Raw genomic sequence first — 106,400 nt, 5'->3', positions numbered from 1 at the left:
TTCACTGTGACTTGTAGGCATCCTCACGTTGAATTAATAGTATATCTAGAACCACAAGGCATTGCTTTCTGATCTGACAAGGAACATTCCAAGCTGCTCAGGTTTATAAGCACACAGATATACTTTCAGATTTTAATATTTTTTTAAAAAACTGACAGCTTTAAAGGACAGCTGCCCGAGCTGAAATTTTTTCCTTTGTGCTCAGCAAGTTATCGGCCTCAGCTTATACAGTATGGGGAACCGATGCATTTTTTGGTCAGAAGTAAAAGAAAAAAAAGTTTGAATTAAATACCATTTCTACAACAATTCACATTATTCTTATGGTCTTTTTTTAACCCTCTAATCTTTCTCTCTAATTCTCATGGATAACGTGATCCTGTTTTCAGCTGAAGCGTGTTTTTCTAGGTAATGCGTTGTGAAGTCTGTAGGGCAAAGGAGGGGATGAAGAGTCTACCATCCAGATGATGGCCTCACCATAAGGCAAAGCAAACCAGCAGATCAATGCAAATGATTTTAAATTAGAAAATGCCAAACCACGGCACTGTGGCACAGCGACTAGCATTGCTGTCTTGTAGCCCTGGAGTCCTGGGTTCAGTTCCAGGCCTGGGGTGCTGTCTGTGTGGAGTTCGTATGTTCTGCCCGGATGCTCTGGTTTCCTCCCACAGTCCAAATACACGCTGGTGGGTTAACTGGCTTCAGGGAGAGCTGACCCCGGTGTGAGTGTGAGTGTTTGTGTGTGCTCTGCGATGGACTGGCGTCCCTCACACCTGTTGCTTGCTGGGATAGGCTCCGGCTTCCCCGGGACTCTGAATTGAATGAAATGGTCAGAAAATGGGGGGATGAATGGAAGTGCCAAACTAAATCTCTGACTGTGTCTCTCCTTTTGGGGGTGGGGTGGGGTGGGGGGAGGGGGGTGAGGGAATGAGAATTTAGAAAAAGAAGCATATAACCCAGACGATGAGGGAATCAACTGTATTTAGTCAAATAAAGAAAATATTTTCAGGACTTTAGGATTTTAAAGATATTTTTTGCACTTTCAGTATGAGCAAGGCTACGCAGTGTTAAATAGATTAGGTAGCCAAGCAGTGCAAGGGGCACGTAAAATAATTTCGTACAAACAAACAAGAGAAAGCAAAGCGAAACAGGTGTCGAAGCTCTGTGTCTTGAATTCATTTTTCGGTATTCACAGTGTTTACAAGGATGCTGTAGACGGTTGTTCCCCTTCTGTCACATGTCTGCTCTTATTCTGTATTTCAGGATATTAAACTGAAAAGGAGGCATTCTAAATGTGTTAGGATTGTGGAGCACCTGCAGGATAGATACTGTAACTGAAGTCCTTTGCACATTTGTTTTTGGGATGCATTTACAGCATTAAAAAAAACGCTTTCATATTATTACAGTTCATTTTGTATTAATGACGAAAATGATTATGCTTGCAAAAATATGTGTAGTCGTACACAGCAATAACATTTTAGAACACCACAACGGGCAGCATTAAGTACTGCTGAATTAACTGTTGTTAATGTATGTGCGTCTTAGAATATTAACTATATGTGAAGAGAGATTATATTTTTTTCAGTAAGTATTTTACTACCATCGTGACTGATTTCAGACCAAAGCCTGCTGTGTATTAAAAATGAATCGTAATGTGTTGCCATTTCCATTATCCAGGATCAGCCACTTTCGACGAACCTTTAGTTTCTATTTTTATTGACCTCTTCCCTTGAAAACTGACACATATACAGTGTACAGAAAACTTGTTTCACAAACATAAGAGAACATTTTTTTTTATTAGAATCTAAAATTTCCCCTTGATTTTTCATGGTCTGTGTCTGTGTCCCCCTCTTGTTTTTTCTGCAAAGGAATTCAGCTACACCCTGCATCCAGGTCCTCAGATGTACAGCTAGTCTTCTACAACATTGTAACTACAGTGGGGTGCTGGAAATGTTGGATACAGTGGGCGTTATGTGATGTTGACAGTTTGTAAAATCCCTGTGTTGAGATGGTTTTTTTTTACAGGTTTCTCATGACCCTTGGGTATGTGTCACGTGGAGGGGGTGAATCGAATAATGAATGTTTCCCATCTGCTTTATGCTTGTCTTTAGCCTCTTGACATCCCTTAGCTCAGTTTCCCAGCCCACAGAAGTGCGTTTTATTAATCATGAAAGTGGTTTGTCCAGTGTTCTGCGAATATGCATCTTTCAAAGGGTTTTGATCAGCTAGTAACCTTGGCAGTTGTGGGGACCCTGACACTGTGGGTGTGCACGAGTAGTTTGGTATTAACCCGTCTCTACATAATTAATTGCATCGTGCCTCTCATCTAGAATCAGTACAATGCATTATATCCATGTTGTGCAGTGAACATGAATCCCTTTGTGCACAGTAGATTCAGCAGTGATCCTCAGTGGGTGGTTCACCCCCATTAATTCCCTCCTTAGTGATTGGTTACATCAATTAAGGAGGCACACAGATTCCCGCAGCATCAGTTCCGCTACTCCTCCTTTTAAATTTTTACCCCTGGTCAAATCTAAAAATGCATCTACGTTTGTAGCATCAAAAGAGGATTCGTGAGGATACGTAATAAATGAATACTGTTCACTTAAAATACAGCTTTGCAGATCAGTCTGTTCATTTGTAAGTGTGTCTTTAATAAGCAGTCGTCTGACTAGTGCATTTGTCTGCTGTGCTTTATCTCAATATTAAGATTTAATGTTTTATTTGATCTGAACATTTAAATTCTAAACCTTAATTATGGGGTAGAGGGGTTGTTACTAAATACCGTGGTTAGATATACTACTATACTGATAGTAAACTTTGAATGGTAACTATGGGTGATGTCAAGTGCTTTGGAAGTGAATGACACTAAAGGGGTGAGTTTGGTAATGCCCTATTTGTTGGTAATGGTAATTTTATGACAGGGTTTTGTGTATAATGACTTCACAATGGAGACAAACCAAACTTGCCTTCCCTGGATTCACCTGACTGTTTTTCTTTTTTTTTTAAATAACATTTATTTTTGAAACAAGCAACATTTTTAATCTTATTTACAAAACTGATATTGGTGGCGGTAGTGTGCTCCGAAATTGTCACTTTGTCAACACTGTGATGCATAAATCACTATTTTGTACTTTATGGTAATAATGCTTTATTTGTAACATTGTAGTGGCTGTTTTAGGGGCATTTGTACCTTTTGTCTAAATGTTCCATTTGTATTCCGGGAAATGTTTGTCAGTGTGTGTTCCTTGGCAGTAATGATTAAACCAGCTGATGAAAATGGTGATTCCTGGTGTCCAGTTCCTTAGCCTCTCTTCTGATTAAAAACAAAAATCACATTTACACCATTATCATTCAGACCCATTTAACTTGCTGGTGTGAGACTATAAATTGAGGTGATTTGTTGCTTTGTATATTAAAGTGTCAGTTATTGCATGGCTTTTTATACATGCTACAGTATATCACCCTCCAACTCACAGCTGGCAGCCCACTGAAGCTCAGCAGGTGTGAGTCTGGCCAGTACCTGGATGGGAGGCGTCCTGGGAAAACTAAGGTCTCTGCTGGCAGAGGTGTTAGAGGGGCCAATAGGGGGCGCTCACCCTGCTGTCTGTGTGGGTCCTAATGCCCCAGTATATAGTGACGGGGACACTATACTGTAAAGAGGTGCCATCCTTCAGATGAGACGTAAAACCAAGGTCCTGACGGGTCATTAAAAATCCCAGGGTGTTTCTTGAAAAGAGTAGAGGTGTTACCCCGGTGTCCTGACCAAATTTCTCATTGGCCTTTACCAATCATGGCCTCCTAATAATACCCATCTATGAACTGGCTTCATCACTCTGCTCTCCTCCCCACTGAAAGCTGGTGTGTGGGGAGCGTACTGGTCCACTATGGCTGCCGTCATATCATAAAATAAATGTATTTTAGAAAAATCTATGTAAATACAAACAGAATAGACTTGAAAAGGACAGCAGACTTGGAGCATTTACACTTTGCATCTGCGACAAAATAAACCGAAAACAAGACTGGATAGCTCCAAGTGACAAGAAATCGAAGTATACATTTTGTCTAAGATGCCATCTTTTGTTTATAATAGAAGATGGAATGAGACCTGCGAATGTGCATTTAAAAAAATATTGACAACAAGGATGTTTTTGATGGCTGTTAACCAACAAACCAGAGCTGCACAGCATACTCTCTCACGGACTCTTTAAATGAATAAATATTTAATTTTACAGTTGTGTGCAAAGGTTTAGTCATTCTTGGTCACGTTGTATGTGAATGTCTACGTGAAACGAAGTTGTCACAACTGCTATTAAACTTAAACGTAGTAAAAACGTAAACATGACATCTAAATGCTCAATGAAAAAAATTAAAATGTGAATGTGGCATGTGGTATTGACAGAATTCACAACTTCCAAACGTTTCCTGTAGCCAGCTAAAAGTCCTAAATGTTTGCACGCAGCAGTAAGTAACCAGGTTTTCTGTGTTTAACTAATACAGAGTTACGATTTTGCTAACTGATGTCCTTCATAACCAAGAACTACAGCATATTTCAAAAGATATCTGTGTGCAAAATGAGGAAAATGGAACCTTAGTGCATAACCAGCTATTGGACTTACTTTACAGCATGACCTTACTTGGGCAAAATCTATGTCCCTAACATATCAATTCTTTGGGATTTAGTTAATAAGACATTGTGTTCATATGTCAGAATTCAGTGGCCACAGAAGTAATAATCTAGGGTAACCAGATCTGTTTGGTAATGTCTGATGCGTAGGACAGGATATTCTGGGCTACAGCTCAGCCTTAGTTCTCTCAATGTGACCTTGAGCTTATCTGCTTGCTGCTGGAGATGGCTACTTAGCCTCACGTCTTTATTTGCTTAAGAGTCACTGTGGGTACTCATGAAAAACAGCACGATCAAAACACGGAGACAATAAAGTGTTTCCTTATTGGGATCTTCTCTGTTTTCACGAGAATCACGTTCTGTGTCTTTCTTCCAATCACTTGTGCTGCTTAGGGCTATTCTGGACAAAAATGAAAATATCTTGACAGATGTTTGTCACTTGGCGTACAAAGAATCACAGTAAACTCAAAAACCCTACGGAAGAAGACATAAGCAATGTGAAAGGGCAGGAGAACAGCATTTTTTATGGCATGACTTTAAATTCAATTTTAGATGCTACTTCATTAGAATAATGTACAATTAATCTAAGAAACCTAATAGCAACCTTGTAATGTATCACCTGCTTCCTTTTTGAGGCTTATCAAAATCACCATTTCATTTATTAGCGCAACAGAAATATTATAAATTAAAAATATTGGGCATCATATTAAATCTTTGAATCCATGTGGAACTGGTAATTAAAAGCTAACTGGGGCTCATCTGTTTGCACTATACAGTATATAAAAAGAAAAGAAAACGGGAAAACCTGAAGGTACTGTATACTATCTGAATGCTGTGAACTCTGCCATGACATAAGAATATATTTATACTCTAAAAATGATCAAAAGCAGTGCACCACAATTCTATGATAAAGCTTTTTTTGCTCAAGAAAGGCAAAGAAATGAAAAGGTATCACTGGACAGTAGGTATTTCTCCTTGTATTCAAATTGGAAGGTTAACTGATTTTCTAGTTCAGAGTGGCTCATTGCTAGCTCTGCACAAAGCAAAAACATGAGGGGAGGTTTTATTTTTATTTTTAGCACTTTCTGATGGAAATGGAATTTGTCCAACCTGTTAATAACAGAACAGTTGTGGAGCACTTAACATAATTACCTGTGTAACAAGCTGCAACGCAACAAGGTTTTACAAATGTGCATGGCTTGTTTTTCTTTTAATCCAGAGTTTACCTGGAAAAAGGATCCTGAAGAAAACCACCTTAAGGAAATAAAAAGCTTTCGAGCCAAAGTATTTATTCTTTGTTATGCTGCTGACACACACTGTTCTCTCTCTTGATTACAGACAGATCTGTTGATGCTCAAAACGCAAAACAATCTGAGCGAGCAGACATAAACACCTACAATGCCAACACAGCAGACACAAATACCCTTCCTTCCAAGATAAAGCAGTGTGTTGGACACCCCACGCCATGTCTTGGACTACTCCTTTGCTTACTAATTTGGATATTCAACTCAGTAAGACTTGAATTTATACAAACAGGCATGTTTATTTAGTATGCTTTTACTGATGCTCTGAGACGTTGTAAACACAATTCTACTTTATGATTGAAATGCATTTTTTTCTCAATAATTCCAAAATCTCAAGTGCGGAGAAGTATTAATAATTGCAGCTTCAGTGCACTCCAGTTGTTCGATAAGAAGTCTGGTCACGTGACCTGTCTCATAAGCTGTTTTTTCCCAAAATGCATTTTATCTGCACCCAACCAAAAGCAGAGTCTGTAACATTGGATAAATAAGGTATTTGTTATGGAAAGTAGCATTCCACACACGCAACCAAGAAATACATTATGTGCTCTAGTTATTCAATCATTGTATTGTTCGCAGTGGGTCAAGGTTACTTTTTTCTCCCTGATCTACCCTTTTATTTGAAAATATGAAATTTAAAGCCTCTCTAAAAGACACCATTGGTGTTCTGGAACAAACAAAGCTGACAAATTAAATGCCAATTCAAACAGTTCTACTGGCATGACCAGTATGTTACAGTGTTGCCAATGCATATACAGTACAATCAATACAACACCTTCATACATGTATAATACAAATACATCATAGGACATTTACATTCAACATACAGCACAGAACATTACTGAGACAGGTTCGCTGTTCCTCAGGCTGTGACATGAGATCACGTACTGTGCTGCCAGCTCAATTATAGTTCCCTCCTTCTTCTCCCAGTAGGGTTGGGAGCTGTTTTGATTCTGGTAGGGGTGGGAATTCTGGGATTAGACTTGTTATTTTGGGGGAGAATGTTTGTCTAATCCCAGAACATTTCTCACAGTGCAGTAGAAAGTACATCTAGAGGACCCCAATGCCTATGCTCGGATGCTGTTTGTGGACTTGAGCTCTGCATTTAATACGCTGCAGTCCCATCTATTGATAAGCACGTTGAAGCAAATGTCCGTTAACTATAACATTTTAAAATGGTACATTCCTTTGTCCCACTATCCATTAAAGCTGTCAACGCAAATGTCAAGGATAAACACACTTTTGACTCTTACAACCCACATGAGTGCAATATGTTTTGTGATGTGATATAAATGCTACATGTTGTTATGTGTTATAATGTATATGTGCAATAGAGTGATGTGCAATGTTTTTCTCATTTTGTGTAATAGAATAATGTGCAATGTTTTTCTTTTCTTCTTCTTTTTTTGGTTTGCATTCTATGTAAATGTGCAGGAGTGCTGGGTGTCCATAAAAAAATTCCCTCAGGGGACAATAAAATCTGATCTTATCTCTGTTTCTCCCCACTGGCAGTGGGAGCACAACCTCTCCTCTCTGGGTATCCAGGTTTGCTCATGTTGCCCACTTTCTCTTGCCAGATTGTGTCACTGTTCCTTTCCTTTTCAGCGTCTGCTTCTCTTTGCCGTTTCTTATCCTGGTCAGATATTCAGTCAGTATGCATCATCTGTTTAGGATTCTTTCACATTCCAATTTGCGTTGCATTTGTGTGTGTGTATCCAACTGTTTTTTTTCTCTGCACATGGAGGATGTTTTTACAGAATTCTGTGTACAGTTTCTAGGTGGTGTTTGCCCATTTAGTGTAAACCTGGTCTGCACATGGACCCCACACTTCACTGCCATATAGGGCAGTGGGTTGGATTACAATTTCCAATATTCGCACCTAAACTCTTATGGAGGTGTTGATGTTGTAGGGCCTCCTTCTAATGGCATAGAAAAGTCTGCCTGCCTTCTCCTTCAGTGCCTTCACTGTCAGGTCCAGACTCCCAGATGAACAGATTGTCAGTCTGAGTTATGTGGAGTTGGTTGTGTGTTCCAATGTGTTGTTGTACAGCAACGGCAGACTGTAGCCCCTGTTCTGGGTCCAGATTGTCTGTCAGTGCCCAGGTCAGACAGTACTGCTCCAGCAGTGTCAGACTCTGCTGTAGCCCCTGTTCTGGGTCCAAAATTGTCTGTCAGTGCCCAGGTCAGACAGTACTGCTCCAGCAGTGTCAGACTCTGCTGTAGCCCCTGTTCTGGGTCCAGATTGTCTGTCAGTGCCAAGGTCAGACAGTTCTGCTCCAGCAGTGTCAGACTCTGCTGTAGCCCCTGTTCTGGGTTCTGATGGGCTGTCAGTACCCAGGTCAGACAGTACTGCTCCAGCAGTGTCGGACTCTGCTGTAGTCCCTGTTCTAGGTTCAGATTATCTGTCAGTGCCCAGGTCAGAGAGTTCTGCTCCAGCAGTGTCAGACTCTGCTGTAGCCCCTGTTCTGTGGGCAACAGCCAAACCAGATCATCAGTGCAGAGCAGGAACTTGATCTCCATGTCATGTAGTGTAAGACCAGGTGCTGCAGACTGTTCCAACATCTCTCTAAACTCATATTGAATAGTGCTGGGCTCAGGGTGCAGTCTTGTCTCTCCCCATGACCCTGAGTGAAGACTTCTGTCCCTATGTTACTGATTTTCAGTGCACATTTGTTCCCCAACTCCATTAACTTAATTACATCGTAGACTTTACCTCCTTCACCATTTTTAAGGAGTTTGTAAAACAATTATTTGTGTCAAATGGAGTCATATGCTTTTTTGAAATCAATAAAACAAATATTTTGTGGTGGACATGTTTTTTCTAAGCGTGAGTAGGGTGTAAATGTGGACGGGTGTCAATTTTGTCTGGTAGAAAGCCAATCTGACTCTTACTCAGGACATCATCTAAGTCCAATATTATGATAGAACATCCACATCCACATTCTCACGTTCTGTGGGTTATCTTCTCAAGTCTGAAGGTGCTGAATGCTTAAATTAGTCAGATAAAAATAGAACTGACCCAACTGAACCCAGCAATCCTCCTGGCCTGTGGATCAGAGCCCATCACTGCTGATAAAATGAGCAGTTTTAAGAGAGAAGACGTTACACGCAACACAAAACCAGGACAGAAGCTGACCAGGCATGATCGCAGGAGAACCTGGTAGGTTCGCAGGCTGGTATTGATGAAGATTGGGGATACTGCATTTACACCATAGAGCCACCTGCTGGTGTAGCACCCCTAGACCAGTGAAGCAATGATGGTTGCACTGCAGGCACCTGATCCCACTGGCAGTGGGCATTGTAAGTAGCTGTGTTATTGTTACAGTTGTTACCATTGTTTAGCTCACCTTCTGTTCTGACCTTGTGCTCGTGTGCCGTAGATGTCTCTCTACGGTATTTGTCAGTGGTGCCTGTCTGTGTGTCCGCTGGTGCCTCTGCCCAGGACAGGTGTTTGGAGGCCGAAGCTCCGAGTTACTGGCCATCTGGGAAGCATGGCTAGCACAGTTTTCTAACAGCCTGTCTGCACCTCCTAAATCTCGACTCCAGTTCAATAGGCCAAGATTCTGCCTCAATACTGTCCTGAAAGCACTTTTTTTTTTGTTTCTCTGTGTGACAATTTCAATTGGGTTCCTTCTGTTGCCCGAGTTCTGTTAGAAATCCACAGCAGTATGCTTACAAGTAAATTAAATATTTCCAGACACCTCTCAAGCCCTTGGCATACTTTTTTGGTAGAATCCTCTTGCTGGTTTCCAGCATCACAGCATTGATACCAGGTAAAAGTAGTGTGAGAAATCCTTGAAGTTCCACCCTGTTAATACTTAAAAAAAAACAGAGAAAGAAGTGCAGTTTATTTCATATGTAGTCAATTAACTTGACAAGTAATAAGATGGAATTCACCAAAGAAAGGCATGCTGTAGCAACAAATGGCCTTTGAAACCAAACCTTTAATTTGCAGTCCTGAGATACTACTCACTTCCATACTTGCAAATTGAAAGCAAAGATCGTATGCTTGCAAAATGAATTAAACTTTTTATATTTTCTTCCACTGTTCCTTTACCTGCGCTAAGAAAGAAAATACTATAAAAATATATATAAAAAAACTAACGTTCGTATTTATCAAAAGTCAAAAAATAAATATCCATCAACCTAATAAAGAAAAGACGCTAATATTATGCTACAATGACTACATTTAAGGTGTAATAATAATAATCCATCAGTTATAAAGCGCAGGACTACCCGAGCCCGTTTATTCAAGTGTACAGCACGTCACTACAGCCGGGGAGTCTTGTGACACAAGAGCTGCTCTTCTGTTTGACTGCGTACAAAATGGCTGTCGTGGTAAAGCGCAAGGGGCTTCTGTGTTGACGGAAACATACACGAAGGGAGAATAACAAGCCGTCCTGATCAGAGACTTGTCACTGTTATTTTTAAAGAGGTATGTAACCATGACGGTCGAGTGAAACGTGGCGACGTTACAAGACTTGAATTAGTAAGTGAAAATGGTGCGGCTTGTTAAAGAACCGGAGGTTAAGACCGATGTTGCGCTAATCTGAAGTTCACTTACCCCGGCTGATATTAATACAACAATGGAGCAACTATAGGGTCCCCGGCTGGACACGCCATTTAAAGACGTTAAATTCCCTGACGTCTTTCTTTAATACGAGGGCTAGACTGAATTGAATAGAATAGATTTCAGTGTGTTCAATTTGGTGTCCGTCGTTTCATCGGAAACAGTGCTAATTAATATTAATTGATTTAAGGAGCAGTACTGCTGATCACCGTGAATGCGTTAATTTAACTCGTCTTTTATTATGGTGGTACTCTTATTATTTGGAGATGTTTGGTTTCTTATTTAATATGAAACCAGACGTTTCCAAAACACCTTCGAACAGCCATTTCATTTCGGCGAGACCTTGCTGTGCCATAATGTACTTTATTTTTTAACCGTGTGCCTAATTAAAGGATCAGTCAGCTTGTTATACGGCTTGTGGAGTCCCCTTTTCCTGGACTTGAATATAGTGTCACCTGTTGTACATTTCGTGATGCCAATTTATGTGATTCGTAATAATGACAGCCAAAGGTGTGTACAGTGTGTTGGTGAGGCTTAAACCTGCAGGAGCACACAATTTGGTTTTGCGTCTTGTCAGGAGGTTCTTCGACGTCTGCGGTGTGTCGTTTTTTGTTTCACGCAGTCTGTTGAGTCTTGGGTTGTGTTTTTCCTTTACAGTTTCATAATTTCGGAAGCTTCTTCAATCGCAGAAGCAGGGATGCGGGGTTGTTGGTATCGGACATTATTGGAAACAGCGGTCTGTTTTAATTTACAGAGGCTGGGCAGATTATTATTCTGAAACAACCGGAGAGTATTTAACGTTATTTGTGAAAATTGTCTCTGAAAAATACGAAAATCAAATTCAGCAAATTAGTACGTTGATTAGAGTTTGATCTAAATATTATGATTAGGGCCTAAATTAAATAAGTCACATGGGATACAGGAATGCAAAAAATAATCTGTTAGATTTATCGTATTTACATGAATAACAGTTGTATTTGTGTAAAACATCACAACATCATTAAGGGAGAAGCATTTTATTATTTGAGGAAACGTTTCATTTAGGAATTTCAAGTCTTTGCAGAATCACCTTAAAAATACAAACTGCAAGCAAATCGTAGGCCCTTACCTTAACTGTGTGTGAACTGCATGTAAACGAAGAGGAATCTAGGACCTTTGTTGTCTGTTGTTTGAAGAACACCACTTAGCAGTGCAAAGTTTGCAACCCAAGTGATGACCTGACAGCCAGGTGATGATCCACCAGGTGGGTATAAAATGTGTCCCAGCAACATGAGAGCTTCAGTTTAAAGTAGGTTTTAATGTGATGAAACCTTCTGAGTTTCAGGTTAGTTGGTGCAACAGTTCATAAAACATGTAGTTTGAGGTTTGAGATCAGAATGCCAGTCAGGCAAGTCTAGTTCATAGATGGCTGACAGCTCCCCCTTGATATTGCGATTATGCAACAATTAAAGTCACTCAAGTGATTCATTCCTTTTTTCATGAATGAACAGTTCTTCAAATAAAATGTTTAACCCATATCCCAAATTCTGGATACTAGATCAAAAGACATATCCATACGGAGTCAGAACTACAGCATGTGGGATGCTGATCATATTAAGTTTGGAGTTAGGCCTTGAACAGAAGAAGGTTTTTTTTTTTTAATGGGATGCATTTATCAAACAGCTGATGACCCGGTGTGGGTGGGGAAATGATCACATCAGCTTGTGAGATGTAAATCTCAAGTGGCGTTGGCTGCTCCTGAAGTCTGCTAAATTGCGATTCGGTTGGTTCTGAAGATGATAGAGGCAGATTGAGTTCTCAGAAGAAAATGGTGGTCAGGCAGTCACCTTGGTTTTTGCTGACACCCTGTTTTAAATCACATGCACCCCAACTGGTATCAGAACCGACCTCCATGCTTAGGAAGTATGAAATTCATAGGTCAAACAGTTTTAGAGCAGGAGGAGTTTGAGTAAAGGGTCCTCATTCTCAAAACAATTTATGACCCACTGCAGGTGTAAAAAAAGATCATAGCTGCTTTTCAGGGACATAAAAAAGCCTTGGTCTTAGCACTGCAGAAGGGCAGCAACCACATGAAACATCGTTAGAGTGAATGCAGAGATCCAGTCCCTCCAGATCCGTCCTGCTCATGCTCATGCTCGCACCCGGCCCCCATCCTTCATCCTATAGGTGGTGAGTCCACACGAGGGCTCTGCATAGCCTTGAGCCTGGCCTCCCTCTGTGACAGGGTGAGGAGCTCCTGCAGTCCGAGAGTGGCTGCTCCTCTGGAGCGAGAGGGGAGAAAGTGGGGTGTCAGGTGAGGATGTTCCCCTAGAAACGTCCTGCTGGAGCTGTCCTGACCCAGGACACGCTGGAGGGATTGTATCTCTCAGCTGGCCTGGGAGTGTCTGGGCTGGAGACTGTTACCCTCACCAGGAGCCAGAGCTTAGAAAACAGATGGATGGCTGATTTCAGAGTCTCCTGTCGCTATCCGCAGTCTGTTCGCTGACCTTTTCCATTACAATCAATTTCATTTTGTAAGTAACGTTCACTTTTGCAAGTAAAACCTCATTACATGATATAATGTGGGCTAGATCAACTACATCCCCAGCAGCAATTTGAAAAAAAGAGTACGAATGTAATTGGGAGCAAAAATGACTGATGTGACTCGCTTCAGTTTAAATTGTTTTTCTGTGGCAAGGTCTTTTAGGCAGTGCATTGTATGGGCATGTATGCGTATACTTAAAAGCCATTTAGTTGCACAGCATTCATTTTAAAACCAGCCAATAGCGTCTCGGGGCCATTTTGCCACAGCAGACCTTGATCTGAAATTCAGGATTGTGACAAATAAGTCCCGTGGAATTTTCCCCTTCTGAGTAGTCGTCTGGTAACTTGTAACCCTTTCCAATGACTTGCCGTCTGCTCTTAATATAGAAATCTAGACCTCCCTGGCCTTCACATGTTTTAAAGACAATGAAAGCTGAAGCGTGCAAATTCAGCAAGACATGGAATGGTGAGGACAGTATATTTCACATCCAGTGCCTGAATTATTTTTTTTTTTAAATCAGAACAAACCAAAAATATAATAATAAATCGGAAGGGGAGCAAGTTAACTCCAGCGATTGGCGCTGCAGTTATTTCTTATTTGTTTCTTATTTCTTATTGAAACGCATAGGTGTAAGCAAAGCTTTTTGTTCAGTAAAATTACACAAAATGGACTCTGCAGTGTATTTTATGTAGTCTGGTCCCGCAGTTCTTAAGACCTTTTGTATTTTTTTCCCCAGGTTGATGGATCTGTCGATTGTTAATTGTTAATTGTGCATTCACAGACAAAGGGCATCCTTGATTTTCTTTTCCCTTTGCTCGATGCTCTGTTAGCCTGTGAAGAGAACTGCATCTCTTATAGTCTCTTGCCTGTAGAGCAGAAGCTTGCCTCCTGTGTTTGGCAAACAACGTGCTGTCATTGTGACGGTCTTTCTGTGTGATGATGAAGCTGGGCGTAGCACTGCCATCTCATACATTATTTATAGAAGTCAGGGATGTGAAGCTGAGGCTGCCTTGTTGGTATTCTGTCCAGCTACAGTACCTGATAGCTACAGAGGAGCTCTTTTCAATGCACAGGGGTAAGCAACCCGATTCCTAGTTTATCTTTTGTTAACTGTTGTTATTCGTGTTTGGGTTTCATAGCACTCCTTAATTTCTTCAGTATTACCTGTCTTTGTTGATGGTTGCATGGTTTAGCAGATGGCTGGGTGTTCACAAGTAGTGGACAATTCTCTTAGAAGCAGGGTTTCCTGGATCAATTATTTATTTTTCCTTGCCTACTGTGCTTTCAGTTACAGTTAGCAGATATGACATGCAGACAATTCTGTGTCCATCTGAATTGCTTGATGCTGAAAAAAGGTGTGTCTGCAGAGCTGAATTCTCCTGTATTTAAAGCTTTGTTGTGGGATTTTCTGTCTTTGTCTACGTCTGTCGTCCAGTGACTCTTAAGGAAACCAGCAAATTATTCTACAATCGAGATGGGGAAACAATTTGCATTTTAATGTTTGAAAAATAGGCAAGTGGAAAGGCATTTGCTATTTGTTTGAGTGTGGATTTTCTGCATTCTGCACCTGCTTCTTGCGGTGTCTCATTCTGATGCTATAAAATCAGTATTTACACGAAGAAAATAAGGCTTACGGAAAGGTAACCTTGAGTGCTCCTGTAAATTGAAAATCGAAGGGCATCTAAGATGGTTGATCCTAGTTTGTGTAGCAGTTTAAGGTCTGTTTATTTCTTCCTGGCACAAGATGTACTATGTTAGGCTAGTTTACAGTATCTTTGATGTGTTGGTTGTTTGTATTGACTTGTTGTAGTGTTTTAGTGGATATATTTATGAGTGTAGATTAAAGGATTTTTCATCCTTCAATTTTAGGATATACTGTAGCATGGGTGAACAGCCCTGTTCCTGGAGAGCCCACATCCAGTTACTCTTATAGTTCACCCTAAATCATCTTTAAGAATACTTGTAAATTATTCATAAATTGAGCAAGTGTTTTTTTCCCCAATTAAGGGAGCTCTGTTTATTAAAGCTTAAAGTTATCATAAGCTTTGTTCCAAATGATCTCTTAATTGCTTAATTTAACAAAGCACCTGTTATACTGATCATGCTGAAATTCTTCCAAGTCTTTAGAAATTGATGATACCTATAAAAGCTGTTGGATAAGGGGCTCTTCAGAGTTACATTTTATATACAGATTTACCTAGTAATATAACAATTGTTTGAGCCATATTTCTGTAGGTATAGTGGCTACAGATTTGTTGTACCAAAGCATTTGTTCTCTATCCAGCATTGACGCCAATGTATTTGATTCTCTTGAGTTTGTCTTAGACTGAAGACATACAATAGGAGTTTCCTGCTTGACTTAACACGGCTACTGTCTTCTCGATCATTTTTTGCAATTTGGTCATTTTCTCTTTCTGGAAAGAAGAAGTGACACCTCTGATTCTTTGTCATATGTTCCTGGAGGAACTGCTTTGAGCGTTTTGAAAACTGCATGATTTAACATTTTAAAGCAGCTTTTCCCCAAATCCCAGACTTAGACTTTTTACCATTTATGTATCATGACCGAAAACAGAGGAGTGGAAAGAATTAAAAAGGGACTCAAGCAGTGCATCTCTTACTTGTTCCACTTCACTTATATACGGGCCAGTGCCACACACTGTAGATCATAGTGTGCTGAAGTGACCAGCTGGAGATCCGTGTGGAATACTGTTTATTTGCTTTTATACCTGTAGCGTTACACTCAGTTTTAGGTAAGGTTTCACTGTTTGAACATTAAAACGGGTGATAGGCCTTTCCTATTTCTGCATTTGTGCATTTGAATAAAGAAGAGGTTTCATAGATCTGTACTGCAGCAGTCTTTCTTGAATTTACATGCACACAAGCTCCAAATCCAGTGTAACAACCCCTTGATGCCTCAGTGCAGCAAACATGCTGCCTTTCTGTCCTCAAGGATAAATTACTTGTGACTCTGCAGTGAGCTTTGTGGGGTATTTACTGCTGTACTGTATAGGTGTGGCATCCAAAGATGGTGGTGAAGTGGTATTTCCACAGGTAGGGGAAAATACCACTTCAAAATACCTAGGGCCTCGTCTGGGGGTTGAAAATAGATTGATACAGAAATCCTGCTATTTGTTTAAATACAGTGTCAATCAAAATTTTGTGTTAGGGCTGTTTTGCATGCAGGTGGACTGCCTTGCTTCTCAATTCCTGGCTAATCCCCCGGGTCTTAAAGTCCAGTGGAGCAGATGAAGATGCACTGTTCGGTGCTGAGTACTGAGTAAAGGACGTGCAGCTGAGTGCTTGCGATGGGTGCTTTGACGAAGCTTACGCCCTCCCTGCTCTGAAATCGGACCGCAGTGCTGTGCCTTGTCGTGTCTTTGCTGCACTGCCAGCCCTTTCCTCTCCACGTCTGCTGGGCTGCTCCTTGGCTCCTTCGGACAGTTCCTGACCAGCAGGCTGCCTCTGGGAGCAAATGGCTTCTCGGGTGACGAAGGAAGAAATCGTGCCACGATTCAAGACGTGTTCAAATGATGGAATGAAGGGTTATGGATTAAAAACAAAGTTTAACATAAAATGCAGCATGCCCACTTCACCAGCCCATTTGCAGCGAGAGGAATAGGAAACTATGTCCTCTTTGTGTCTTTATAGGGTCTTTGCCTGTTCATGTGTGTGTGTGTAGCTATGTACAGTACTCGTGATGGAGTGGTCGCTTTAGAATGGAGTCGGGGTCCCCAGGAGTTTAACACTGTCACATGGAGAGACGCAATGGGAGACAATAGCTCTTTTAACAGTGAGAACACACCTATTTACAAAGGCATCTGCTTAATAAGAGAAACTGCATTACCCTCTGCTCCCCTTCAGTTTGAGCACTCTGTGTGCGTTTGGAAAATCATTTTTTCTTATGTTTGTATCACTGGAATAAATATCTGTCGCCCAGCAAACTAAAGGGGATCACAGCTTCAGTAGTGATTAACACCTGCATGTTTATATCCTAAATCCCATTGTTGTTTTACACTGTTCATTCACACCAAGGACAAGCACTGTATTTCAAACTGGCTCCTGCTTTTCTCCTTAAACATTATTCTACCAAGGTACAGACAGAGAAACCAATTGCACCTAAGGGAGTTACTTCTGATATTTTAAGAAATTACAGCAAAATGTTATGAGCTTCCAAAATTGTTTCATTTCTTAAACAGGGACAGCGCACAGCTCTTAGGCTGACTTAGCTATATGCTGTAGCTACATCTGTAGTCCCTGGGCAGGACAAAACCAACAAAATATAAGACAGAGACATAAAAAAGCATTTCAGGGCATATCATGATAAATAAATAAATATGACAAATTGTAAAGTGCATGTAAAAAATGTTAGAAAATCGGAATAAATAATGATTATGAATAAAAAAGTGAATAGCCAGTGACATGATGCTGGTCATTAAAATGGACATCAGAAGATGAATGATTACATGGTAGAAAGAAAGTCGAATAGAAAGTGGATCATGATGTTTTTCTTTCAAAGATGGTTAAATATAAGTCATTGCATAAGGAAGGCTACAGACAAAAGGATGTCATTCAGTCCATCTAGATAGTTTGGTAGCTGATTGATTTGAGGATCTCATCGGGCATTTCTTTAAGGATGCCAGGGTATCGGCTTCAATATCATGACTGTACACTTAAGCATGTAGACAGTTGGACTTGGTAACAGCAGCTTTGGTATTCAACAGTGCAGTAATGGCTATAAAGAAATGTGTTTATTGGTTTACTGTTTTAAAGTGGGACTAGACCTCTAAGTTTTGCAGTTTGCCATGAAAGAGTTAGGTTGTTGCTTCGTTTTCATTTATCTGTCACATTTCTGCTTCAGTTGGTGAATCAAGTGAATTGCTTAACACTAGGGTGTTGAATGTTTTTAACTCATAAAATTGTGAGTTATCATTTAGTTTACTAAATTGTGAACCAATACATTTATAAAACAAGTAAGTCATAAAGTCCTGTTTTGAGCCATTTTGTTTTTAAAGAAGAAAAATATTATTCTTTAGCAAATGACCAAGCACTTGTCAGCTGCGGTTAAATAGAGCTCTACAAAGTGAAGTCAAAGCCAGGTGTTAACCTCAAGTTAAATACTTAATGACACCACATGGAGTTAAATGATTATGCTGACAGCACATTTTAAGAAACGATCAATGCACTGTACAGATTTAAATATTGAGATATATTGGTCAGGTGCCTAGAGGAAATCTCAATTTTCACTTACAGACAGTTCATAGTTATGAGTTATTAATCATTAACTTTTCCTGTGGTATAGACTTTTGAATAGGACTTTGTTCGCAATGAGCTGTATTTAAAGTGATTCTTTTTTTTATCTGTACACCACAGGGTTCTGGTATTGCAGATGTATATATAGATATCTGTTTGGGGTCCTTTGAACACTCACATTCTAAAATGCAGTGCTGGAAATGTTGATTTGCATTGGATACTAGCATTTCATTTCTAACGCATAATGTTCAGAGAAAGTCTTTATGCCTGTCATTTGGGGAAAGGTTTTATCATCTCAGCACACTGTGCGGTCTTGCTTTAGGAGACTGGGGAAAGATTGTCTGAAGTATATAATCAGCTGTGCATCTTCCATTTTCTTTTTCTGTTCAAGGCCTTAAGTTAGGATTGCCTTGCAGGATGTTCAGCACTGATAGAAGCACTACTGCCAGACTTAATCCTCTCTTTGCTAGTGAATGGTAGGATTTGTGCTTCAGTGTGCACATAAAGTCTTTTGTCTTTCCTGGAAGGTAAAGGCTCAAAATCTCATAAATACTCCGTTATGAGTTGGAAAACAGATGCAACTTGTAAAAGTGTCTTTCCAGAATAACAAAGAGCTACAGTTCTTTTCTTCTTTAAAACATCAAATTGGCATTCAAGCTTAATATTAAGATGATTAGCGGATTCCAAGAGAAAACAGTGTATTCCCAGCTGGGCTAGTTGGAACTGGCCTCTTCTCATTTACATACTTTCTTAACTCTTGTGGCATAATAAATGACTCTTGAAGGAAATTCATATTTTGTTATAGAGAAAAGTCAATGATGAAGCTGTGAAAATATATATATATAGCTGTATATATACTCTAGGGTGACCTATCAGTCCCTTCACTTATCAGCCCTGCCAGGTGGAGGATGTATGGGCTCTGCCTTGGCAAGAAACTGTAAGTCCAAAGCATTCAGTTGTTGAACAATGAAAAGATTCTTATTATTGTTGCTGTTTTAGACACTTTATCAGCGAATTGTCTGTTTTTAATCTTGCGATACTAGATTCGGATGACTGAGCAATGCTTTGACTGAGTAACGTTGTTAAATGTTGTTTTGTGTCATGATTCTGTACTGCTGCTATATTGCATATAAGTTTATGAGGTCTCGATGTGGAAGACAAATTCCCTTAGGGGTAATGAAGGTTCATTCAAAGGCAACAGTTGGAAATCTCCAAAACAAACTGGCGTTTTCAGGATACAAAGTGGGGAAAACGACCATTTGATATTGCTTGAATGTTAATATATATAATCCATGCAAGAAAGTGGGCTTTTTAGAATTGAGAACCATGCTATATCCAGATCAAGAACATGTTCAGATTAAACTTGGACCTTCTCATCAGCGTTATGTTTGGCATAGGTGATGCTCGGGTTGAGAAAAATTCATACCCTCTGTGAAATACTACAGGAGGTCTGTGCTTGGGGTTCATCGGGTTCTGGAGCCCCTATTATTATGGGGTGAATCTTGAATTACAACACTTACCAGGACATTTTGGCCAAGCATCTGGTTTTCCTGCCAGGAACCTCGAGTTGGTCAGAAATAAGACATTTCAGCATAACAGTGATCCTAAGCATATATCACAATCCACAAGGAAAAGGTTAATTGCACAGTCTTCAGACCTTGATCCAGTCTAACACTTGGGATTTGAAATCAAGGAGACGCTTCACAGAGGGAAACAGAGGGGTCTGAAGGACCTAGAGTAAATCAGCCTGGAGGAATGGTCATCAAGTTACCTTTAGAAGAGTCAGAGCCTCCTAACACTCTACAGAAAGGTTTTCTTGAGTGTAATCCCTGCCAGAGGAAGATTTACAAAACACTGACTACAGGGGTAGGAACACATGGGACCCTAGTGATTTTTACATTTTAACGAATACTGTACGTTTCATTACCTACACTGTTAGTGTTCAGTAATTAAACACAATATGAAATACACAGTAAAAAATGAAAAATAATAAAATCACTTTGGTGCTTTCCTAACATGACTGTATTACAGGTTAATGCAACTTTCAGTGTGAAAGCATGAGGTGATACCCAGGGATGAGATGCTTTTCCATGAATGGGCAATAAAGCTTGGATTGAATTGAGCACATTATGTTTACTTTGCGCTGTTAATCTGCTGAAACAACTCGCCACTCTAATTCTTTGTGCCTATAATGTAAACTCTCTGTACCTCGCAAAGTTTCTTGTGGGTCCATGAGAGGTTTTTACATGAAGCTTTTTTTTAAGTTGCTTTGAAGACCTTTTGAAAGTTTTTACATAAAGAGATTTTTACACAAACGACTCTGTAAGTTAAGTCTTGCATAATTTAGGGAGAATTTGTGATTGTATTCCTATTTCTTTAGGGTTATGAAAAAATCTGGAGAGCACTATATACACCTCAGACTCTATCTAGACGATGTATCTGCATACATGGTGTATAATATTGGCCTACATTTTGTTCCTGGCACCCATACTTTTTTCATCCACTATTTTATATTTGTATTGTGGTAAAGTACACTATTTATAGAAAGCTACGTAATGTTATCTTCTCATAGAAGATGTATACTGTAACACGTCTAGCAGGTGGAAGAAAATGAGTCAGGACAGCTCTAAATGTGGAAAATATCACTGTGGTGGAGTGGAAATTTAGTATTTCTAAACATGCAATTCTAACGCCACAGTATAATCTCTGGGGAGAAAAAAAAACTTAAATTGTTGGTTGTCTTGCAAATGTAGTTTACCATACCTCCAATTAAATAAAGCATGGTCCTGTCAGAAAGATCTTAAACTACTCTGCAAGAAATTAAACTGTGCATCAACTTGAACTGAGACAGAATCTGCTTTTCTGCCTGCAGTTAGGTCAGAAGGTTAGTTTTTTTTTGTACAGGCAACACATATTGACACCCTTACTGAATTATTCTTGCGGGATTAGTTGAAAGCGTAATATCTGGGTTGCAGATCTCAGTCTATGATTCTCTTCATGCACACTGCATTGCGGTGTTATTTTTCCATTGTTGTCTGACTAATGATTGGGACTGATTGTAAGGTGTATGGTGTAATAATTAAAATGAGGTAATGCCAAAGGGACAGTTAGCAGACAAAGCTGATCATTAGGTCTTCAAATTAAATAATTATGCATTTGAAACTGAATGATATTCTGTCGTTTACAGTATGGTTTAGGAAAGAACACATCTGACAGCTGCCTCTTAACTAATAATCTACTGCTGTATATAATATCCGTATAGTTAGATGTACTGTGAGTATGTGGGAATGTGTAACAACACGTAGCTGTGAATAACAAAAGGAAATAGCGTGATTCAAACTTTATTTATTTTAATTAAAACCTAAGCTTTTGTGATAACATTAGATTAAGAGATTCACGATATATACTTACAGTAAGTAAGCAGCCACTGCTGTCCCTGGAGGCTTAGACCAAGACATACAAACCCGGTCAGACTGAGAAAGACTTGGCTGTAGTGCAATGTGTACAGGTCTAGATCTGCTTTAAAGATATGCCAGAACTCCCTTCCCTCTCTCCCTGTGAACCTAATTATTTCACGGTTTGGCTTCGTAAGATCATCTTTATAGGGATCTGTTGTTTTTTTTTCAAGTGATTGAATAGCATTAGTAAAGATGATCCAAAAACAAGGCCACCCTGACCAGGGTGAATGCAGTCCAGAACTAGAGTAAGGCAGACATTCTGAGAAACGTCCTGTGTGATAATTCCCACTGTGGTCCTGGGTTGTTCCCCTCTGTGGTCCAGGTGTTGCTGTGAGGGGCAGAGCTGGATTCCACGTGTTCTCTGAAGATGACCAGCCTGGCCACACAGAGCCTGCTCACCTATGTGGAGGAGGAGAATGTGGTGGCACTCAAGGCCCTGCTGGAGAAGTACAAGGAAGTGGATGAGAGAAACGAGGTAGATGTTGTTTTGAAATCATTACTGCTTCACATACTGGGTTACTGCGGAGTCGAGCTTTCCTTGTCTCTTTTGAAATAATAGTAATTGCTTACATGTATATGGCGCTTTTCTGGACACTCCACTCAAAGCGATTTATAGGTAACAGGGACTCCCCTCCACCACCACCAGTGTCTGGCCCCTATTGTTTGGCTAGTTAAGTAGCTATTCCATTTATATGGGTCTAAAAAATGGAGCCCACCTACAAATTGTAGCGCAAAATCTAAAAGGGAACCTAGCTTAACTAGAAAAAAATGTTGTACCTTTTATTTTTTAAGCCCTCTTATAATTGTGCTACCGATCCTATGAAGCAAGTGGGGCTGAAATTACAAAAAATATATTATCAGAAGCTTCCGAGATGAGATAAACTACCAGAGGTGCGTGTTTACAGATTTAGCTCATGACCAGTCCGGGTGCAGGCTTGTCTGTTAGCGGACTGCCTTTGTGATTCTCCAAGCCCGTCGTGTGTTACTGGGACCAGGTAGGCCTTCAGAGGAAAGTCCTTATCCCTTCCATTCTGGCCCAAAGGTTGCCACAATACATCCAGGGTAATTAACAATTGATATCCAATTAATATTATTTAGGCGGCAGTTGTCAGCATATTCTGAAATTCTTCAGTGAAATTAGTTTGTTGCAAATTGAAAGTGTGTTCCTGTGTTCCCGGAATGTGGTTCTGTTTTGAATGTTAAATGACAGCCTGTTGTTCTTCGTCCTGTAGAATGGACAGACTCCATTGATGCTGGCAGCTGAGCAAGGCAACTTAGAGATTGTTCAAGAGCTCTTGAAAAAAGGAGCAAATGTCAACCTGGATGATATCGTAAGTATAACTGCTGTTGTGCATTTATAGTTTGTTTTCCTAGTTTTAGCCTTCTGCTGTATAATAGGGCCCTTCAGGACCTTTTGTCATAGTATAACACATCCAGACCTTCAGGGGCAGTGTCATTTCCTTGCAACTCATGATCTTGAATATGAAACAGTAAATCTCAATTTAGTACACAAAAACTCAAAATATGGAAACACTGATCGGTGGATTTAGTACTGTGCTTTTTGTAATGAGACATTAGCAAACAACAGGACCAGGCTGTGACATACAGTCCCGTTTCTCCTCTTACTGTGACTTGGTACTGTAGCTGTTTTGTTTGTAGATTCTAAACATGTCTTCAGTCATTGACAGTGATGAAAGCAAAAACATTCTAGCAATTGTATTGTTTCTTAGCTTCGCTGCTTCAGAGATTCTAGTTGGATTCCTGTTAGAGAAATGAGATTTGTTGTGAGGAGCAAAGATGACAAACAAAAAATTAATACAGTGGTCTGTACCAATTTAAGACACTGGAAGCAGAAACAAGCCAGAAACAAACATAGGTATAGTGTAACCTGTCTCTCTTAGATTTTCAAAGAATTACAGCAGATGAGTCTTGTGATCACATTTGAAAAAATGCATCACATCTGTTACACGATAGAATGAAATGCTGCATAGTCCTTGTGATTCCAGCTCCTTAAATTTGCAGCTTTGAAGCAAATTATAGAAATACCATAATGAACAACTATGAGGAGAAATGGTGCACCTTTAATTTTACCTGAGGGCTGAACATGTCAGAATTTGACAAAACGATGAGTGTATATTACCACAAGCAGGCATTAATCTCCGCACACATGCTGTACTCTAGTCTCTGAGCAGCACTCTAGGGCGGTCTCGGTTATTGGCTGTTAGGAACAAGTTGAAGGGCTTCACCACTTGCTTCACAGATTGAATTATATAAATGAGCACTTGGTATGACCAGTTGGTATGTAGCACGTTAACCATGTCTGGAAGACTTTTTATGGGTTGAACTCTGCTGTATTGAGTCTGTCATGTAAAAGTCCTGCTGTGCTTCCACAGGACAGCTGGACAGCCCTTATCTGTGCATCAAAGGAAGGCCATACTGAAATTGTGAAAGAGCTGCTGAGCCACAATGCCAACCTGGAACACAGGGATATGGTAAGTGCTGTGTATACCACAGGCTTGTGAGCTGCTTTACAAACTGTCACTAGAACATGGTGTTTACTTTGTGGATGTACTTGTATATTTAAAGGCTTTTTGGGTTTAAAGGCTTTTTGTCTCCAAACAGTCTTCGTACTTTAGTGATGTAACTTATTTTTCATTCTCATAATTCTTCACATACAGCAATTATTTCACACACATTAAACTATTACTCTAAGTACAGTAGCTCTGGTCAATAATGAAATCATTCTCCAGCTGTAAAAGCACTTGGACTAGTAGTTGTATTAAGTTGTGTCCTCCATAATCATAATATTTATGCATCTCTAAAGAAGATTTACTTAAAGATGAAGCACACATTTAAATAAAAAACAGGCATTAGACACACACCTAATCCAAGCAGATTTTAAATGTAAGTGTTGACTATAAATATTTGTAATTGATCTTTGTAATTTGGAATTTGAGTGTAGACTATAAATATTTTTTTTTTATGTCGGTCTACCTCAGCTTCCCTCAAGTACTCTGAATAGTATCCTGATTTACGGGTTTCAAATGATTTGGTTAAAGTATATTTTGTGTGTAGTTTATTGGTATTACATTTTCAATGAAATTTAAGTTACATTAAGAAATATTCTCATCTGCGGTTGACTTCTAAACTGGACAGGTTATTTTAAAATGGGTGTAGTTTTTAACAAAGTAAATGTACGTTACTGTGTTTTAGCTGATATTGTATGTAAAATGAAGGATAAGAGCCTCGTTCAGTAGTGGAAACAGGCACTGTTCCTGTGTGAGGAAAGCGCACTGGACCTTCTTTACAGAATCCCAGCATGCTGAGATATGTGTCTCTCTCGTTTCTGAGGTTCTGCACTGGGCAGACAAAATTTATGATGCTGTATTTATCCTCTTTCAGACCATGCAGTCAGAGTTGCCCACAGATTAGTTTGTGCTGCCTTAATGCTTGCTCTAATTAACAAAAAGATTTTTGAATCCTTGATAATCCTGCTCAAATGTAAGCCAGGAGTGATGTATTTGTATTTTCTTTCATTTGTATCAGTTAGAAGGTTAGATTTATAGGTAACCTGTCAAAGTTAATTGCACAAGATTTAATGTTCCCCTAGCCCTGTCACTAAAGTCGATTGAAGTTAAATAAAAACAGGAAAGCAGGGTTTAAATTTGTACTTTGCATGTAAGTCCATTTGGTGCCTATGTGTCTGGAGGAGAGTGCTTTCATAATAATGACAGTGACGAAAGTGAAAAACCATATATTTCCCAGTCTTGAATTTCACTTGGCGTTAGGCGTTAAGTGTCTTGGTGTCACACAAGGTAAGTGCTGGTTCAAAGCATTAGTCACAATAGAAAATCTGAAGTCACTGTCTGAAATGATGATATTACGTTATGTGCAGACAGACCATGTCCGTGAACACGTATGCACTGAATTGGAAGAGTGGATGGAGTCTCTATGGCCCGATCATGCAATTTGAATTCAGTCATTGCAAAAGATGCTGTTTTAGTTAATCTGCCTTCATCTGCTGAATCGTGAACATAAACAGAACCTGCAGTTGAAACTGGCACATTTTAAGGTGTTTGCACAGTCACTGACATATAGTAAATGTTGGCAATCTCCACTTCTACAGCATTTGTTTGTAGTAGTTTATGTAAATATTGTTTGTCCTTAAATGACAATGATACTTCTTCTGGATTTATTGAACTCATCCATCCTAGCAAGCAGTGTTGACATTTTTCATAAATGAGAGACATTATTTTCAAACGTGTAGTTCGACAAACAAAAAAGTAATTGCCCTTAATAAATTAGTGAAGAACACTATTGAACATGGTGGGAGGTAGTGTGTATGTGTCTGACTTTATTTCGGGTAGATTGAAAGATTAGCTAATTCATTCATCCAGCATGCTGTAAATCTTCTGGATTTTAGCCAGCAATATGCTGCATAAACTAAGTAATGATATAAGCAATAGTAAGAATTTTTGCAATACTCAAATTCTTTATATATAAAGACAAAGAAAGTACTAAAAAATGTCTGAAGGCTTAAAAAGCCTATTGGACTTCTTTTCATTAAACATAATTGTAGTGTGTTTTGGTTTCATAGCAGGATGCGCTGACATAGAAACCCGTTAACGATTGTACATGATGTTTAGCATTAATAAAATAGAAAACCTGACTATTTCAGAAGAGTGCAGGAAAGCTTAGTTTGTCTAAAAATTTGCCTGAAGGCTGATCATGTGAAATGATTGTAATAAATTACTGCTTAAAACATACAGCATACAGCAAATAGCAGGTTGTTTGAAAAGTGGTTGGTTGAACTAGCATATTATGCCATTTCATATTTGCTAGTTGAAAGTTTCTGTTATTTTTTTTAACCTAAGACACTCCTATATATATATTTATATGTGAAACACCTCATAAACATTAAAGCAAAATGTAGCTGAGCTGCATTCTCTTTTTTGCACTTAATTTGAAATGGACGAGCAATATGGTTGTAACAAAATAACTGAAGAAGCCCTGATATGCAGCTCTTCTTGGCATGTCCCCTGTGAGTTTGAATGCTTTATGCTGCCAGGAATTGTGCGAAAAGACATTTTGGCATCCTCATTGGAATCAAACCATAATTGAGAGTGGATGACTACACGAGAAAGAACATGAGGAAGGTTACAAACAGTTTCCTCGACGAATCCAGGGCATCGGCTTCACAGACATGGCTGGGCTAGCTTCGGGGAAAGAGCCTCCCGTGTCAGATCAACTCCGTCCGATGATCAAGTGCAAAACTAACTTGCGCTGGTGTTTATAGCTGGTCTGTGCTTTTGCAGGGCGGATGGACTGCCCTCATGTGGGCTGCATACAAAGGCCGCGTTGAGGTGGCAAGAATGCTGCTTGCCAAAGGGGCCAACCCCAACATCACTGGCCAGGTACGCTCTTATGTTCTGCATTGTAGCCCTTTTCCCTGGGACGACTACGAACATATTCAACACATTTTTGTTCTCTCGAATTGACTACTGTAATGCTCTACTCACTGGGGTATCTAAATCTACTCTGAACAAACTGCAGTATGTCCAAAACTCAGCAGCCAGAATCCTGACCAGGTCTAGTGCAAGTGTTCACATTACTCCTATCCTGGAGTCCTTGCACTGGCTTCCGGTCAAATTCCGTGTAGATTTTAAAATCCTCATGCTCACCTATAAGGCTCTGCATGGCTTGGCACCTCAGTACCTGTCTGAACTATTATTGCCCTACTCCCCACCTCGCAACCTTTGCTCTTCTAACTCTGGTCTCCTTACTGTCCCCCAAGCCCGTCTACATTGTATGGGTGACAGGGCCTTCTCCTGTTATGCCCCCAAGCTCTGGGACTCTCTCGCCAAGGATATCAGAGAGTCACCTTCTCTAAACTCCTTCAAATCCAGACTCAAAACCCTCTTCTTCAGAAAAGCCTTTACTTAACCGGTTCCATTCTTCACCCCTCTGAAAAAAATAAACAAACTTTATTTTGATGCATAGCTACATCATAGCTACATGTAGCATCATAGCATAGCTACATAGCTACATCAGTGTTTTACAACTGCTCATGATACGAGAAGGCCCTTCTGTATATTTGCAGTTGTTTCTTAGTGGGAAAATGTCTTGGTGTAAGATTTCCGTTGTCTGTATATATTAATATTCCCTTCCACCTCAGCAATACAGCGTCTATCCCATTATCTGGGCGGCTGGGCGAGGACATGCAGAGATTGTGCATCACTTGCTTCAGTATGGCGCCAAGGTCAACTGCTCAGACAAAGTGAGTATGCATCGTTGCACGTGCTTTGGATTGTGTGTAGAGAGTTATCCTAACAGGAGAGGATATCCGTTTTGACTGGTTTTGTTTATAATATTATACATACTATAGCCTGTAGCCACACACACATTTGTGTTAATGATTAGAGCATGTAAAAGATTTTGGCACTTTTTTAAAAGAACCCTTCATAAACGTTTCTTTATAACTGTAAAACAACTAAAAGTTGTGGTTAGTTTTTTATTTGTCATGACGCTGATTTTGTAAGGCAAAAATGAAAAACTTATATGTTGTGAATTTAAACACTTGTGCCTCACAAGTAAAATGTCTTATTTTCTAGTGCAGGAAAAGGTGGTGCCATTCTCAGGGTTCTTCAGAATTAACCCCTTTATTATAGGCTTTCATGTTAGGGTCCTCTGAAATGCTTCAAAAACTAAGTTCAGGAGTCTTCAAAGTAGTCTCAGGTTTGCTCTGTACATGTGATTAACTGTGCAACTTGTTCAATTTTTTTGTCAGTACGGGACCACCCCCTTAATCTGGGCAGCCAGGAAAGGCCATTATGACAGCGTGATGCACTTGCTGGAGAATGGAGCCGATGTGGATCAGGAAGGAGCTGTAAGTTCCGATGAGAAGCACAGTGTGGTACTCCTTCAAGATGGAAGCCCCTGCGTGCAGTCAGCTATTTCTATTTTTTTTTTCCATGCAAATTTATAAACACCACTTTTCATGCAGTCAAAGCTGCTAGGCTGTTTTAAAGCAGGGAGGGAGCAGCTGTCAGAATTATTTTGTGTCGAACCTGCAGACCACAGACATGCTTTTGGTCACCAGAGGCTATAAATGGCTGACTGGTTACTAACCTCTCTATAATTATGACATAATGATGCTTTGTTTTGCTTACCATCTCTTTGCTTTTTGTTTTTGCAAGACAATTATACTGTAATAATGTACACGCCCAAGCACCTGGAACGTTTCCAGCTTTATAAGCGAGAAAGATATATATATCTTTGGGATAATAGGGTAATTGTGCATAAATATACCAATGGTAGTTAACCAGAATAATTCCAGGTTTATACAACTTTTGATCAACATGAAGTTTACTGTTTTAAGGTTATATTTGTATGTATATTGTGAAAAAATAAATACTGGTATACAAGAAGAATTTTCTTCTTTGAAGGGTGATTAAAAGATTCTGAAATCTAATATTTTAACCTTAGGTAAAATAGGAAAAGGAATAAGTTAGTAATATTGAAAAGCCTTGAAAATGTAACAGTATGTTACCTTAAAGGCTGGGTGATGAATCCCAGCTTTTTATTTAACTACCCAAAATTTTTTATTCTTTGTAGCTACATAATGTTAGAAGTTTGTTTACCAATCATAGTGTGGAACTAGCACTCAGTTGTGTTAAACTGTACAATTTTAGCGTTGTTTACTTGGATTGATTGAATGCTTGTAGTAGGAAATTTGTATCTAAAAAAAAAAGAATATGTTGAATCCCGACCTGTTCGTCAAACATTTCAAAGAGCGTATACAAGAGGATTTTTCAGTTGGCTTGCTCCCCTTCTTGTCCTCTCAGAACTCCATGACAGCCTTGATCGTGGCAGTGAAAGGCGGCTACACTGACGTGGTGAAGGAGCTGCTGAAGAGGAACCCAAATGTCAACATGACAGATAAGGACGGGAACACGGCGCTGATGATTGCAGCCAAAGAAGGCCACACCGAGATTGTGCAAGACCTTCTGGACGCAGGGACCTACGTCAACATCCCAGACAGGGTGGGCACTGCTCATGGTAGAAGATCAATAGGAAGAAGTCCTTAGTGCCTTGCCTTTAATAATCTCTAGTGTGAAAAAAACAATGAATGGAAAAAATATATAAATATGAGCTAACACCGTATAAAAAATGTTGATTGGCTGTACTCTTAGAAGTTTGTGTGAAGATTGTGTTCTTTTCTCACCAGATTCTGAATGTTGCAAGGGAACTGGGCATTGCCTAGATCTAAGTCTCATTGTTGTTAAATGTAGATGATGTGTGTGTATTCTGGGTGAAGGAAACGAGTGTGGGCTGACTGTGTGTATTGTTTTTGTCTTTCAGAGTGGGGACACAGTGCTTATTGGTGCAGTGAGAGGTGGCCATGTGGAGATTGTTAGAGCACTGCTGCATAAATACGCTGACATAGACATCAGGGGGCAGGTGAGATTTGTGTTAGAAAATCACTGAGCAATTTGATGATAATAATAATACTATTATATAATCTACTATATTATTATATAATACTGTATGATATTGTATTGTATATTATATAAAATATAATAATAAGACTACCAATGTGTAGGAGAGCAGAAGCCATTTCATGGATGAGGATTATTAGGAGGCCATGGTCACACCCCTACTCTTTTCGAGAAATGCCCTGGAAATTTTAATGATCGCAGAGACTTCGGTTTTAGGTCTCATTTGAAGGAAGGCATCTTTTTACAGTGTAGTGTCCCCATTACTATACATTAGGACCCACACAGACCGTGGGGTGAGCGCCCCCTACTGGCCCCACTAACACCTCTACCAGCAGCAACCTTAGCTTTCCCAGGACTCTCCCATCCAGGAACTGACCAGGCTCACACCTGCTGAGCTCCAGTGGGTGGCCAGTTGTTTGTTGCAGAGTGATATAGCTACTGGTTAAAATAAGTGCTGCAAGTGGCAGGGTTTGCAAAGATCTGGTATCGTCTGAAAATTATCATCATTTTACAGTAATGAAGATTATCTCAAAGAAATGATGGTAAAAATGGTACCGCTCAAGAAGGGACTTTTTGAGTTTGTTTAATACTAGGAAAGAGTTTTTCTTTTGTGATGCACACACCTGAAGAGGTGAACATTTTGAGCGTGGTTTGATCTTGCACCTCCTTCGTCCTGTTGTCTAGGATAATAAGACTGCGTTGTACTGGGCGGTAGAGAAAGGGAACGCCACTATGGTGAGAGACATCCTGCAGTGTAATCCAGACACTGAAACCTGCACCAAGGTAAGGGCAGTAATTAACCTTATCATAGCGCATCTGGAAAACCCTGATTGCAGAACCTGCTGTAGTAAATGAAATCTATTCTAAACAGCTGTCTTTTTCTCTTGGCAGGATGGAGAGACCCCTCTTATCAAGGCCACGAAGATGAGGAACATTGAGATTGTGGAGCTGCTCCTGGATAAAGGAGCCAAAGTGTCTGCTGTAGACAAGGTGTGGTGATGTGCCATTACACTCTCTGTGTGGAACAATGACCCAGCAGTAATGGGGAGATTCAACGAAAGATAAATACCCACAGAATAATCACAGTTGAGCAATATCGTGCCATCGTCACGCTTGTAGGTTTGAGCGATGTTCGTATAGAGAATTAGTAATAGGTTTATTCCATGCTGAAAAAAAGAAGAAAGAGAACATAATGTTTCGGCCGTGGAGCCTTCTTCAGGTGTGAGAGAGACAAGGCAGTAGGCACAGGTAAAGTAGCGGGAGAACAAAGGCTGGGAGGGAGGAGGAGCGAGAGGCGGGAGCAGGGGACAGAAAGAGAGGCCAATCTAGAGGTGTGAAGTCAGAACGGGTATACAGAGGTGTGAAATGAAACTTCCAATGAATGGAGAAAATTTAAAAGAACAGTAGTCTGTCGTTAAAAGAAGGGAGAATGTGTGCTCCTAGCTGCATAATAATTATTCATAATAATTGTTCTTTTGCAGCCTACGCATGCTGATGCAGCTACCCACCTGAACTAATATAGAGAATTAGCCTGGTGTAATCTAGCAGAGCCGAATAATAGGAAGACAGATAATAAAAGACAATCAGCATCTTCATTAATTCCATATTTTTTAGACTTTTTAAATTACACTGTCATATAGAGAGATTTTTACGCGATAACAGGGTACTTTGTAAAAGCCAAGAAATGAAATCTATTGTCTGTTTTTCCTGACAGAAAGGAGATACCCCTCTTCACATTGCAATTCGGGGAAGAAGCAGAAAGCTGGCCGAACTTCTTCTGAGAAACCCCAAAGATGGACGTCTACTGTACCGCCCCAACAAAGCTGGAGAAACCCCTTACAACATTGACTGCAGCCACCAGAAGAGCATCTTGACTCAGATTTTTGGAGCACGTAAGTAGATAGTATGGCCTTTCACAGTAATGTTTACATTTCACCTTTCATACTGTCGTTCTGTTGGCTCAATATTACTGTTATTAATAATAGGAAATCTTGACTTGAGTTAATTTCAGATAACATAAAACTATTTACAGGAAAAAACCACTTGAAACATTGATCATTATAAGAAAACAAGGAACAATCCATACTGTATGTTTCCTGAAACAGCATAAGTTTCTCATACCTTCCATGAATTTACAGGTGTACTTTTTAGTCTCCAGTCCCATAGCTGAGTACCCAATAGTTTACATGCATTCAGTCAAAGGGAAGAAAAATATAAAATCAAATACCAGTCACTGACTCAGTTGAAAGGGATCCAGACTGCTAATTCCGTTTTATAAAAAGTTAAAAAAAAACTGCTGCAAGAATTCACAAAGTTACAGTTACAAGTCGGGAGTGACTCAGGAGGTGCTTATTCAGAGGAGGTGGCAGACGCTGCTGGTTTGAGTTGTCGGTGGCTGTGCGCACCTGGTCAGGTCAAGTTGGGTGGGATTCTGACCGTCGGGAAACTCTGGGAAAAACAGATATTGGGAAATCGGTATCCAGGATGAGCCCGAGACTGATTGCCGGGTGCCTCTTTCGCGAGCTGGAAAACGAGTTGGTGTTTTTTTTTTTTTGCGTCTCCTCAGGGCATCTGTCTCCCACGGAGTCAGATGGCGACATGCTGGGCTACGACCTGTACAGCAGCGCGCTGGCGGATATCCTGAGTGAGCCCACCATGCAGCCGCCTATCTGCGTGGGCCTGTATGCTCAGTGGGGGAGCGGGAAGTCATTCCTACTCAAGAAGCTGGAAGGTAAAGCCTGTGCTGGTGCCTTGTGCTCGCCTGACCCTTTGTGTACTGTGTCATTCATCAGATCTTCTAAGGCTTTGCTCTGTTACTCTGCTGATCTGGGAGAAGAGGTTTGGGTCCTGATGCAGCTCTACACGTTCCCTATTAATTCCTCAGTTCAGATATTACTGGATTTGGCTGTTATAACCAGCCATGATGGTACAACAGGATTTGCAGTTGTACTTTTGTGAAAGTAATAATTCACATTTGCCATCGGGTGTTATTCTTATTTCCGTCTGGTAACCTTATCTAGGTAGGACGTCTGCGCACAAATTCATTATGTCTCTCGGGGAAGAGCATCTGGTAAAACACCCTTACAGAGGAGATTAATGTTACGATTTCAGTATTTAAATGGGACTGGAAATTTGTTGGACGAAAGTGGTGAAATTTACAGTGCAGGGGACTTCTGCTGACTTGAATTGAGGAACCTGCACGCTAGTTATCCTTAGATGTAAAGCACTGAATGAAATAATTAAGCAATGTAAAGAACAAATCAGTTTTACTGCAGTAAATAGCAATGTGCAATGTACTCACTAAGTAACTGGAGGCCCAGCGGCTTGTCTGACGTGTTGTTTTCTCGGCTGGGTGCAGATGAGATGAAGACGTTTGCAGGGCAGCAGATCGAGCCTCTGTTCCAGTTCTCCTGGCTGGTGGTTTTCCTCACTCTGCTGCTGTGTGGCGCCGTGGGTCTGCTCCTGGGGTTTGCCGTTGACCCCAAACTGGGCATTGCTGTCGGGCTCAGCCTGCTGGCGGTCCTGTACATATTTTTCGGTAAGAGCGCAGTTTGCCAGGATAAGGTCGGTCATATAATAATTTTGCTATCAGTGTATTTGGCTTTGTATTATGAATGTGTAGAACCTAAGAGAGATGCCTCAGTTCCTCTGTGCTGTGCAGGTGTCAGTACAATGTACAGATAGTTGGTTTATTTGTACTGATATACACCTGGAAAGGGGAAGAGTAATCTAATCTAATCTAAGTAATCAGGCACACCTGAAGAAGGCTCCATGGCCGAAATGTTGTGTTCTCTTTCTTCTTTTTTTCAGCATGGAATAAACCTATTACTTGTTCCTTTGCAGCCTACACATGCTGACGCAGCTCCCCACCTGAACTAATAACCTTTTAGTTTATCACTAAATCTCTATGAATGTTTTTTCCCCACACAGTCTTTAAAAAAAAATAGCTACATTTTAGTTTTTTCCCAAGTTAAAGGAATGACATAGAATTATTCAGCAGAATTTGAATATTCTATTATTCAGGTCTTTAAAATTGAGAGGAATATGAGCTCAGAAAGGTTTTTGAAAACGGCTAGAACATTTTGTGCACTGCTGTAGAAGGATGTCATTCTCCATGAAGACACAAGAGGGCGACGTTTTACAGGCACAGAGACGCTGTGACTTGATCCATGTTTGTTTGCAACCAGATGGCAACCCAAAACCTCTCTTTGTTTAAATGTAGGGAATTTTTTTAGCAGTGAAATACACACAGCTGTGTATGCCAGGACTCCTGGTGATTTTGTTTTTTGATGTGGTTGATTTTCAAGTCTTCTGAATTTCATGACTCTTGTGGATTCCAACTCGGTTACCGTACCCACAAGAACTGACCTACTCCTTCGTGTCTTTGCTGCGTTTCTTTTGCAGTGGTGGTATACTTTGGGGGGCGCAGGGAGGGGGAGAGCTGGAACTGGGCTTGGGTTCTCAGCACCAGGTTAGCCAGACACATCGGGTACCTGGAGCTGCTCCTCAAGCTGATGTTTGTGAACCCCCCGGAGCTGCCTGAGCAGACGACCCGAGCGCTGCCAGTCAGGTAAAACTCCACACCGCCTCCCTCCTGCGCTGAGGTGGAGGCGGTTTGCCTGCCGCTTTCTTTTGCCTCCGTAGAGAGCGGGACTTTCTTCTCTTTTTCTTCAGCATTTTTAATTTCTTGTAACTCGGGCTTCCTTGTAAAGACAAAGCTGGGAGTAGGGAACAAGCCACCCAGCCATTGTTGTTGAAGCCAGTATGCTGGCCTTCTTCAGAAAATGGCTGGAGTACATCTTTGGATCAATTAGCTACTAACTACCCAGCTGGTGAGATGGATCGAATGGCTTCCTCTCCTCTCCTCTTCCTTCCTCTCCCCTCCTTTGTTATAGATTCTATAAACTCATTTAAACTCCACTATAAACTCATTTTAAGCTCCACTGCTGTGATATAAAATTATACAGGTTGCTTTTTGTCACCGCAGTAGTGTGCTACTGTTGACGAAGGTCTCAGACATGCCACACATTTCCGCCGAGCCATGTAGGCCTTGTTTTGTTAATATTGATAGCTGACGTATGAGGTGAAACCTCATCAGAGGTACTTTACCATTTTACTGCCATCGATTTGGTAAAAGGAGACAGCAGCTAAGTTTGCCACTGACCTAAGCCTCATTTATCAAAGCTTAGGCAATTTATCTGTAGTTCATTGTATGTGTTAAATCGCTCTTCAACTTGTTTTGTGTCGTAGGTTTTTGTTTACAGATTACAGCAGGCTGTCCAGTGTGGGTGGGGAGACATCCATGGCCGAGATGATAGCGACCCTCTCTGATGCCTGCGAAAGGGAGTTTGGCTTTCTGGCAACCAGGTTGTTTAGGGTCTTCAAAACAGAAGACACACAGGGTAGGAATAAGAAGTGTGATTCTGTGAGGGACTGCCTCTGATTTATAGTGCGTTTTGGAAACTGTATTCTAATTTTTGCACTTTTATATATTTTCTTACCAAGAAAAAAGTGGAACGTGCCAGAGTAACTTTGCTGATGTGTTTCTTGCATTAACAAATGTGAGCTTCTGATGTTAATGACAATGCAGTGTCAGATGAATATTAAGTGATTTCCTCTGCAAGTAAAATTTTAGAAACAAAGCAGCTGTTTTCCATTCTGATTGTAATAATAATGTAATGTTTCTTTATTAGCCCTATACAATTTCTTGCATTAGGAATTCGTCTTTTCGCATACCCCAGCTTTTCTCCATGAGACACAGACACACAGACAGGGAGAGAAGCTTGGGGTCAGAGCACAGGGTCAGGGTCAGAGCACAGGGTCAGGTACGGCGCCCCTGGAGCAGTTAGGGTTAAGGGCCTTGCTCAGGGGCCCAATGGAGTAGGATTCCTCTGCCGGCCGTGGGATTTGAACCGGCAACCTTTCAGTCACAGTGTACTATGTACGCTGCTTTTCAAGTAAATGACAATTAACATAAATTAGTCAATTAACAAAATGAAAGGTTTGCTTTTTTCTTAATTATATTTTGTCAGGTTTATTATATAACCAATAAATTAATCAAATAAAATCTAGGGTTGTTACCTTCTTTTTGTCTAAGGAAGATATAGACGTATTAGGCAGCTGGACACTATTAGACATTATTGAAAATTAAGCATCTTTTTATCTTTTCAGGGAAAAAGAAGTGGAAGAAGACGTGTTGTGTGCCTTCATTTGTCATCTTCCTGTTCATCCTGGGCTGCCTGATCGCAGGGTTCACGCTGCTGGCCATTTTTAAAGTGGACGTGAAGAACATGACAGTGAACGCCGTACTAATCTCCATGGCCTGCGTCATCAGCCTGGCCCTTGTCCTCAACTGCCGTACATGGTGGCAAGTGCTGGACTCTGTGCTCAACTCCCAGAGGAAGCGCCTGCATAGCGCTGCCAACAAGATGCACAAGCTCAAGAGTGAAGGCTTTATGAAGGTCATTGAAGCTTTAAAGTATACACCAACATCCACTGGCATACCTATAGCCCATAATATGTATACAATAAATAATATGCTAGAGGCTTCTATCAAGTTTTGATTTTTGGAGGCTTAGCTTTAGCATGATGCAACAAGGGGTGGGCCACAAAAGGACTCTTGAAATAGGCAGGTTCCTGGCCAGCACCCTAATGCGACCTGTATTTACATTCTTTATTTACATCCATGGGGAAATACACCAACTTCCATCAAAGCAAAATAACTAAATTAAAGCCTACCTCTTTTTTGAACTCTTGGCTAATTGTATCTTCAGTCTTACCAAGTCCGGCAGCTAAGATGCTTACAATAACAAATAATTATTGTGGACCTTGAAGTGGTGGTAACTCACACAGCGCATGGTGTCTCCTGGTTGCAGTCTTATACAGAGTTTAGTGCCTCCTAGTAGCCATTCTTTCTCTCTCCACTCTCCCCTCGCGTGTTCGGCAGTCTGCTTACATAGGCTGGGGAAGAACACACAGCTATTTTCTGCTCTGCTGCATCCTGGCAGCCTCCATTTCATGGCTGACAGCTCTCTACAGCCATCTTGGTATGGGCAAAGATGTCTTAAGCAGTGCAGTACTATCTGGGAAAAGTACCGCCCTTTGATGACCCTGCCCCTGGAGGCATTACAAGCAGTTGATTTTACTTCTGTTGTTCCTCTTGCATGCCTGTATTGTTGTTTTTAGAAATCCACATCCTGTGATCTGTTAACTGACGGTCCATCTTCACAGGTTAGCTCTTTGAGTTACCGCAGACTTGCAGTTTGACACCCAGTATTGTTTTGTTGTTTAAAAAGGTTTTAAAATGTGAAGTGGAGATGATGGCCAAAATGGCAAAGACAATTGATGGCTTCACTCAGAATCAGACCAGACTGGTTGTCATCATTGATGGGCTGGATGCCTGTGAACAGGATAAAGTCCTACAGATGCTCGACACTGTAAGTACTGTACATCTCCTTCTTTAGAATCCTCCTCCATCGTCACTACTACCCAACTGTTTGGCTGCTTTCAAATGGTAGTTTAATTAAGGAACAGTTCTATAAAAATTGTGGGATGAATGTGTTTTCAGCAAAAAGCTTCAGTGTGCTCTTTTCCTTTTTGTTTCCTGGTACAAAAATGATCTTATTTGTCAACAACTGCTGCAGTGCCATATTATTGTAGAAAATAAAGATCTAGAAAAAGTTAACTGGGAAATAAACATATCAGTGTGCTTGGTACAATCGGGGAGAGAGATGATGATTTTGACTTCTCGGGTGGCTGCCGAGTGAAGGCAGATCAGAAGGCCTATCAGAAGATCTCATTAGATCTGTTTCTTGATTGTTTTGATGCCTGATATATATTTGTATCCTACTTAAGTGAATTTTGGTGGGACTGTAAAACTGGAAGGAGTTAAAATTCCATCTCCATTGGGAGTAATAGAATTTCCTTTAGCCAAATGTAATTATTTTGGAAAATGATATCCTTGAATTTGTAACCTTCCTTACACTAATTAGATATTCTGCCTGAATGACTTTATTGGAGGTCATGAGAAGAGTTTTTGTTTTCAGTAAGCGTCTAAAATTATTTTTATTTAAAATTATGAGATTAATTTTTAAAGACAAAACTAAACATTTTACAATATCAGCATAACTTTAATTCAAAAACTATTCAAATGATACTAACACTTAAAAGATAGGCAAACAATTATTACTTTATTGCTAATGTAATATAAAAGCTAGTCTGTTAAAGAGAGCTATTGACAGTTTATAAAGCCCTGTTTGTACCTTATTAAGTTTGTTCCTTATTAAATAGAGCCACTGGTATATATTTGGATTTTGAAAAGCCCTAATGATGAAAATTGCAGTTGCCACACAGCAGTCAGGGTTGTTAATTCTTATGTATCAAATGTCTTTTTTTAAACCTTTCCATGTTCAATTCAAGCTTCATTATGCCCAGGGGAAATTTGTTTTGTGGCAGAGCCTGACACAAAAATACAATGAAAACAACCACCACTAACTAATAGTTCCAGACAGCAGAATTTGAGGAAATAAAGTAATGGCTTTACATTGATTTATGAGTCAAATTGCAAAGGATGTGTGCTATGTATTCCATAATGCTGCTGGCCTTCTTCAGAACCCTGTGTTTGTAGACAGCATTTAGGTTAATTTGATTTACCTCCAAAATTTACTACCTCAGTTTTCCCAAACCTATTACAGTTTGCAGTCCTGGTGTTATCAAACTTCCAGACAAGACAGAATGTTAAGATACTTCCAATACATTATTTGTAGAAAAGTGTTAAGATATTTCTGTCCACCTTAAAGCAGCTAAGCTTGATTAGAGAACAAATCATTGTTGGCCCTTTTTTGTTATTTATTTATTTTATCTCATTTGTCCCATTTATCTATTACCAGTCTCAAAAACATATCATCAACAACTTCCATAGACATACCACTTATTACAGTGGGTTGAAGGATGGCTACATTTTTATATATCCTTTCATCGCTTAAAATTGATGAATAGCTCAAACTATAAAGGGGACAAGACACAGCTCAGAGTTCCAGCCGAAGGGCAGCATACATCAGCTCATCATTTCCACACTTAGACCCGTTGACACCTGTTTGTTAAAAACCCTCACATCCATCTAAGAAGGTTGCCGTTTCATTTAACTTTTATTTTTAGAGTTAATGTACCAGTAAGAATGGTAAAAGTGTGTTAAAAGTAAAAGAAAAATACATAAAATTCACACAACTTACTTTTGTGGTTAGCGTTGCTGCCTCACAGTGCGGGACCCCTGGGTTCGGTTCTTGGGTTGTTATCTGCAAGGGGTTAGTATGTTCTCCCTGTGTCCATTTTGGTTTCCTCCAGGTGCTTTGCTTTCCTCTCACAGTCTAAAGGCATATTGGTAGGTTAACTGGCTTCCAGGAAAAGTGGCCCTGGTGTGAGTGTGTGTGCCCTGTGATGGACTGGTGTCCATCCAGCATGTACTGTACCCCAACTTGCTTGCCTGGATAGGCTCCAGCTTCTCCTTGACACTGTATTGGGTAAGGCAGTTAGAAGACAGATGGATGGACTTTGCTTGGCCATGGTTGGTGCCAACAATCCATGTTTGACAGAGTGGCTATTGCATCTTTTACTCTCCTTCTTTCTCTGTAAGCAAAACAGGGGCTCAGTCAGGTCCCGTGTGTCCTTTACAGTGTGTCGCTTCAATATTCTCTCCAGACTTTTCACAGGGAGAGCCACTGGCCTGTAGTTACTAAGCTCACGTGGCCTGGCAGTTTTTGGGATGGGGATAGTAACAGATTTCTTACACAGAGAGAGGATGGTTTGTGATTTTTTTTGTCAAAATTATACCTTTACCTTTTTACAGAATATAATGATATAGGTACAGCACATATTTCTATAATTTTGAGTGATATTTTGTTGGTCAGACTTTGATTTTTAAGATCGTATATGTTAAAAAGCTTGTGAGGGGCACGGGAACCGTGTGACTATTATACACCGATTACATTTCCCATATTTCCTTTCCCCCCAGGTAAGAGTGTTGTTCTCGAAAGGTCCGTTTATCGCAATTTTTGCCAGCGACCCTCACATTATTATCAAGGCCATCAACCAGAACCTCAACAGCGTGTTGCGCGACTCGAATATCAACGGCCATGACTACATGCGCAACATCGTCCACCTGCCCGTCTTCCTGAATAGCCGCGGGCTCAGCAACGCCAGGAAACTCTGCGCGGCTGCACCAACCAACGGGGATGTTGCAAACTCGGAAGGTGCGCCCTCTAGCAGGATTCGGGGTTCATTACATTAGAATGCTCTTACATTGTGCTCCAGGCAGGAATGATTTAAATGCGTGGGGTCAGTCTCCCTCCCCTGCCAAATCCTAATACTTGTCCATGGGGTGTGAAAAAACAATGCTATCGAAGCCATTAATGTCTGCCACACTGTGTTAGTGCTCCTTTTTTGCGTTTTGTATGAAGCAACAGTGCAATACATCATGCAGCTCCACTGCAGCAAACAGTCCTTCCAGTGCTGCTTCTAACCGTCAGTACTGTTGCAAAAAATCCAAAAAGATTGCTTGATGATGATGTGTGTGACTTAATCTAAAGCTTCTGTATATGATGATAGATGTGTAAGCAGATGCATAGTTTGGGTGTTTGGATATAATGTTGAGATGATAATGGTGAGAAAGTACCACGAGCGTGCCTGGAAGTAAAGTAACATCACTTCACATTGTTCAGAAGTATTACTAGGAGTAACTGCAGGCTCAAAGATGCAGAAAATCCGCTGGTCATTTCTAATGCCCTTTATAATTTTGCAGATCTTTTCAGGTTCTGGTGAGATAATTCCCAAATCTCCAAACATAATCAGAATGTATTCATTCTGAGCCTAGATGCATGTAATTTATGACACCAATCATTCTGTTAACAGGCAAACAGAAGTGTAACTGTTCTTTTTTTTGTTGTTGCGTTTTGTGTTCTCTTAAGGTTGGCATGAAGAGGCTGACAGGAAACTTTCCCAGCATAGTCTCGGGGAGCTCACCAAGCTTGGCAGCAAAACTGCATTGAACCGAAGGGTAGGCTGCATTGAACTGTCAAACATATCTTGAAAACTCGTTCTTGTTTTTCTACTTTGTGTGGCATATAAACATAGTGTTTCAGTGTTTTAGTTTCCTCTCTAAGGCTAACTCAGTGCCATGTAAGGTGTTAAACAAAAGTGTTGAGTTGATAAAAATACTTCATTGTCTCTAAATGGCATGGTGTGATCATAATAAAGGTCAAGGTTTAGGGAATGCATGCGATGAAAGACTTATTTCGCATTCCTGATTGAACAGTCTTGAGCTAGGTGCTTCCAGACCTCTCAAACAGTACCTGCCCTAGAGTTCCTGAGTTAGATTTCAGTGAAGCTGAACTTTTGTCAGGATAAATCTATCGGGCGTTAAAAAAAAAAGCATATCACAAAAAACTTCTGCATACCACAAAAAGACTTGGCTCCTTTTAGACCTTTGTCTTACAAAAAAAAAAGCGATTGCAGGTGTCCAGAAAAAGTAGGGTTTCTGGACACATGAATTCTGGCACACGTCGCCGACCTTCTGCTGAGATAGTCCAGGTGATCTAGGACAATTAAAGTGTGGCATGAAAGACTGCTGTTGCATCCAAAAGGACTAGGTCTGAGGCAGTGCCATTGTCAACACTAAGGAGCAGATCAGTGCCAGTTTCCTCTTGCACTGTTACTGCCGTGGTGCAGGCTAAAGGCATTCTTGTGTTTGGCAATATGTTTGACGATGCAGCTGACGATATTCTTTCCAAGAAAACGTGTATAGAAATGGAAAATTAGAAACAGGTTGATAACTGGAGATAGCTTTAGGCTGGTATATAAGTAGCACATACATGGGTAGTGAGACCAAAATGTGCCAGGGGAGAGGGTGATAATGTGCATCTCCTTGACTTAATGGCTGTTTATCATTCCTTCTGCAGCAGAGCAGATACAATTCTAAGCTTAATAACAGGGTCTAGCTGCAAGGCTTTTGTGACAGAATTCTGGAACGCAAGAGTGCATTGCAGGAGATGAACTAATTCTGCCTTTCTCCCACAAATTCTGTTTGTGTTTGTTGACATGTACCCAGTTTCTTTTGCAATTTTTGGATGCCTTTCTTTGTTTTCTTTTGCTTAATTTGCTGTTTTTCAAGAAGCATACTTGTTTACAGCATTTTCTGAGCACCATATTTTTCTGATTAGCATACTGTAATTATATTGTTTCATTCTGTGTCTTAACTGTAGTATTGTAAATCTATCCAAAGCATATCTGTACTTTCAAGAATGGAGAAAAAAAAGAGCATGAAAAAAACCAACCCTCATGACCCACCAGATGCTTGTTGGATGATGTAGTATTTCCATTGGGGAAAAATTAAGTTTTCAGTTGATTTGAGAGATTTACTTTGTGTACTTAGCTGCATTGAGCCAAGAAGCTTGGTTGACTTTTCTTTTGCATCTAAACATGTATAGAGATAAATGTTTATTAAAAAACTCCCTTGTCATTGCTTGGCATTCTGTTTAGATGTAATAGTATGAGCTTATAAAATGACAGTAGCATGAATGGGTCTCCTCCATGCACAGCTTTGCTTCTTATGCTCCTTGAGTTTCATTAGCAGCATGTTATATAATATTTGCACCTAATATTTGGTACGCAATATCCAATAACCAATTTTACCTCTAAATTTGATCTTTGCAGCTCAGAGTAAGTAGACTAAGAAGGAAACGATGAAAAACACGATGGACATGCCTTAATGTTGTCAAGCTCCTTTGACCTCGAGAATGACCAGTAGAGATTTTGGCTAATTGTACTTCATTGCATTTGTATGAATTTGTAAAAATTCGTCTGTGCAGAACGCTTTGTATACTGAGCGCTCCCTGGATTGCACCCTCATCACTCAGATTTCTAAACTTTGAAGAAACGGCAGGGCAGTTCTGTTTTTGCAGAACTGAATGGAATCCAGTGTCTTGAGTGGGTAATTGTTCAGACAATGCTCTCACAGTACAGTGTTCCGAATCCAGTACAGAGTATGCATAAATGGATTTTGGCATAAAATTGCGAGATTTACGGATAATGGGCCCTTTAACAGGAACTTTGTAATGCAATTCCAATGGGTTCTGGCAGCTGGAACTACATTAAGTACATTTTTGTACTGCTGTATTCACTGTTGGAGCTGATGTTGAGATCAGCCAGTACTTAATTGTTTAAAAATGACTGAAGCATTATTTATCCTAAAGATATGTGGGAAATAACCTCAACCACTGAACAAGACCTTTCTCTTGTCACTCTGAGTTCTGGCGGTAGTTATGCAACAGATAACAAGGTTACTGTACATCATGTGCATTGATTGTAGTTACTGAAATGCAATTTCAGTTCAATTAAGATTGATTCTAAAAAAAACTTTTCTTAAGCCACATTCAAATAAACATTTTCAGTATGATACCCTGGATTCCTTAAAGAGATGAATGAGATGCTATGTAGTTCCCATCCCAGACCAACTGAAAAGGTTTTATCGGGCAAAGGAAACTGCCCTTTCAGTTTTTCTCTCCTCACTGTTGAAAGTGTTACCTTTACAGAAGCAGAAGTCTGTGTTCTGTTTCTTTCTGAGACCTTGTAGACGGCGGTCCCTTTGTTTGAAACCACTGGCAGACTTATTTGTTAAGTCATTAATGGGTTAACCCCTTGACAGAAATGATCAGTGCGCTACACGGCTGTGGATTAAATCATTTCTCTCTTCTTGCTAGAATTGCGTATGACCCGTGTTTGATTTTAAAGTGCGATTTTTATAAACATAATTTTACACTACCTTACAAGCAATATCTATCAAATTTAAAAGGGAAATGGCACTCTCAGGAGCCTCAATTTTTTTTTTTTCACTCAGGCACGCGAGTTAAACATCTGACGGGAAAGGTCAGTGAATGTCCAGAAATAAGGAATGGTTCAGTTAACCGATGTCACAACTACATGGTACTGTATGTCTTTACCTCCTGTAGGACACTTACCGGCGGAGACAGATGCAGAGAACAATAACTCGCCAGATGTCTTTTGATCTGACTAAACTGCTCGTTACTGAAGACTGGTTCAGTGATATCAGCCCACAGACCATGAGGAGGCTGCTGAATATTGTTTCAGTTACAGGTAACTGCAAAAACATAAGTATGTCCCAACTCCTCAACATAGGGTAATAGAGCATCTTCATTAATACTTTCGTCATGGATCAGAAGTTCATATGAGTAAACAGTATTAAAACAACAGCTTGACAGCCCAGCAGGATTGCTGAGGACCAGGTGTGACAAACAAATCTTGTTTTGCAGGAAGACTGTTGCGAGCCAATCAAATCACCTTTAATTGGGACAGACTGGCTTCGTGGATAAACCTGACAGAGCAGTGGCCATACAGAACATCTTGGCTCATCCTGTTCCTGGAAGAGACTGAGGGCATCCCAGACCAAGCCACACTGAAGACAATCTATGAAAGGCAGGTCCAAACCCCCACTTATACAGCATACAGTGTGAAGTGAACCTTGTACAATGTACAAATGTGCAATGTACAATTGTTTTGGTCTTTTGTTGTTTTTTTTTTCCCTACTTTCTTCTCGATCTTCATTTTTAATGTCTGCTAGCTGTGAGTGGTTCTCGGTGCCTGTTAGTTGGGGAAAATGGGAAGCTGAACAAACTAACATATAATCAGATTCTATATTCTCTTGGCTCTGCCTTCACTGAGAGTGTTGAGACTAACCCTGTGGTTTTATTAGAATATTGTTGACCCTTAGCCAGCATAAATAATGATTTCATTTTCTCACCATATTCAGTTTATTATACAATCTTATTACCCAGAAAGACAAAAAAGATCTGTGTCTGTGCTGGATGTAATGAGATGTTTTTCCTGCTTTTTTACCTGTTAGGCAACAGCTCACTTGAATGCAGGATATTGTCCAGCAGGTGGCAGAGTAGCACTCATTTATCAAGACACACTGGCCATTAGAGTGCTGTGAGCTAAATAGCTCAGTCTTCTTAGATTAGTCTTTAATTTACCATAGGAAGATTGCTGACAGTATGATTGACCTTATTGCATTTAATCATTCAAATATTGCATGCAGCATGACAGTATTATATTCCCAGACGTCATGGCGGCAAGAATTATTTGAATTATTTTAAGTAAAAATTGTAAATGAATCTTGGTACCAGCAGAGGGCAGTGCAGCCTATGATATAGGAATTTCAGTTGAGTACGTTAACAGTCATGCTTCTGCTCATACTGTTGTATGGTATGTTATTTAAAATAGAACATAAAACATAAAATAGACTTTTTAGTATGTGCTTTTTTTTCGACAAGAGATACAAATAAAAAAAACCATTAAAACCACAAGTGAGTGTTCTTACCTGCATAGCAATTAAACCAGAGTCATTAGTCACAGCTTGGAAACTTTTTGCAGTGTTCAGAAAATGCATGCTGAACCAAGCCATTTTAGCAGAATGACTCAGTGCATCGTTTCAGGTTTTACCCAGCTTGCTGATCTTTAACCTTCTCTAAGAACGCACTCAGTGCTTTTCAAATATATCTTATTGACCTGGGATATTTTGCTTCTGAGTACAGATTCTGAAAGTAATTGGTTCAATGCATTCTGTTTTCTAACGCCCTCAGAAGAGGAGAATTGTGTACTTGTACTGTACACGTGTGAAAATACTGTAACCACCTCTCAATTGGAAGAGAAACATCCTCAGTTTTGGGATAATAATTTTAGAGGTTTACACATTGCATTGTCTTTTGGATGATCTCTGTTACCTTAGGGTGTTTTATGTAGTAGAAAGTTATTTTTTTTATTTCAGGGAGAACACGTATAGTTGTTCAGTTTTTCGCAGTTATCAAATCTGATTCCCGTCACGAGGGGAAAAATGTTTTAGCAGTGATGATTTAGTAACAAGAGCGTGATAAATCACATTGTATGTTTGTGCGGGGGTGGGGGAAATCATTCCAGTTTTATTTATGTTCTGTTTCAGCTTTAGGTTCTTAGTTTTATGAGAGCAAGAGTTGAGTTTGATTGGTAAGCCTCTCAAAACACAAGGTTCTATATTAACTGTATAGTAGGGCACTGCAGTAGTACCTTTGTACAAAGTACAGTACTTGAATTTCTTGTATATGTATATATATATTTCACAAATCACACATTTCTTGGAGTAATATTGTTTTAAAATCCAGTTAAGTAACAACATATTGGCTACTATGTCAGATTAAGTTGACGCCTTTTCCTCAGCATTACAAAGAGTTACACAGATTATATAAAATTCAGGCCATCCCAGTCACTTAATCTTCTGCAGTATGTGTATAATCTGTTAATAACATCAGGCTTTGTGGTGATTAACTGTTAAACAACATTTTTAAAGCCGTCGCTTCTATGGAAGGAATAGGGCTGGTAGTGGAAAGAGTGTGAACTACAACATATTCTGAATTTCCAGAACTGCAAATAACAGGGAAAACAAAACAGTTTTCCGTGTCTGTTCCAATGTGGAAGGTCTATGATTAATTATCTGGAGCTTGTGCTTCACACTTAAGTGTGTTTGATCTCCCCCTTGTCCTAACAAGTGCTTATTAGCAGGGCTTTAATGTTGTAATATTTGAGAAGGGGTTTGTCACTCTCTGATCTGAGGAAGATGCAGGCACATATTTTCGAGTGAGTGTGTCTTAGTAGCTATGAGAGAACACGTCGCTGTAACAAACCGATATCTGAGCTGTAATGAAAAGCTGAACGCTACGCTAAAGTAAAACACTGAACGCTATGCTAATGTGAAACACCGATGGCTGTGCTAAAGTGAAATGCTGATCTCTACATGAGAGTAAACTTGCAAAGACTGCCCAGGTCACGACAAATGTGCCTTTACTCTTGATTAATAGCGTTTTGTGTTGGTGTTTCAAAAATGTATGTAAAAATTCTTAATACTTCTAATGAGTGTCTGCTCACTCTAAAAGCGCACAGTGGGGGCTATTTTTGTAAATAGGCAGTGTTTGCAGTGAGACGAAAACTTGATTTCCCCTATAGAACTGAGATATAAACTGTTTTATGCAGAAAGAATAATAATCGCAAGGATGTTTCTGTTCAGTTAAAAAAAAAAATTAAAATAGGAAGACAAAATGATTTCTTAGTAATTAGTAAATGCATACTACCATTGGTTAAATGAATAATAAAATCATTCAAATCTGTATGCAAGCCTATGGTAACACAGTCTGTACAACTAAAGGACCCACAGTCCTTCAAGATGTATTGAGATGTAAACTGTGCTATGTAATGATATAGTGATTTGAAACTATGCAAAACGATCTTGCTTTGTAGTGAGCAGCTTGAGAAACATAAAAAAATAAATTTACAACCAAAAATTTGCTTAAAAATACATTAAGTTAAAATGCAAAATAGATTTAGTTATTCAAATAGTGTTCTGTTAAACATACTGTATATGTGTTTTCCCTATTCTAGTAGATGTTTCCTTACATGGCTCGTTTAATGAGCTGTTTAGAGATAAGTGTTGTCCCTATTTTGCCTTTGTTTAAAAAGAAAATCACTCCTCCAGATCAAACCACTTTAAATGTTGTTTCTTAGCAGAGCACTAGGGGCATTACATTAATTTGAACTGTTAAAGATATCGAGCAAGGGGAAGTCTAACTAATTAAAACATGAAATGAACAGATATTATAGCTCAAAACGTAGGAGCTGAGAGGCTGCGATTGACTTGTCAGGATATTTTAGTCTTTTTTGAGAAGCTGCATTCTACTGCGGATCCTCACAAGCTTGTTGTTCATTTTAACCTATGCAATGGAATTATGAATGGAATAATATACCACAGAATAATTGATTTTTACTTTTATCTGAATAGTTTGAATGCAATAAAAAACATTTAGGATTCCAAGGTTTTGCTGCATGTTTTAAATGATTAAAATATGATCCTTTTGTAGCAGTAGGCCAAAAAGATGGATCTTGGACTTCCTTAATTTGAAACTGCTAGAACTGTGACGATCACCTATATTTCTGTTGCACTCATTGCAGTTAGAAGAATGAATATTGAAGGATTCATCTGACAATGGCTTCTGTTAGGCTCTCCACTTCTTCTTTCATTCTTGAGAGAACAATTAGCTCTCAGTGAATTGCTCAAACGTGGGTTTTGAAAAGGATCCTCAAACTGTTAAAACTTTTAACTAATGACATTTGAAATTAATACCGAAGAGCAATTTTAGCTAATTAGAAAGACTCTTCAAAGCACTGAAACATTAAGATGACATACTGTTCATTCAGGATTAGTTTAATTGGTACAATTATTGTAATTTAGTCGCAATTTCGTGTTGAGATAAAAGCTTTTGTGAAGCATATTTGTGCGATTTCCTTTATTCGTAATCCTGATAAGCTATAGAAGACTACTTTTAAACAGGGCATAACGCTTTTTTTTAAATACGTTTTAACTTTCTTGCCCTTGAATGAGGAGTTTTATTGATAAATGAACAAGAAATGATCCATGTATAGTTTCATCACTAACAGGAAAGTCTCTGTTAAACTTTGTTGTGTTGGTCACACTAAGGAGAGTTGTCCCTGTATTTTCTTTTAACCCCTGCTTTAAAGTGCTGCTTTCAGTCCTCCAGTGTTAAAATGATTTGCCAGGGTTCCCAAACCCCGGCACGTGATAAACTTGCTGCTGACCAGCCGATTATCCTGAGACCTGAGTCTGACTCTGCAGTGGAGAGCAGTGCTCAGTCTGCACAAATGGGCTGAAAAACAGTTTGACCTTCCGATCAGCATGAGACAGGGTGAGAGACGAAACGCAGCCAAGAAGCAGTCAGGCATACAAAAGCAATGCCAGCCGTATATTAATGGTCTTTCCTGAATAAGGCTTTGACTGTTCGACCGGTCTACTTTTCTCCTTGTAAAGCTGCAGTGGTCTTGTACTGGACTAGTTTAAATCCTGTGTAGGGCCCTACTGTTGTACCTTTGCCCAAAGTACTGCACTTGGAGAACATTTTATTTGGACAAAAGCATCAGACAGATACTGTTATTAATTTAGTTAATGATAAAGGAAAGACGTCAGTTCTGTGTAAAGGATTTAAAATTTTAAACACATGTGGAGTTTTCCTGCAGCAGGTTTTTGTGAAGGGGGTTCGATCAAGTGACACAGTTGGCAATCACGGGAGTATTGTGCATTGGGGATTTAATTAGGTGGAGAAAGGGCGGAAAAAATGTTTCAGATTTGGACACCTATACTACCTGGGGCTTTGTTTCACTCAACAGCTCCACTTTTCATGAGCACATCACTATGAATAAAACTATTAACATGTTTAGAAAATGAAAACTTAATTTCATCAGATTTATTTTAAGTTTTATATTCCCAATTAGGTTCATGAATTTTAAAATATTTTACAAGACTTATTTTATCATACAGCTTTACTTTAAGTAACAGACTATTGTTCCTAAATCTAAAATTGGAAAGCTGACGTGAATGTAGCATTTTCTGATTAATTTTATAGACATTTACAGTACTCTCCCTTCTGCACGGGACATGAACTTTCCTTTTTCCTAATTCTTTTTTTTAAACACAGTGTTTTAAGATAGTGCCATTTAAAATGTGTATTATGGTGAGCGATTCCTTTAATTTAGAGTATAGTCAGCTCTGGTTCTCATCCGTTTTTGGTTTAATATGTCTCTGCCAGTCATCATGGACTCTTTTCTGTGCTAACAGGGGGGAGATCTGCATTGATCTTGGTGTCCAGGGGTATTTATACTACACTGCGCTGTCCTTCAAGGTCCACGGCCCCCTGTTGTCCCTTGTTTTATCTGGCCTCTCCTGTGCCTTGCCAAGTCACTGCCTACATCCTTCCTAGGCAAGCTTTCTGCCTGAGGTAATGTCATGCGGGTTTGCAAAGGGCTTGCTAAACATGTGCTCGGAGCCACCCCTAAAGCCGGTATCCTCCTGGCGCTTGCTTGTGACTGCAGGGGGGGGGGGATGAGTCATCCCCAGAACCGAGAGCACTTCAGCGCCGAGCTGCGTGGTGGAACTTCGGGATGAGCTGTACAGTCAGACCGCCCAGCCGGTATGGTTCTCATTGTCGGAGCGTGGAAGGCAGACAGCTGCTGTGACTGTTTGCACGCGCCCCATGCGACGCAGAGCACGAACAGCCATGAATTAGGGAGAAGTTCCTCTGTCTCGGCAGCGGTAAGATGTGCAAAAAGAAAGGAGTGCCATCCTTTCTTATGAAGCCTCCTTAAATCTTAACTTCCTTGTATTAATAAGGCGTGTATTTTTGTGGATTGAAAAGAGGATGAAATTGAAAAGCATGCAGGAAAAATGATTTCTGGATTTGGAACTCTTTTTTTTTTCTGTGTATGAACCTTTGACCTCCCCACATCAACTACATAGTACATTAGCGTGGAATGACAGGTGGGCAAATAATTTCACACCCTTTGAAAGTTATGAAAAGGTTTTATAATTGTGAACAATTCCGATTTTGACATCATATTAAAGGAGTGTAACGTGTCTGAATGTTAAAATGTAGTCCAGAGTAGCTGCAATCTACTGTTAATGCTCACAACTGCGTTGTTCATTTTCCCCAGGGCAATGGGATTATTAAAGGAATTATATAGCACAGAATAATGAGTTTTCTTTTATTTGAATACCTTGAATGCCAAAAAAATTGTTCAGTTAACAGTTTAATTGCATGTATTTAACTGTCATGGCAAAGCTGCTGTAATCTTCCTGTGTCATTTTTATAAGGACAAACTTTTGAGCTCCTCGTAATTTGCAAGAACACGAAAACATCTTTTCATTTCTTTAGATAACTCACCAGCATGCTGAGAGGTCATCTGTGACCTTTTAGACTTCCATTATGTCTTGTCATGGAAGATGGAACTCGCAGCTCATCTTTGATGTTAGACCAATGAAAGAATATTTGGATATAAAAGTAGGGCAATCTTTTGCAGTTGTCCTTTTTTTAGCCCTTAGACCTTCTTTTGATCATCTTGACTATGTACTTGACTACTCATCCTGACTATGACTGTAAAGTCCACATAAGGTTTAGGGGTTTGGAAAGTTTTGAATTTGCCCACATTTATGAACATAATGACTGACGGAAAAAATAAATGTTGGTAGTGTTTAGCTTTCTGAGAAAAATGTTGTGAACCTCCTAGATTAACAGTACTTCTATATTTTATACCTAAAACGTAATTAGATTTCATGAACCTTGGGGAACAATCAACTAGACATTTCTTGTAACTGTTTGTCTGTAATTTTGACTTTTAGGAATTTTAGCCTCTTTTTTTTCCTTACAGCACTGCTTCAAGTTGGTGTCTTTTACTTACATGAACAGTTTGCTGAATGTCTTGTGGCAACATTTTGAAGGAGCCTGGACTTTTGCCCTGGCTAGTCCAAAGTGTGGATTTATTTCTCCTTCAGCTGTTCTGTTGTATTCCTGGTTGTTTAGGAGCATTGTCTTGCTCTATGACCCACTTTCAACTCTGCTTCACTAAGGCGTGGACTGACATTTTCCTCCAGAATTTACTGGTACAATGCCAAATTCATAGTTATGCCAATGATGTCAAGCCATCCTGTCCCTGACACAGCAAAGCAGCCCCAAACCGTGATCTTCCCACACCATACCTGATAGTCAAGAAGAGGTTCTTCTATTGGAAGGCAGCGTTTGATTTTCAGCACACAAAATTGTTTGACTCTTCTGTCCAGAGAATATTCCACTCGTAGTCCTGTTGATTGTCCAGGTGGTCTATGACAAGCTTGAGACGGGAGGCAGTGTTCTTTTTAGAGAGCAGTGGTTTCTTTGTGCCTATCCTTCCATGTAAACCATTTCCACTCTATCTTTTCCTGATGTGTGAGTCATGGGCACTGATATTAGCTACAGTAAAAGGCACCTGCAGATATTTAAATATTACTCTCAGTTTTTCCTGGATTATTTTCTGGGTTGCTTACTTAGTAGGGTAACTGGTCCTGGTTAGATTCACAGTGGTGTTGGATATTTATTTTCCATTTGTAGTCTGTCTGTATGACAATGGATCGATAGAGCCTCAGGTGTTTAGAAATAGTTTTGTCACCCTCTCCAAACTGATGAACATCAGCTCCTTTGATCATGGCATGATGCGTTTCCACTGAAAACCAACCTCTTATTATTTAGGACATGGCTGTTCAAACGCAGTTCTTGAACTACTTTCATTTGAGGTCTTGGCTTCCAGAACTACTTCCAAGTGTATAAGGGTTATGTTGCAAATCAGCTAGCCTATATTAAATGTATATAGAAAGATGGGTAAATACTTCTGTTCTCAGACTCTTAAGTAGAGAAAACATTAACTTTGCATGATTTATTTCCTTAAAGATTGAAAATGTTGTACTGTATAGCTTGGCTCTTAAAAGGAGATTTATGGAACCTTTTTCGTTATTCAAAGTGTTTTGAAGGTGAGGTCATTTTGGCTGGAGGTTCAGCTTTAGCTTGTTCAACTGTCTGTAGTAATCGCAGTGCATCATTGTATCTTAGCATAACATTTTAGAAGAAATATAGTGCTCATTTCAATTAAAAAATACCCAACCCTTTTTCTGGTTCACCAAGAGGAGACATGTTGTTAAACACCTGATTATTTTTAAATGATAAGGTATCCAAAGCCTTTAGGTGTGAATGTCCCATATTATATGTATGTCCACTTTTCCCTGGGGTGGGATCCTTTTCCTGGTCCTAGCTAACATCCCAGGTTCTTTTTCCATTTCTCCTAACTATAAAAAAGGAAAAGGTATTTTGATTGTGCACAGTGAATAATTCTCACAGTCGGTTTAGGAGTTAATCCTCAGGATGTGAGGATTTTAATTACAATGTAAGATGAAGATATTAAGATAAATTATTATGTTTTGGTTTGGATCAAAAACCGGGATCATTTAAGGAACCCGTGGTAAAGAGTTGGGAAACACTGCCTCGAGCTATAGAAAAAAATTAAAGAGGAGAGAAACGTTCACTTCTTCAACATCAAGTGTCTTTAATTTCATTTCAAAGATTTCATTACAGCTCCAGCACATCCAGAACTTATAAATGCTTTTTTCTCATAGCACATTCTAAAGACCAATGTCCTTAAGAGCTGAGGATACAGTAAATACAGTATTAAAGTCAGTTAAGGTTCTGGGGCTTGTTTTTAACTTGAGATTATGAATCGCATAGTCATCAAGGGCATTTAAGAGCTTTTTATTTTTTTCATCTTGCATGTTTCACATTAATTCCTTTTTCTGTTTGCATGGGCATTTCGGAAAATAAAAATAAAAATAGCTTGATGCATTTTGCTTCTTTTTCCACTGAACTATTTTTATAGCTGTCCCGTTTGAAAATGCCATCCCAGTGGGTGTGTACAACGGGAGTTTAAACAGACATCACTCTGTTAATCCAAATCCAGTATGGATTCACAGATGGGTCTGGAAAGTTGCTTCCTTGACAGAAATACATTTTCTCTATAACAAAATGAAATTCTCCATAAATTAAGATATTTAAAGTCTTTATAAATTATTTTGATACAGAAAGTTAAGGGACACAGTCTGCAGTGGTTCACATTGCTGCCTTGCAGCGCTGGGGCCCTGGGTTTGAGTGCTGGGGTGCTGTCTGTGTGGAGTCTGTATGTTCCCCCTTTGTATTCCTCCGCCTTCTTCTCCAAGAGATACTGGCAGGTTAATTAGCTTCTGGGATAACTAGCCCTGGAGCAAGTGTGTGTCTGTGTCTGTGTCTGTGTCTGTGTCTGTGTCTGTGTCTGTGTCTGTGTCTGTGTCTGTGTCTGTGTCTGTGTCTGTGTCTGTGTGCAGTGAGACGGACTGGCATCCCGTCCAGTGCCCTGCCCTGCGCTCATCGTTTGCCGGGATAGGCTCCGGCTCCCCCACAACCCCGTGTTGGATAAATTGTTTGGGAAATGGGTGGACGGGTAAGGTTTAAGGGACACTTCACCGTTGAAAATGTTTCAGCAGTTTCCACAATTGAAAAAAACTGCAGTCGTGTAACTGGAAACACATTTGTTTTGCCCTAGTATGGGGCCATATGGCAGTTCTTAAAACACAATCAACTTTCTTGACTCTACATTGTGTCGACACTGGAACCTCGTTGTCTCTACTGGATATAGAAAAGGCATTGCTGTGGTTTGAGGCGATGCTTGAATTCAGCTGAATACTGACTGCCATTGTTGTCTTTTATTAAGAACACTGATTCTTTTTATTGACTTCAAAAATAAATCTATGTTGGCATTTTACTTTTGGGGTTTTTATGGAAATGTGCTGTTGAGGAGTAAGCCTCATGGAGAGTGTTTACAGACTGTCCGCAGAATGTGGCTGGATGGAGAGTCAAGTGTCACATTCATTGGTTGAAATAGTAGAAGAATTATGTTCTTTTTGTCAGATGCTCTGTGTGGGAGGACTGAATAAGAATGAAGGCGAGCAGTGCTGGCTTTCAGATTGATTACCATTCTGATCAACGAAAGAAAAGTTGAGAATTTTTTGTTTAAACGCAGTGTACTAGCCTTTGCTGGTACACGGCACATGAATTACGTTTTTTGTTGAGTGGCTGCCGAGTCCTTCACTTTTACGAGTCAAAATACCGATACAGCTTTTAAATCCCACAAAATGTACATTCTTGTTCTTTTCACTGTTATGGACCATGCATCAGCTCAAGTTCTTTATTTTTCCAAAAAGAAGAAAGTCAACTGTAATTTATTTTAATTACTTGATAGTTTAATTACTTGATAGCAATTAGCATTAAAGCTATCTTTTTGAGTCTGTGCATTATTTTAGAATACTTTGATGTAGCTAGTGTTATTACAGTTTAACAGCCCCTGTATTTAAATACATCTTATGGCTTAACACTACCAGACACTGATTCAGAAAGCTTTAACACCAGGAGGTATTAAAAAGAAGACTTTCTTTTGTTTTTTTTAGATTTAGAGTTGACCATTTTTGAGAGCTTACCTAACTGTTGGTTTTGCTATCCATCGTAGGAAACATTTTAGACTTTAAGGAATTTCTATATATTAAATTTAACTTAGTCCACATAATGTCATGAAGTTCAAACTATTCATTTCCCATTCATTAATTTTAGGTATCTTTGAAATGTTTGTTAATGGACACTGTCTCTTAAGTTGTGCCAACCAAATGTTTGAAAATATTTTACTGTGTTTTTATCAGTGATTTGAAACAATTAAGCAACTGTATGTTGTTGAAGGCTAGTGATTTATAAAGCATCAATATAGTGATATCAACACTTGGTGGAGTTAAATCATGAGCTCTGTCCTTTCTCCTATGCTTTCAGCATTTTCCAGTTTTTACAAAAACAGAATTTTAGCACTGCAAAATATTAATTAAGTGTGCTGAATTCAGGTTTTGAGAATACACACAGTAGTGCATTAGTGTAGGCACAGCTCATGAAAGGCAGTTCAAGGTTTATAGCAAACATCTCCATGTTCGGTCTGGCTTTCCAGTTTCAAGAAACTGAGAGCTAATTCATACTTGCGTTTCCCTAGTTCATCTCCATGTTGGGGTTTTTTTCCTGCAAGCTTTTGAGGAAAAACTTCAACTGATTTGAATTGACGGAAGTCGTATCAAGGCGCTTTTTAATTATTTAAACTTTTCTGTATTTCATTTTCCCTTTATGTGCGTTCAGTTTGTTACTGCTTTGCTCCAGGCTGAGCCTGCTCTTAGCATTGTGTAACACTGGCAATCGCTCTGTGATCCAGTCTTGCTGAAAAGCTGATAAAACTCTCCCCCGCTCCTCCTGGAGCATGACTTCAGCCACCACAGCAGGACTGAGCTACGAGGAAGTGGTTCCCTCTAAACACTGTGTGGGCTGTTCTCTACAAAGCCCTTATATGTTCAGTTTCATGGTACACTGCGCTCATTCAGCATTAAGGAAAGCTGCTAGCAATATTCACCATTCACCTAATTTTTTTTTCACGTGAAAGGGCAGCTGACTGTTAATATTTAAATCCTTCTCAGCTTCCTTGCTGACCCTTTGATTTTGGAGACTGAGCACATTAAATGACTGTCCTTAGGCAGCAGCTGCTTCTTGGCCAGACTATTCTCACTTTGTACCCCTTGAACCCCTTGGACTCTGTAATTCTAAAGCAAAGCAGGTTTCTTCAGGGAATTGACTCTGGATCTTTCTTTGTTGAACTTAGCCGAAGAGAAAATAATGTTTTTTGAGGTTTCCTCATGATTTTACACGATAAGCCTGCTTTTTGTCTGCCATTTTAACTTATTCCTATCTTATCCGACATGTCTAATACAGTCTTGAGATATGAAACAGGAGACAAAAACTGTATGTGATTTTACAGTGCCTTTGTATTGTAGCTTAGATTGGAATGGCATAGATGATAGGGTCAGCTTCATTTGTGCAGGTTGCTTTAAGATACAGCACAAGGCTTTGGGTACTAACAATGTCCTGTTGTTATTATGATGGACCAGGCTGAAAAGCTAAAATGAAGGAATCAGCCTCATGTGATGTTGTTGTGGAGGAACAGCTGTGGTTCCCGGGTCCTGTTGAACATGTTCACATCACTGGGTCTGTGCGTTACATTACAAGCAGCTTGCTCGGAAAGGTCAGAGGTGTATAACACTGGAGGCAAGAGTTTTCAGACAATCTTATGTACATTTATAGCTTCTCTAACAAGCACGCATCTTGTAAAACAATACAATTATTTATTGAACGAGAGATTATACTTTGCAACAGCTCAGTGAAGCACTTTTTATAGACAAAGGTTTTCCTCTGTAGCAAGGGTTGGGCTGCAGGCTGTGTTAAGATTTATATAACCCTGCTTGAAAACTGTGCCTTTCCATGTTACAGTTAAGTGTTTTAGATCTGCTTGTGTTCGGGGGGTTATGACTCAGCTGTGTGAAGTCTGAGTGTAGTTGTATTGAGGTCCTTCAGAATCATATGCATTTTATAGAAATTAACTGATTTGAAGTAGAGCTCTGTGGTGGTGCTAAATATGAGATCACTCATGAAGTTTTATAAACAGTACAAGACAAAGAACGAACTACGGTGTTGAACAGGAATTTAGAGAGAACCAGTTGTGCCACAACATAGCTTTGCAGTGCAAAATGGAAGAAGAGGTATATTTAGACAGCAGGCTTGTAGACAGTGCCTAAACCTGATGCCTTGACTTTCAGAGGCTGTGTTTAATTCACTAAAGAAGTGAGTGAATGGCTTCTGAGAAATAACCAGTGGCCATACACAAGGTTTATAAAGAAGCGTTATACAATAGCTAAAAAACATATGGGCAATCAAATCAGGTACAGTATATGCTGGCTCATACTGAAGTTTTCAGTTTTGTGTAATGGTAATCAGTGTTCCCTTGTTGGTAGCTAAATATGAAAGAAGAATGTTCTATCGGTATGTTTTCCCTCATGTGCTTTGCAGGTTTGTTCACACCTTTAGTTTATTGTACTCGTGTATATGCAGTATAATAAATGGGAACACAAATCATCCTATTATGGAATGAATGATAAATTAGATACTAACGTCTTTAAAGCAATTTCAAAAAACGTTACACTGTATTTGTGATTGTGTTGCACAGAACCAACTCGTATTGATCATAATTAGTTTAATTCCAGAAAATACAGTGGTCACGTTTAATCTCCAACTATTTAACATTAAAATCCAACAAAACCAAATCCAGAGTGATATTCTGCTCTTTGGGAGTGGAGTGGAAGACTGCGGAACTGTATTGAGGCTTCGTAAGGTTTCTCGTTTCCTTGGGGTGTAAAAAGAGGTAACACGCAGAAGACAATACAGCAGTAGCATCCTTCATCACGGCTCAGGTCAGAGACCACTTTGCAGGCAAATGTTCATTGATCTCCGCAAGATGGAGAATGATCACAAAAGAATCCACAAGAAAAGTTGAATCTACCACTTTACAACGTAGTATACCTTCTTAGATGAAGAAATCTAAGGCTGCTGGTAAAAGGATACAAGTGTGCCTTGGCATCTTGGGCTGTGAGACAAGTGGTTCCGGAGGCTAATTTAAACCCAGAGGTAACAGATGGAGTTCATCTTGACAAAGCATGAAGACTGCCGTCCAGTGTCGCTGGCATGATTATGACATTCATGGCTGGGCATGCAAAGAAGAAGCCTCTTCTGAGATCAAACCACATTGCCACATACAGGGTGGCAGGGGGTCTGTTACGTTTTGGGAATCATGAACTCCAACATGTGCCGGGTTATTCTTGCCAGACCTTTGGTTCCTTCTCTCAAGAAGCCCACGTATGGCTAGAAATGGGCATTTCAAGATGGAAAATCACAAAAACAGAATGGTAAAAGCACAAAATGAATGTTTTTGACTGGCCATCACTATCTGCAGACCTCAATCCAATCGAAAAAATTGTGTCAAACTCAAGAAATCAGTTCATAAAGAGCAACTAAATAGGCTTAAAAACCTTGAGCATTTCTGCCTGGAGGAATAGAGGAAAAAATGTCACTAGTGCCAGAACCTCATAGCACTGTACAGGAGCTGTGTATAAGTTTATAATCCCTGCCACAAGAAGATTTACAAAATGTTAGCTATTGGTTAGCTACTGACTGGAGTTAAAGAGTAAAATCAAGTATGACTGATTGGACATTGCTCTGTGCAGTGCAGAGGATCACAGTATGACACGGCTTATCCAATCCAAACCAGCCTCTCTGTTTTTTGTTTTTGTTTTTTTGTTCCTGTTTCATTGGTATGCAGTAGTCTAAAATGTTTATATAATTCATCTTCATTTTAAAAAAAATCTTTAGGATCTCAAAGAACATCCCGACAACCAAAGATGTGGAACCCTTGTTGGAAATCGACGGCGACATTCGCAGCTTTGAAGTCTTCCTCTCCTCCCGGACTCCCGTTCTCACAGCGAGAGACATTAAAACCTTCCTGCCATGCACTGTCAATCTGGACCCGAAACTGCGTGAGATTATTGCAGGTAAATTTCAAAGGGATTGCATGAATTTGACACATACTGTATCACGCAGCACAACTTGAGCCAGGCCTCTTGATGGCAGTTGGAACTTGGCATGCAAACTGCAAGTCCACCTTCAAGAGGGTCGACAGTGTCATCCACATTACAGGCTGTAGGAAAGCAGTAGGTACAGACAAGATGGAGACTCTTGTCTGGATGACATTACCCAGAATGCTGTGGGGAATGAGCTGCTGCCTTCAGTCACCTGGTAGGGTGGCAGTTTGAATAGCAGCTTATTCCACACAGAATCTCCATCTTGTCTGAACCTATTATCCTCTTGTATAGGCCTATACAATGTATGGAGAGCCATAAAGGTAAAAGTGCATTAATTCAGTATAAAAGAAATTGTCCAGTCTGTGCAAACACAAATGAATTTAATTGAATAGGGCGGTACTACCCACAAGTCGGCTTTGTGCTTTACTGGCTATTTCTTAATGTCGGTACACAACTTTGAACAGACCGTCCTGTTTGCGTCAGATGCCTGTCTCCTTATTGACACCTGCCGCCTCCATGTGGGAAGTTGGGAGGAATGTTTTCCCACAAACAGACGTGCTCGATATTTATTCTGAAACTCAGAAACTGCTTGCTCATTTCTCTCTCTCTTTCCCTCCGAGGAAGGTTTGCGGAAACTTATTTTTCTTGCAAATTGCCTCTTCACATTTCCCCTGAAGTGTTGTGTGCGTGACAATCAATTTGTTGTTGCCGAATGTTTTTTTTTTTCCCATCACACTTCAGCATTTCCTCTATGGAACACAGCACTTCAGCATTCTGTTTGCTCCTGCCTTGCATGTTCCGACAGATATCAACGCATTGCTAATCTGAAATACAGTCTGTTAAACTGTTGTGCTATTTTGGCCCCTCATTAATGACTTTTTCAGTTTTTTTTATGTGCTTTCCTTTCACTCTGCAGCTAGACCTGAGAAAATTTTAACACACTTTTCTCTGTTATTAGAATATATAGTGCTTAATATTATTTGAATTGTTGTGTTTTGTAATTAATATAAACCTAAATGAGTGTTTTTCATGTGTTTTATATCCTCCGGTCCTCAAGGGGTATCTTATTGCGTTACGTGCCCCATATACCGGTCAAAATCATATACGGCTAAAAATGCCTTTTTTAAAACATGGGTTTCTTGTTCCCTTTTTGTATTCTGTGATATTTTTTTCCCCATGAAGTCCTCTTTTTGTGTTTTTTTTTTAAAAAGCTTTCATTTCTTCCCAGATGTACGCGCGGCCAGGGAACAGCTGAACATGGGAGGGATAGCCTATCCCACGCTGCCCCTGCAGGACGCTGCTCCCCGGGCCGCCTCTGTGTTCAGCCAGCCTTCGTCCGCCTGCTCGCCCACCGCCTCCTTCACCGGGCCCTTCAATCCCCCCGGTGTGGTCTCGCCCCAGCCGCACAGCAGCTACTACAGCGGCATGACGGGGCCGCAGCACCCCTTCTACAACCGGGTGAGCGCTCGGCCACACCCGCCGCGGCGCAGCGTCGGGCCTGCTTTTCCCACAGTGACCGAACGTGACGCAAGACTTTATTTTCATGTCTGTTTCCCCTGCAGCGGTGGCTTACGCTGTCTTGTAACTCACTTTATTCCTCGGGCTAACCAGCTAATGAGGTTGATTATGCTCTGCTACATGTGAAAGAAGCGTTGTAGCACAGTAGTGATGGTTCAGGCACGTTTTATTTCCCCTTGTGGTTTCTGTTTGTTCTTCGTGTAAGTGTTTTGAAGCACTGAAACGTACTGATCACTCTGTTTCCCAACTTGAAGTTGATGTTGTTTTGTTTGAAAAATCCCAAAAAGATTTATATGTGCATTAAGCAAAAAAAAACCATGGTAGATCGGAATTAATTATACCAATCCAAGAGGCTGCTTTATTCTTTCACATTTATTGCCCTCAGGGGGCTCATAAAAATGAATAAACATTTAACTTGTTTAAAGAAAACTAAAAATATCACTGCTTGTGGCGCCAGAAGAGTGAAGTTGCGATGTTTTGTGTCTTGTTCTTAACTCACTTAAATTATCACAGAATACTAAGAATACAGTCGTTAAACTATTCTCTTTCTGGTTTATTTTCTATTTTTAACTCATTACATACATTTAGTTTATTCTTCAAAATGACAAAAAAAAATCCCTTAGTATTGCTGCACAGTGTTTTGGTAATCAGCCTTCCCCCAAAAACCTGCAGGTCACGAAGGATGGCTTCACTAGTAACAAAATTACTTGTGTGCCAGTCTCCTTACATTCATAACTCTTTTTAAGCAGGTTTAAAATCTGAAACTGTTCCAATGATTTATAAAGATGTAAGTGAACATAAATATGTCTTAAGAACTACACTCACGGCAGTGTCAGTAGGGAGAGGCCCCATCGAAATATTGTCTGTCTGTTTTGTGTTGTCCTTGGCAAGAGCCAGAGTTCGAACCTGGGTCCCTGCACTTGCCAGCTGTGATGAAGATCTCCTGGCCAGTGACAGAGTACCATTGTGGGTGAGAATGGGAATGGTCAACACCAGGTCCCGAGCCTTCCTGTAGGCTGGCAGTGAAGCCTGGGAGGGCTGTGCTTCTCCTCCAATCAGCACGAGCCCTCCTGTCAGGCGCTGTGGGACCTGCGGTGTCAAAGGCTGAATGGCATGATGGGAGGTCAGGCTGGGTCCTTACTCCTCCTGTGCAGTTCCCAGCCATTGTTGTAAGGCAGACCGTAAACTTAAAATCAGACCGGGGCAAGTTTTAAATGAAAATATGAAAAATAGTTTTTAAAGGTTTTAGAGCAGGACAGGAATCTCTTTAGAACGTAGCAGAAGCTTGGTCCGTCCTGCGTGATTGATTTTTGTTTTGCATTCCCATTCCCAGAAGCTCATCGAGGCATTTCTAGAAGAGATGCTGCTTAAAACAACGTGACGGGGTGTTTTTTAATCACTCACAGCTCTTTACATTAATGAGTGCTTGCAGCTTTTATTCCGAAATGCACCTGCTTTTGACTTCCTATCGTCAACCTGTGCTTTTGTGTCATCGTTGAGCTTCAAGGAGGACTTGTTGACTTTTTCAGTAACATTCGAGGATTTTAAATGTTTCAATCACATCCCTTTGTAATCTTTCTTTCAGGACTGAGGAGATCATGATCCTTTAAATTTGTAACCTTTTTTTAACTTCACCCACAGCTTTTTTTTTTAGGTAAAAGGTAACTGAAGCAGAGCATGGTACTCAAATACCACATTTCCAGTGGCATTACACAGCTGTTGCTGAAATAGCTGGTCTGGTGTAACTAAAATCCATTACCACTGTGGTTTAGGTCTTCCTTAGGTACATCTAGCACAGCACAGTATTGTATCTTGTATCCAGCCAGACCCAACTGTGCTGGTTGGAAAAATGTTATATTAAGCCAGCGCTGAATCCAGGAAAGTGTGGGAGCTCATTTTCCCCCAGGTTTTCTTATTTTAATCTGAATAATTCTACTATAAACAACAAACCACTTGCACTCGCACCAGAAATGCTTTACCAAACATGCCTTGTGACATTCTGCAGTCAAATTCATCTTCTGCCATTAACGGCTTTTCGTTCTGTGAGAGGAACATAAGGTTACTCACAAATTTAGAAACAATGAGAATAAAAATAGCGCCAAATGTTTGTTCGGCTCCATCTGTCAGCGTAAGTTTAGATTTGTATTTCCCCAATCACATGACTTCTAGCTAACACTTCCTGCAGCTTCCTGAGCTGTACCTAGCAGAAAGTAGACCTTGGGACGCAGGCTAAGGCCTGGACCAGACTGGCCAGCTCAAGCGGAGCTGAAATAAGCCAGTGGAAACAGGATGTAAAAAGAGATCTAGTTAGTACATTTCCTCAGTACCGGGAATGCTCAAAGGGTAGTTTTCAAGATGGGAATGTTTTTATTTTCACAAATTTGGAACTTGGTTTGTGCAATCTGGTGCGAGTAGAACTGTATTTTACTTTAGATGACCGGGAACGCCGTTGCATACAGAATGATTGCGCCTCTTTCTGTGAGGAAAGAGAAACCCAGAATCTACCCATTTTGAAGATGAGAGTCTAGTTCCCCTCCTGTTTCCAAGCAGCTGTGTCAAATGTTTAAAATGAGATGGTAATCATCTGATTTTGCTTCCCTGATAGATCATATTTGTCAACCTGCAGAATGTTCCCCTCACAATTTTTTTCCCTTGTGTTTAGAAACGACAAGCCTTGAATTAAATGTGTGTTTGTGTTACGCTTGCTGTCACACACCTGTTTGTGTTATAACCCCATTGTATATTTTTGAGTTCCTAAATTTTTCTTTTTTTTCCGCATTTCCTTTCCATAGCCTTATTTTCCCCATCATGTTTGTTATCTGCCAAGACAATACGTCGGCAGTTCCCATCATCCCTTGTCACGTCCATCAGTTAAAACGGGCTTTCCCAGGGATCAAAACAATGGACTAGTAAGTATTTGGAATTCTGAATGCATCACATCTAGAAGATATTTACCAATAATTACTATAAATTCTTAGGATAATGTAGGACATTAAAAACCAAATCTTTAGAACTCAGTGCTTTAGCTTAAATTTTATTTAAATCAGGTGTGTTTTACTTCTTGTATTATAGATATATAATCTATAATATTATTATTATAGATAATGTAGCTTTGAACAACATTTTGATTGAAAGTGCAAACAGATGCAGTTACGAAAATTGTTGGGAAAACGGTTGTTTCCTCATGTGGTCTTACTGGCTTCTGCGTTTATCTGCACCATGAAGTGAGAGTTCAGTAGTCTTAAAACTGGGTAAATGAGTCTCACTCTGCCAGCCTGATTAGAGGTTGCCTAGCAAAACTGAGAATAGTGCTGCCTGCATCATGTTCACACTCACTTCGCTGAATGCAGAAGGCCCCAGAGGAGATCTCGGCGTACAGACCTTCTAGGTTTTGATATCTCTTCGTGACATTGGATAAATGGCTTTCATAATCCTACAATTGATTGGTATCATTTGTAAAACCTGCCCTTCATTTTTCATAACCAGAGTGGTCAGTGAAGCCTGTCCTCCTGGTACTTACAAGTAATGATATCCTCTAAAAAACGAACTCAAGCTGGGAGCTGATTTGAACACGAGTGCCGTCGGGACGTACTGTAGGTGGACGCCCGAGTGTGTGCGCGCCAGGATCTGCTCCAGAACCTTCTTACTTTCGGCGTCTGGACACAAAGTGCAGCTGAAAAATGACATAATCGGTGGCATCCCATCTGCTTCATCGGACAAACTCGGGTGAGGTTGTTCAGTGAAGCGTGGCTGTACTTCCTTATGCTAATTCCTGGTGAGGGTCATGGCAGCCCAGAACCTGTCCGGGAAGTACAGGGTGCGAGGTGGGATCACGCCCTGGATGGGGCACCAGTCGATCAGGCATAGTGAAAGCAAACCCAGTGCACTGAATTTTTGCAGAGCTGTGAAACTACATAATTTCTACTTCACAATGCTGGTGAATATAGAAGCGATCTGAGTTATGTAAACAGGAAAACACCTTAATAATCATAGCTTTTCATCCTTTAGGGCATTAATAAAATAAACTGTGACCTTTTTTTTTTAATTCATAGAAGCCTAACAGGGATTCCTAGCTGTTTTTAACATGAAAATTGTTTTAAAATTGGAATAAAAAAGCAGGTAGCCGTCGGACATTTAAACATTCTTATGATAAAAACGCACCACAACAAGAAACGAGGAGTCAGTGCTCTGCGAGCGTTGCCTTCCGTGGCTATTGTTGATATGTGAAGAAATAAACCCTGTAAAAAATTACCCTTGCTAATTATGTACGCTTTAAAAAACTTGCTGTTTTTCAGTTGTTTTCTTTCCCTCTCATCCGTGCTTTTTGTTGGCGGGTCTTTTCATTCGTCGTGGTGTCTGGCTCGTCACTGTACCCAAGAGCCTCCCCTTCTGTTTTTGTCAGGATGTTATCAAGGAGGATGCCGATGAAGGGCTTCCCTCCCCCACTGTCCCTTCAATGGTAACACAGTAGAGACTGCGTGGTGTGGAGCAATAGCATCTCATCGCTGCTTCAGATTGAGGGCACAGATTAACCCCGTCCATCACTGAGCGTCACTAACACGATGTCATCGGTTGACTCTGGATACACACTGACCTAGATGAGGGCTCAACTAATGGCTGTGGCTGTCCGTCTGCATACGGCGTTGCCATCAGTGTTTTTGATTCAGGACATTAGAAATAAACTAACATGCGTTTCAGTCATAGTGGAAGAGCCGAGTGTAACAATGCTACAGGCATGTCAGTGTCTGTCTTTTGTGCATGGAGAGACGTTGTCAGAAGTCATCAAGTCGTATGTGGTGTGGAAAAAGTCTCAGTGTGGCTTTATTCAAGAACCTACTCAAAGCGCAGTGTTTCCGAAATCTCACATCTTTTTTTTCCAGCTGCTCTATTTTAACCTCGTATTTTCACTTTTTTTTTCCCCCGTTTAGCTCTTACATCATTAACAAAGATACCTGCTTAGATATACATTGCTAAGGCCATGATCGTGCTTGCGAATGCCTTACAGATTGGTTTTGCTTGTCGGTTGTCTTGTGATGCGTATAGAAATAACATTCTGAACTATCTGAATTTCAAAGTTCAGTTGTAAAATACACTTCTTTTCAATTTATGTTTTTTTTAAATGACCTCAGAATTATGATTAGAAGCTCTGTTGCTTTTAACCTCACTCTTAAATTCTAAAAATTGTTAAAGGACAAAGGATTTTGGCTATTGTAAACTACATTATGATGAAATATCTTAATGTATGTAGTAAAGGACAGTTGTAAAATAATGGTTTGACTTAGATTCCGTACTAGGTTTTGTGGTAGTATTCTCAAAAGCCAAATCTGAAACTTCCCAGATTGCTCTTCTGTGCTCTTTAAAACCTCCCATTCTGGATGAGCCATGACTACAGAGCCTGTGGTTTAGAATTCACTCTGCTTATTTAAGTGATTGTTAAACTATTTTTCCCCAACTCTGAAATGAAGCTGGCAATTTCCTGGGACAGAGTCACGTTTTATAGCTAAGAGTTCTAGTATTTACTGCTCTGTGCAGACCATGACTGACTAATGCTCTGCACTCCTGATTTGTGAGAAGTGAAATGCGACCATAGTCATCCGAAGTCTTTAGCTAAGCAGCAGTGCTCAGAAGACCTGCATTACTGAGAACTGAAGTCACTGTGCTTTAATTATATATGGCATTCTGCTGGAAATAATTAAAAAAGCAGACTTTGTCTTTAAACACTTGCTATTAGGTTGCTAAAAGGAAGATGTGTAATGTCTGCTTTCTATAGTTTAAAACGTAATTGTGTTGTGATGCAGGGCATTGATCTCTCTTTCAGAGGGATTATTATCGGTTCTGCTTTTACTGTTTTCAGAATGAACTAGGGCTTAACTGTTAGAGGAACACTTCCTTGTGAGTGTGTTCATTACTTCAGTATACATTTTTTTTCTCTTACTGTATAAATATATTCTTATCAGTTTGGCTTTTGTTTTTTGGTGCTACACTTTTAAGTTCTTCCAAGAATGGAACTTCTCTTTTTTGTGTATATAAAGCATCAAGGCTCTTTTATTTGTATTTTTTTTAGCCAGCAGAGTTTCTGCTTTGTACAGATGCTTCACTGTTTTATGAGATAGGTGTTAATGTTTACTGGAGTGCCTCTGCACCAGTACCTTCTAGCACATATCCTAACACCCATCTGTAGATGTGCAGAGAAAACAGCTGTATGTTTCAGCGATTTATTTTTGTCTTTGCCTCAAGTGTTGCTCTGCTCTAGAATTGAGTTTTAGGACAGATAATCCAGATGTAAACCCGCTCTCTGCTTTTCGCTTGACTATAGGGTTTCCCGAAATAATGTGCTGGAAATTTAGAAGTGTAACAGTTTAGCTTTTAGTGTGGCAGTGTTCTTGGTATCGTTTTCTGTGTGCTGGCTTGTGCGGGGAACTCAGCCATTATGTGAAATGAGCAATAGTAGGTTCAGCGGCTCAGTAGTCCAATTTCCGTTCCCTGCCCCCACACGACAAAGATAAAGCCATGGAAATCATGTAAGTAAAGTATATGGAAATCATTGTTCTTCATCTGTTACACAGTTGTAATCCCTGAAATACTAGAATGCAAGAAACTTTTTACCTAATCAAAATCTGGGTTCTGTTTGTGTTTCTCCTGTTGAAAACAAATGCATGTCACCTATTTCTTCCCTTCTGTCTCTCCCTTTCTTCCCAAGCAGTTTAAATTGCAGTCTTTCAAACCGAAACAGGTACTGAATCCTTTGGGCTTGGCTAGCGCAAATTTGCCACCTCATCTTGCTTCCCTAGCAAACACTAAAGCTTACTAACGTGTTACAACGACTGACGCTTTTGACACGCTTCATGTGAGATGGATTAGAACGCAGGACGCATGACTGTGTCACACGCGTAGGGATTAACACGTGCAAACTGCATGATTTACAGTTAGCTCTCATCCTATCACTTATTATCTCCTTAAATTCCTTTCATGCACATAAAAATATACATACAGGGGTTATCAAAATTATTCACACCCCTTGGACTTTTTCCTTTTTGTTGTCTTTCAATATGGAATCATATGGACCTCAGTCCCATCAAGAATCTGTGACGGCAGTTGAAAATTGCTGTTTACCAACTTTTCCCATCCAACCTGATGGAGTTTGAGCAATTTTACAAAGAAGAATGGGCAAAAAGTGCAGTGTCCAGATGTGCTAAGCTTGTAGAAACATATCCAAGGAGACTCAGGGCTGTAATTTCCGCCAAACGTGCCTCTACCGGATATTGACCGAAAGGGGATGACTTCATTTACAATCAAATATTTTCTATAGTTTATAAATATAATTCATTTAGGATGAGCTATAGAATGGTGTTCTCAATTTTCACATTCTAGAGTGTTTTGTGTTGTTCACTGGCAAAGAAATCTCAAATACATACATTGTGATCCTATATTGTAACATCATAAAATGTAAAAAATTCCAAGGGGGGTGAATACCTTTGATAGCCTTTGTGTGTGAGGACATGCAGCCAGATTCAAATACCCATTTTGATGACAGATACTTATTATCAGCTGTGTTTAATTGCCATGCCTGAGGTTACATACGCTAGCAGTAGCCTTTTCTCAATTGGCAGTGTTTGGAAGGCATTCAATAATACAGGTGTTTTCCATTGGAGACCAGAGCTTAATGAAAGTCCCTATGTAAGTGAATATTATACCGAATAATCACTTCTAGCATTATATTGTAAACTAGCCAGCAAATTAGTTAATTTTTTTCTCTTGATAGTTCAGTGTTCTTTTAGCATGTTCTGCAGTATTCCTTTATGACGCAGCGGTGGCTCTGTGGCTGTGGCTGGAAGGTTGCGGGTTCGTATCCCGCGGCCGGCAGAGGAATCCTCCTCCGTTGGGCCCCTGAGCAAGGCCCTTAACCCCAACTGCTCCAGGGGCGCTGTATAAATGGCTGATCCTGCTCTCTGACCCCAGGCTTCTCTCTCCCTGTCTGTGTGTCTCATGCAGAGCAAGAAAATTTGTATGTGAAAAGACAAATTCCTAATGCAAGAAATTGTATAGGGCCAAAAAAGTGATCTTATCTTATGTAAAGTAAGAAGAAGTGGACCACTCAGTGTAGAGGTCCTAGCCATTCCTTTTCCCATCTGCGCCTCTGGTTCCCAGCCCTGGTGCATGGGACCTCTGTCTTCCGTTTTTTTGTCCCATTCGTGTTCCTAGTTGCCGTTTGATTGATTGAAGTGTAGCACAAAAATCGCTTTTTCCACCAGTTTCTGATCTTAAATTTATTATTATTATTATTATTGTTATTATTATTATTATTATTATTTGTGGATGTCCTGTCCCTCAGGAATGAGGAAGCACACCCCCATAACAAGTTAAGGAGCGGCTGCTTGAACTTTTGTATACTGAAGCGACGTTTTTTTTTTAATCAGAGTCAGAACAAGTGAATAAAGGTTTAATGGTTTAAAAATCAGCTGGACTGAAAACCAGCAGAGACAGGGGTCCTCCAGAAAGGGGCTAGGATTAAGAGCCACTGATCGGTGCTGTGTGAGAACCGCCGATTCTAATGGAGTTCTGTGGTGGGATGGATGATAATAAGAGTCTCTAACCTGTTGGTGGTTTTCACAGTCGAAATCAATGGATTTTTTAAAATGTTGGAATCTTCATTTGGTTCAATGAAAAGAAAGGTGTGTGGATATTCCATGCGCTTATCTCTGTAAATTCTGCCTATTTGTACTATTGTGGTATGCTCACTTCCTAACTTCACTTTCTGTATAACTCAATACATTTGGAAAGTATTTTTTCTTTAAATTATTTTAGTGGGTATATATTTTGCTTTTCACGCGATCTGCACAGTGCATTACATTGATAAAGTATGGTAAAAGCACCGTATGTGCTTCTGACATTGAGTTAATGTATAAGCATGGTAGATGTTTTAGGTAGAGCATATGTTTGCTGAAAAGCCTGAGTTACTAAACCAACTGAAGAAAACTTGTTCAGTGGTACAAGGTAAAGTTTGAGTGCATTAAATCTAGCGTATTAACTAAAACTTTTGAATCCTGTTGTGCTGCTTCTGAAACCTTTATCGTTTTCTTGAAGAAAAAACAAAACTCCGAATGGTTCTTATTTATGAATGATTACATCCCTAGCATTCTCTTGTGTTTCAAATTAACTTGCAGTGCTCCAGGCCTAGGTAATTAAGTTTATATTAAGGAAAGCTTGTAATTATCCTGTGCTTCTTAAAAAAAAAAGTTTGGAGTGTGCCAGCTTTACACAGAGCTTGGTTTTCTTCTGGGTGCTGTTTTCGCCATTCTGAGCAGCAGTGTGTGAACTCAGGCTACACAGTTTTGCCTTTCTTTAATCCACTTTCATTACGCTATCATTTGCCATAGCTTATTGCCCATCAAGTGGCTAACTGATGCGCTATAGTGGAGATTTGCAATTGCAGCCAAGCACTCTGCATGCATAATCAAATTGAGCGTCAGTGCGCTTATGAAGCCTCCACTCTGAAAGAAGTTCTCGTTGCTCTCAATTCCAAGAAAGGCCAAATTCATTTTCTGGAAATCCGTGCTGCGAGGCGAGTGAAAATCGCTCAGTCCTTCTTTGCCACACAGCAGCTTTTGATGAGAAAAACATCAGCACTACACCATAAACATTTCACGTGTCACAGCAGCTTCTAGGCTCCTTATGGGTTCTTTTAATAACTCAGTAGAAAGGGAGAGTGGGTTGCTTTCTTTGAATATCAGTATACAAGGAAATATAATCCTGTTTTACTTTTTATTTTTCACTGTAAAATTTACCAAGACCTGGATTTTTAAAAAAATATTTCTGTCTTACAACAGGATTGATAGAATTTAGATTAAATGTTCCCAAGAAATAATAATAATAAACTTTATTTTATATAGCACCTTTAAAAGTGGCTTCTCACAGCGCTTTGTTTAGGATGTTAGGATCCTAAATGTTTAGGATTTTAGTGTATTGTATTTTCTTCTAAGATAAATGAATGAAAAGTGTTTTTATGGGGGGTATTATTTCCCCATCTAGACTATTTCAATTTGGAACAAAAAATATTTTAAACACTTGTTAAATGTAGTGCAGATAGATCTGATAATGTGTGGTTTTATCTCGAAGACTGATGGCTCTTATACGGTCTTAAGGTATTTTCCTTAAAGATCATACCGATCAGATAACACAAAACACAGTATGAAATTATTAAGTCAGGCCATGCTACTTCCACGGTTAAAAGATTTTTGGGAAGAAATATAAATATAAATTCCTCTTACTTTTTAAAGGGATGTTTATTTGGGTGATATTTTGTATGCACTGGGATGTATACTGTCCTTTGATGAGATTCTTTCAGCTCCTTCCTTTTCCTTGCTATCAATCAAAGTGTTTTGGTTTACAGATTTTATGACTTGTTTCAGAACTGACAATAAATTTTGTGACCCAAGTGACTCACTACTCCTGGTCTTAAAGACTCCAGCCCCACAGGATTTTTGTCTGTCCTGACCTTTTGGAAATTTTAGTTGTAGTAATTAATTGCTCAGCAGAACCAATTAAAATTGTTTATGTATTTTGAGAAGTAAAAGTAATCTAAATACCCATTACCATAAGTATTGAAGTTCAAATTCCATTTGGCTGTATTCTTATTTCTTCCAGATTGGGTTGCTATACTTATATTATAAGCAAAGACGTGTGATGGACTCATGGTTCTTACCATCCTGTGATTTAGCAACAGAGATCCCAGGATTTACTGTCTTTTACATGCCTTATCGAAACAATAGGAAAAACATGCACTGTTGTAGTATTTTAATATTGCATTTTCAAAATATTAGCGTTTCAGAGTGGAGGATCTTGGAAATAACTTTCAAATCTATTTTGTCTCTGAATTTCCCGTCTTTGCTGTGATATAAAGTTACTTTGAAAGAACAGCTAAATGTTTCAGTTACTGTGCTATTAGTGAGAAACAATTTTCATCACAATGTCAGTGGTTTTCACTTGGGCAGTGTTGATAACAAAGAGCTTTGTTTGAGGCACGCATACCTGTTCTTATCATCAGAATACATTTGCGTATTTAATCTGGTGAGAACATGAGTCTCTTTCAGCCATTTGAATAAAGATTAAATGCGGTTAAGCATCAATGAAGGGCAGTGTTGTGCTGGATTGTGTGCTACGAAATAGTTGAAATATATATTATACTATAAGCAAATTGTTATGGAGATGTAATACATCGGCACAAGCACACCTGGTATGACACAAAAAGCATTTATTCTTCAAATGCCTGCTGTAGAGAATTAGTAACTTGAAAGCAAATAAGACATGTTAATACATTAGAATTGTTATATACGATTTTTAGTTTTCAGAAAAATCACATCGTGCAAAGTGTATTTTATATAGTTCCATGTCTTTGTATTACCATATATGTAGACTGAGAGCCATTGAAAATACAACAGATGCTATAACAGTTCTAATACTAGTAATTATCTAACATGTCTGAGATTAACTTTTACTTTATATACCAAAAAGCTCATATTAGAAGTCGATCTCCCATGCATTTTAATATGGCGAGAACTAACTATTTTTCATACCTAACATTGTGTTATGTTTGAATTTGATTTTTACCTCACGACTAGTAGTAGTGCTCATCTTCCGATACTTTAGCTGTGAGAAACAGCTCAGTGACTTAATTTTTAATTGTGTGTTAAACAGGGCACTGCCTCTGTGGTGTCTGGAGCACCCATGGTTCTGCTTAGTTCCATGAACACGGACTCTGTCTGTGAGAGGATCAAATGTATAGAAGGCATTGACCAGAGCATGGTGCCTCAGTATACTGCCACTATCAAGAAGGTAAGACCACATATCCCCAGTTTAAACATATCATTCTGTAGAACTCTGTTTTCTGTATAAGAACTACTTCTCCACATCTGATACTTGTGGATTCCTGTGCCACATATAGTTGGTGTCTCCCGTGTAATTTCATGCAGTTATTTTAAAAATGTATTGAAATTTTAAACTTTTACCAGAAGCACCATGTACCGAATGCTAATAAAGTTTGTTTTCCAGGTGTAATGAAGAAAAACGATTCTCCTCTCTGGCCTGAATTCGTTATAGCACGGCCACGTTAATAACACACTAATAAGCATTGAGTTCTTGTGGTTCAGACACCTAGATGCATAAAGGCAAACCGGCCTAACCCAGTCTTGTGAATTCTTATTTGCAAAGCTTTTTCAAAATAAGGAGTTCTTTTAAATGAATTCAGACAGGGTAACCATGTGTGTAAATCTAAAGACTGTTCTTCAAAGAGAAACTGAATTGCTGTCCTTCAGAAATTTTTACCTGAAACTCTGGTGTCTTGCAACAGGCAAATGTGAATGGCCGGGTGCTCTCTCAGTGTAATTTAGATGAACTCAAGAAGGAAATGAGCATGAACTTTGGAGACTGGCAGCTTTTCAAAGGCACGGTAAGCTGAATTCACTTCTGCATATTGCCATACTTCTGTATTACAAAAACAAGCTCCTCTCCTTGGATCATATTTGTGGAAGCTGTAACGTCTTTAAAAGGTATCTGATTTTCTTCATTACAATCTGTCTGTGACATTCAGCTCTGCTTAAGGTTTCAAATAAAGAACACATTAACATTGTTGTGCAGATTTCCATTTATATGCACACAAATGCACTTAGTGTAGCCAAAAGCAGCCAGCCATCTGGTTCAAAATGAATAAAAGACTGTGTGTTGGGGAAATTATTGTCCAAGAACAGCATCCAGTTGTAGGCATTTGAATAGAGTGAGTATTGTATAAAGCTATCTCTGCAAAAAACATACTCAGACCCTGGGATCTCTAACCTTTTGTCCCGGTGAGCCCCATTCATGATTCTCCAGTGATCCCCTACGGATGTTGTTCAGTAGCTGTTATGTACCCAATTAAAGCAGTCTCCTGACAGTGAGTCAATGAGATTTGATCAGTAAATGTGATGGATTAGATTCTATAATGTTTTGTGTTTGCTGTTGAATTGTAAGGATCAGATTATTAACATAGTAATAAAATTTGAATCAAAATTTATGCATAGTTTATCCATAGATCCGGCGTCTGTATACTTCTGGAGGGCACCAAGTATTTGGGCAGGTTAATTCCACACTGAGGGGCAGAAAGAAAAGAAAAAACCCAGCCTTTTGGCGGTGTGACCAGATGAAGGATTGAGCAGGGATATGAGGCAGAGGGGTGGGTAGGGAGGACAAAAGGAAGAACTTGAGAATGAGTACAGGATTGGAGAAGGGGTATGCACAGATATCTGGGAGACTAATTCCAGGGTAAGGGTGAAAGGCTCAAATCTGTAAATGACAGATTTTGAAAAGAACAATTGATCATTGAGTTATGGGGATGTGTGAACCTAAATTATAAATAATTTGGGCTTCTGATGTCTGTATCGATCAGGAATCCTGGAATCTCTGTACTTCCAGGACTGAGATAGAAATGTTAGTGTAATCTTGTCTAGTATAGGTAGATTCAACTTCCTGTCTGCTTGGAGAGATCTTCCAGCCCCACAATCCTTTTCCTGTAACTCCAAAGTAAATGGCTGGGCACTTTTGGGGAGAAGAAATCAGAAGGTTGTTCAGCAACCTCTTCCGAGTGATCTTGCAATACCCCGAGAGGCCGGGCATGTGTGCACCTGGGTATGGATTTGCAGCTGATACAGTGGCTTCTGGCGCAACGCAGAGCACTGGCGTGGATGACTACTGTGGACAGCTACGGGGCCTGCTGGAGAGGAAGGCCATGTACACTAGGGGGACAGCTGTCTGAGAAGGCTGGGGACTGGGGAAGCGCAGGTGGAATGTGATTCTGGATGTGAAGAAAGTGCCACAGTTGAACCGCTGGGTATTTTCAGTGTGGCATTTACACTCAACTTGCTGTGTATGTTTTAAATTGTCATTGTGTATAAGATGTCTTAGGCTTGCCACAATAGTGTTTTTCTCACAACATGTAATTGCAGCAGTCAAATAAATAGCATCCCGTCAGTTAAATAGCATTTGTTCTACATTTTGCACTGAAATGGCACTTCCAAATGAGTACTAACAATACTGTACAACTGTAGTGCTGACTGTAGCGACTCTTCTTTCTAGGCAGTTTTTTGAATGGTAAAATGTGAAGGAGAACAAATTTGTCCACATATCCCATGCGACATGTTTTGGTACATTACTCCAGGGGGTGAAATAGGCTGTATAAAAAGGCCCTGACAGACATCCAGAGAATCGCACTAAAGCCGATTCATCCTTAAGGTCAACCCTCAGCCCCTGTGATGTTCCTTCATCCTCTTCCCACGCCTGCGCAGGTAATGGAGTTGCGCCACCTGGAGAGCCAGATAATCCATGAAGATGCCCGGGCAGTCAGCGAGCAAGGAAGCAGCGTGGTGGGGCACGGCGAGCCGGCCAGGCGGCAGGCTCCGAGCTCCGAGAGTGCGGTCAACCCCGACGGCTCCCTCATGTACAACCTGAACTTCAGCTTTGAGGAGCTCAGCACTATAGGGCTGGATGAGCCGACCCGCCAGAGCCACCCCTCCTGGACGGTTTGTACTGCTGCCTGGGGTCATTCACACAGCTGGTCGGGATGGCCTGTGTTTCGCAGCACCCTGTTTTGTAACTTACTTTATTATCATCTACTTTAAAAGAATTGATAGGTTATTAAGTCATTTATCAATTAGATGTTTTTTATTTCCTATTCTGATAATAGCGATATTGTATATCTAGGATCTTTATGCTCAGGTCTTACAATTATTCACAGTGTGAATTGGTATATAAGATAATTCAGTGCTTGAGGCCATGAGGCTCCTGGTTTGATCCTTGTGTTATTCTGTGCTTGTTGCAAAATTCTGCTTGTACTCTGTTCTTTCGATGAGAGGCTCTCGACAGTGACTTTATAGCATTAGTTACTGATCAGATACTGGTGCAGTTGTACTCCGATCTGAACCTTCATAAACTTATTGGCAAAATAGCACCATCGTTTCTTAAGATAAAATGAATTAAGACAATAGAAGGAGAACATGCTTTTAAGGAGTGGGAAGTTTTAGATTTATCTTAGGTACAGAAAGAAACCTATTAGAAATAACAGCTCCTGTTTTAAATATCTGATGTTTTATCAAACACATTCTTACTGAAGAAGAGCACTGTTCACCAAGAGACAGTGACTTGAGGTGCATTGATAAAGGAGCAAAGTGTATGCATGCTACAGTACATAAAGTAAATACTATTTCTAGCTCCAACTTTACTCTATTGAGCTGAGAGAAAGATAATCTTCTTCAAAGCCTTGGGTGAAACATGAGCATTTTTCCTTTTTTTTTCCCCACCACGAGACATTTTTGATATTTTAGTGGTTTAAGAATATATATCAAAATCAAAGGCTAAAATAATCAAATGGACACAAGGTTTTTCAAAGTGTTCTGAATTCTATTTACCTTGCATGAAGGCACCAAAGAGTCTAAAGATTTAATATCTGAATATTGGCTTACAGGGAAAAAAAAAGTTGGCATTCATTTGGGCTGAGCAGGTGCTTCCAGTGTGATCTTCGACCTTGGTTCTGCATGACAGTAATCTTTGTAAAAAGAAGCTTGTGAATGCTGTGGGCTACGACAAAAATACAATGCCATCTCGCTAGAAAATAGAGAACCACTCAGAACCTGGAATCAGTACAGTAAGAGTCTGAGAGACACTGGAAAGGGCTATCTCTCACTCATGATGCTATAGCTGGACTTCCGTCTGTTTTTAGCCCTGTAATTTGGGCCTCTGACTACTAGTTTTGCCTCTGGCATCGTCCTCTTCTGTTCACTACTGGGGGACTAATTCAGGTCTCTGGCTTCTATTGCAAGAGTGCCGTTGTAAGAACGCCATGGTTATATGGAGTTTAGTTCTGTTGTTTTACAGCTTCATTCAGAACATTATAGACACCATTTAGACAACTGAAGACGCATCAATGATAAGGCAGCCACCGGGGAATTGTGAAATAAATTCTGTTGTATTTGGACTGAATGATAAAAGGTTAGCGGTATGTGTTGTTTATTCCTATTCCTAACACCTTTTCAACAAATCAAGATATGCTCCCAAATATGGAATAATGAGAGAGGCTAAAAGAGGAAAATATATCTGCAATGAATCGATTAATTGTAGTAGAAGACATAGAAAAAGCATTTCTAGGGTGTGTTAATGAGTTAGAGTAAGCTCAGTCAGTACGGGCAATCATTCAGAGTGCAGGTTAACTCCCGTGTTCTGCATCACCAATCAGAGTTCAGCTTAAGAACATAAAAAAACATAAGAGAGGCTACAAATGAGAAGAGACCAGACATTTAGACCACCTGGCCTGTTAGTAGCTTATTGCTCTCAGAATCTCATCCAGCCTTTCTTTGAAGGAATCAGCTTCAACCACATGGCTGGTTAGTTTCCCCCCCCCCCCCCCCCACACTCCCACAAAGCTTTGGGTTAAGAAGCGCGTCCTGTTCTTGGCATGTGTCACTGGCCGAGTGTGACTGTGCTTCCCAAAGGGGCAGTGAATGATTGACCAAGCACTGGCACAGCTGGGGGGTAGCTGGGCCTCAGCCGACCAGGGTACGATGTGCCTGTAAACTTGGTATGTTGTCAGTGAGAGCTACTGGATAGCCAGTTAAGGCTATGCCCCTGCAGGCCCTGTTAGATTTGCGGTGAGAGAAATTGTTGCTGGCTTTGATTAAGTGGATGTTTCTGACGAAACTCTGCACGGCTGTCTCCCCCGTGTTGGTAAGTTAGTTAACAAGTGACGACTCAGGTTTGGAAGAGAAATAATTTGCTATGCAAACACTTTAAGAAAATCTTATGTTATTCATGCTCATTATTGTTTCTTTTCCGATCTTGTTTCTCTTCAGGCGGCCACACACAGGACTCCAAGCATGTCCAGCCTGAATTCCCAGGAATCTTCTAATGACATCTGCAAACTAACAGACAAGCAACAGGCAGAATACAGAGATGCCTACAGGGAGTATATAGCACAGATGGCCCAGCTTGAAGTAGGAAACAGCACTGGAGAGAAGCCAGTGCAGCCTCACCCTGGCCAGTTCATGCAGAGCAACACCCTGCACTCAGTCCCAGAAGACAAAGGTAAGGAAGGTGAGCAGGATGGCAGGAAGCCCTTTGCCAAAAGAGGTTGTGGCAAGTCCTCTGACATGGTGGACTATACCTCCTCCACTATCTCTACAGCAGACGCCTCCCCCCTGGACCCCATCACAGAGGAAGACGAGAAGCCAGACCACGGCGCCTCCAAGCTGCTCCTGGGGAGGAAGTTGTCATCTGAGAGGGTCAGCCTCTTCCAGGGTGCCGACCTGAAGCTCAAGGGCACTAGCCTGCGCTACCAGAAGCTGACCAGTGACGAAGATGAGTCGGGCACAGAGGAATCGGACAACACTCCGCTCCTCAAAGACGGAAAAGAGAAGAAGCTGGATGCTAAGGCCACTGACAGCAGCCCGGAAGGGAGCAGGCCCTTGGCCAAGGGGAAGGAGTATCTGTCCGATGCCATGCTGGATAAGAAGGACTCCTCTGACTCCGGAGTGAGGTCCAATGAGAGCTCCCCCAACCACTCCCTGCATGATGAGGAGGCTGATCTGTCCCAGCTGGAGAAGGCCAATCTGATTGAGCTGGATGAGGACACCCTGGCCAGGAAGAGGGGCTTACCACGCAGCCTGAGTGGCCTGCAGGACCCCGCCATTGCCCGCATGTCCATCTGCTCCGAAGATAAGAAGAGCCCGTCCGAATGCAGCCTGATTGCCAGCAGCCCAGAGGAGAGCTGGCCCTCCTCGAAAGTCTACAACCTCAACCGCACCCCCAGCAACACCACCCTCAACAACAACAGCAACGCACCGGCCAACCGCCGGCAGGCCACGGAGGAGCCCGAGGCCACGCGGCGCGACTCCAGGCACCTGGAGAACAGCATCTCCTCGGTGATCATCACGCCCGGCTCCAGCACCAACCCCGCCGCGGTGCAGAACGAGAACCTGAGAGGGATCCACCTCAAGAGGGGCTTGAACGCCGGCTACGCCAGGCACTCCAAGGATGGCGCCGCTCCAGAGCTGCACACCGTCGCCTCGGCTGACACCGTCAGTTTTGGGGAGGAGCGGGAGAGCATCCTGTGAAGGGTGTTACCCTAGGGGCCCTGGGGGCTCACGGATGCAGATGTTTGGTATTGTCTGTGGTGTCTGTAAAACGTGTTAATGCATCCCGGGTCGTATATTCAAGACAACTTCACTTCCAATGCGCTGCCCTTGCTACAGGCCAAACAGTCTCCCGTTCGGTTAATCAGAACAAGAGCATATTCTGTGCACGACGCCTGTTAAATTGAAGTCTACCTGGCAAGTTTCAAGTGCAAATTACTGTACCAAGCCAGTCCTGGCCGCAGTAAAACGAGAACACAGCTTGATGGTCTGGTCCTCAGAAAAATACTTCACTTCTTTAGACCTATAAACGTGACGTAATTCGTATTGTGCTTGCGTACATCTGTTCATTTCTCTGCCCTGCTTGTGAAGTGGCAAAGAAAATTGTGGAGTGACTAATGTTATTTGAAATTGCCAGTGGAACTGGAGAGTAAACCAATATTTAGAAATTGTCATTGTGTCTAGTGTAACCTGCATGGTGATGTGCTTATTCATGTCTGGTACTTTAAATAGGGCTGCTGATTGATTAACTCCATGTTAGATGAACTGCTGCATTACAATTCAGATTTTTGCCTGACCTTGTGACTTTCACAAAATGCCTCTGCCCTTGAATGATGATGAAAATTGCGAAAGACAAACTTCTTCCAAAAAACCATAGCACGTCCATGACTGCATGCCATATTTGAATGCCAGATGTTATAGATGTAGTGCTGCGGTGGTAAAAAAAAAAAAAACAGTTCGTAAGATGACTTGTGATACTGTTAATGTCAGCAGAACTTCAGGTTCCAGCCCCTAGCTGTGTAGACTGTAGGACAGCGCGTTTCTTGTGTTGTAAGAATGCCAGTGTTCTTTGTTTTGAGATTCCAATCTATCAGTGGTGCTGGAACTTGTAAGTAAAGTAAATTATGGTTTTGAAAGTGTTGATCGTTCTAGAGGTGACAAACTGTGTAGCATGTACTCTGTACTTAAATTGTGCTGTGGCCTGGTTAGAGCTCTGTTTCTGTATTTCTGGAGTATATCTGAAGATGTATGGCAAATAAATGTCTGATGTGTCAATATTTTTTTCCCCATTGTTTTCTGGCTGGGGGGGGGGGTTAACCCACATCACATAGACGATCATGTCTGCAGACATGCTTCAGGAACTTCAGTGATCATTTGAAGATCAGAGCTTTTTAGTGAACCTTTATGTGAATAAGTGTAAATTAGGCATAAAATATGGCCCGTGTTGACACATTCATTGATTTGTTATCCAGAAGAACGCTTTGATTGTTGTCTTGCTTTGTTTGCGTTTTCCAAAAAGAAGATACATTTTCATCACAAAGAGACTTCTGAGGCACAAGCACCTGTACGGGTCCACCTTGAAGCATGTTTGTGGTGAATGAACTTGCTTTTCCAAATTGCTATGTCCGTCTTTCACCTGCTAAAGAATGGAAGCAGGGTTTCCACAAAATATATTTCTGTTTTTAAATGCTGGTACAAACTCTTTGAACATGTTCAAATTGTGCTTTTTTAATAGAACTGCAAGCCTCTTCTCACCCTTGGTTTTGGAGAACATGCATACTGTACATACATGTACATGTTTGTTTTGTGATTTAATTGAGGATAGTGTTCACCAGTGATAAGCGTTTAAAAGATCTTGAGGAAGAATGTCTATCATGGATATTTTCCGCAGCAACAGTTAATTGTGACCGCCGTATCATACGGCAGCGAGATTTAAGTGTAGTACAGTTTGTCAGGAGTGCGACAACGACGGCACAGCTGAAGGTTCGTACAGAACGACCCTGGAGCTCACAATAGTGTGTTCAATATGTTCTGTCCTGTCAAAAAACCATTTTAAAACAAGCCTGCATTATCTAAACGTTCTTCCATTGTATGCGATTCAGAGGTCACGCTTGCAGACTGCTACACGAAGGGTTATTTCATTCAAGTCGGAATAGACGATTGATTCAGGTTAATAGTACTCGTATCCTTTACGATTGCAGAACGTACATAAAGGCCATGGTGTTTTTAGGTTTATTAGAATCTAACCACACTGCTCAATAAATTAGGTTCTTTATAGACTCTTTGGAAAAAAAACTTTCAATATAGCATTGGCTGATGTTGACAGTAATTTTAAAACAAAAATGCGCAACAGAATTGAGGATTTAAGTCTTTGAAAGAAATATTGCTTCCGGGATTTCCCTCATCCCGTATTAAACAGTTCTTGTTTTGCCGAAATAGCCAGTTTGTAAAAAAAAGTATGGAATAATTTATATATAGAAACATACAAGAGATGAAACGAAATACCGATGGACGTTTTTCTTAACGTTTCCGTGCCTCTTCAAGTACAACTTCAGTAAAGATGAAACCGCATAATAACACGGTGATGGATATTAACCTCTAATTGGGGAGGGTTTTAAAGCAAAAACAAATCACCTCTGGCTTTTAGGATTTGCGTTTTTTCAGTCAACCTGAATTTGCAACAGTCAGTAGTTAGGAGTGGATTTGCAATCTCATTTCTTTAAAATCTGCATTTCGGCCCTTCTTTTAACCTGTCGCCTTCAACGGGGATCGAGATTGTACTGTAATTTGCAACTTTACAAGTGAAGCACAAGAACATAAAGGGTGATGACGAAGGCGTATTCGAGGCAGTTGACTTCTGAGGCGATCTCCCCGCAGAAACGGAAATTTAGGGCTGGTTTCATGCCAGAGGCAACAGTACAGAATGGGAGTAGGGGGACAAGATCTTTTTGATAGCTACAGCTGAAGTAATCAGTGAGGCCCCCTTCTGGATTTTTCCACGACGATGCTCTAAATGTACTTCTCCCCGGTTACTGTAGTATTATTTAAAGACGACGTGTACTGCTAATCAGTCAAAACCGCTTTTAAGGCTTGACACCTATAGTGTACTGCCGATTAACATGCTTCACGTAGATGATGCTGAACTTGTCGCCGTTTACAACTAACAATGATACGGAATAATTTCGCATAATGCACTATTACGCCTCGCAAATCGTTAAATTCGCTCTGGTGGTAAATTACTGTCCTCGGTCGCTGGAGAAACGATGTTCTAGTCTTACAGTATAGACATTGCTGGCGGTTAACTACAACTCCAAATGCCGAGAGTTTGAATTTTACAGACGAAATGCCCCCGCTGGCGATGTGATCAGATAATCATAGAAATATACGTCAGCAACACATCCAAGCGCTATGCAAGTAGAAAGAGAAAGGCGTTGATGTAATGACATTTTCAAAAGCTGCAGAAGAACTTGCGGTTTGCAGCATAAATGAATACATTTTGCAATGGCACTGTGGGTGAGAAAGACCTAGGTACCAGCTGTGGTATGAGAAGACCATACAGTGATTTATCTGTGCCGCTCAGCACAGTACGGCGCTGTTGCACGCTTTCCTTTTGTTTTTTTCCAGTAAAATGTCTCCATACCTACTGCACGCCACCCGCAGCACCTTCATTTAAAACCCTGGAGACGAGCTCAGTTTCCATTTCCCACGGGTACTTTCTATCTTGAAGTCACCCATTAATCACACGACACTCTTCGCAATAAAAAAAACCGATAGGGGGCGTGCTACTCGCACAAAGCTGTATCAGTTAAGGAATGTGTGCAGCACATTTTCAGTTTTGTCTTCGTTAGCACTGCCGCTGAAAGACCAATATATACGTGAATCTTCGCACATCATTTCAAAGTTCTGGCCATCTTTGAAGAAAATAAAATATAAACCTTAAATAATATGAAAATATTATTTAAAATACATTATTAACACCTTTTTTTTCCCCAGTCAAAAACCACTTTATTGCACCTTTACACCAAAGTCTGGTTAAAGCACCAAGAGTAGGTCCTTATTATTTTACGTTAGATTTAATCAAGTTTACCGTTTTACCTACGACGTACTGTGTGAAGCGTAAAGAATATTCTCAGGTATGGGCGTGGACGTTACAGGAAGGTGGGCCCGGAGATTTGTTTAGATCACTCTCACCTCATTTGTAAATAACAGTCCCTAGATGTGGGCTCCTTCCCCCCCCCCCCAACCCAGCTGTTTCCCTTCTAATTGGACAATTATTGTTCCGACCCGATGCCCATGTAGAGCATCTGTGTGTTATCAGCAAGGGGGCGCTCTTTACCATTTTATTGGGACTTCAGACATATGAACGTTGCACAGGAGTATTATACGGATACTATGATCAGTACCAGTGCCGACAGAAGCTATATACAGATGGAAGCCCATTTTAAAATTCAATTTTATATTAATTCGGTGTGCTGTGCATGATGTTACTTTCTCCCGGATTTAAAGGAAAGTATACTTTTTTTATGCAACAGAAAAATCGAACTTCTGAACTGGATTTTTTTCAGCCCCATCTGTCTCGCATCTGATGACCAGACCAGTTTACCCGGATTTTACTTTTATGTTGATGCTCACCGTTCGTTCACTGCGCTCAGCACATCCTCTCGGCTTAAATACCCGTTTTCGCTTCGCCGGTCGGTCAGTGCAGTGTTTATGAGTAACCAGTAGCTGCTCTCCGAGTCAAAATTACTTATCCGGGCTGCGTGTCAAGGGCAGGGAAGGGCAGTCTTCGTAGCGCCTTCCAAACACCTGCTTAACTCAGGTGAAAGTTGCTGCACACGGCGAGACCAAGTCGGCTCGCACTTCACAGTAAAAGTCCCCATTGACGAGGTCCTGCTTGACTGAAGAGATTTACTGGAATGAGCATTTCTCACAACGACGTTTCGTCCGGCCAAGAAAGAGCAGCCGTACGAATCAGAATGAAAAAAAAACAACTCATTAAAGAGGAATGGGATTTGAGCTACAAGTTACATACTTTTTTAAAATAATGATTTATCGGGCCAGCGGGTAATTAATGCGAAGGAACCCAGGACAAGTGTATCTATCGGGTTAATCCTTGGAAGATACCTTGCGCTCCACGAAAGTCATATTTCTAGAGCTCGTTACACAGAAAAAAAACACATTTCCCATATCATCACATGATATATTTTTAAATTTGTGTTAAAAACATACGCCACTTATTTTGGGAGTGGGCGCTGGGGGGTATTTTTACAGCCGTTTTAAACGTGTATTACAAATGAGCAATTCTTCACTATAATAGCATCACCACAGATTATACCACACACCTTTCCGATATACCCCCCGTCTACGGCCAGTCCTGAGAAATACACCCATCTAGAAGTTCAGGGAGACGTTCAAATAAAGCATTTGATTTATTTTGTATAAAAGGTACAATTTACAATATTACTTTTATAAAAAGTTTCAGCATAATTAAGTACAGCATTACATTGTCTGCAGAAATGTACAATCTCTGCAACTATACAAGTTAAACTCCAATCATAGATTTCTCTCACACGGTTTTTTTTTTTACAACGTCCAGTCCTTCACGTGCCAAAAAAGTAACACTTCTGACAAGACAGACTAAACTTTATAAAGCAACTAACCCAAGCTGTCTTCTAGTCACGCTCCACCTTTGCAAAAAAAGGCAAAGACTTGTTACGGGTGATAGGCGATTATAGTCTTCTTTATTTCTTCCGGCTCCCACTGTTGGGAATATTATAACGAGCCTTCCGTTTGAAGAAAGGACCAAAAAACAAAAAGTCTTTCGATAAATATGAATGTCCGAAGAGATGAGATACATCACATACATCGTCCTTTTTTTAAAAAAAACAAAAAACAAAAAACAAAGTCTTTCTCGATTTCATAAAAAGAATCCAAACTGGGGAGGACGTGTGTGGGGAGGGAGAAAAATCTGTTCCAGGGTCCCATTTATTTTTTTGTGTCAAAACCAAACACCTGCAAAAGATTGAGAAAGAGAGGCGTGTTTAGAAAAATGCAAACAAGGCAAGAGATCCGGACAGACTGGCGCCAGAGAGGAAGTCGCAGTTTTAACATTTAACCAAACACTCAAATACTGGGCAAACCCTGGAGTCCAGATGTACACACAGTCGTACAGTCGGGCTGCACATCCTAAGAAGTTCTCACTACAAATCTGGGAAGGGATCTAGTTAATTGCAGTACTGTTGGCGCCTGCTTACTGTTTGCAGCAATTATGGGCAGACATCTAGCAGCCCGTATTACCATAATTCCCAGCATGAGTGGAACTATGTCAAAAGATCTTTGACTTATAACAGATAAGGCTAAGACAGCACCTTTGCTTCAGTTTGGGTTATCTTAAATACCGTTAATCTCAAGCAAATACTGCACGTTATTGATTTATAGGGAAATGATATGATTTGTGACAGTACACGACTTTAAAATAGACCACCACCCCCGAACACACACACACAGTGATCTTAACACAGTGATCTTACTCCCGAGGCAAAATTCACAACCTCTTTTGAAAGAAGACAAAAAAACGGATTATGTATTCAGAAAAGCACGTACCAGTTTAGCGAAAGAGCGTCTTGCTGTCATCTGTCATTAATTCTGTTGGAAACTCGGCCGACTGCAAACAAACAACACATTTTAGCACCCTCGCAAAACACAACGGCACATGGGTTTTACAGAATACATTTCCAGCAAGCCTAACAAAGGCCACTGTACATCAGCTGCTGAGGACATTTAATTTACACGGTACAAGAACGAAGCTGCTTCTCATGGGTTTTTTTTTCTTACTGTCGTACTGATCTGCACAAGAACTACGCTGTTACCAGGATTAGGCGTTTAAAAAGGTACAGGTGGTAGCTTTACCGTCGCTTTTCCTGCGACAAAAACAATGAAAGTGTGCGAGCGGTTCTGCAGTTTTACCTGTAAGGAGAGAATGCCGATGTCCGTGTTGAGGGTGGTTAAGGGAGTCCTGGATGTGGCTTGCCCCGGTCGCTGATGATGGAGGCTGCTTATAGCGGAATGAGAGTCCAGGGCGATCTGTAGGTCCAGGATGTAATCAATGACATGCTGCAGGATTTCCATCTTGCTCACCTTCTTGTTCTGCGGGATGCTGGGGACGAGTTCCTTCAGTTTGGAGTAGCAGTCGTTCATGTTGTACAGCAGACTCAAGGGATCATCCACCGGGGTCTTGCTTCGGGAGATCCCGAGACTGTGCTCAGACAAACCGGCGCTGTTTTTCCTGAAGGACCTCACGGGGCTTATTGCTTTCATGTTTCTTCACTTCGGAGCCGTCGATCAGTACGCTGCACTAAAACAGGGGGTGGGGAAAACCGCTGCCTTCCTCGAGTTCCTACTGCCTGTTCTTTAGCGCACGGACTGAAGCTGCGAGCTGTCACGGCTGTTTTATACGGCTCGGAGCTGGGCCTGCCTGAGCGCCGCACCACTGAGCGGCATTGGCTGGGAGGGCGACGTCGCTCACCGGTCTAGCGCCACTCCATAGGGTGAGCGGCAGCTTGCCCCACTCCCACGTCTTCCGCGTTCTTAACCAGTGAAAGCTTTTACTAGAGGTGGTCCCGAGAAAGTGCTACAGCTCCGCAGGGTAATTTTGGAAAATTGAGCCTTTACCTGTTTCTGATAAAGGGAATTAATGAAATGCGTGAGGAGATTGTCAGATCAACGCAACCGTTTGTAGTTTTTAACGAACATACGCCACCGCCTTGTACCTAGTTTGTTAAGGCATAATTTTTTCATTTTATTTTATTTTTTTTGTAGAGGCAAATGGAACACACGTTTGACACATATGTAATATCTATGAACGCTTGCATCGTGATCCAATTGTGTTTTGTGGTTGTTGTTGTTGTTGTTGTTGTTGTTGTTGTTTTGAGAAACGATTCGCAGATAAAAACGCGTAAATCATTAAACAGAAATGCACATTCCTGGAACACGTTTTCTTTGCGAGCAATCTTTTCGAGAAAGCCTCTCGAGAAAACCGTGAAGACTTAACTCCCAAGAGAATGAGAAAGAGAGAACCGAGGGTGTGATTAATGTAAAACAAGTGTTTGTAAGGAAATGTGCGCATTCATTCATATTTTATTTACACTTCCGGATGGTCACCAACTGACTGAAAAACTGAGAAAAAAGCAATGCACAAAAATACAATATTTCTTGCTTTCTCTTGTATTTTTCTAGATTGAAAAATACAACACAATTAAAGAGCAGGAATGAAAAAATATAGTCAAGGTTTTCTCACAAGTTAGGTCGTGCGGTCATTTGCTGTGAGAGTGTATTGGACATACTTTTCCAGACTAGCCTTTCAAACAGGGGCAATGACCTTTTGAACCCACGTCGTGGCATTGTATATTTTAATCTCAGTTTTGGCTCCAAGAACTGCTGTGTCTTATTAATATGTGTGCTAAATTGTTAAGGTCATAAAAAGAAGAGATAAAACCTAGTGTCATTAGTTGGAAATGCTGTCAAACGTTAAAATGCAATGCACTACACAGTTCTACCTACTTGTACTTTTTTGCTTATTTGGTATGCTTGCAAGTGGTGTGTTGGGAGCGAGGGGGTGACCTATAGTTATTGTGTTTTCCGTGATAACGGCGTGTGTAGGCACGACACACTATTCATTAAGCATTTATTAGGAGCAGAGATGTGGACAAGTACATTGATTATCTGTATCTTTATTGCCACACAATAGTTGGTGGAATTTGCTTTCGGTACAGCGGTACAATGAGACATACATTCAACATATACAGTAAAAACAATGTAAATAGGACAGAAGACAATTATATGGACACAATAGTAACTTTTTTTAAAAAAGAGGTTAAAATTGGAGGAGTTTGAAGAAGGGGAGGCATTTTTACGCACATTTTTTTTAATTCTGAAGAAGAGAAAAGAAACGATAAATGAGAATTGTTCTGTTCTGCTAAACGGAGCAGGGAAGCGCGGAAGATTTCTGAGCGTAGCAATTACGTAATTAAAACTGCATAAAAAGTGATCCTGCATCAGTGTAAACATGCAGCATTCCTCAGCTGGTGCCGGGGGATTAGAGCTCCCAGCGCAGAAAGCGGCAGGACACGGCAGCCACGGGGCTCCCACGGGTGGAGAGCACCGCGCGCTTCTTCACGGCGCACGGTCGCCCTGCGCCTCGCGATCCAGGGCAGTGCGTGTTTTATTTAAAACGTCGGAGAAAAAAAAAAGGTGCAATAATACTCCCATCTCCAGCAGGGAGGTAATATACGCTACGTCGCCCCCAAAAAGATGAATTCTAGGACTGAATCGGGAAAGTAAGCACACAATAGTTGCACTACTTAGGCGTTATGATGTCTACAATGCTCACAATACTGTCCGGAATAGAATACCGATATCAGGTAGTGTCCTAGGCTGCAATTAACCGGAGGATTTAATCAGCATCGAATGATTGTCTGTTAACCCCTGACTACATTTTAAAAGGATGACTCTGAAAGTCTATGAAATATGTCATTCTATTTTTTTAGGATTCACGTGTGTCATGGAAACTGCGAATTGTGTTTGCTTGCAACTAGAGGCATCATTTGTACCGCGGAAAACAAACGAGACGCTCGGTCCCGGTGCTGCTGTGCGCTGTACAACGGTTCATTTTCACATCCACAGGAGGAGGACAGCCGAGGAGGCTAATTCATTCCTTTTTATTGAACCGACTTCGAATGATGCAAGTGAACTGAGCGTATCTCGCCCTAATCTGCAATCACTCCAATTACACTGCTCACTTAACTGGTATAATATTACACGGTCTGGACACACAGAAATGATCTGAACGCAGGACACTGCAGAACCATTTTGTTAGCGACGCGAAGGAAGCAGGATAATCCAGACTCAATTCTGGCACACGCAGCGACCGCCGTCTTGAAAACCCTCGTTCACTTCTAATGAGACGCGATGAGATGTGGGATTCGCGACGTCTTGTCCACATCTGGTGCAATTTGGATTTTTCCCTTTTCTCTCCCCTTCTTTTTGTTCTCACAGCTGTGTACATTTCGCATGACACCCTGACTGATCCCTGACAGGTGATGAATTGGCACCGAGCAAGCGGCAGCACCGAGCAGCGCCGCGAGCTCCAGCGCTCGCCGACTCTCTGGCGCCGGCCCCGTGACGTCACCCCATTCACTGCCGCCCTCCAGCCAGTCCTCGCGGCGCCGCTCAGGCGGCTGCCATGGCGACGGGGGCTGTCAGTCAGCGCCAGCTCTCAGCTGATCAATGGGGCCTGAGCGCTGAGAAAACCGGGGTGTAATCCGTCACCTGGGCCCTCTCGCTGCTCCGGGGCCCGCACACCTGCACAGATTTTGCCTCGCTTAAATTACATTTTATTTGGAAAGGGGTCACTCCTTCGCACAGTCGTGTAAGGGGAGATACCTAGCCATAATGAAATTCAGCTGCGCTTGTAAATGAAAAGAAAAAAATGCCTTGGAAGAGCGTGGCTTCAGGATGACTGGACGTGTAAATTGTGACAGTATTCAAGCACTTCCAACTACAGCTGTAGACAAGTTGCGCTGTCACGGGATGAAGATTGCTTGGCTTCATTTTGGGCCCCAATTACAAGCACTAAGTGATATGTGATATTCTATAATCCCATCCAAGAGCAAATACTTATTTTACTTCTTTACAGTTTGCCCAGTGGTACAGCAGAAATGATTGCAGTACCCCCGGGGTTTCGGTACGGCCGCGCAGGCGTGCCAAGCGTTGACAAAACTGATCCACAGTCATAAGTTCTGAAAGTATCGAAAAAGGCCTGTCAAAAATAGAAATACATGCTAAAATGTCATAGGGATTAAATTAATGACTGTAAATTCCGCTGACCGATTGTATTCAGTAATTTAATTCTATCCTTTGCGTCCATAAATGACGCAATTGTTGTTTTAACATTGGTAAATTTTGTACAGAACTGATAACAAAAGTATCCTCGCCGCTTGCCATCTCTGCTAATAACACTTAATTCAATTATAAACCTCAAGTGGCTTGTTTGTCTGGTTATGTTTTGGCACTACATTACAATATTGGACAGCGAGGGAGAAGTGTGTGAATATCAAATAGCCTCTTAAGATCCTTTAAACTTGCAACCCCGTCATGCAAACAAGCTTCCAGTTTTCTCGAGCGAGACGGTCCGGAACCGTCTTTTTTTTTTCCTTTTGCGTTCACAAAGGATTTCCCTGTTGCTTTTTGTGTCGGTCGCAAAAAAAAAAAGAGAGAGAGAAGAATTTTAAGTTGAAGCGATAAGGCCTGAAAAACAATATAGCATTGCCAGTAAGTTGATGTGAGCTCGGCAGGCTGGCGTCAGGGTGTCTGCGCCGCCTTCGAGTTCAGTTGATCCAGCTATCTGCAGCTGCACTCGCTACACAATCAGCCCGTGGAACAATAATGCTGTGGGCTGACTCCGCTCTTCAAAGCTCCCCCCCCCCCCCCCCCACAACACTGATCCCTAACATTCAGCTCTCAAATGCTGTTCACAATCCGGTCACTGTTTGTCCATTACCATCTGTGGGAAATTATCCCTTATCCCCCTCTCCACCCCCCACCATCTCCACCACACACACACATACACAAGCATCGGGGTCGGAAATTCAGCCAAGCAACTTTCATTCCGTGAGAGCGCAACTTTTCCTACAGCTGTAGTTCGGAAGAGTTTTGAAGACTGCGATCTCCAGCAGCCCGGCTTCCTAGGCGCCGGAGCACGGCGAGGGCTCAGAATAAAAGGTTACCAAACAAACAAACAACAAAAACAAGGCAGTATCTCAAAAGCAGGAGCATACACTGAGAACTGTCAAATCTGGCAAAAGGATTTTTCAGTGTCGGAATTCTTCACCAAGAGCAGGCTGCTCCATCCTCCTTTAAAGTTTCTGTCCCCCGTCTGGGAGATCTGTAGTCATGCTCACGTCGACGAATCTGTTATTAAGCACCGCCAGAGGTCTGGTCACAGAATAAGGTCTCGGTAGACTTGCAACAACACGACACCCGCCCTACGAATCCCCTCGCGTCCTCGCCGACACGGAATTCATTTCCACGCCGGAAGAAACCTATTTACTAAACCACGAGTGAATTCCGTTTGTTTTTCCTCCCCCGGGCGCGATCTGCCGAGCCTTCGGTCCAGGTAGGTAAGGAAGGAAGGAGGGAGGGAGGCGGGCGGATGGCGAGGTGCAGCTCTATCGGGGCGGCTCAGCCGGGCACCCCCGCGGCAGAGCGAGCTTTCCACGCGCCTGTCGCGTGCCGCCGAGTAACGCACGAGAAGCCGAGGCGCGCGACTCTTGTAGAGAGAGCGTCGACCCCAGGGGCGGGGCCTGGGTGTGCGGCTATTGTGCGACCTGAAAACTGTCAAGAGCCCGGAGGAGGCGGAGGCGCCACCCCCCCGTCCGCCCCGCCGCACAGAAGTGCGCAACTCGGGTCGAGTGGAAAAAACAACTGAGGGCTGCGCTTTTTATTATGTGTGGGGGGGGGGGGAGACGTTCACAGGTCTATAAACGGTTTTGTTCCTGTCACCAAAACAGTTTGTACTCTAAATGATTAGGACCTTTCCATATTTATCATATAACATACCCAAGTCAAAGGAAAGCTGTAGGACACCCCCAAACACCACAGAGTCCAGAACTGTTTATTGGAGTCCAGACTGTGTTGCTCTCCTTTACACCACTCAGCGGACCTCCGATTTTATTTTTACTAAGGCTGACAGTGCGAATATAAAAGCATTTCCCACAACTGTCTTCCTTTTCTTGAAGAATTCGAAAGAAATAAACACAAAAACTTGACTTCCTAGTAGTAATCAGCATTTAGTTAGCGCTACATTATTTTCGATATATTTATTTTAATTTAGACGTGATAAAACCAACCGCTGTGAAAACAGTTTTTAGCCCTAACAGTAGGCTTAGTGAAACTTGCACACGGTGTATTAAATTTGTAGAATGTAACTACTCTTAATTGTAAATGAATGTATTTATCTGCTTCTATTATCCAAAGAGATTTGCATTTGCGTCCCTCATAAAGCTATGCTATCTCACCTGATATTTCACCTCGGCAATCCGGATGAAGTACCTTGCTCAAGTGTCGCACTTGGATGCACAGCTGTCTGGTAACAAAGGTCACTATTAATAAGAAGTGTTTACTTCTTATCTTGACATAGCAGAGTGGAAATTTTGATTTTTGCTTCTCAACAACATTACATTCACAAAATTATCAATATCTATCCCTCTGTATTGCACAACGTCTACTCCAATAATAATTATAATTTTGGGGCACTCCACTCAAAGCTTTACAAGTTATTGGGACTTTCCTCCCCCACAGTCAGTGTGTAGCCCCTATCTGGATGATGTGACAGCAGCCATAGTGCAGCAGTACGCTCCCCACACACCAGCTGTCAGTGGGGAGGAGAACAGAGGAGTTCAGAGAGGGGTATTATTAGGAGGTGGCCATGATTTGTTAAGTCCAGGGGGAAATTTGGTTGGGACACTATAGTTAACCAAAGTTAAGTTTTCTTTTAGAAATGCCCTGGGATTTTATGTATTTTTTTATGTTTATGGACCTTGGTTTTATGTCTCATCTGAAGGACAGCACCTTTTTTATAGAACAGCATACCTGTCACTATACTGGGGCATTAGGACCCACACAGACCACAGGGTGAGCACCCCCTGCTGGCCCCACTAACACCTCTTCCAGCAGTAGCCTTAGTTTTTCCCAGGAGGTCTCCCATCCAGGTACTGGCCAGGCTCCCACCTGCTGAGCTTCGGGGGGGGGGGGGCTGCCAGCTGTGAGTTGAACGGTGATATCGCTACTGGCCTTTATTTTTTTGTGAAGTCTGGATTACGCAATGCCCTTGAATTAAAAAGTGCAAGAACTTTGAGAAACAAAAAAATCTAGAGATGATATATGCCACCTCATTCTTTCCATTAAGAGATAAAACGGCCCTATGTGAGACAAAATGCAAGGCAGAGGACTTCCTCGATTGCGAATCTTTAGGAAACACGATAAACAAATGATTCTAAAGCGATGGAAAACAATCCATCGTCTGCAAATGCTTCCCTGGGACTGAAGAAAAAAAAAGCCTCCGATGTTTTTTTTCTAGTTCCCTGTGGTCTAGTTCCCTGTGATACAGCAGCATGCAGAACAACCACGGAGGCCAACTGCTACAGCGCAGTGACCTGCCGCTGCTGGTGCCCTCCCCCCACCTCCCTCTTCTTAAAAGTCTCATGCGGCTGCTGCTGACCACCCATCAGGGCGTCGCTGAAATGTTACGGACCCCAGCAGCAGCGAGCCCCTATAGGACACGGCGAGCCGGGGTCGTACTGGAATGGAAACAAAGGCCAGGCAGCCCCACGCTAAGAGCCGAGCTCCCCGTACCTCTCGAAAGCCGCCGCTTTTCAAAAGACAGCTCCTGGCAGCGCGCTGTTCTTCCACTGCAGACAGCTGTTACTGGTGAGGGAGGCCTTTCTTCTGCGGTTCTCATTGCTAACGGCAACCTTTCAGGGAGAAAGGTTAAGCAGAGACACACACACAAAAAAAAGAAGTCCAGGCTCCTTTCACGGGCTAATGGATACACTGAGGCAGCGATGTTCTGTTGTCTTGTGCCTGCGTGTTTTTTCAGTTCAAGTTCACTGTACTGTGGTTTGAATATATGGCTGTATGTGAACATTTGTGATACTTCATACTCTAAAAATGTTTTCCTCCTTGATTAACCAACTGAAAATTAATTAAAGTTAAATTAAATTATATTACAACTTATATTCAGGTGGGCAATTTCACAACAAAAAACAATACTTTTTACAATTAAGGTGCGGAGAGTCAAGGAATATGAGATACACAACAAAACACCATATCCTGGAGTTAGGATGGAACAGCTCAACCACCATATATAATACTGTAGAGATTAGACCCCACTGAGAAGAAAGAAGAGGAAATCTCAAGTGCCTACCCTTCTAGCACACAGTGAGTATATTCTCTTCCGTTTTTCAATATACATCTGTACATAAGATAAGATCACTTTATTCACCCTATACAGTTTCTTGCATTAGGAATTTGTCTTTTCGCATACCCCAGCTTGCTCTCCATGAGACACACAGGCACACAGATGGGGAGAGAGAATGTATTCATAACATAATACATAGTGCATATTGGAAGTTGTGTGAAAGTTTGCAATGATAATAATAACAACAACACGTAATGAAGGAAAATGCATGCTGTATGTACAGGGAGAAAGAGTTATCGAACAGATCAGCTATATTGGACGGGTGGAGTGCTGGTGTACATCTTCACACGTTCCCTGACCTCTGTGCCTTATCTCTGTAACAAATGGCAACCAACTGGCTTTGAGGCATCTACAGGCTGGCTTACAGCAAGCAGGAAGCCACTGGTGACTGAAAGGGTGAGACAGCATCCACAAAGGACTGTGGCAACCCTTGCCTGAAAGTGCCCGGCGACTGACAGGAGAATAATGAGGCTGGGGTGGGGGGAGTCGGGCCTGAGGGCATTAGGGAACGTGCGCTGGCTAAGAAAGGCGATTCCGTCAATGAGACGCGGATGCTGTTTCTTTCTGTTTAGCCTCAGCACAGCCTTATCATCGCTGCATTTTCTTTTCCGCCGGACAAGGTCGATTCAGGTCAAGAGACTCAGCGGGGGTTAATCTGGTAAAAGCCTGAGCCCCAGAGAGCAGATTAAGTCCCGCATCCTCGGGGCTGTGGGCTCACGTCCAGGCTGTGCCGTTCACCAACCGCAGCTCCAGACCTCAGCCGTCAAGCCGGAGACAGGAGGATTCTCAGCCTCTCCAGAAACTTCATCAACAGAGTTTCCTGGACAGTGATAGTGGGTGTTAGTGATCGTGGTAGTGTATCCTCCTCCTGTTTCCATTCGGGATGTAGAGATGAAAGAGAAAGTGGTCAGGCTCCCTGCATGTCTTTCTCAGAGGCTGGTTGCGTGTATCCAGGGTTCCTTGTGTGCTAGCAGTGCCGAGTAAGTAAGTAAGTGGCTTTTCCACACTGGGTGATAATTTGGGTGATAATTTAAACAGATTATGTGTGGTGGTCAATTGTTTAAAAACAAACACTGTCACATGGGAACAGAGTCAACCGATGCTGGCAGCAGAAATATGAGAGGAAGAGAGAAACTTTGTCGACAGAGTTGTTAGCTACTTAATAAATCTGAAGAAACTGATAGACTTAGCACTTTTGTCTCCTGAGTAAAATGGGCCAAGAAGGAAACTTCCCTTTTCACTGTTTAAGAACAGGAAGCAGACCAGTGTGGAAAAACCCCCAATAATCATTGTTTCTTGGAGTCATACTTACTTCCCACTCTTAGTTTTGTTATTGCAGCACTAAGAATCGGAGTAATTACCTTTCAGTTTTCCAATGAATGCCTGTGGCTTGCTCCGATTCAGAGTTTGTATGAAAGTGGGTGACAACACAAACTCTTAAGGATAAGGTGCACTTCAGTTCCACATACTTGTAGCTTGTGCATTGAGGGTAACACACAAAATCTGAAGTGTTAGCCTGGCTCAAAATAGGAGCCGACAAAAGGGGGGGTGCTTTTGTAAAGACGTGCTTGAGTGTGTTTGGGGAACCAGTTGTACGATTGTCCTGAAATACACGAAAATCTATGAAAGCATCCGTTTGACGAGCAGAAAAACAATTGCACGCAATGTCTGCCAGAAAATACAATCTGTCCGGCCATTTTCGAACCACTTCATCCAATTCAGGGTCAGGGGGGAGCTGGAGCCTATCCCAGCAAGCATCAGGTGAGAGACAGGATACACCCTGACCAGGACACCAGTCCATCGCAGTGCAGACACAGACATGCATATTGAAATTACTAGTACTGTAATTAAATTAAAACAGCAGAAATTGCGGTTAGCATCAGGTGTCATTGTCTTTGCCAGATCACTGCTTTTGGGTAAGCTGCGTTCTCTCACCTGTTGTCCTCTCAGAACGTCATGTACCCTCTGTCCTCCCAGGCAGTAAACTTGTAAATATTAATCATGATAACTTTTCCTGAACATCTCAATAGAACCAGTTCATAAAAGGCTTCCACCTTAGATTTAAACTCAAAATGTGTTGTGTTCTATAATGTTTATTTTAGTTTCAGGCTCAATTATAGTGGAGAGGTTAGAAAGGAAAGTGCTGTTTTGAGTAGGAAAAACAGAAAACCTTTGTTTCATTGAATAATTACGGGGTTGGCTGGAAGATAGCCCTGGCATGAAATTCATTATCTTTTTTTGTGTAAAGACAATAAAAGACATTGCAAATCTGCAATTCCTGTGTCTGATGAAATTCTGTAGTTTACTGTAATACTTTAGCACATCTTTTTTTATGTACAGTTAGCAATGATAATAGAATAATGATAACAAAAACAAACTTGACAAAAAAAAATCGTCTGGTATGTTTCGTTAGTGGCAAGATCCAGAGCAAAATACTAGAGAGAAACATCTTAGTGGTGTTAGATAATTCAAACTGAATTTTATTAAAAAAATAACTCAGATTTCTTAGGTGTTACTTAATTAATGCAGCATATAAGTACAGCTTATACGCCTTCAACCCAACCTCCTGCCTCTTGTCCCACTCACACATAGTCTCAAACACATCTGTGTGAACTGGGCTGCTCATTTAGCCCCGTGTCTTGTGCTGAAAGTAAAAGTGATGTAAGCAGCACCTGAGCAGTCAGGAGGGTAACTAAGTGGCTGTGCTTTTAACAAACAGGTCCCAACAGTACTGGTTTCAAAGCTATAATCCTCGTTTGCTTTTAGCCTGGTCCTGTCCTCTCAGTGGATGAGAGTGAAGAAGAGCCTAGGATCTCCTGGCTGTGTTACCTCATCCAAGCAGGACAACTCCTGACCATTAGAAGCAAAAAGAAAATGACATGAAAGCACTGCAGGCAGGATAATATGTTTTACTATGAATGATAATGCCTGTCAGTGTCAGTTAGATGTCTAACACTGTCAGAGCTGAAAAGGCTGAAAATTGCAATTACACTTTGTTTTCCATGTTGAACAACTCTTGTACCCTAAACGCATGGATTGCAAAGGCATCACTAAATAAGTATTCGTATGTGTAAATATGCACCCAATTAAAACAATGTTCGGTTAAATCCATCCAAACATTTTTTTAACACGGGGAGCCAGAGCCTACCCCATCAAGCAGAGGACTCAAGGCAGGATACAACCTGGATGGGCTGCCAGTCTATTGCAGATGCAAACACATACACACACCCACCAGGGGTCAATTTTCCCAAACGCCAAATAAGTTGCCAGTATGTCTTTGGAGTGTGGGAGAAAACTAGAGCACACACATTTGGAGACAACATGCAAACTCCATACAGACAGCACCCCAGGAATTGAACCTAGGACCCCAGTGCTGCAATGCAGCCATGCTAACCACTGCACCACCACTGTTAAATCATTTATTTCAATTTAATGGTTTGGAACAGGGGGTCGGCAAACATTTTAGGGCAAGGACCACTAAAAAGTTTCAACTAACCTTGCTGGGCCATCTGAGTGAAGTACTCTATCTAGCCGAAAAACTCACCGACTGGAATAGGTCACGTTTCTCTGGGCAGATCTCCTCCGCGACCTCTTGCAAACACTACTGAATAAACTCCCCGTCCGTGAAGGGTCTGCCAGCAGCTGCTAGAAGCTGTGATACTCGATAACTAGCTCGGGCAGTCGCAGCATTTTCTTCGAATTTTCTTTTAAGCAGTTTGCTGCCCCTGAAGTGACTTTTTCAACTGTTCTAATTTTTCCCTCTGTCCATCTGCTGCGTATTCCAAAAACGTAGCCTGATGTTTTGTCTCGTAACTCCTTTTTACATTGTACAGTATTCTGTAATCACGGCGATTCCTGACAGATAAGACGCATGACCTTTTCTTTCCGAGAGACACAAAAGTACCCTTCTGACCATTTGTTGCTGAATTTTTGACCCTCTGTATCGATTTTTCTTTTTTTCGACATGGCAGGAATAACTTGCAGTTAGCCTCTTGTCAGTTGTAACTTTTAGAACAAGATAGCGTACACTAGACGTCATTTGCGTGACTGAGCCAATCACGGTAGGCAACAAAAATACAAATGTGTTTACGGCAAGAATCAGTTCTAGCACAGGCATATGTAACCTAGACTAAAGCTGACGTCTGGTAGGATAAAAGTCAAATGCATCGTGCAAAATAGGTGTTGTTCTGCAATTGACTGCTAGTGCTGAGAGAGAGCTGCAGAAGTAACAAGCAGAGGCCACTGGCGGAAGATTTTCAATATCTGATGCAAAAGGTAACCCTCGAGATTCCAACTGTAGGGAGCTGCGGGCCACTCAGAAAAGGTCAGCAGGCCGGATTTGGCAGTAGTTTGCCGACCCCTGGTTTAGAGCACTCAAGGATTTCAGATGCGCGCCTCTGTCGCTCAAAATAAACATATCTGAGATGGTCAACCCGTGCCTTGTCCACTTAGTTCCATTGGTCCAGCTGATACTTAGCCACTTTGAGAAAGAATAACATTCGGAATAATGTTCAACCGAGAAAATAAGCTAAAGTGATTCTTGTCAATGGGATGGATCAACAGTAGATTCCCGGGTTTCTTTCCACCTCCACTCACAGCCACTCAGTAGAAGATTTATTGGATTAACCGGAGAAATATAACAGTCTTACCAGTTTACAGAAGCTTATAATTTAAAAACACCTACAGATCACTTGAACATCGTCCACGAAGGCGTGTGTCTTGAGCAATATGCAACACTGACAGAAATCAAAAGCTCAAAAAATCCTGTCTATCAATGTAATATGGCAAAAAATGATAATCATATACACATGCACAGAGCTTAAAAGATTTGAATATACCCCCTCATTCTACTGTATGTAAGTGTAGTGTGTGTGAGGTCCAATGTAATGAACTCAGGATTCAAACTGCCTCTCCAAGCACTCGACCCACACAGCTCACGCAGGCAAGAGGTTAAACCTAACCAAAGTAAAGCCTATCTCCTTGCTGCAGGAGACTCACACCCTTCTGGAGCCCTGACTCATCTAACACTATGAAAACTGTGATGTCAACAAACGTTCAATGTTAACTAAAACGTTTAATGAAAGACACACTGAAAGAATGCATGCTTTGCTCACTGTTTGACTACTCCATCATCGCTTCTAGGCTAGCTCTGCAGTATGGTAACAATCATCAGTTTGACAATATATCTAAAATATATTCCCTTTTCACTGGTTCCTTTTCAATCATACCCGAGCTGTGTTAAAGTATATGTAAAACGTCAGCTTTAGTGACTGCCCAGTTAACCCTGCAGGCAGCAGAGAACAGCTGGAGATGGTCTAGTGTGGTTTACCTACTCCTTTCAACGCTGGTTATCTTTACATGTGTATACTCTATTTACAATTCAAATTAATACACGTATCCATATTGTGAAGGGATTTTTAAACTTTTAGTGCAACATATGATTTAGAGCTTTTTATCTGATATGGGAAAAAAACAGTAATTACTGAGTCAAAATTATACAGTCTGAAAGCACCATTCAGATCTTCAGTGGCGCACCGTCATCTTGGTTTTTTCTTAGAATATAGGATTTGTGTTTCTGATTATAGTACTTGGCAGTCTTTCCGCATTTTGCATGGAAAATTCTACTGGCTTGTTCAGCCTTAAAATAGTTTTACGTTTACAGAAATGCTTCCTCAAATCTTGCTATCAGTGGCCAGCTTTGCTTCCTTGTTGCAGTTTCTGCTGCTTTCAGTTGTAGGAAACTGGTTTCTCTGAGAGATATAAGGAAAAAAAACACCATCACATTATTTTCTAGGAAACAAAGGAAGGTGTGGAGGCCATCTTGTGAGCTTTTAAGGGACCGAGGTCTGAAAAATGAAGCACTTTATTTTAAAAAAAATGTTTGCTTATATTCAGAACCTGAATGCTCAAGATAAGCTATATCAGCAAAATATCAGCCAAAACTAAAGAGGAAAAAAAAGAAATATGTCGATAGCATATTGACAGACCCATGAACTCAATAGTTTGATGGAAGGAACTACAGCCCAAGTCTTTTTGGGTAACATAACAAACATTACATTTACAGTCACATTTGTGTGCTTTTATATCTGTCTTTCTTTTTTTTAATATCCTGCAGATTTGCATTTGATTTTAATGCAACAGATGATTTGTATTGATATTCCATTAACAGGAAACAAAATCTCAAAGACTTACCGTGTAATGTCCAAACAAGGAGACATCTTGTCTCCTGCCCATCGTTCACCAGGTTAGGCTCTGGCACACTGTGACCCGATATTGGACTCTGTGGATCTTGAAAATATGTGGATGGATGAACTTCCATTCTGCAATAGAGCCCTTTAAAGCTTTACTTTCGCTCGAGCAGTGTATTGAAACAGCTCTGCATGTGTGTTAAATTAGTTGCTGCACAAGTGCGATGTGATGGTGGTGAAGCAACAGGCAGAACCTTGGCAAGCCTGCGGGTTACAACTCAGTGAGTCTCACATACTCAGTAGGTGTAGTATCAACATAGGATATAATGAAGCTAATATCGAAAAGTAAAAATACGATAAAACCACCCGTGCTGAAAACATCATATTCATGCTGGCAAGCACTGCAATCAGAATATTTAATGATATTTAACACATGTGCTTTGTTCCACTTTCTCATACCCATGTGACCGGCAACTTAAACCTCCTCAGAACAGATCAGGCTCATTAAAGTGAAGCTTGAAGTGAAGCTTTCTTACTGCGTGTTGAACAAAGCTCTTTGAAAGAAGTTTTAAAAAAGAGACCTTTTTTTTGTTGATGGCGATTCTTGCAGTGTTAGTAATTTAATTGTCAAGGTGGTGGTGACAAGTACAGAAAAAGACTGCATTGAAGAAAAAGGTTTTTCTATAGGAACGATTACCGTGCCTATGCTGTCAAAATGCTGGCTTCAGCATCATTTAATCTCATCAATTACGCATGGAATACAAGTCTCCTCAAAGAGATATTTAGAAGTTCAAAAAGTAATTACCCTCAAAGATATGAAGATATAACTGCAAACTCTGCAACGTGAAGCTGAGTTTCAGTGTGAAGAACTGACTGTTGTTTTACTGATTTTGCCGAGTAGTTTACCTTTGTTACAGCATCATCTCTCTAAAATCACTGGGAAGTATTTAAAGTGTGACATGTGTGCCCAGTCACATCAGTGCCAGGCCTTAATGTCAGCTTTATGTATCTAATGTTTTTGATTTTAAGTGTGCAGTTCATATCAAAAACATTCATAGTTTAACAATTTAAGATGTGTACTTTCGTGTCTTGACTGGGTGTTGAAACAGTAACATAACGAATAATCAATAAAATTCTGAATTCTTTGTTAAATCAAAGCAACAGTGGCAATTCACAACTGTGGAAAAAAATTGGTTCAGCATCTCAGAATACTCCTTTATGTGGATGGAAAGCAAACAAGAGAAGACAATTTATAATCATCATCTTTTAAGGCATTATACAGTTGGCTGTGTACTGCCTGAATAGCATAAATACCTCATATCTCAATTTATATTTACTTCCAAAATGCAAGACAAAGAAATCTGTTGTTATGAAGCAATTCAGTAAAAGACTCTTACTGTCGTTTTCTGTATTACTATAGTTTTAAAAATAGATACTTTGTTTTTTTCTAAGAATTTGCCAATATAGTCTTTTCCAACAGATGGGGAGTAGGGCAATATCTCAGAGCTCTAGTTGGAGAATTCTGAATAAGAGAAGTAATAACTGCATTATTTTTAACCAAACAAACTGTAAGACCTCCGTATTGCTCCATGCAGTAAGGTAAAATCTTGCTGGTATGAATAGTTTCAAAAATGACGAACCACCAAGGAAGTTTTTATTTTTATTTTACACATTTCAAAGTGGTCTTTCCTGAGCTGCTTCTTGGGTTTTAACGAATGTCTCAATGTCAGGCTATGGTCAGTTTTAAGTCCTTTGGCTACCGACATGCAATTTTCTTTTTTAAATCAATATTTATCTTATTCTCATTAGGCGGGGGGGCATTCAATCAGAAAGAGAAAGAGCAGAGAGCTGCATAAATACATAAACAGATTTGTGCTACATAAACCTTTTTTGATTTGTAACCACCATCTAGAAAGCGTTGTCTTTTCTTTGGTCAGCTAGAGACAGATTCTGGTTGGTTTTCCTCTCCATATTCCAGTCCATTTACCGAGGGTTTGTCAGCTCCCTGTCGATTCGGCCCACTGCTGTGCAAAATCAGGGCCCCTTTCCAGAATTGACATGGTAATGAAGTCCTGGTGCTCCTCACAGAAAAAAAGGCAGGACAGAGATTGTCCACTCTCCTGCACTTCTTCAAATCCAGCTCTTTCTTTCTCTTTCTTTCTCATCTCCCAAATTAATGGGGTGGAGCGGTGGTTCTGTAGCTAAGGATCTGTGCCTGTGGCTGGAAGGTTGCCGGTTCAAATCCTATGACTGGCAGAGGAATCCTACTGTCGGGGCCCCTGAGCAAGGCCCTCAACCCCAATTGCTCCAGGGGTGCCGTATAAATGGCTGACCCTGTGCTCTGACCCCCAGCTTCTCTCCCTGTCTGTGTTTCTCATGGAGAGCAAGCTGGGGTATATGAAAAGATGAATTCCTAATACAAGTTTTGTATAGGGCTAATAAGGCTACATTATTATTGATCTCATAACTCTGTCACTATTGCGCCTGGCTAATTTGCCCTTTAGAGTGCTTGGCATGCGTTACTAGCCCTAACTTTGCCGTGCCGCGTCGTTAACATGGAAGAAACAAGCACGTACTGTACACATGACCTGTAAGGAAAAAAGATGCTGTTTACCACTTCTTTTCAAAATTTACGACCCCCCTTGTTGTAGAAACGTCTTTGCAGCTAGGAGCTTGGAAAGATCTTAGAAACCTGAGCGAGGGACAGCAAAAGAGAAACAACTAACATCCCCACTCCAAACCCCTGACCTGCATCCCTCCCAAATTGATGGTAAAGAAGAAAGTCCCAGAATAAACTGAAATCTCATATTTGTGAGCAGGTAGCTCAATCAGCCCTATGCAGGGCAACACATTCTGAAAAGTTCACATTCTTGAGAAAGTCACTTAGAAGCCTGGAAAGCCTCAGACTCAGAACCACCCCCCTTTAATTTGAGTTGGTCGTCACAGAGTGGCAGTAATGGAGTTCTTAGTGATAATCCCCGCCCTGGAATCAGATACACGTTTTTTCACATTACACCAAGAACATTACGTTGGCTTTGCTTTAGCTTCCCTTTTAAAAAAACAAACAAACCAGGAATCTGCTGTGATATTGTGTCAACCCAATTCTATTTCGACATTTACATGAAGATTTTAACAGCTGCTAGACATACACGCCCTACATGATTAGAGAATTGGCTTTTCCACAAGAGTGAGCCATTCTGTCTACAGTAGTGAGGGAGAAACTCAAAACTGGACTTGAGTGGGAGAGGGCAGAATCCAAAGAAATCCTGCAAAAACAGAGGGATACTGTACACAGGAAGGTGAATCACAAAAAAAACTAAGTCTTAAATGTCCAGGTAATTAAGTGTTGAGAGCCTTAGTGCTAGAAGTATTAGGAGCACATTGCAACCATGTCAGCGCATGACTGCAGTCCAGTTGGAATCATTGAAACGTGCCTAACAAAGAATTGTGGTGACAAATATGACATTGGAGGATATACAGTATACTGAAAAGACAGGGCAAAAAATTATGCATTGCAAGCACAGGTAAAAAAAAAAAAAACATTAGAAAGATTAAGAGAGAGATAGAAAAGAATATTTCAATGGATAGTAAAATATTTTATTATTATAATAGCAGAAGAACAGTAAATGCTAAAAAAGTGTCCCAGAATTAAAAAGGGGGACTCCTATAGATGATGAAAATAAAATAGCTCTGATGTATTTAATTAATATTTCACTGGGGTGTTCACCCCCTGCATCAATGAGGATGCAGAACAACATACCTGAGGGTGAGAAATACAAAGTTCTACATTAACTCTTAAAAATAATAAAAATGCTAGACATTGAAGAGGGTACTTATCTTTTGAGAAAGACTTAGGTGCAAACATTTCACATTTTTAGGTGCTGTGGGAAAGCACTAAAAAGAAACGTAAAGTGGAATTTAATTCCACAATGTTATGTAAAAAATTGTGCCATGCACTTATCGTACAATTTTGAACACTATGCAAAATTTTAGTCACATTAGAAAAATGATGTTGCTGCTCTGCATTCAGTCAAGACAAGACCATCTCAGAACCTGTGTTTTGCTGCCAAGCTAAAGACACTTTCGGACCAAATCACATGCTGCTGCTGCAGTTCCTGCGATTTACAGGTGTCTCTCTGATGTTAAGATTGCTTCTCTGCCCCTTCTCTGGTGAAGATTGATGTGTAGTATCTCTAATATTAAGATACGGACGCGACTGATATTAAGTAACTGTAATTAAGTAATTGTGAACCGTACCAAAACTGATTTTTATGCTTATCGTTTTGCCAGTTTGGTTACTTCGGCTTTGTGGATGACTGCACAGAAATTAAACCCTAGAAAGAGCTTAGAGGCCTCAGCACTGCCTTTGACTCAGTGTTGCCACTTGGCGCGTGTGACGTTTAACATGTCACACGGGTATCTCGCCTCCTCCTACAGAATACAAAAGCGCTCAGTTGGGAGCTTTGCTGTGGCTATCTAATGCTGAAATATAAATACATGTATATATTTTTTCAAGGGTATAGTAGTTTAATGTCTTACCTACAGGAGCCGCTTAAAAAGTACTACACAGGATTCAGTATGAACAGAATTTTGTGACTTCTGTGCAAACTAAAAGTTCTTCACATCAGGATATGAGTAAGTTATACTGGCCCCCCAGTGAAATTTCAAATGAACTTTATTGCTCCTTATTATATATAATGTAACGAAGGATCTAAGCTCCAGGTTATTTTAAGGTTTTATTCCATGACTCTAGTCCAATTTGTAATCTGTGATCTGCTGGTTTGGGCTTTATTACTTAGCCAAAGCTTCTGCACGGTGGATGGTAAAGCCCTCACGCACCTCTGAAGAACAGGCTCCACACAGAGTTCCCTTGTGGGCAGCATTGTGGAACCCAATGCCTAAATCTGTAGGAGATTCGGAAACTGATTGTATTACTAAAACTCTTACAGAATCTTTTCACTGATATTTGAAGAACGTCATCATTTACAATTTGTGTTAGTATTGATCTCAATCTTGAAAATAACAACTTAGGGTAAACTATACATGACAGGCGACATGAAGAGTTGTAGTAGCTAACAGGTTCAACTGTGGCCCTCATGCTGTCATGTTACCAACACAGCGCCAGTGTCATTCCCTTACACAAACACAGGAAACAGGACAATACTGATGGTTCCTCCGGTATACATATTCCTGTCTGCAATAGAAGAGAAACAACACTGGGATTGATCAGAAAATGCTCCCCATTTCCAAAATCAAATGAGGTTGACATCCATATTGCTGCTCAAATTTCCATCCTGTGTAACGAAAGCGTTCTTTCAGGACCCTATGCAGACTTCACAATCCGGGGAAGAGTGAGGAAAACATGGGGAAAAAAGCATGCAGGAGTCAGGAATGAAAACAGGGTGTGTGTCCATGGTCGCAGGTGTTCTGGGGGGTGTATCCAAGGCAAACCATCCAAAAGGGAGTCCAAAGGGAAATCCAAGATGAAGCAAATGTCCAGAGCCGGGCGGTCCACCCGAGACAAGTGTGAGTTGTCATAGTTGTGATTGACAGCTTCTGGGTTCTTCTCTCACTTGGTAGCTCTGTCAGAGCTCAAAAGGTGATGGAAGGAAGGACCCAGAAAGCTGTAGCAGCTTCACAGTGGAAAGTTTCTGCAGGTAACTTAGTTAAAACACAGTGAGCTGAGACAATGCAGCAGTGTAATTAAAACCTGCAACGTTGTGTGGCTTTCATGTGTGCCCATACATGCAAGCCCAGAAGGAGGAGGAGAAGCCTGTTCTGGCAAGCAGCGGGTGTAGCGGAGCTAGTTTGGACACGGTGACGTCATCGCCCTCCCTGCGCGTAGCAGGGATCTCAGCCTCCTGGGCTGAGGGAGGTCTCCTTCAGCTCCTGCGTCTGGTTCCCTGTTGCATTACGCTGGAGACCCGGGTTCGCGCCCAGGTTTTGCGGGACGAACTGGCGGTGTGGAGGGCACAAGCCCGTGCTGAACCGCGACGGTCACATGGGCACAAGGCAGGGTACACCCTAGACGGGACGCAAGGCACTCACAGGCACAAACAGACACGCACTCATTCTCACCAGGGCCAGTTTTCCCAGAAGCCAGTTAACCTACCAGTGTGTCTCTGGACTGTGGGAGGAAATTGGAGCCCTTGGAGGAAACCTGGGGAGAATATAAAAGTCCTGACCCGAATCCGATTGAGATGTTGTGGCATGACCTTAAAAAAGCGGTTAAGGCTCGAAAACCCTCCAATGTGGCTGAATTACAACAATTCTGCAAAGATGAGTGGGCCAAAATTCCTCCACAGCGCTGTAAAAGACTCATTGCCAGGTATCGCAAACGCTTGATTGCAGTTGTTGCTGCTAAGGGTGGCCCAACCAGTTATTAGGTTTAGGGGGCAATCACTTTTTCACACAGGGTCATGTAGGTTTGGATTTTTTTTTCCATTAATAATAAAAACCTTCATTTAAAAAGTGCATTTTGTGTTTACTTGTGTTATCTTTGTCTAATATTTCAATTTGTTTGATGATCTGAAACA

General features: G+C 40.9%; 2 protein-coding genes across 12 annotated transcripts; one reads left to right on the top strand and one right to left on the bottom strand.

Annotated features, from left to right (window-relative positions):
* Window positions 1-10,236: 10,236 nt before the first annotated feature.
* On the top strand, window positions 10,237-79,917 carry kidins220b (kinase D-interacting substrate 220b). Of its 11 annotated transcripts, none has more exons than XM_088907166.1 (32): window positions 10,237-10,357; window positions 22,047-22,199; window positions 22,957-23,055; window positions 24,118-24,216; window positions 27,040-27,138; window positions 27,900-28,001; window positions 28,512-28,610; window positions 29,569-29,766; window positions 30,086-30,184; window positions 30,907-31,005; window positions 31,114-31,212; window positions 31,937-32,114; window positions 32,789-32,953; window positions 33,581-33,760; window positions 34,627-34,792; window positions 35,473-35,624; window positions 36,394-36,683; window positions 37,518-37,658; window positions 40,232-40,469; window positions 41,184-41,272; window positions 44,223-44,367; window positions 44,544-44,706; window positions 58,989-59,167; window positions 60,426-60,655; window positions 63,508-63,624; window positions 65,118-65,174; window positions 67,416-67,448; window positions 72,410-72,547; window positions 73,062-73,160; window positions 75,028-75,261; window positions 77,584-77,815; window positions 77,918-79,917. In XM_088907166.1, exons 2-32 carry the CDS (start codon window positions 22,092-22,094, stop codon window positions 78,841-78,843), a joined length of 5,253 nt encoding a protein of 1,750 aa, XP_088763292.1. In that variant the 5' UTR covers window positions 10,237-10,357; window positions 22,047-22,091; the 3' UTR covers window positions 78,844-79,917. The 11 variants fall into 11 exon arrangements, with proteins under 11 accessions (XP_088763292.1, XP_088763284.1, XP_088763276.1 ...); XM_088907158.1 differs by having other exon boundaries at window positions 77,915-79,917; XM_088907150.1 differs by having other exon boundaries at window positions 77,584-77,824; window positions 77,915-79,917.
* Window positions 79,918-84,048: 4,131 nt separating this feature from the next.
* On the bottom strand, window positions 84,049-86,067 carry id2b (inhibitor of DNA binding 2b). Its single transcript, XM_088907103.1, has 3 exons — window positions 85,609-86,067; window positions 85,246-85,306; window positions 84,049-84,654 (listed from the first exon to the last, which is right to left on the bottom strand). The coding sequence occupies exons 1-2, from the start codon at window positions 85,957-85,959 to the stop codon at window positions 85,250-85,252; spliced, it is 408 nt and encodes a 135-aa protein (XP_088763229.1). The 5' UTR covers window positions 85,960-86,067; the 3' UTR covers window positions 84,049-84,654; window positions 85,246-85,249.
* Window positions 86,068-106,400: the final 20,333 nt, after the last annotated feature.

The sequence above is a fragment of the Atractosteus spatula genome, chromosome 2 (assembly GCF_055471065.1).
Source record: "Atractosteus spatula isolate fAtrSpa1 chromosome 2, fAtrSpa1.hap1, whole genome shotgun sequence".
Lineage (NCBI taxonomy): Eukaryota > Metazoa > Chordata > Actinopteri > Semionotiformes > Lepisosteidae > Atractosteus > Atractosteus spatula.
This window is presented reverse-complemented; position numbering and strand designations above follow the sequence as displayed.

Coding starts and splice junctions, on each gene's coding strand:
- kidins220b (XM_088907116.1), top strand. CDS start 22,092: ATGACCAGCCTGGCCACACAGAGCCTGCTCACCTATGTGGAGGAGGAG. Junction 35,625..36,393: donor CAAAACAGAAGACACACAGG/GTAGGAATAAGA, acceptor TTATCTTTTCAG/GGAAAAAGAAGTGGAAGAAG. Junction 60,656..63,507: donor AGCACCCCTTCTACAACCGG/GTGAGCGCTCGG, acceptor TCCTTTCCATAG/CCTTATTTTCCCCATCATGT.
- id2b (XM_088907103.1), bottom strand. CDS start 85,959: ATGAAAGCAATAAGCCCCGTGAGGTCCTTCAGGAAAAACAGCGCCGGT. Junction 85,307..85,608: donor TCGGCATTCTCTCCTTACAG/GTAAAACTGCAG, acceptor GTTTGTTTGCAG/TCGGCCGAGTTTCCAACAGA.